Genomic DNA, 144,179 nt, shown 5'->3' with positions numbered 1-144,179 from the left:
AGCACTGAATTAGAGATTCTTTTCCCCCAGGCTTGAGGGAGATCCCCAGGAGGCATGTGAACACAGGGCTGAGAATGTGGTGCATCTGGGCGTCCTGGACCCCACACCTGGGGTTTCCAGCCATGCCAGATATTCCTGCACTGGGAATGTTGCCCGGAAAGCACAGGGCCACCTGACCCAGAGGGTCCACGCCCGGCTGCCTAAATCAGGAGGTGTCCCATGTAGTTAAAGAGCAGGAACCAGTTTTATCCCCTTACCAGCACCCCCACATCCTCAACAGTTAAATTAATCCCATGGTTTAATTAAAAAAGAGTGAGCTTATAAAATGTGGCTTCACCATAGCTCTGAGTGACTGAGGCTTGGCCTGGGAAACAATAGGGCAAAATGAGTCATTTTTCCTGGAATCATGTGCCTTTGAAGTTTCCAGAGAACACAGCACCTCTGTGGCACCTCGTGGAGAGCCCTGCTTCCCGTCATGGCGGTGTCGCGGGGTCCTCCAGTGGCCAAGCTTACGGCAAAGGGCAGGGGACCTGGAAGCTGCGGCTGAGCCCACGGGGATCTGACAGCACATCTTGGTGGCCACTCCAAGTACCTTTGTCTGGACTCGCTCCCCCAGGTAATGGCAGCCTGTCCTTGCTTAGCACATGCAGCACCTTTGTGAGAATTAGAAAAAAAAGGAGCTCTGTGTGGACAGATGAATTATGAAAAGGCACCTCTCCTCTGGTCCACAGCAAGGCTTGACCAAGGGGTCTCAGGCTGAATTTCAGCCTTGCTCTGAGGCCAGACAGTCACCCTGGACATCAGTGAAACTCCGTAGGAGAGCCAGGCGTGCAGAGAAGAGAACGCAGGATGTCATGAAAGGCGGTGGGGGGCTGGTGAAACACTCTGACTAGAGCAAAACATTTTTAAAATCCAGAAAAGTATAAAGAAGAAAATTGAAATCACCCATAATCTCAATATCTGTTGTTCGAGCCTCAGAAAATTTGATGTGGAGAGAAATCAGATCCAGAGGGTCCTTTGAAGGCCTTCCTTTGGATGATGATGTTGAGTCTTGCTGGCCAACCCGGGGCCAGGACGCCAGGCCTGCTGCTCCCGCACCAGCCTGGGACCCCAGCCACAGTGAACCCCCAGGCTGTGCTGAACCACACCACTGTTTCCTCAGCAGCCTTGACTTGGGGATTCCGTTTCTCTTCACGCCCCTGGAAGTTCCCAACCTCTGGAAAACCATTCATTGACTCATTCTCATTCAAGATTATTTCTGGAGCGTCTTCTCTGCCCCATTTTTACCCTTAAGAAAAAAAAAATCACAGAGTGTAACAACGAAGAGTTGAGTCCCTCCCCCCTGCCCACGCGGGCCAGCTGATCTAATCTCTCTGCTCAGAGCTTGGCCTCCCTTCAGCCGCCTATCCCAAGACACTCAGCTGCATGCCAGAGATTGGCTTCATGCTGATTCCCTCCAGTAGGGCCCCTAATGCTCCTTCACATTGGTCTCACTTTGGCAACATCCTTTAAACTGTCTCAGGAAGAGGCCCAGCCATTATCTGAAAGGTCCTAGCAGATGACAGAAAGTGATCGCAATAGAAAGAAGAGAAGTATCAGACAAAACTCCAAGGAGATGGTGGGTTTGAAGGACTGAGGTTCTCAAGAGGTAGAAATGGCAGAAGAAGGCTATGGACCCTTGGAACATACCAAGGTAGCCCGTCACCATGTTTCCACTCATGTAAACTTCACGTACGTGGTAACATCACACACCCCCATGCTCACATCTGTGCCCGGGGCTTCTACCTAAGCATGAGCCCTAAAAGCTTTTTTTTTTTTAAAGATTTTATTTATTCGACAGAGAGAGACACAGCGAGAGAGGGAACACAAGCAGGGGGAGTGGGAGAGGGAGAAGCAGGTCCCCCGCAGAGCAGGGAGCCCAATGCGGGGCTCGATCCCAGGACCCTGGGATCATGACCCGAGCCCAAGGCAGAAGCTTACGACTGAGCCACCCAGACGCCTGAGCCCTAAAAGCTTTTACACTTGCATAGGGGGAAGGGATTGCAAGTGGCTTCTGACACCAGAGGTGAGTGCTTCAGTTAGCCTTTAGAGCAGACCTATTTTCTCTCCTTCCTTCCTTCCTTCCTTCCTTCCTTCCTTCCTTCCTTCCTTCCTTCCTTCCTTCCTTCCTCTCTCCCTCCCTCCCTCCCTTCTTTCCTTCACCACCAAAAAGGGCCCTTGAGCCCCACAAATATAATATAACCATTATTCTTGGGGGAAACTTTAAAGTTATTAATTCATAAAGGATGGTGTATGGTTGTGTCTGAACTTCGTCACCAAAGCTGCAGGCAACGTGTGTGTGTGTGTGGGGGGGTGGGCACAGAAGGAAGGGAGGAGAAAGCCTGCCTAGGATGAGTGACAGCACTGTATCTCCACCATTGTTCGTTCCTGAGGAAATAGGTGGTTGCTACAATAGGAAATAGGGGGCACATTGAGCCAGGCGTCCTGTGATCTTTTTTAAAAGATTTTTCTGCAGGAATATGAAAATTCTAAGTCCTTTAACACAACATACATGTTAACAGATAATTGTATAACATTGTTTTAAGGCCAAAAAACTACTTCTTAAAAATAAGACTGTTATAAAAGCTGCATCATTAGCAAGCATAAATTAATAGTTGATGCGTGCAAATATATATTGTCAGTAAATGATATACCTCTAGTCCCTCCCCAGGCTGGTCTCAGGCGTGTGTGTGTCACATCTGGCAACCTTATGTGGAGAGAGGCTCTCGGGGTGCAGAGGGGGCTGCAGTGAACCCCAAAACACAATATTCCCTACGCTACTTGAAAGAGTTCACAGGCTCCTTAAAAGTCATCCAGGGATCCAGGGACACCAAGTTCAGAACAGCAAAAACTAGAGGAAACTCTCTCCCATGGGAGAAGCACCCCAGATCATTTGAATTAAGTCCTTGTAAGAAAAATATGAGAAACATATTTGGTGATCTTGAGTTTAATTTACAAAGAAAACTACATGGAAAAGGTAATCTTATTCAAATGCCATTGTGTGTATCCTAGGGAGAGCAGTGCAGAAAGCAGGAATTGAAACGTCCATCAGAAAAGTCCTCACTCTGCCAGGACGGGACCCGGGAGCCGGGATCCTGGATCCCTGACCCCGTGTGACACTTACAGCTGCAGGAAGAATTTCTGTCCCCATAGCAAATACAGCAAAGGTTTATTGAAGAAAAAAAAGGTAAACAAACCGAGGTCATCTGATTCCAAAGTCTGTGTTTTGGGTTGTTGTTGTTGTTGTTGTTTTTCATTATACCACAAGTACCAAATTAGGCAGATCTTTAGTTATTTAATAACTATAATTAAATCGTTGAATTATAATAAGAGGATGTAATTTTAAAGGAAAATCATTGTGTTCACATTGCCAGCACTGTGCCAGAGGGAAAGCTTAGAAAAAGAACCTTGAATTCTGGTCAGGGAAGAGGGACACAGAGACAGACAGCAAGTCAGAACAAGGCTGCCCATCACGAGAGGAGGGAACCCTCACTGCACGTCCAGGTTCTGGCCGGGAGCCCTTGCTGGCTTCCTGGCACAGACCAAGGTAGGTCCAGGAGGGTTGGTTGACTGGAGATGAAGTAGCATTAAGTGTGTCCTTTCCCCTTACCATGCGTGAAGTTTCATGTCTTGCCCATAAAGCGGTGAGAACAGATTCCCGTGAGGGCCTTTCCAGTTCTAAATTCCATGACTACTCAAAGGAATAGCATAAGCAAAGGCCCTGAGGTTGGGTCGAGCCACCGTGAAGTCCTTGTTCACTGGGAGCCCTGCCGGCTCCGAGGAGGAGAGGGCGCAGACTCCTTGGATGCTAAAGAGCTTGAACTTGGTCTTGTAGGCAGTGGAAGTCATTGTAGGTCCTACAGAAAGGAGGTAGTAATATGTTTAACCTGAACCTTTGAAGGGTCAGGGAGGAGAGGAGAGAACTCTGTATGTGAGCTGTGTTGGATAATTTTTGTCTGTCTCTTTGCCCAGATCTGTTCTCTGCCCTTCTTGGTGCCGACGACCCCCAGAATACTGCATCGGGGGGCTCCTTTGCTAAAGGGAGGTAGAGCAGGAGAACAGAGGTGGTGGGCTCTGCCCATTTCCTCCCTGTCTTGCCGAGTTCTGGGCTGACTGATCTTCTACCTCCTGGGAGCTCCAGTCCCCTCCTGCAGGACCTCCCCGCCTAGTTCCTGCTGTAGTTAGTCCTTGGTGTCCTTCCTTACACAGTGTTGCTAGAAAAAAATACAGGATCTCAGTTGGATTGGCACTTCTAGTAAATCAAGAATAATTCTTTTGTATAAGTATGTCCCAAATATTACAGTATTTATCCTAAAAATATGATTCATTGTTAGTATGAAATTTAAATTTAACTTGGCATCCTGTTTTTTTATTTGCTAAATCTGTTAACCCCATTTTAATCCCCCTAATCCTGCCCACACTCTGTAATAGTCCCTTCAGTAAACCTTTCCAGGGTCTTCCATTTCCTGCCCTTTCTGGCCCCCACACTGACCTTCCTCTTCCCACTGGGGCTCTGGCTGTTACCGTAGTAGTGACGTCAGCAGCCGGCCTGCCCCTCAGCGAGGGGGAGCCTTCACCAGTCCCCAAACCTGGCGCCAAGGTCTGCCGGGGTGCGCCCCCTTCTCTGGCTGCTGCCTCCCACTCTGCATGGTGCACGGAGGTCTCCGGGGAGCCCCTCATGCGAGTCAAGAAGCTAGAGGCACCCGCACAGGCAGGGCCCACGCTGCCCTGTGCCTGAGAACCACAGCTGAGCAGACCCGGCCTCCCCCCAGGCTTCCCTGGTGATGCCCGAGGCACTGTGGCCACCGGGGCTCAGGGCAGGGGGCGGCCCGGCAGCTGGATGCTGAGATCCCGGCTCCACCACTTAACGGCGGAGTGCCCTGACCACTCTGAGCTCATTTCCCCATTGATAACTCAGAGGTGTACTCCCCCCCACCCGCCAGAGCCATCGGGAGGAATGATAGAATGTACATTGAAAATGTCTATAACCTGTGCCACAGCGCCTAAAGGGCATTCCCAGAAGAGTAGTCACATCATTATTGTGGATGGTGTATCCGTCTGTCTCCCCTGAGGCCAGGAACCACGTTGGCCGGCTATCGTCTTCACCGCTTCCGCCTGGGCCTGGCAGAGGGCAGGGCTCAGACATGTCCACTGAGTGTGACTTAAGCTGCATGAACATGAGACAAAGGTCGCAGACCTAGCAAAGTGAGGGCTTCTGCTGTGCACTGAGCTTCTGCTCCGGGTGAGGGGCCAGGTTTGGGCCTCTGAAGGCCCCAAAGGCTGAGTGTACAGCACAGCAGAGTTAGCACGATTGTCCGATGGTATTTCTCCGCTGTGGATACCCCTCCCAGCCTCCTGTGTGCGCATGAGGTCCAGCTCTGCGGTCGCACTCAGCCTGGGCTTTATCTATTCCCTCGGAGATCCCGCACTGGGAGGTGGGGGTGGGGAGGGGGCCTCCCCCCAGGTGGCAAGCAGGCCCACCCACAGCCCTCGGGCAGCTTCTGCTCCAGAGCCAGGCTTCGTGCTGCGGGGTCACGATCGGGCAGAGCCAGCTTGATCTCGGCCCGTGTCTCCTGGGACACAGCTCACTCCTCAGCGCTGGGGTTTTGAGGAGGACTGTAGAAGGGGTGGGGGTGAAGGGGCCCTTTTAGGAAACTCAGAAGGGCAGCTCAGACACCCTTAGCCCGAGATGGCAGCGGTGCTTCTGAGGACCCTGGGTGTGTCCCTGGGGTCAGCAGACTCTGGGTTTGATGCTGGGCTGGGCATGGGCTCCCTCACAGACCACCCAGCACAGGCCTTATCCGGGCTTTGCCAAATAAACACAGTTTCAACACCTGGCCACACAAAGGCCGGACCCCCTCCCAGACTCAGACCTCCGAGGCTCCCATGACTGCATCCAGGGCTTGGAGCCAGGCCAGGCCGGGACAGAGGTAAACCAGACAAGGGAGGATCAGAGCCACTGCACAGATCTAAGGTCCTGTCCCGCTGCCGTGGGGACACAAGCCACAGACCCACCCCACCCACATCCCAGATGCCATTTTGCAGAGAGGCAGAAGGAGGAGATAGCAAGCCTGAGTAACACGGTCTGGAGGAATAATCAAAACTACTGTACCAGATGAAGTCTCTGGAATGGACTACAGGCATTTTGCTTTTATTTCTGCTCAGTGGGCAGTAGCTTATTGGGAAGATTGGATCTACCCTTTACAAAAATGTAAAAAGCGGTTTTCTAGGCAGGTCTGAGTTGTGGTGTAGACCAACTTGGGCCCCTGGGGCAGATGGGAAAAGCGAGGCAATAGAGTGAAGACTTAGAGTGCCAATGGGCCGTCGAAGGAGCCAGGGGTATTTCGAGGACACTTTTGAGGCTGATGTCCAGCGCTGCCTGCTTCTACATGTGTTATGAACGTGGAGACCTTCTGAGTTGTCCCTGTTCTGTTGTTTTTAGCAATAAGCTGTCTCTCTATGGCCATGTGTCAGGGGCCAGAGGACCTGGGCTCAGGACGTGCTTTTGGGTGACCATAGCTCTGGGGACAAGACAGCTGTGTATAGCTATGGGCCAGCTGGAGAGCTGGAGGGGTTCCCGCTGATCACGACCGAAACAGCCGATCCAATCCCACACCCACACCCAATCCTCTTCCTGAGTGTGTTATCCTGGATCCATGTCAGTGTTGGGCAGAATCTTTGAGAGACACGTTTCCTCTTTTTCCAAGGGCGGCAGGCCACTTGGACTTGTTTTAGGGAGGACCTTGGAGATCATGTGGTGTACCCCTCCTCCCACCAGTGGGCGAACTCTCTGACTTGGCAGTGGCTTCTCCTCCAAACCCCCCATTCTCTCACGCTCAGGGTGCTGGTTCTATACCATTTGCCTCCCCTTCTTTGCCCTGATTGCCCTGGGAGGCTGACAAATTTGGATCTCAGCTGTTGGGCAATGATGATGCTTTCTGTTGTATTTTTCAGATTCTGCTCCTTCCCCCAGCCCCTCACCTTGGGTGGTTTGTAGAAGTTTGATGATCAAGAAGATTTGGGAGCTGCTTCCTGGGTGTGTCTGTGTACAGTGGTCACCTTTACTCTAGAACAAGACTTCGTTAGTCACTGGATGCTTTGGCAAAACCATGGCAACCTTTCTAGGAGACAGATCTGCTGCTGGACCTATCCTGGGACCCTGGGAAGATAGGGCATCATCGTGACCATCATCATCACCACTGCTACTTTAAGGACATGACTAGAATAGCACCAGGGTCAAATTTGGGTCACATGTTGCAGAGGCTGGGGTGAACCGGGCCCCAGAACAATCAAGGAACCCTAGGCCTTGGGCACGTGCAAACTACAGGCTGAGAGTTTGCTCACTTTCCACCTGACATGATTATTCTAGACCCAGCTCAGTTCCGGTACGTCTGTGAGGTCTCATTCCCTTGGTGGAATGAATGTATCACGCTCCTTTGGGGTTTGGGGACATTACATTGTGTTAGCTAGTGGTTTATGCTGATCTCTGTCCTCCCGCCCACTGCCATCCCAGACAAGAACGGGAGCTCTTCAAGGACAGACTTCGTCTCATTCACTGCTCCATACCAGTCGAATGAAAGAATGGGGGAATGAACTAGTAACAGTTTCCACTTACTAGACTGAGAACTGAACCACGTATTGTAATAGCACTGTAAGGTGACAGATGGTAGCCACACGAATGGGGAGCATAGCATAATGTATACCGGTGTTGAATCACTAAGCTGTGCCCCTGAAACTAATGTAACGTTGTGTGTCAACTCTGTTTCATTTAGGAAAAAATCAACTGAACCGTGGATAGGTTGGATCAGGCAAGTCACCAAGTATGGATTACAAAACATGTCTCAAATTTAATTTGCCTGGGATCCAGGCCAAGAAATTCACCCAGTGAGTTTCATTTGCCTTTCCTGAAGATGGGGGGGGGCAGGTGGGGGAGGGGACCAGAAACATCCTAAGATTTGCAATGATTGGGAAACTTGCTCACTTCACAGGCATCTCCTTTGCTGAGAAGAATTAAAGAGGTAGAAGCCCCTAGCCTCAAGTCAGGAGGCCTCGGCTGTAAGGCAGGCTTCCGTGCCTGCAGCTGGGTAGCCTCAGCCCTTGGCTGGTCTGCCGCTCAGACTCCTCATCTGCAGGAAGTCAACGCAATAATGATGCAGAAAACCTGTGAAGTCGGAGAGCGCGCCCCCACGGGGAACCTCGGTGAGGACGGGAGTCCAGCTCGGGGAGTCCTAGTGTCGCAAACCCTGCAGGAGCTGCATGGCTGGAAGGCACGCGTGTGACGGAACAGCAGATGGACTGTTTGGACTTGCTTGGTGGAGTCTAGAGCAGCCCCGGACTTGGGGAAGGCGGATTTGAGAGGCAAAAAGAGGTGGTTCGGGAGGCAGAGAGGGAGAAGGAAGGAGGAGCTGCTCTAGGAGGAGGACTCAGGGCAGACTTATAGGCTTTTCTGAGAGAGCACAGAATACCATCTCCTCTTCCCCAGAAGACACTGGGCGCATCTGCCCTGCACACCAGTCCTTCAAACTGGCTATACGACTCAAGGGGCTCTAAGCTGAGACTGGCCACTAGGCAAATATGTGATGAAGAACAACGGCTGTCCCCGAAGGCCTAGTCACATTGGCCTGCCCGGGGCTGGGCTGATTTGGAAAGGAATGTAGCAGACAGCTGCAGGCCTCCCTCCACACATTCAAAGCCTGGCCCGCTAGCCCCTTCCTCCCTGGAGAGTGGCTACAGAGTAGGGGTCGGGTCTTGAGTTTGCTCGTAGACACCTGGACTGGAGATCCTGCTCTCGTCATTGAAGAATGAGCTTTCAGGTACTGGACTGAGACCTAACATATGTTATTCCTCCCTATCTGAGTGCAGAGGTAGTAGAAGTTGCTATAGAAACAGAAGCCAGTTTCAGAAAAAAACAGAGGTAATCCGAGATTAAACTTTGTAGCTCTAGGAGGAGGGAGGATGAAGAAATGAACTCATCATGGTTTGTAAGCCAGATTATTGCTGATCTGAGCTATAAGAAAATGGCTAATAGGATAGATTTAGTTTCCAGAGGACCTTAGGAAAGGCTCTTGACATTTGAATATAAATATATAATATTTGCTTTCCTGGCAATGGTCTTGCCCTAAATCACTGAAGTCCCACAGTGTGGGGCCAACCCAGAAGGGTTGTTGTATATCACCATCGCTCCCTGTGCTCCCATTTCATGCTAGGGATGGACAGAACCACCTCTCAAGCTGTTGAATGCTCATTTGTGATTTCTGTTCACCTGGTTTATTCCTTCCCCGTGGCTGCTAACTGCTCAAGGAAGTAAGAGGAGCTGTGTGCCCAAGAAAAGTGAGCACTAACATTAATTGAATGTCTTCCATGTGGAAGGCACTGTGCTAGGCAATTTGCACACACTCCATGTATCACTTGAGAAGATGGTGTCTCATCTACTGTTGGGTGCAAGGTTCTACGAATCAAGAACTGTAGAGGGTCTGTTGTCTTATCCTATTTGCAGCATAGTGACTTTGCCGTCTATAGTTTCAGGGATGCTGACAGAAGACATGAGCCTTCTGGATCGGAAACAATGGACTTTATTACCACATAGCAGGCAGTATGTGCTTCCTGGCTCCTTGCCCCTCAAGTCCCACAAGGGCGATGTGGAGGGGCCCAGGTAGGTGCTGGACATGTGTCCTTCACAGCTGAGGATCCCTAAGCTTAGGAAGCTCCAGTGTTTTATAATGGGTTGTAAGCAAACATCAGATTTTGCTCTGAAGAGAAAAATTCATCTATGCTGTACTGGACAATGAACAAATTATTCCTCAGCTCCAAAGGGGGACACAGTCTGGATATTATTCCAAGGCCATTCACTATGCAAGCATCCTTGAACCGATATCTGGAGTAAAAGCTGCACTGACAAGGTCTGCAGAAGTATGAGAGAGACCAATGGAGAGCTGCCTCCCTATACTATGTAAGTACATTAAATCACACTGGTTAACTTTTTTCCCAAATCTTTCTAATTTTTTTTGTACTTGACGTATCAGTGGTACGTGATGGAGATATGTCAAGTTTGTTAATTTCTCCCTGTAAGTCTTTCATTTTTGCTTTATGTATTTTGAGGCTATTTAAATAAGTACTATATAGGTTTAGAATTGTTGTATCTTCCTGGGTGAATTGGACCTTTTACCCTTATGTTGTGATCCTCCTTTTTCCTAGTAATGTTTTTTGTCTTAAAAATCTAGTTTATCTGACATCGACTTTCTTTCGGTTACTATTCCCCTGATCTATCTTTTCCTATTCTCTGAGTCTCAATTTTTTTATATCCTTATTTCTAGGTATGTCCCATGTAAAGAGCACATAGCTGACTTTTTTTATCCAAGCTGATAATCACAATCTTTCTCTTTCTTTCTTTCTTTTTCTTTCTTTCTTTCTTTCTTTCTTTCTTTCTTTCTTTCTTTCTTTCTTTCTTTCTTTCTTTCTTTCTTTCTTTCTTTCTTTCTTTCTTTCTTTCTTTCTTTCTTTCTTTCCTTTTCTTTCTTTCTTTCTTTCTCTTTCTCTTTCTTTCTTTCTTTTCTTCCTTCCTTCCTTCCTTCCTTCCTTCCTTCCTTCCTTCCTTCTTTCTTTCTTTCTTTCTTTTTGACGGAGAGAGAGAGAGAGACAGAGAGAGAGAGAGAGAGAGAGAGAGACATGGAGGGGGAGGGGCAGGGGCAGAAGGAATGGGAGAGAGATAATCCCAAGCAGGCTCCATGCCCAGTGTGGAGTCAGATGCAGGGCTCAATCTCATGACCCCGGGGTCATGAGCTGAGCTGAAACAAGAATCAGATGCTTAACTGACCGAGCCACCCCAGATGCCCCTTATAATCTTTTAAATTAAAAATTAAGAACAGTCAAATTTATTGCACATTTCATACATATGGACTTCTTTTTAATGCTCTTACTTTGCGCTATCTGCCCCATTGTTCTGTTTTTCTCCCTGTCTCCTGCCTTACCTCTGATGGGTTCTTTCCTTATAGAGATTAGAAAGAAAATGCCAAAGGAGGATTGGAGTAAAGTGAACTAGGCTATAATGTTTGTCAAGAAAGACAAAACAATACTTACTTTAATCATCCCCAACACTAAGCAGCGCGAATGACAGGTTTTCATCTGATCTACCAAAATAAGTGTCAGTCTCAAAAAATTTAATCTGCTTATTCACCGTTTTTCTTTGGTAAAATAAAAAAAAGTAAAGAGAAAATTAAAATCGCAAAAAAATTGCAGTCAACCAGGAAACAATCATTTATTGAGCTTTACGTAAAGCTCTGAGCCAGAGTCTGGGAGCTTCCATGTTAAGGGGGAGACAGGCAATAGTCAAAGTATGCCACCATGCTACCTTCTGCATGTGATAAATACCATGAGTGAATTAAAGAGGATGATATTAGAGAGAGGGACTGGGGTCAGGGTAGAGCAAGCTACTTAAAGGGGATGGGGTGAGATGGCGGAAGGGGGTGGCGGTCTTGGGAAGGCTCAGGAGGAAGTCCTGTAAAGAAGTCCAGGTGGAAGGAACAAGAGGGAAGGAACCCAGATTGAGAGACAGGGATAAGCCTGGCCAGCTGAGGGCAGAATGGAGGCAAGGTGGCTGATGGCAGGGGTGAGGCCCAGAGTGGTCCCAGAGCAGAAAGGGGTGAAGAGGGAGGGAGGCAAGATTCAGGTTATAAGAGGCTTGGAAGCCTCAGTAAGGAATTTGGATTTGAAACATGATCTGACTTTTAAAAATTTTTTTTAATTTTAATTTTTTTTAAAGATTTTATTTATTTGACAGAGAGAGACACAGTGAGATAGGGAACACAAGCAGGGGGAGTGGGAGAGGGAGAAGCAGGCTCCCCACTGAGCAGGGAGCCAATGTGGGACTCCATCCCAGACCCTGGGACCATGATCTGAGCCAAAGGCAGATGCTCAACAAGCGAGCCACCGAGGGGTCCCTGATTTTTTTTTTTTTTAATTTACCATTTTGTAGAAGGAATTTTGGATAGGGTGAACATATCATCCCAGATTGCCTTTCAGTCCTCAAAGTCCCAAGTCCCGAAAGACCCTGCTGGTTGGAGCAAACTGGGACGACCCTAAGTGTGTCATAGGTATGAATCTTGATCCACATTCAGATCATCAAGAAACATTGCTGTATTTCTAGTAGCTCAGCCTAATTCTGCCATAAGCCCCTTCCTTCCTGAAAGGTCATTATTGAGACCCCCTTATCCTTTCAGGACCACAAGGAAATCGTTAGGCACTCAGAAGCCTGGCTAAGGGCCCCTAGTTGACTTGGTTAAAGCAGGTACCCTGACTGTTCAAGACAAGGGTTGTCCCCGCAGTGACTCTATGCCCTAGCCATGGGTAGAGTCCCCCTCCTTGGCACCCCAGGCTGCTAAGCTGTCTGATCTAGTTCCTTCCTTCCCTGGAGCCTTGGCTGGGCTCCTCATGGCTCTCTGGAACCACAAAGAACTCTCTCCTTTCCCACTCTGGGAAAGTCTCAGGTCTGGCTCTACTGCTGGGTCCAGACATACCCTCTCTCCCAACAGCCCCCAGGGCATGTAGCAAAAAAGCCATCTCCGATCCAGGCTCCTACAAATACAGACACAGCCTATCTCTACTTCCAGGATCCTGGGATCATAAAGTCTGTCTACCTGCTTGAAAAATGAAATGCAGGGCAAGGGAGTGAAGCAAAGGATGGAGATTTAGAGAAAGAACTTTTCAATACATCTTTCTGCCACAGGGGAAGCTATTGCGTACTCCAGGTGACCGAAGATGGTAGCTCAACTGGAGCTATGGCAGTAGAGACAGAGGGAAGCGGACCCTGGGAAAACATACTTTGGAGGGAGGGCCCAGAGGGCGTGCTGATGGAGGGAAGTGGGAGATGAGCCGACACTGGGGCTCAGGATCATGCACTGAGGAGTGGCTTTGGCTTGAGCATTTGGTGTAAATAACTTCGTTCCGATTTGGAGACCAGACAGGAATGTATGGCAGGCCCTGGATTTCTGCCTCCAGGGGACAGGCTTTGGCAGGGGGTGTAGCGGGCTGTCCAGCTGAGACACAGTTCTGTCACATGGGCCACCACTGACAGTGTTATATCTTGGAAACTCTAAGAGGCCTTGGTTATGTTTGTCTTTTAGCATGTGGCGGCAGACACAGATGATGCAAGACAGTGAAGATACGAGCTGTCCTTTTCTCAAAAACGTGCAAAAATATGCTGAAACGAGTTCCAGAAATAAGCAAGATTTTAGTTATAATTTATACTGAAAAAAAAAATCCTTACATTTTTTAAAAACAGCTAGGCTAGTGGGACAGAGTCCTTTAAAAATTTTTTTTTTCCTTTTGATTTTAATGGGACTTAGCAGTTGTTTCTTCGCTGAGTCCTGAGCCAGGAAATCCCGATTTTCTGGAAAGAAGGGAAACAAGAGGAAGAAAAAAAAAATCTGTTAAAGAGTTCCCCTTGCTCCTCAGCAAGAAACTCCAACCAACCAACCAACCAACCAAACAAAACCCCAAAGATCTGTTTGAAAATGTGCGCATGGGTTGACTAAGTGAGTGGCAGTTGGGGCTGAGGCTCTGTTCACTGCTTGGAAAACCTCCCACAAGGAGTGGGTGGGGTGGTCAGGGCAAGGTGGGGGAGTAGGGAACGAGGTCAGCCTAGAGTTTGGGGGAAAATTGGAGGATGTGGGTGGGAGAAGAGGACTCGGGAGGTAGGAGCATGGGGAAGAGGAAGGAAGCTGGAGGAATTTGGAGTCATACAGCAAACAACAGCATGCTGTTAACTACTACCATATGTTGATCATGAATTTGCAACACATGCTGGCTTTCTTTTTTTCTTTGAAGCAAAGCCCTATTATTATGGAGTCCAAATCTTTAAGAGCTGGAAAAGCAGAGAGTTTAGCCATCCACCCCGTGTAGGGATTTTCTCTGCAGGGTCCCTTGTGAGGAGGGGCTCTCTTTACAGAGATTTGTAAGCCTAAAATGTCAGGGCAGAGTCTAGTCTGTAAACAGAAAGAGATTTCTTCTGGGTGGGGTTAGAGGCTGATGGGACCTACGTCATCTTTCCTGTCCCATCCTCCCCCATCCTCAGATCGGGAAGTGAGCAGGCCAGATTTCACGGCAAAACGAAAAACACTGCTTGGTGGAGCCATGATGCTCCTTGGCCCACTCAATCCCATCCTGGCTCTCACAGGCCCTTCCAAGCTCCAGCCATGACATCCGGTCCCTGGCCTGCGCCATCCACCCTGCAGCAAAGAGGGGGGGCTGCACTCTTGGGCCCTGTCCATGCCACTCTGGAGCACACTCTGGCCTCCATCCCTGCCCCTCCCCCTTGTCATCACTTTTGCTCTAAAGTGGCTACCCCTATGTCTGCAGTCCTCAAGGGGAAAGGCTGAGACACATCTCTAATCCATGCACCTGGGATCCAAAGCCAAGGCTTCTTCTGGACATGCCATCAAATTTCAAAAATATGAAAAGCAAGAGAGTGAAATAAAAAATATGTCTCCTTTCTTTCCTATTCCCCAACCACACAGTTCCCTTCTTCAGAGGCAACTTCCTCCTTCTCCATACCAATGTCTGGCATGTCCTTTAGGAGATATACTATGTGTCTGCAATCAAAACCATGTCTTATTTAAAATATTTTTATAATGGTAGTGTATTTCACATGCTGTCTGCATCTGGCTTTTTTCACTTAATGTATTTTGAAGGTATTCATTTCAGGACATATAGCACTATATGTATATATAGGCTGCATAGTATCCCATCCATACCTCTGATGGTTAATTTTATGTGTCATCCTGGCTGGGCCATGGGGTAGGTGCCCCAGGTACTTGGTCAGACATTATTATTCTAGATGTCTCTGTGAGGGTGTTTTTGGATGAGATTTACCTTTATTATTTATTTATTTATTATTTATTTTTGGATGTGGTTTACATTTAAACTGGTATACTTTGAGTAAGCAGGTTGCCCTTCCATTGTGTGGGTGAGCCTTATCTAATCAGCTGAAGGCCTGAAAAGAACAAAAAGCTGACCTTCCCTGAGCAAGCGAGAAGTCTGCAAGCAGGCTGCTTTTGAACTTAAAACTGCAACATTGGCAGGGTGCCTGGGTGGCTCAGTTGGTTAAGTGTCTGCCTTTGGCTCAGGTCATGATCCCAGGGTCTTGGGGTCCAGCCCTGTATCCATCTCCCTGCTCAATGGGGAGTCTACTTCTCCCTCTCCCTCTGCGCCCCTCCCCCCCAGTTTGTGCCCCCCTCCCCCCACGCTTGCTCTCAAATAAATAAGTAAATAAATAAAATCTTAAACAAAAACCAAAAACAACTGCAAATTGGCTCCTTCCTGGGTCTCCAGCCTGACTGACTTTGGACTTGAACTGCAACTTTTTCCCGAGTCTCCAACCTGCTGGCCTCCTTCATCAGATTTTAGACTTACCAAACCTCCACAATCACATGAGCCAACTCCTTAAAATAAATCTCTTTTTATATATAACCCACATCCTATGGTTCTGTTTCTCTGGAGAACCAGACAAATACAATATGGTAATCTATTTGACCAAATCTCTATTAATGGACACTTAGGCTTTTCATTGCTTTGCTGTTACAAACAAGGCTGCAATGAATATACTTGTAAGCATGTCGTTATGCACATGCCATACCCATGTTGTAACCACTATGGCATTTTACTTCTGTGTATAGGAATTTAGAAAATCCTCTCCCCTAGCAGTAGCCAGGGTAGCTTGGGTAATGCCTTGCTACAAATATTATTGTGAATGTCGTTAGTCGTTATGGAACTGCATCCTGTGATGCCCCTATAAACCCACTAGAATGGCTAAAATTACCAAGATTGGCCATATTAAGGGTTGGTGAGGATGTGGAGCAACTGGAACTCTCACACCCTGCTGGTGGGAGTATAAAATGGTGCCAGTATTTAGTAAGAGAGTTTGGCAGTTTCTTGTGAAGATAAAAGTATACCAGTGGTATGATCCAGCCATTCTCTTCCTAGGAATTTGCCATAGACAAATGCAAGGATGCGTCCACACAAAGACTGGTACACAAATGTTCACAGCAGCTTAATTTGTAATAGTCCAAAATGAGAAACAACCAAATGTCCATCAATGGGCAAATAAGCATATTGTGGGACATCCATACAATGGAATATTCCTCAGCAGGAGAAAGGAATGGCCCACTGATTCATGTAGTGGGTCATGAGGTGAGTCCCAAAATAATTATGTAGACAAAACATGTGTAAATACTGTATGATTCCATGTATATAAAATTATAGAAGATACAAATTAATCCTCTGTGATGGAAAGAAAATAGGTGGGGATGATGAATATGTTCACTGTCTTGATTGTGATGACTGTTCCACAGATGTATACATATGTCCAAACTCATCAAATAGTAAACTTTGAATATGTACCGTTACTGTGTTTCTGTTTCTCTCTTCATATATATAGTGTTTTAATATAAAGTTCTAACATTGTATTTTAAGTGTCAAAAGGTATATATTAATGCTTTCTTCTTTCCCATATTTTTTCTAGAAAAAATCTTCACCTGTGTATAAATGAATGTCTCGGGACAATCGGATCATGTCACATACCCAGAACAGCAAAAGGGAAAAGCACATTAATATTTTTCCAAACTATTACCGTGCTTACAAATTTATGTTGTGAGTATGCTGCTTAGCCCCCACACGGCTCTTCAGCCTCATCTCCCATCACACCCCAAAGGCGAGGTAAGCCGCATCATACCAAACCATCAGTTCCCCAGATACACCAGCCGTGGTCCCTGGGACCTGCAGAGCAGGCAACGCTGAGCGCATCTGCAGAGTCTCCAGAGCAGGAACGCACTGCCAGCCTTGAGGGCAGAGGCTGAGGACGTCCGTGGGTGATGCCCTTCCTTGCTCTGAGCTGAACTCTCCTTGCCTGGTTCCAAGCTGTGGGCGGAGAAGGATGAGTCAGTGACCCAGTGCAGCCTGCGAGAGGCCAGGGCACTCCTCACTGCTTGGCAGCCTGTGCAGATGCCCTCTGCCAGGCCTGGACAGGCAGCTGCCCCAGATATAGGGCTAGATGCTGGGTGAGCAATCGGAAGCTCCTGTTAGGACACAACCAGCCCTCTTGTGTGTCAGCACAGGCAGGAAGCGAGAAGAACACCGCTGCCTGCTGAGGGTTAGAGCTGAAGGGGCCAACACTACTTGGTCGGGCCTCCCTTCGAGGCTGCACACCAGAGGGCCAGGAGCCTTTTCAAAGTCTCATGTTTACTGTGCTTCAGCAAGCCCTGAACCCCCAACGCCTGGCACTGTCTGAAGCAGAAGACTCCAGCAAACTTTGCTTGTCTTCTATGCAATTTCCACTGGTGCCCATTGTTGGTGCAACCTGCCCCCCCGCCCCCCATCCAGCCCCATTCCATGGCCCAGCCTGGTCCTATTTTCCTAACCCCTGATAGAAGGATCTGCTTGCCTCTTTATGTTTCTCTTGGACTCCAGAGGACAATATTCTCAATTTTATGGATTGTAGAAAAGAAGAACACATCCTGCCCAACCCCTGCTCACCCAGGGATAAATGTTAATGGAAACCGCATTGTTTATTACTTTAAAAAAAATTATAGTCCAAGTGTTTGGCCAGTTCATGTTTGCAGGATGAAGAGCGAGGTGCTTGAAAGCTCAGATATTGAAAACAAAAAGGTGAAGGACTCTGGGTTCTTTGGTTTCACTTGGCTAAGACCCACAATTGTGTAGACTCTCCCAATCTGCAGGACTGCTTTAGCTTGCAGGCATGGGAATCCTTGTATTCCCTGGGGACTCACATGCTTGCTTATGCTCCTCAGCCTTGTCTGCATTTTGGAAGTTCAAGAAGAGCTGTTAAATTGAATGGTGAGGGTGGTGGAATATTCCTTTTCAGTAAGATGTATTTGGAAGAGTCTACCGTTAGTAACAACATTCGGTAAACAACATGTACAAAGAATCCCAAGATCAAGTGCTTGTGAGGCACCAAAGGCAAAAGAGGTCAGAGGTCTCATTTTATCCTGGCCGGAATGTACCTGAGAGTAGGGGCAAACTTATGCTGCACAAGTAGAAACTGTTTGACATGCACTGTCAAGGTTATGAGGGCCTAGACTAGACAAACAGAGGGCCTCGATGCATATTTCTCAGAAATAATCTGGAGACTACACATCAGACCAGAGGTAGCACAGGACTGTATATTGATCAGGGTTCAACCAGAGAGTAACAGAGTAAGTATATATTAAGTGATTTATTGCAAGGAATTGACTGATGTTATTGTGGGGGCTGGCTGGGCAAAGGAAAAGGCCCCCAGGAAGGGTCCCCAGGAAGGGCAGGCTAGAACTCTGGGGATGGATGGAAGCTGCTGTCCACAGGTAGAATTTCTTCCTCAGGGAATCTGTGACTCTGCTCTTAAGACCCTTCAGCTGATTGAATCAGGCCCACCCAGATTAGCTAGGATAATCTATCTTATGTAAAGTCAATTGGTTATGGATTGTAATCATACCTAGAAAATAAGTTCACTGCAACACCTGGATTGGTGCTTGAATAAGTGGAGACTGTGACTCAATCAAGTTGATACCACAGATTCTGCCTGCTGGCCTCAGGCTAAGCCATGTCCGTGGAATCCTCCTGAGAAGTCTGGAGGACCAGTAGGTGAGTGGCAGCGGGGACCCCTGAGGGATGGGTCCCCCTGTGGTGGGTGAAAGGATGGGCCCCAGCCTGCATGGGACTTGATACCTTGGGATCCCAGGAAGACGAGAGCCTCAGAGCTGGGTGAGCCTTTAGACACTCTCGTTTGAACACTCCCTTTGTGCCTTGAGAAAACTGTGGCTCAGATCAGTGAAACAGCCCAGACGAGCTAGAACAAGAGTTGAGGTCTCCCATGTGCAAGGACGAGGAAAGAAGGAGAAGGCAGAGGGGAAGCAAGGAAGGAAGAAGGCCTGATAGAGAAGGAAGGGCAAGCAGGTTCTCACAGCTCGGAGCTGAGAGGGACCCTGGGGTTCCCTCATTGCACCTATGGGGAACCTGAAGCCCAGCAGGAGGGGAGTTCCTCTAGGTCACTCTGTGAGTTGAGGGTGGGACTGGAACTGAAGCCAGGCCCATATCTCCTGGGAAGGTGCTGGGTCCCCCCCACCTCCCCACTGCCCTCCCAGGGAGCCAGAGAGGCTAACAGTGACTCCTCTCGCCCTCAGGCATTTGGAGCTCGGTGTTCTAAGAAAAACAGAATCAGTTCATCAATCTGAACAATTAGTTTCAGAGCCAGAGGGCTTGAGGATTGTGTCATGGGAACAACCCCAAACACAGTCTCTACCCTGAACAAACATAACCACCTGTGTCCTGAGTCTGCAGGTGACTCCCCACCTCAGCCATCCAGGTCAAGGGCACCAGGGACAGGCTGGGTGGCTCCATGCAGGCCTCCCCCATCCCAGCTCCCCAGTTCTCACCCCCAAAGGGACACATGGCTCAGGGCAAGTGTCCTCTGGACGGCGGGATGGGGCACCATCTTCTTGTTTTTCTCCTGCCTCTTGCAAATGGCACCATAGAGCACAGAGAGATAATTAGCACAAGGCCGGCCAAAAAACTACTGCCTGAAAATGTTAGTCCTGAGTCTCAATTCAGCATCTTGCTTGTGCGTTTCTACCACTATTTTTCACTCACTTCCAGCAGCCAGCCCAGCACATAGGTGATGCTGTAGAAGGGCCTGGAAGTGTTCTCACTGCGTGTTGGTGGCCAGATGAAGAAAGGCAGGTTGGAGAAGGCTCAATAAGGTATAATTTAGTTACTCTAACTCTTACATTAAAGGAGAAGTATTCGAGTATGGTTTTGAGGCCTCGTGCTTCAAAAAAGTCACCCAGGGAAATACTGTGGGCCCCTGGGAGAAACAGGAGTCTTGGCTGCTCCATAACCGTGTCAACAGGAGTTATGACCGTGACTAATCCAAACCGCAGTCTGGGTTCTGCAGAGTGTGTCAGTTCTCCCTGTGGCTCCCCAAGTCCCCGTGCAGAATGGAAACCTTCTAGAAAAGAGGAAACTGACGCTTGCAGCAGAGGCAGAAAGCTGCTGCGGGTCACGTCACACTGCTGCTTGGAGATGCCCCGTGTTGTGAAATGTCACATTTCTAAATGGCTAATGTTAGCACCAGATGCCAAAGCTGGGCAGAATCAGGTTCACGGAGCTCTAATGTAGAGGCTTTGGCCAGATTAAATAGTCCTTTTATCTGTGATTCAGGGTCGATAACCCCATTTCTGGATTGTCCATCCATCAGCAAACATTTATCGGGCCACGTTTCGTGCTAGGTGGTTTGGTATATAAAAAGATTGATAGACCTGTCCTGGCCCACGGAGGTAGTAAGACAAATGCATACAGATACTGAACAAAACCAGCCTGGGTGTGCATACGGAATGCCACATGAGTGGTGCCCTCTGGAGCTGGGCAGTGAAGCGGTCCAGGCTAAGAGCTCAAAGGGGGGCAGATCCCAGGGGGCTGGGTGGCTCAGGGAAGACAGCTGTTCAAGGACCCTATGCCTCCTCTTCCTGTCTCCTGCTGGCAGTCACTGGCTGGGGCTTTTGTCAATGAGGGTAGGAGCCTGGGAACAGCCTGGTGAAGCAACAGATGAAGGAGGACACCAGTGTGATAGGCAGAGGGCCCCTTCCCATCTTCCTTTTTTGAAACATCAATAGGGAAGTGGAGAGGGTAAAGTTGCTATTACCTTGGTGTGAATTGTTCAGATTCACTGTCTCAATAGAAACAGCGTCTCCAGGAAAGGCAGGCTCTCCCCCATTGGGTCTGTCTGCTCTGGATCACCCTGGGAAGGGCCCCTTCTGAGACAATGACCACTTGCCCTGTGTCCAAAAGAAAGAAGAAAGCAGGACAGACTTGGGGAGACTTGAAAGCTCATCCTCTGAGGACAGGCTAAAGGGAATTTTATTTTCAAACCATGCGAATATATTTCTTGATAAAATAATTACATTTGAAATTGTTCTGAGAAAAAAGGCGGTGTTATAATCAGAATGATGTAATGACCGGAACCAAAAGACCAAATCAGGCACTTTGCAGGGCTGGCAGACGCAGGCACATGACCACTTCCTGTCACCAGGCTAATGGTGACATTCACATGGGGAAGTAAGGATGATGAAGGCAAAGGCACCACTCTATCAGAAAGCTGCTCTGAAAATTAGTTTCCCCTTTTTTTTGGCTCTCCAGAGACATGCCTGGCTCTTGTTCTCTCTGTATTCTGTCTATTTCAGTCCATTCCACCCCAAAACGGGGATTTCATACTATCCTCAGGGTAACAAATGATGTGCATGTGGGTAGACCTGGCTCTGCTTCTGTAGCTGATCAGTCTCCCCAAGGTTGCACGATCACAGCTCAGAGGAATCTGATTCCATTCCCATGATGCAAGTTTTGCAACACTGAGCTTTTATGACATCATATCTGCATCTTGGATGAACTTGGAAGCAGCCAGATCACGTCCAGTGCTTGAGCTTATTCTAGGCTCAGATGCTAACAAATACATTGATGAAATCAGCTTCCAAACTTTTTGTATTTTCATGTTTTTGATTAAGTAATACACGAGCATAATTCAACAGTCATAACCTGCTCAGTGCTCTGTGAAAAGTCTTCCTCCCACTCTTACCCCTCATATGCTACCCCCTTCCAGGTTCTTTCTTATCAGTTTTGTATGTCTTTTCCAGAATATATTTATGCAAATATACATAAACACAAATATATATTTTACTCCCCCCCCTTGTTTTTTGTTTACAACAATGGCACGTGTACATTGTTTTGTACCTTTTTTCTAAGGTCTTAGAGATCTGACTGTTTCTGTTTATACAGAGAGCTTCTCATTCTTTCCATTAAAAAGGTGCAGATTGTTTATTAAACCAGTTCCTGTTGCTGACAGGCTAAACTAGTTTGGATGGTCTCAAACTTTTGCTATCACTAACACCACTATGATGAATCACATTGCTCATTCACCATTTCACACATGTGCAAATGCATCTGTCCCATAAATTCCTGGAAGTTGGGTTGCTGGGCCAAGAGGTATGAAGACATTTGAAATTTGATGAATTTTGTCAAATGGACTTCTGCAAGGATTACACGGATTTATATTCCCACTAACAGCCTATGAGAGGGACCGGCTTCTCACAGCCATGTCAAAAGTGTGTATTACCAAACGTTCGGATTTTTGTCAAGCTATTAAGTAAAAAATGTATTTCAGTTCAATTTTGGGGGTAACTTAATTTTGGTATAATTTTTAAATTCTTAGAAAATGTGTAAGAATATACAAAGAGTAAGCAAAGACTTCCTATATATTTTTGGTTTGGTTTTAATTTGCATTTCTTCTAGTGAAGAGTGAAGTTGTAATTAAAGCCAAAGAACTGACCGACGGCATCATCAACACAACTAGGTACAAGGTGTTCCTCTGGACTTCGTAGAAGCAGGTAGAACAAATCCTAAGCAGCAAGACCTGCTGATCCTGGTTTCCATGCAGGGATGGGGAGGGCACGGGGAAGGTGGGATTCTGCTGGGGCCTCTGCAAGCTGGAGAAGTTGCCTTCCCCAACAGATGCTCACAGGAAGCTCGGCCGGCCACTCTTGGAGGGCAGCACCCTTGCTGGGAGGACGCTCTGCTGGTTCCAGCTTGTGAGTAAGGGCAACTACACGCGGCTGGTAAGATGGGACGGTGCAGGCACTATGAACTCTCAAAATCAACCAACCCACGATATCTCCCAAGACAAATCCCCATGTTAAAGAGAACTGGGATATTATCGAACTTGAACGGCATGGGGACAATGGAACAGAGGAAGCAGGAGGTCCAACGGAAGGGGAGAACAGAGCCAGCAGGCAAGTATGAGGCCGTATTTTTTCAACACTTGTGAGAAGAGCAAACTCAAAGACGTGCTGGCAAAAGTACCAAAAGATGTATGCCACAATATTGACTGTAGCGCTATTTGTAACCGCAAGAAAACTGGAAATGAATCCAAAAATCCATCAGTAAGAGAGTCAGCCACGGCGCATCCGCACAAAGGACTCTGGGCAGTTATAAAACGGAATGAACGATATGTGTTTACTACCAGGGTGTGATGTCCAAGAGAGAGGACAATATATAGGGGATATAAAAACTGGATACCCATGAATATATTTTGTTTTGTAGATTTGACCTTGGAAACAGGTTGGTTTTACTTAACTGTAAGAAAAAGTAAATCAAAAGGAAAAAACAGCCCTTAAAAGTTGAAAAAAAAGTCAATCAGATGTAGCTGTGTATCCAGTTGATGAAAAAAACCCACACAGAGAGGAATGACTTCAAGTTACTTTAAAGCCCAGTCATTCAACTTGTGGGGAGAGGCTCACATCCTTCAGGTGTTCCTGCCTAAAGCCTCTCTCTTCTGGAGGGAGGGAAGCAACGGGGCGCTTCTTGGATATATGGTATTATGGGGTGAAATGTGCACCCCCAAATTCACAGGTTGAAGTCCTAACCCCCAGTATCTTAGAATGTGACCTTATTTGAAAATAGGGTCATTGCAGATGTCATTAGCTAAGATAAGATTAGCTTGTTAGGATAGGCCCTAATCCAAAGGACCCAGTGTCCTTATAAAAGGGGTAGTTTGGACAGCGACACACATGTCGGGAGAATGCCACATGAAGGTGAAGGCAGAGATGAGGGCAATGCTTCTACAGGCCAAGAAATGCCGAAGATTGCCCTGATTCATATTTTGAAGGCTATTGATATCTGCTCTTAATTTTGTTGAACACCGAGTTCACTGATTTGGATGTCCTTCTTGATGTTTTTCTACCATTTAAAAGAGAAGCAACAGAAAGATGCTAAACCTATGTTAGCATGTTCATATCAGAAGTCCTTAAGGTTAAAATTTAATACCACAAGCCCAAGTCATGATTTTAGCCAAGTGCAGGGAAAGTCATTTTCCCATGGTGATAATTACATAGTACTTTTCATCTTCAGGGTTCGTGGGCAACACTTACCAATTATTCCTTGCAATACCCTGGGGCAATTAAAAATAGAAACCACATATTGAATTTGGCTAAAGGAGATAATTACCAATATTAGCAGACAAGAAATGCCTTGAGGGATTGGAAATGAATAATTAAATTGTGGTAGAAATATTTCAGGGAATAATTGCCTTCTGCTTTCATTGGAGTAAAGAAATTATGGCTTCCTTGGGAAGCAAATCTTATTTGCATTTTATAAATGAAGAAACATATTCAGACAAGAAGGTTCTTGTCCAGGCAAACACCAATTAGCCAATAATCTAAACTGAAGTTAGGATGAGAACAGTATAACTCCACAGTATTATGAATTTTGAATTAATTTTCTTCTCTGTTAAAAAAATTGCTGAAAGAAGCTCTTAGTACCTCAAAATCCTCATTTTGAATATCAGTAACCATTGTCCACTGTGGTGGTTAGAAGGCTTAGGTTAGTGGTTCTCAAACTTTTTGGTCTCAAAACCCTTTATATTCTTATAAAGTATTGGGGACACCAAAGACCTTTTGTTTATCTGGATTATAGCTATTGATAGTTACTATATTAGAAATTAAAACTGAGAAAATTTAAAAATATTTATAAATTCATTTTTAAAATAACAATAGTAAGTCCATCATATGTTAACACAGACAACATAATTTTATGAAAAATAACTATTTTCTAAAATTTAAAAAAAGCCATTAGAAGAATGGCATTGTTTTATATTTTGAAAGTCTCTTTTTAATGTTTGGCTGGACTCTCACATCTGCTTCTGATTCAGTCTGTTGTGATATGTTCTTTTGGTTGAAATGTTTGAAGAAAATCGAGCTGCACACAGATACATAGTTGGAAAAGGGAGTATTTTAATAACCTTTTTGATAATTGTGGCTATTTTTCTTTTATTCTACATAAAAAAACTAGTAAGTGGTAATTCCTTTTTTTTTTAGATTTTATTTATTTGAGAGGGAGAGAGTGGGGGAGGGTCAGAGGGAGAGGGAGAAACAGACTCCCCACTGAGCAGGGAGCCCGAAGCGGGGCTCGATCCCAGGACCCCAGGATCATGACCTGAGCTGAAGACAGATGCTTCACTGACTGAGCCACCGAGATGCGCCAATAAGTGGTAATTCCTTAAAGGTCAGTTGTAATGTAGAATATGAAACCATATCAATAAACTTTCAAACTGTTAAAATAAAAATTACTAGTCTACCTTGTATTTTGATTGGCTCTTTTACTGTGCATGATTCTGTAACATTATGCCCTGGTTATCTGGGAAATGCTGGTTCACTGAGTTATGTGGATATTCAAATATTGGCAACATTATGCAGCATTAAAAAAAACACATTTGTCTATTTCACCTCAAATTTCATCAGAAAACTCTCTGTTACTGTCAAGCTCATGGTGATAGATACAAGTCTTCCAGAATTCTCATTTTAATCTTGAAATCTCAGATTTTATCCTTGGCAATAAATACTCTAGTTAGGACAGGCTCACTTCATTCATTTCAGGAAAATGATGCCAAATACCTATATCTGAATCCTAATGTTTGCCTGTCAGTGATTCTTTCAAGTAAAAATGGTGTTCTGTGAAAAAAAGTAATTGTGTTCTTAGACAGAGCAGAGTGCTTTATTTTTTTTTTAAGATTTTATTTATTTATTTGACAGAGAAAGAGAGACGCAGTGAGAGAGGGAACACAAGCAGGGGGAGTGGGAGAGGGAGAAGCAGGCTTCCCGCAGAGCAGGGAGCCCAACATGGGGCTCGATCCCAGGACCCTGGGATCATGACCTGAGCCGAAGGTAGACGCCTAATAACTGAGCCACCCAGGTGCCCCTGCAGAAGTGCTTTATGTGGACTTCCCATTTTGTTACACAGAGTATTTAAAAAATGTGGTCTCAAAGGTCAACATAACAAAATTAATAACATTTTGTTCATCATGAACATTCTGAATCCAAACTAGCATTTTTAAACTGCTTATGTGTGATAGTGAAGAACACCAGGATGACTGGTTGCGCTCAGTACTAGGACCACTGTTTTGATTTGTGCTAAAGCTCCAGCGGGTTCATCTTCCATTGATTGTGTGCCACCCACCAGATGTCAACACAGTGAAACAAGCAAATGACATATTGTTATGAAATTAATTTTGAATTCAGGTCCTCTGAAAGGGTCTTGGGAATCCCTAGGGATCATACTTTGAGAACATTTGGATAATGTACCTGAGTGAATACTGAGCCCAGTCAGTATTTAAGAAACTGACATTTTGAAATCATTCCTGACATTATCATTAGGAAAACAAAGTGAGAGAGACAGAAGCAAATGCAGATGATGATGGGTGGATGGATGGGTGGATGGATGGATGGATGAATAGATAAGATTTCAGTCTGGCTTTGGAGGTTTTACATGTTGCACATAAATTCAGCACTTCTTTATACCTAGTACCCTATCTTTCTCCCTCACTTTATAATCTTGCTTCTTGTGAACTATAATTTATTTCTGGTGCCTCTCCTTCTCATTTTTCACCTCTATTTCCCATCACCACTGCTCCATTGAACCTACTCTTGTAGACCTCACTGAATCTCCCAAAGGTTGGGAGTTGCTAAATCCAACCTTTTCTTACTTGAGACTCCTAGAGATCTGACACTATTGACTACTCTTTCCCTTTCATTCTAAGTTAATTGCATTTTTATAAAATTAATAATACATATAGTTATAAAAATGAAATAATAGACTTGTTACGTCTACACACACAAATGTAATGCTAGCAAGAATGTGGAACGGCTGGTTATTAGAATATACTTCTGATGGTGAGTGATACCAATTTTCTGGAAAATAACATGTATATATAGTAAATGTAAATAGATATTCTTCAAAAAGCATTAAAATGTTTGTACTTTCGGGCGCCTGGGTGGCTCAGTTGGTTAAGTGACTGCCTTCGGCTCAGGTCATGATCCTGGAGTCCCGGGATCGAGTCCCGCATCGGGCTCCCTGCTCGGCGGGGAGTCTGCTTCTCCCTCTGACCCCCTTCCCCCTCGTGCTTTCTGTCTCTCATTCTCTCTCTCTCTGAAATAAATAAATAAAATCTTTAAAAATAAATAAATAAAATGTTTGTACTTTCTTATCTAAGAACCCATTCCTAAGACTCCATCCTAAGAAAATAATAATTTTTAAAATGGCTTTAATGCAAAAAAGGTGCTTGTTGCAATGTTATTTATAGTAGTAAAAATACTAGAACAGTTAGTAAATTATGGTTTATCCACCTGATAAAATATTATAAAGCCATCAAAATGGATTCCCGTAAAGCCTATGTAAACACAAAGAAAACCATTTATTTTTTATTTTTAACCATAGTTAACACACAATGTTACATTAGTTACAATGTATAACATAGTGATTTGACAAGTTTCTACATTATGCTTTGTTCACCCCAAGTGTAACTGCTATCTGTCACCATACAACCTTGTTGCAGTATCATTGACTACATTCCTTATGCTGTGCCTTTTCTTCTCCTGACTCATTCTTTTACTCAAAGCCCATATCCCTCACTCTCCTTCACTCTTTCTGCCCAGCCCCTTCCTCTGGCAAACTGTCAATTTGTTCTCTGTATTTATAGGTCTGATTCTGCTTTTTGTTTGTTTATATGTTCATTTGTTTTTTTATATTCCATGTATGAGTGAAATCATATGGTATTTGTCTTTCTTAGTTGGACTTTTTTCACTTAGCATAATATCCTCGAGATCCATCTATGTTGTCACAAATAGCACGATCTCATCCTTTTGTGTGGCTGCATAACATTCCAATGCCTGTGTGTGTGTGTGTGTGTGTGTGTGTGTGTATCACATCTTCATACCCATTCATTTACTGATGGATACTTGGCTATTGTAAATAATGCCAAGTAAACAGGGATGCATATATCTTTTTGAATTAGTGTTCTTGAAAGAAAACCAGCTAAAAACTAGATATAAACTTGTATATGTGCTGCTTGTTACAAATGTTATCTTTAAAGGCCTTTAGAGGGGCACCTGGTTAGGTGTCTGACTCTTGGTTTCAGCTCAGGTTGTGATCTCAGGGTGGTGGGTGGGATCCAGCCCTGAATTGGGCTCAGGACAGAGTCTGCTTGAGAGTCTCTCTCTCCTTCTCCCTCTCCCCTTCCCCTGCCTTCTCTGTCTCTTTTAAAAGATTTATTTATTAATTTATTTATTAGAGAGAGAGAGAAAGCACGCACAAGGGGGAGGGGCAGAAGGAGAGGGAGAGAGAAACTTAAGCAGACTCCAGGCTGAGCACAGAGACCCAGGCGGGGCCTGATCTCACAACCCTGAGATCCGCTCTGAGCCGAAACAAGAGTCAGCTGCTTAACCAACTGCACCACCCAGGCACCCCAATAAGTAAATCTTAAAACAAAAAATCAAAGGCCTTTAGAGACAATTGCAAAAAATATATACAAAAATAAGATGGGCTCTGCCAAACAATAAAATAAAATAACATAGTACTAAAATGCTTATTATAAAGTACAGTGGTTCCCTTCCTTAGTCCTCCCAGCTCTCCTCAATCTCCCTACCCACTTTGCCTGTCCCTGCCTCGCTTCCTCAGATCCTCTCTGCAGAGACAACTACTATTGCTGTTTATACTACGTATTCTTTCCATCCCTGTGTTTACATCCTCTCCAATGTGACTTTGCCGTTCCTGCCATCGAGAGGGAGAGTCTAGTTCTCCATCCCTTGAACCTGGGCTTAGCTATATGTTTTGTCTGGGCCAATGGAACTTTAGCAAATGTCACACAAGCCCTGCAAATGTGCGTGTGCATTGGGTTTGCCCTTTCATAGTATTCTTACAAAGCCTGCAAGAACTATATGAAAGAAGGAAGCCTGGGTGGCTGTCAGTTAAGCGTCTGCCTTCAGCTCAGGTCATGATCCCAGGGTCCTGGGATGGGCTCCCTGCATTGGGCTCCCTGCTCAGCAGAGAGCCTGCTTCTCCCTCTCACTCCATCTGCCACTCCCCCTGCTTGTGCACACTCTTTCTGACAAATAAATAAATTTAAAAAAAAATTTTTTAAAGAACTATATGAAAGAGCCTGGGCCAGCTGCCTGCATGATGAGACACAGATGGCTAAATCATCACCACCACCCCAGCTGACATGGAACCAACCACCAGATGGGTGAGAACATTCCAGACCATCCAGCCTCAGCTAAGTTCGCCAGCTGACCACACAGTTCAGCTGAGCTGACCTAAACCAGAAGAAATGTCCAGCTTATCTACAGAGTTATAAGAAATACAAAGATGTGTGTTGTTTGAAGCCACTAAGTTTTGCGGTGGCTTATTACATGGCAAAACCTTACATATACATTCTTTCAGCTTCCACCCGCCCCTGCATACACACACTTCCATATTTTTTAAATAATAGGTATATATGCTATATTTTCACAAATCAGCTTTTGATACTATCTATTGGCTTCTGTTATGATAAAGATGCATTACTGTTGCTGTCATCCACTCTGCCCCCAAATATACATATTTCAATGTTTTGTGAAATCAATAGTCAGTGTTTACTTGATGATGCCATGTGATCATTATCCACAACTAAACATTGTGGTATCCTCTGGTTAAATTTCTTTTCCAACTTTCTGTTTTTCTCGAACTTACAATAATTGCCTTGTTTACTCATGTGCTTCACATATTGTTCTCTAAGTCTTGCCACACTTTCCCAGGGACTTTCATGACAGCTTAGTGGGGGGGGGGGGGTGCCAGTTCTGAATGTTTTCTTCCTGACTTACCTTCTGGAGACCTTCTTTCTCTTTGATCTCTACTGGCTGCTCCCCAGGCTTCCTGCACAGCCGTCATCCCAAGACTTCCTTTTGCACTCAGGCTTTGAAATGCCCTTTGCTTTTCTCCTAGATTTGATTCCCTCTTTCCTGATTCTCATGTCTTCCTCTTTCTTGGTTTTCGCCTTTGTTTTGGTGGCGTACATCTTTGAGTAGCTTCCTCAGGATGAAAAGCCAATAGAACTGCAGAAGGCAACCATGCTCAGATGTCCGGTTTTCACCCTGAGCGCTTCATCACCTTTGGGAGTCTTCATCCACATCTCACCCCTGTCAGATCTCTTGTTGTTTGCGCCTCACGCCTTCCTCTTTTGCGGCTTCATTTCACTTCTGGTGGCTTTCTGAAGTGGAAAGTAAAATTTTTGAGCCTTGTCTCAAAATATAGTTATTCTATCCCCATCTTTGATGGGTAGCTTGGCTGTGGGTAGAAATAAATTGGAAATCATTTTTTGCTCAGAGTTTTAAGGATAACCACTATTATGTTCTAGTTTCCAGGGTTGTTGCTGAGAATTTCAAGGCTGTTTGATTCTGATTCTTTCCATATGGCTTGTTTTTCTTCTCTCTTTCTGGAAGCTTGTAGAAACTTCTCTTTGTTTCCAGCGTCTTGACATTTCACTCTGATGTGCCTTTATGTGGATCTGTTTGACTCCAATGCTATGGTCACCGAGGCAGCCTTTCGGTCTTGGAAACTCATTCCTGTAGTTTTGAGAAATGTTATCATAGTAATGATTTTCTCACTTTTATTGCCTCTCTCTCTCTCTTTCAGGAATTTCTATTATTTATATTTGGATATCTTTGACTAATCCTCTCATTTTCTTTTTGTTCTTATTATATCTTAGTTAAACTCAATACAAAACTCTGTCGATATGGTTTCTTTCAAAGCCGGAAGATTTGGAAGTATGCTGCACAGACTAGTTTCTGTCTCTGAGTATTTCAAACCTTGTTTCTCTTCCATGATCCAGGTACTTCCAGAGCAGGTTGTTGAAGGACATGCTCACATGTAGGGAGACCCCTGGCTTTGCCTTTCACGGCACATCACCAGGTGAGTCAGCACAGTGGGAATGACAGCAGTCCTGGAAACCATTCCCAAGACAAGGAAATGCAACTGAGGCACATAAATTTCCATCACCCTCAAAATAATGAAACCCCAATTCAATTTCTCCTTCCTTGAATGCCCTATATCCCCATAGCCACTAGGACACCACCTGATACAAGAGGAAATGTTGTAAAGGAAAAACAGAGGAAGAAATAGCTAACTGTCTTACCCAGTGGGGTTCAAAATCTCTTATTTTTTGCAAATTAAACAGAAACACATGATCATCTTTTAACACACAGAAAGAGACTTTTCCAGGCCCAAACAAGAGAAGGGTCCTGCAGCTGAAGCTTGTTAGATCAAAGTCTTAAACAATTTGAGAATTAGTAGGCTTAAAGCATTTTGAAAGCCTTAATTTAGAATCAGAATTACAGATCTGGAATTTGATATCATTTAGTTTAACCCACTAGTTTTGTCCATGAAGAAAATAAAGCCAATTGAACTACTGATGCTATGACCCAGGAAGGTGGCATAACGTAAAACCCTCAAAAGTAACAATAAGGAAATTTAAGCAATGTAGAGAGTTCCTCAGAATACCCCGATAGGGGCTGAGGCACGACCATAGAGTTCCCTACTTATCAGGTCGGAGTCTGAACAAGGAAAACCTTACTCCCATTATAAAAATGATCATAGGCGACTAACATGCTGATCACAATTAAGCTTACCTATTCATCAGTTATGTCTTAGAAAGGAATAAAGCTATGTTTCTTTTAAAACATCCTATAACTTGTTCTTTCCACTGATTTAGATCCTGGGTAAGAATTTAGTGTATTTTAGGGTTGCCTGATATTTTATTATGAAATGAACTTTTTCAGGGTGCCTGGGTGGTTCAGTTGGTTAAACATCCAACTCTTGGTTTTGGCTCAGGTTATGATCATGAGATCTGGCTCTGTGCTCAGTGAGGAGTTTGCTTGGGATTCTTTTTCCTCTTTCTCCCTTTCTGCTCCTCCCTGCACACCAACCCCCCGCCCCGTCTCTCTTTAAAACAAATAAATAAATAAAAATCTTTTAAAAAAATAAATAAAATGAACTTTTTCAACACACACACACACACACACACACACACACACACACACACTTACTCATTCACTGGAAATTAGATAAAAGGAATATCATAAACCCATAATTTCTACCAGCTTAACAACAATAGTGTTCATTTTGATATATTTACTTTTGGTTTGTGTTTAGTATTGCTGTAAACACAGTATAGACAATTTTGTATTCTCTTTTCACTTAACATTATATCATAAATACTTTTCTTTGTTTCACAATTTTAAAAACATTAGAGTATCTCATCATATAGGTGTACCATAATTTACTAAATTATCACTGGTCATTTAGGTTGTTTCTAAATTTTTCTATTATAAACAATGATAAAGGATGATAAAAGATGTCCCTGTGCAGATCATTTCTCATTTTTTAGACTTTAAGAATTGATTTTTAGAAATGGCATCGCTAGGTTAGAGAATGTGAATTTATTGTGGCTCTTAATACATACTATCAAAGACTTTTCCAAAATGGTTGTGCCAATTTACAGTCCCACCAGTTATGTACAAAAGTATTAATTTCATGATATCATCAGATCAGGATATTATCTCTTCAAGTTATATTCCTTTAATAAAGGGAGGGGAATAATATTTCATTTATATTTCAGTTCTTTGATTTATCATTTTCCTGTACGTTTCTTAGGAAATTTTGTCACTGGTTGTGAATTGTCCATTCATATCCTTTGCCCGTTTATCTGTTTCTGCTGTGATCTTTTACTTACGAATTTCTAGAATATATTTAGATAGCAAAGATATTCAATTTGCTATAGATTATCTTTCACTGTTGCCCTTAGTTTATTCATTTTCTTTGGTACTGTTATTTATACTAAAACTCAATTTTGGGGTGGGAAGGAAATCGATTGATTTATAATACAGCTTACATGTTCTATTGACTTCTAATATTCTGTGAAGGAGAAATAAAAAATTCCAGTTTTCTTCTCTCTGTTAGGCTTCTTTCAGGTATATAAGAAATTCATTGAGGGGTTCCTGGCTGGTTCAGTCAGTAGGGCAGGCAACTTTTGATCTTGGGGTTGTAAGTTTGGGCCCCATGTTGGGTGTAGAGATTACTTAAAACTAAAATCTTAAAAAAAAAAAAAAAAAAAGAAATACATTGAGTACTATCCCTACTAACGTACAGGGAAATAACAATTCTATCAAACAGACTTTGGGCAGGTTGCTAAGTTGTTTCCATAAGGTAGTTGTGTTTGTTTTGGGGCCACCATCCCGTGTGATTAAAAGGCAAACATTTCAACACAACCATGAAATACGCCGAGTCAGACTTTTAAGAAATGAACATGACATCAAGAATTCAAAGGAAAGAACCATTTGAGAAGATGGTTAAGGATGTCTTTTGAACAAAGGAAGTGCTTTTTGAAACATTTCAATAGAACATTAAAGGAAAGCAACTTTTATTTTTATTATTTTTATTATTTTATTTTATTAAGGAGTGTTTTTCAGTCAAAACGATTTTTGCTTCATTGAAGGGGATGGGGGAAAGACTAACATTTTCCAGCTGCCTCACACCTGATGAAACAATTTAATGAGGAGTAATGGGGCTTTAAACTGATTTTTAACTAATCCTCTTATTTCTTGGAAAGCAGACGCCCAACCATCTGAGCCACCCAGGAGCCCAAACCATGTATTTTTTTTAAAAAGGTCTAATGAATATACTGTATTATAGATCCATTCATCTGCTATAAACGCTTTTATTGACAGTCAGACTCTCCTTGGTAGAAGTCTTTAAAAATTATCTTCTCTAAGAGTGCTATGATGAAAGTTGATAGAGAAGGATAATATAGAAGAACACATTTTAACTGTAAATTACGGTGTGAAAGGTCAAATTAAAATAATATAATGAAATAATATCAGTTGGGGTGGGAGTTTTACAGCTGAAGAATTGGAATCTGCTCGTATAGCCCTTTTATCTACCTTCCATGTTGTCACTGCTCATATTTTATCTCTTTGTCTCTCTGTGCTGAGTTCTGGGTCTCTTTGGTCAGTGCAATCTTCTGATTCATTAATATTCTCTTAAAATGACTCGATCAAGAGTTTATCTGATCTATTGAGATTTTTGGTGTTTGTTTCATAGTTTTCCATGTCAGTGTAATTCCTTCTCCTGTTTGACCCTTCCATTTCTCCCCGGTAGCCAGTCCCCTCCTCCACCCCACCTCTAGCAGTTTATTGAGATATAATTCACATACCCACACATTTCACCTAAAGTGTACAATTTTTTAATGGCTTTTAGTATATGCAGAGTTGTGCCACCATCACCACAACCTAATTGTAGAACATTTTCATCACGAAAAAGAGAACACTTCCAACACTGAAAAAGAAACTACATTGAAAACAAAAAAAAAAAAAGAAAGAAAAAGAAACTCCAACCCCTTTAGCATTCACCTCCTGTCCCCCACCAACTCCAGCCACTGGCAGCCACTAATCTACTATCTACATATAGATTTGACTCTTCTGGAGATTTCATAAAAATGTCTTATACAATATGTGGTCTGTGACTGCCTTCCTTAGCATAATATTTTTGAGGTACATTATGTATCATTCCTTTTTATTGCTGAACTATATCCCATTAGTATGGATATACTACATTTTATTTTTCCATTCCTTGATTAATGGACATTTGGATTGTTTCCATTTTTTCCTATGTAAGTAATGCCACTATGAACATTTGTGATGAGGTTTTGTGTGCACTTGATTCTCTTCATACATGTAGGAATGGAATTGCTGGATCTTACAGCGCCTCTATGTTTAATTTTTTGAAAAACTGTCAAAACTTTTTCACAACAGATGCGCCATTTTACATTCTCACCAGCAATGTATGAGGGTTCCAATTTCTCCACATACTGGCCTTGTAATCTTGGACATGTAATTTAACTTCTCTGTGTCATTAAATAATGTAAAAGTACCTGCCTTACATTGTTGAATGGATTAAGTGATTGGATCCAAGCATGGAACACAGTGAGGTCTATGTAATTTTTTGGGGGGCTGGGGAGGGGAGTGTTACTGTAGTCTAAAGCGGAGAAACGTCATAATTCATTATGAGTTAAATTGCTTCCACTCCACTCCATCTTTCAGGGTAGCCTGGCTTAACTATGGCCTCCCAGATAGTTTGGAAGTATTATCCAAACTAGGATAATCGTCCATGGACAATTCTTTCAATGTTGCAGAAGTAAACAAAGTCTCTGCTCTTCTAGAACTAACATTTTAGTGGCGAAATAATCAACAAATCAACATGTAACTTCAAGCCGTGTTAACTGAAGCCGTGTTAGTGCACTAAGCTTTACTCTGAATCCACTGGGGTCTCCATCTAAGAATATACTTGACAGGGAGGAAGGCCTTTCTATTCCCTAAAAGGAAATGTACTTGCCAAAGAGTTAAACCATGTATTTTTTTTAAAGATTTTATTTATTTATTCATGTGAGACAGAGAGAGAGAGACAGAGGGAGAAGCAAGCTCCCCAAGGAGCAGGGAGCCCGATGCGGGACTCGATCCCAGAACCCCGGGCTCATGACCTGAGCTGAAAGCAGACGCCCAACCATCTGAGCCACCCAGGAGCCCAAACCATGTATTTTTTTAAAAAGGTAAAAGCCTTAAGTCTCGTACAAATACAAAATGAACACGTGTCAGATATTTTATTTACTCAATGAGGAAACAAGTAACATCAGAACCAGTTTAAAAGGAGGGTTCAAAGTACTCATATTGTTAAATTGTGAATGGAAGACGAATTTGCAAATAGACGCAAAATGCCTTTTTCTGAAGAGCGATAAGATTCAATGGCAAGTTCAATGGACAGGAGTATTTCCTCTTGCTATTAGTTACCTACAACAGAGCTGTACAGAGTTCTACAAAGAAAGGTGGACAGCCCATATAGAATCAGGATACCCAGGAAGGTGTGTTAGACTATGGCTGGTTTTTCACTGAAGGCACCCAGTAGTCTTTTGGTCCATTTTAATGAGCTTCACAATTTTTCCCAGTAAAGCTCACTCGTATCTGTATAAACCCAGCAACCAGGCAGTTCTTCCACTTTATCTTGCTTCTGTTTTCCTCAATCCTCTTGCCTCTTCGTTGCCTGAGTTAGGTGTTATTTCTTTGCTCCCACCAAAAAGCCCGTAGAGCGAGGGAGTGAGGAAACCTAAGCCTATCTCCTCCGACAAGCCCCCAGTTTCGACTCCCGAAGTGATGAAGGCCCCCGGACGTGGACTAGCCCCGCCCCTTCCCCCCGGCACCGCCCCCGGCCAGCCAAATAATCGAGCTGCGCGCAAAGGTCACGTGAGCAGTCGCAGTCCCGTGACGCCTCCGAAGCAGTACGTGGCAGAGACATCACTCAATAAAAGTCCTTCGTGCCCGTTTTCTGCCACCAATCTATCTCGTCTCTGCCTCTACGCATTAAATGCCTCTTTTCTTGCCGCTCTAGTCCCAGGGATGGTAAACTACCAGGTTACCCCGAACCTTTCTAGGCCTTCGAGCCAGCCCTTGCCCTCGCGTGAGAGGCGGGGATCCTTTAGCGCTAAAGGGACTCGCACTTCTGATTGGGCGTGACGTCTTGTCAATCTCCAAGTTTTTCCAATCAGGGGCCGAGTCCGCCCGCTTTCCGCTCTTCCATTGGCCTGTGGGAGGGGAAGGTGGGGAAGAGGGGGTAAACCGAGGTCGCGCGAGAGCGGCTCTCGGCACTCAGTGCGCAGGTGCGGAGGGGCTGGCTGGGGCCCGGGCCGGGGGCGGGCCAGAAGACGCGTCGTTTGGTTTTGGAGACTGTGGCAGAGCAATCTGGTTTCGACCTCTGGGCGGAAAGCGTTTGTCAGGGGCACATCCTAGAACGAAGGTTGTGAGATTCCCGATGGTGTCCATGACTTTCAAACGGAGCCGCAGCGACCGGTTCTACAGCACCCGGTGCTGCGGCTGTTGCCATGTCCGCACCGGGACGATCATCTTGGGGACCTGGTACATGGTAAGGGCGGGCGGGGCTGGAGGGTTGGGGCCCAGGGGAATGCGCATGAGCGGGAAGTGGGGGAGCCCGGTCTGAAATGAAGGGAGTGTTCACGGGGAGGGGGTGGGAGTGAAAATGGGGTGTTGGGTGGGGCGAGAAGGCATAAGGGAGCCTCTTTTTAGGGTGCTGTAACTTTGAGGGAGGGGACTGTGGCCAGGAATCGGAGTGGGGGTGGGTAGGAATGGGGAGATTGTTCCTCGGCTCCAATTAGAGGAGAAAATCGGGGTGGGGAGAAGCGGGGGCGTTGTGGGCGGGCGAGGGGGGCATGGAGAAAAGGAGTAGGTGGGAGGGATGAGGATACTGGAATTTGGTGAGGAGTTCTGTAAACTACCTGATTTCGGTCCTTTTTGTACTTCCGTGATCAGAAAGAACACTCTTCCACCTATGTTCCCCGGAGTTTTTTTCCCTACAAAACAATTAGGAGTGGACCTTGAGAAATGCAGCCGAGTTTCGATTTTGTGTTACCTGAAAGGAAATCGAAAGATCCAGCTGTAACGCAGTTGCCTGTGGTTCCTGGAATTTATTTGTTACAGTGTGTTTGTGATGTAGGCTGAAAGGCCTCTGTTGTAAATCTGGAGAGTCTCTCGGAGGCCATAGCTTTTTGCCAGGATTTACACTCGATCTGCCTTTTCCTGGTGCAACTACCCCCTGCCCATTAGACGCTTTTTATTCCATTTTTTAAGAGAATTTTATTGAGAGCTTTCTCAATTCTGGCCACATATACTGGCATTTCTTGGGTTCCAAGATCTGTGTAATTGTATGTCATAACCAAGTTGACAGTGTTATTGATTGGTGGTTCACCAGTAATACTTTTGTGATTTCTTACCACCATCTCCAGTATCCCTACACATTGAAGCTAAATTATGACAGTTGGGATAGCTTTAGGCTATAATAATGACTTCACTGAAGCTTTGACAAACTTCTCATATTGTTGACTTGATTGGCTGCTTTCACTAGTGACTTTGTAATTTGTTGTTTTTGTGGGGTTGTTTTGGTTTGGAGGGTTGTGGCATTAGTGATACTGTATGGTTTCTGTTAACTTGCGTGAACTACAAAAAACAAAAAAGAAAAAGCTTTATCACGTTCTTTTTGCCTTTCTCTGTTACCATTACTTCCTTACCCAGTGCCTTGAAATCATTACCATTTGAACAAACACCAGATGAGAATAATCTTAGTTAGGCAGATACTGTTTCATGGCCGACCCCCAGGGGACCACTTCTGACCCGGGATTATTTCTGACCGCCCTGTTTTGCTTTATTGGTGTACGTTAAAAACAACAAAACTTGAATGTGTAGGCTTATTTGCTTGTTTCTAAGCTTATTTTAGTATTTTCTGTATAATTATATACAGATTTTAATTGGTATCTTATTGATATAATTGGTATAATTATATCCGATTTCCCCTCAAAAATTCTCTTTTGTTTTATATTTTAGCTGATTTGTAACATTAGACATTAGTCAGTTAATGGCAATAACATTGTATTTCTAACTTCCTTTTATCTCTTCTCCATTTTGCTAAGGATCTGGGTCTTCAGTTTCTTTTGTTTGTCCTTAGTTTTGCCTTCCATTCCCCTAAATGAATCATTCAAATCTTTATGGTCCTCAAGCCTCTTACTCGACCCTGCCTCCCTCATCTCGAGAAGATGACCTCCCCTCCTACTGACCTGAGAAATTGTGTCCATCAGCCAGGACTCTTGCCTGCAAACCTAATCTTCCCGTTTCTTCTCGGATCCTTCTCTCCATTCACAGAACAAAGGATTTCTAACTCCTTCTCAAGAAGGAAATAACCACCATCCCAATTTCAACCATCTGAATATAATTGGCTGTATTTCTTTCCAGTCTTTTGTAGGCAGATTTTTTTTTTTTTTTGATGCTGTGGGCTCTGCTCATAAAAATGAAAGGAATAGCAGGGAAAAATACGACTTATATACAGCAAAACCCAAAACGCAGGGAGAAAAACTTTAGTAAGGACATTTATTCTCCACTGGAGGCATTTGATGTGAAAACATTTTACATCTCTCCCTTATTCCCTGCTTCAGTTTTCACAATTTTAGAAGGAGGCCATAGCTGTTCTTCCGTTGCATGGACTTTTGGGTTAGCAGAACACTATAAGCTGCTAAAATCAATTAATCTGTCTTATATGAGGGATTTACTGATCATTTGCAATGTAAAAGGCTTAGTGGACATATAAAAAGAATAAATTACAGGGACCATTTGTTGTTATCTTTTGTATTTCTGTTACCTGCCACACAATGGCTCTCAGATGTTTCTTGTCTTGAAAGTGGTATCTGCCCTTAAGATATGGTATTAGAGATTTTTATTTTATTTTATTTTTTTAAAGACTTTTTTTTTAAGATTTTATTTATTTATTTGAGAGAGAGAGAATGAGAGACAGAGCACAAGAGGGAAGAGGGTCAGAGGGAGAAGCAGACTCCCCGCCGAGCAGGGAGCCCGATATGGGACTCGATCCCGGGACTCCAGGATCATGACCTGAGCCGAAGGCAGTCGCTTAACCAACTGAGCCACCCAGGCGCCCTGGTATTAGAGATTTTTAGAGCGCATATATGAAAATGAAACGGTACAGTGACAAGAGGAGAAGGTGATCAGTAACAATCAGATTCTAATTGGATGAAGGACTGGAAAAAGGCCATTGGTTTTGTTGGTGACTTTCAAAAGTGTAGTTTTAGTACCACAGCAATATAAAAAACCCCACAATTTCTGCCAACTGGGAAGGCATGTATACCTTTTAGAGAACAAGACCACCTACACGAAAGTGTAGTATAATACCTCCAAACAAAGAAGACTTGTCCAAACAGTGTATTTTGTTGCTGGAAACTTCTTTTATAAGAAGTAATAAGGGATTGAGAGGGGTAGAATGCCACTTCCCTCTTCCTCTCTTCCTCAATTTTAGGTGGGAGGATATTTAGGATCCTCTTTAGATTGCCTCTGTGCTGTTTGAAACCTGGGATGATGGGGGCAGCCTTCCCTCCTGGGCCAAGACACTGTATCAGTCAGTCAATCTGATACAGTGTCATTGCTTTCTGGCAACTGGTCTAGTGTTTAGGCAATACTAACACTGTGTTCTTAAAGTATTCTTTGGTATTAAGTAGTGCAGTAGGACATAGGGAAGCTGGAGCCAGTTTTATGCACCAGAGAAGTACCAGCCCTGAAGTGTTAGCTTTTGGCGTTTTAGTTTGGAAAGAAGCATAATCCCTGGTTAAATGATACAGAATTTCAGAATGAGCTCTAGTTTAAATTCTGGCATTCCTAAAATTGTTCTGTTATTTAGCCAGATGATTTCAGACAAGTTTGTTACATAGTATAAGTTCAAATGTTCATTGAATAATTGAAAATAGGCGTACAAGTGGGCTATAGGACTGTCCTTATTCATGGTTGATGTTGTTACAAGAATACATTTTGAGCGTTTGTAATAATTTTAGGTCTTGGAAAGACAATATATGGCTAATTTTTCATGAATGTCTCAGACATAAACAATCTGGAGTTTATAGCTGGGAGAGAAGTGAAGACAGCTTTCCTCAAGCTCTATTCCTTTCCAGCCCTCATTCCTGGTTTCTTTAAATAAGAGTAAAGCTTGTTTATATTTCAAAGTTAATATTCTTCCTCAAACACTTTTTTTTGTGTGCCTCAGTACTTTTGCATGTGCTATCTCTTCTCCCCCCAAGTCACTTTTTAAAAACTTTATTAAAGAAAATGTCAAATACAAAGAATAGCGAGATAGTATTAACATCTCCCATTTACTCATCACCCAACTGTGACTGCTAACAACATTTTGCCAATTCCGTTTAATTTTTTAATGGTTAGCTCAGATGTTTTCTTGGTGAAGCTTTTCTTGTTTCCCAGCCAGAGATATCTGGTTTCCTCACTGTGTACCTGGAAAAGTTTCTACATACCACTTGTATGTGCTTATTAAATAGTACTTATTACACGATTACTAATGATTATCTTTTTATTTTTCTCCCCCACAAGATGTTCTCCTTGAGGGAAAAAGATGATAGGTCTTACTCTATAAAATGTGTGTAGTAGCTAGCTTGTTAATTAACATTTGAAGTATTCATTAGACATTTGTAAAATTAATTGTCTCCTCCCCAAAGTAATAGGAATAACTCATTTGTAACTGCACGTACCAGTAAACAACAGGAAGTTTATATGTATGTGAAACATTTAACAGTTTTTAGAGATTGGCTATTTTGATCTTTACCTGCTGAGTGCGCTTCACTGAGTCGCTCCCAGTGGAGCCTGTCTGCCTGTGAGACCCTTATCAGGATGCCCCGAAGCACGTACATTGTTTTAATTATAGTCTCAGCAGATACTGGGTTGTGGCAGAATATACCGTGGGAACCTAAAGAATAATGATTTAAAACAAAAACCAGCTCCCAGAGAATGTTCTGGGATGGGTGTGGCAGTGAGATGAGAAAGCAAAGAGGAATTCCTTTCTGGAGGCTGAGTACTTCATGGGTCTGATAACTGTTCCTTTGTAACAAGTAAAATCTACACGTCTGGTTTTTGTAATTGTTTACTTATACAAGGTTTACAAAAGGCTTGCAGAAATAATGCAAACCATATTTGACCCAATAAATTTACAGGACTCCTTCCACATTGAATGGTATGTCCATAGTCCATGCCATTGACATATTTACTGTATTCTGTACCTCCATATTGTGAGGTTTAGAAGTTAATCATTATTGTAATTACATTTTTGTTTTATTTCCTGAATAAATAAAAGGAAAAAAATCAATTGGGAATAAAGATTCTGAAATTGTATATAATTGCTCTTTTCAGAGAAATTTTATATCCGAAATTTTATATTGTAAGGCTGTAAAATTGATTTTTTTAAATGCTCTGTGGAACTTAGTAGAAATATCGACTGTAATCAAAAGTAAATAGCACAGGACCTAAATAGGAGCACAGGATGGGGTGCTCAGTTTAAGATCACAAGGATGGATTTTCCAGGTTAATACTTTAAAATATGTTGAAGTTCTAATGAAATACAGTGATCTAATGGAATATAATTAACTCAGTGAAGATTCGAATTGTGTGAGCTTTAAAGAAGTAACACTGCAATTTTTTCATTTTTTTGGTCCTTTTGATTAGAGCTACGATTTTTGTTTAATACTCAGGGTTGTGACAGTGAAATGAAATTTGAATTGTCACTAATACTACAGGAAGATAATAGTGGATGAGTGTGTGGCTTATCCATGTAAGAGAAAATAGATGTTATAAGTCCTACGTGCAATAAAAATATTTAGGAAGGGAAAATTAAACTCCTAAATATTTTTGGTTGTGTCATTTCCTTCATTTAGTCATTGAGTTTGTGTGTTTTTCTTGATATGAGAATGTTTTTTTCTGTACTGTGCAGAGCTTTTTTAACTATGACTATATTGTGGTTAGCAAAGAATAATTTGCTGAATTGATTTCAGACTGATTTTCGTACACAGAATCTATAAGTTTTCGGTAGATACATCTAATCGCTCAGTAATTAATTCACCTAGTTGGATGAACTACTCATACACACATGATAGCCAAAACCCATTGCAGTGAAAATGGAAAAAATCAGGCTTCAACCAGGGAGCCGCCCTTGCAAATATGATTGTCCTTTGTGAGACCTTTCAGGAGTTGGAGGATGAAGTACCTTGCTTTTGAGCATTGCATGTTACTGAACATATTTGCTTGGACAGTAAAGTATAAACATCTTATAACCTTAGATAATAGTTTCTTCTGGAGAGACCTCAAAACAGGAGTTGCTTAGGAGTGGGTATAAGTAATCATGTGGTGCTCCGAAGCAGGTTGTCCTAAAAAGAAACAGGTTTGTATCTTAGCTTTCTCCTCTACCATATCGGTGAACTTATCACAAGTTATTTGACTTGCTGAAACTTAGTTTTCTTGTCTGCAAATTGGCTTTAGTAATATTTTCTTCACCAGGTTGTTGTGAGGAATGAGTGAAGTAATATATGTGAATATGCCTGGTATATAGTATATCCTCAGTAAATGTCAGTTGATTCTGAATTTGATACTGTGACGTTGTTTAGATCTCCTAATCTTATTGAATGATAAACCTTGGGTTGCTTGTCTTAGAGAATGTGAAGTGCCTTCAACTGAGAAACTGTTATTTTTCATTCAGGACAAACAGGAGCGAGCTACCTAACAGTTTGTTTAAAGTGCTGTTGATGATAAGGCTCTAATGTTTCTTAAAAATACCAAGTATTCAGGTTTTCACAAAAGGAAGAGGACAGGTTCTGTGAACTTTTAGATGGGGAGCCTGACTCCAGTCCTAGGTGGTTTTCTGTATTGAGTCATTACCGGGGCTGTTTTTGAGCACCTCAGGGAAGGGGTACCTCCTGGGATACTGCAGGGATTCACTAACCACTAGAGGCATAAATAATTTCTTCTTTAAATAGAGTTACAACCTTGGTAAATTAGGAAAATTCACCAGATATGATGATGGAATTTCGGCAAGAAGTTTGACAAAGACTCAAGATGTTTCTCTGAAAGTGGTAAAGAATTTTATTCAAAGATTGCTGGTTAACGGGAAGAGGACAACCTCTGGACACCTCCTGTGCTTGGCCCAGTTCTCTTTTACTAGTGACTGAGATGGAGATACTGATTACATGCTGACAGTATTTTCAAATCCTGAAAGCTGAAAGAGATAGGAAATCTGTAGGGTGTCCGAATCTAGATCCAGAACATCTTGACAGGCAAGAATATATACGATGAAATTCCATTGCAAATGTATAAGGGCTTAATGCTTGGGCCTCTGAATCTAACTGTACAGGTTCGGGTGGTAGCTTAGCAGGAACAAGTGTGAAAAAGAATTAAGGGTGGGAGTTACTCTCACACGACATTCAAAAAATTTATGAAGCCAGTACGATTTCAGGCTGTGCTAGTTGAAATTTGTTAACTTAGACTGTAGGAACTGAGATCCCTGTGTGCTCTGACCAGGCTGATCTTACCTCATTTTCATGGTATGTCCAACAAACTGGAGTGTGTGTATAGAGGAGAGCAGAAAGGAGGTAGTGAGGTAGCTGGACAGTGTTAAACCATTAGAGAAATGATTGAAGTACCTGAATGTTTATTCTAGAAAAGATTATTTGGCAGCCTGTGTCAGCTCCCCTTAGGTGTTAGAGGAGCACTTACTCAAAAAGGGGAGCACATTATTTCAAAAGGTAGAATTAAGGACAGTAGGTGAAAGTCAAAGTGAGCTAGTTAAAATCTTGGAAGGTGTTTTAAGCATTTGAGTCAGGCCTAAGAGGAAATGAAATAATTTTCTTTTTTAACTATATGAGATTAGTTAGATAGGACATATTGTAGAGGAGTGTCAGGCTTATCTGATGGATCACTATTTACTTAACTGATGGGTATTATATATACCTGATGGATAAGTATATTGGATGAACTGTAGTTTCTTCAAGCCCAGGAATTCTGAGATTGGTGTATGAATAAATACATGACTGAACACAAACAATTTGTAATGATTCCTTTTAATTGGCCATTTATTAACATAGGTTCAGTCACATTTAGGTTTATACTTTAAGAAATACTTATTTTTAGAGTGGTATTGCATATTTTATCTATAGGTAGTCTGCTACTGTTTTCTGTCTTTGTTACTGCAAGTAAAACAGATTAAACATGGGAAGACCTCTGAAGATTGTGGTGAAGACTTTCCTGATTGATAATATAATGGATAACATCTTATCTTTCACAGGTGGTAAACCTATTGATGGCAGTTTTGCTGACTGTGGAAGTAACTCATCCAAACTCCATGCCAGCTGTCAACATTCAGTATGAAGTCATTGGCAATTACTATTCATCGGAAAGAATGGCTGGTATGTTTTTAGTTGGAAATACCTCCTGCTCATCTCTCACACACACACACACACACCCACACCCACACCCCCACAAAACAGATTATTTAGAGGATTGACTAAATTGTATTTAAGTTACTCTACTTGCTGAGGCGTAAAAGTGTTTTTGTGGGTTTTTCAAAGATACTCAGTGAGAATTATAATTGAGCACTTCTGGCCAGAAAATGTTACGGACTACCAGAAGATTTTTTGAGAAATGTACATTGTATACCTTGATTCTTGTCAGTGCTGTGGAGAGAAGAAGAAATTACAAAACCTTTAAGGTCAGCTGGCAAATGTAGTTGAGGATGGGAGCAAATAGGCTTACAGGAAAATAGGAAATACGAATTATTGGAATATTTGCTGATACTTTTTGCTGAGGGTCACAGTTCTAAATATATTTCAATCATTTAGATGAAGGAAGGAAGGAAGACGATGTTGGAGTTAAAAATAGAAGACATTCATGGAAATTGCTTTTTTAAACCTGTTTATTCTCTGATAGCATTTTCATTATCTAGCTTTCTCTGAAATACAGGTGCAGAAAGATTCTAGTTAAGATTTTATATTGGGCACCTGGGTGGCTCAGTCCATTAAGTGTCTCCCTTCATCTCTGGTCGTGATCCCAGGGTCCTGGGATCAAGTCCTGCATCTGGCTCCCTGTTCCACGGGGAGTCGGCTACTCCTTCTACCCTCCCCCCCCCGCTCATGATCTCTCTCAAATAAATAATAAATAAAAAATAAAAGAGATTTTATTTTATAAATGTTAGAAATTTAATATTTGAACAGAAAATTATGACTCAGACTTTTCAGTGCAAAGTTTTTTGCATGTTTAAAATTTCACTTCAGAAAAATGTTCTGAGTACTCGTGTGTATTTATGATGTTACAGGATCTAAGTTATTTTTAGGTTTATTAGCTTTTATTATAAATTCTTGAGCTTCATTACATTTATGATCTTCTCTGATAAATTTATCAAGTGGTTTTTAAAACAAATTTGGTTAATTCACATAATTCACTCACTGTCTATAGGGCTAACTGCTGTTTCTAGGATTCAAGTAGAGTTTTGTGGCCATCTGTTGACATTATAGTATGAAAACACTTAACAGTTTAAACTGTGTTCAAGTGCTTTTTAAATGAGTCTACTGATTGTTCAGATATATATAATCCTTTAATTCTGTTGTTAAATGCGATAAAAGAGATACTAAGAACATACTAGAAACATCCCTCCTGGTGTTTGTTTTTTCTTCCCGAGTTAGTCTATTTCTGTTTAAAAACCAAAATACAATAATGAATAAAATGTTAGTTTTTAATGGCTATTTTTGGTACTTTAGGCTGTAAAATTATGCAAAACCTGATGTCAGCATTTTTTCAGCATGCAGTGTCAGCATGTGTTTCTCTTAAAATCAAGGTGTAGGAAAAGATTTATGGTTATTGACATTCTTGTATGTCTGTACAACTGGCTGCCTTGGCTAGATCTGCAGGGATGGAGTCATGGGTTTCCTGAATGGTCTGTGAGCGCTGTGCCTACCGTAGAGAGAGTCAGATATATTCGTTATCATACTCGTGTTGATTATAATTCTGCCAAAGCCCCTATTCTTGACAGAATATAAAAATGCATAGTACTTGGTCATATGGTAGTTTGTGTGTCTCTTTGCAGGTGGAAAGTTGATTTTCCCATGACCCAGTGTTAAAATGGCAAATTAAGTTCTGATCATTGGCCTGCTGGCGGATTTTATTTTTATTTATTTATTTTTTTATAGCCTTTATTTTTTTAAAGATTATTTATTTATTTGACAGAAAGCGAGAGAGGAAACACAAGTGGGGGGAGTGGGAGAGGGAGAAGCAGGCTTCCTGCTGAGCAGAGAGCTTGATGCAGGGCTCGCGGGGCTCCATCCAGGACACTGGGATCATGACCTGAGCTGAAGGCAGACGCTTAACGACTGAGCCACCCAGGCGCCCCAAGATTATTTGAGAGAGGGAGAGAGAGAGCACACACTAGCTGGGGGAGGGGCAGAAGGAGAGGGAGGGAGAAGGAGACTCTCCGCTTAGCAGGGAGCCCAATGCGGGGCTCCATCCCAGGACCCTGAGATTATGACCTGAGCCGAAGGCAGACACTTACTTAACCATCTGAGCCACCCAGGTGCCCTGGCCTGCTGGCTGATTTTAAATAATAAGGTTCATGGTTATTTTTAATCAGCTAAACAGAATACGACATTCAATATATATGAAATGCTTCTGCAACATATACAAGCTGTTTTTCAAATATGAATTTAACTTTATATTCATGGTGGTAATGGGTGAACACTTGGGGCCCCCTGGAGAAGGTTCTTAAATGTGGTGGTGGCTGGAAACCGGAGGTTCACATCTGGGTATTTAGCCCTCATATTTTGTTTGCTTTATTGACTCACAAATACCGGAGCATCTCTTGTTCTCGGTATTATATGTGTATTTTTCACCCGTCATCCCATTTCTCCCCTATTTTGCTATAGGGCATCTAGAGGATATTCTCTGTCCTCTAGAAAAATTTAAAGAGGGCTTCTTACCTAATACAGTGCCAGATGATGATATTTGTACTGCCAAATGACAAGATAGTACATGACATTTATCTAATAGTGGGAATGTTTGGCAATTATTCAAACATCCGTCATTATTAGCGCCCTTCTGGTTCTTAATCTCTATCCAGAGTCAAAGAATTAACTTTAAATTTGTGCTAAGAAACTCAAGTCGAGTGTGACTTAATATTGTTGAGATTACTCTGGTGTTTTGTGAGACAATGAACTTGGATAATGTAGAGGAAGGGGACAACCTGAGAAGGAGGTGGGGAACAAAGAAAAGGCTTGTAAAAGTATCGGAGAAATCATGAAGATAGGGGATGGGGAGCAGCGAGTTCACATGTTGGGATGAGGGAGAGGAGGTTAATGGAGAACCTTGAATTTCTGATTGTGTATTTTATCTGAGGTCACAGAGGGCAGCTGTAATGCTCTGTATTGAATATATTTGTGTCTTTCAATCAAGTACCAACTTTTCCCTCCTGTGGAACCCTGCTTTGCTCACAAGACCCAACTTACGTCATTTCGTATTTTTTTCCTGATTCCCCCGGGAAAGCTAATTGTTTCTGCTTCTGTTGTAGCACTTTGCCACATTGGATTATAATTCTCTGTTTGCACACCTTCAGACTCTTAGACTCTGGGCAGAGATCTGTCTCTTTAGCTGAGTGACTGGTTGATGATAAAAGAGTCAGTGAATTGTAGCCAATTTAATAAACAAAAACAAAGGCATGAATTCTAATGCTGAGACTTTTTTTTTTTTAACACGCTTGGTCTTAGATTTTTTTCATAGCCAATCTTGAAAATACTCATTTTTTAAGCTAGCTCTAAAACATCATTTTGTCATGAAGAGTTTTGTTCTTTTTGTTATGTTTGTTATGTAAGTAGCTTAATTAGATTTTTGTTTTTGTTTTCTTAGATAATGCCTGTGTTCTTTTTGCCGTCTCTGTTCTTATGTTTATAATCAGTTCAATGCTGGTATATGGAGCAATTTCTGTAAGTATTCATATTTTCGACTTTTAGAGTTTGACCTTTACTGAGTGGTACTTAATAATTTCATATTTATGTTGTGATGTTGTGGTTGTTATTTTTTGTCTTCAGTATCAAGTTGGTTGGCTGATTCCATTCTTCTGTTACCGGCTTTTTGACTTCGTTCTCAGTTGCCTGGTTGCTATCAGTTCTCTCACTTACTTGCCAAGAATCAAAGAGTATCTGGATCAATTAGTAAGTGTGTATGCTAATTAAACTTTTTTTCTTTATTTTAAGTGAAATATTTAAATAGAAATTTTGAGTTAGCTTTAGGTACTATTTTTATTTTATTTTAATCTACCTACTTTTTTAAAGTGTTTTAAAATAATTATTACCTCTCTTAATTACCATGTTGAAACCAGTAAGATACAGGTAGAATATCCTCTAACTAGTATTTGAATATTCCAGTGTTAAAAGTCTCTAAAGATGGATATCATAGAATGTAAGGAGTAGTTCAACTTTTGTTTTGAGTATATTAGCAGTATAATAATTTGGCTCTAGAAGTTTCTTCCTCTCTTCAGAAGTAGAGCATTCCTGTGAAATCTTATTTAAGCTGAAATGTTGTAAATGTTTATTCCCAGATCCCACAAATCTTCTTAGTCTTTTCTGATACCTGAGGGCACACCTTGCTAATGGATGCACAAAATAAAGTGCAGTAAAGCACGGATGCTCAGAGACTCTGTTCACCCCTCTGGCAGCTGGATGCTGAGATGCTGGGCGGGGCTCCCAGGAAGGAGCTCTCAGAGAAGGAGCTGGGCGGGCCGCTCTCACTGGGGTGTGCGCTTTCGCTCCCAACAGCTTGCTTCCATACAGACGCTGGATGCTCTTGTTGCTCTAACCCCTTTTTTCTTTGTAGGCATCCATAGCTAATACTTAAATGCTTACTGTATCCTTCACTCTATTTGAGGCAAATCGTTGGTGAATAGTGTAGGTACAAACATAGCTTTCCTCTCTCTGAGGAGCAGCCCATGGATTGGGGGAGTTAAGAGGTTATCTGTGATAACGAACTGGAACTGTCCAATGCACCATTAAGTGTGGAGCTTAGTAGATTAGTGCTACATGATGAAGCGGCAGGGGACCTTCTGGGCTGAAGTAAGGTCTAGAATGAGGCATGGAGTCCAGAAAAATAAAAGTTCATTTCAAAAATGCTGTCTTTTAGGAATTTTCTCCCCACTTCCAGATTTCCTGCCTAGTCCATCTTGCATATCACAAATTTATCATTCGTTCAGAAAACATTTGGTGGTTGCTTATGTGCAAGGCACTCTGCTGCATTCTTGGGAGATACATCAGTAGAACTTGATTGCTAGTGAAGGAATTGGAAAATTGACAATTACTGCATTAAAACTGTGGTAAAAAGCTGTGAAGGACAGGTGTAGGCTGCGTGAGTGGATGTCACAGAATTGTTAGACGTGGGCTGGGAAGCAAGACTTGAATTGTACTCAAGAGTCTGAGTAGGAATTAAGACGGAAGATACAGAAGCAGAGGTCACAGAGACCCCTCGAGGTGGGAAGGAACATTCTTTGTGTAGTGAGAGGACTATAAGGTGATCGTGGTGGCTGGCACGTAGATTAAGGGAGGGAAACAAAGCAACAGTGGTGAGTGGGAGAGAAGCAGCTGGGGGCAGGGCCTAGTGTCCGGGTTGGCTGTAGTCAGAAATTTCCTCATTCTAGATCTGTCTTGTCATGTCTGGCTGAAAAATTGCAAACCTCCTGAATAAAAGCTATAGCATTCCCCCCATGAACCGGTCCCATTCAGTTTTTGTCTTTCTATTTATAAATGAAGGCTTAAAGAACAGTTTTGTCCCAAGGAGACACTTAGCTAGGGTTTGGAGTTGATGTGTGGGTACTTTCTTCTTTTTCTTTTTTGGTCCTTTCGGATTTTTGCATGCTGCTTTTTTATAAAAATTATTTGGGCTTTTGTGTTGACATTTCCATGAAAAACATGTTTTCAAAAATTAGATGAGCTTTAAAGGAGAACATTAGAAAGAATTTTTTTGCTATTCCTTTTACAGACCTCAGTGGTTTCTCCCCTCTGTTATATTCATTTGGTCTCTCAGACTGGCAAGTACCTTCTCTGTTGGCCAGCTTGTAAATCCTTAATTATTCTTTTGTAATGCCCTTCTGGAACCCAGCTCATTGCCTTGTACACGATAAATGCTAAATAAATATTTGAGTAAATAAAGTTGACCCTTTGCAGTAGAATGTAGTATGTCTGCAGTGAATCACAGAGGTTTGCCTTTTTTATAACCAGGGGCGTGCCTTCTTTTTCCCCTTTCTGATGAGCATTGAGATTGTTGATTGGCTTTTAGAAAAATGAATTTCCCGAGATAGGACTAAATGACCAATGGAACTTAGATAAGTCTTAGCACCTCCTGACTTGGTGACTCAGGGACAAATCTACAGTTGTATACAGGAAATAGCGGTTTTCCAAAGGCCAGAAAGGTGTAGAATAATGAAAAGTAGAGGATGAGCTCTTCTCTTTGGACAAGAGTATTCAAATGTGTTTTAAGTGTTCAGTAGCATGCATTAATGATGATGAGGCTTAAAGGTACCATGAGTTCTGTTTATAAGTTTTTATTGGAAATCAGTTCTGACTTCGGTGCCTTTTCTTTGTACTTTTAAGATGCTCTCTAGACTATGATGAAGTGCAGGTGCCATAGCTGAATGATGAGTGTGTGTGTTTAATTAATAAACTTCATGGTTTAGAGCAGTTTTAGGTTAACAGCAAAACTGAATTGGAAAGTACCCCCCTGACCTCCCCCACTGTCCACATCCCAAACCATAGTGGTCCATTTGTTACAAGTGATGGGCCTGCGTGGACACATCATTATCACCCAGAGTTCATAGTTTACTTGAGGGTGCACTTGTGGTGTACATTCTGTAGGTTTGGACAAGTGTGTAAAGTAGTCACTGTGGCATCAAACAGAATAGTTCCACTGCCCTAAAAATCCTCTCTACTCTGCCTGCTCACCTCTCTTCCCCCCCCCTTCCTTTTTTAATAGCCTGATTTTCCCTACAAAGATGACCTCCTGGCATTGGACTCCAGCTGTCTACTCTTCATTGTTCTTGTGTTCTTCACCTTATTCATCATTTTTAAGGTGAGTTGCTGACTAAATGTTTGGGCAGCCAGTTAGACTGTGACACAGTTGGTCTAAAACCTTTTTGTTGCCTTTTCTCCTTATAGTTCACTGTTAGGGGACAGTGTTTATTCTGACATAGTAGTGAAGGTAACTTCTGGGGGATGTCCTCCCTCTTGTTTCCGGAGAGTGGTTGGAATTCCAGGATCCTTCCTAAGTGTAAGGAACATCATGTTTTTGGATCAACAGATCAATGGTTTGATTGAAAATGTATTAAAATTCCAAAGGTTCAGAGACAGAATTTCTTTTGCAGCACAGTGGTTATCAGACCTGAATCAAAACCCTAGTTCTGGTTTCTCTGTAAAATGCTATCAATAAGACTTACGATATTTAAGTGTGAGCAGGTAGGGAAAGGGCCTGGCCTGTGCTAAGTTCAAACGGATGTGTGTTCCCTTCTCCATGGAACACATGTGGGGAAAAGCATAAGCCACCTTAATTTTAGAGCAGGTAGTCTGTTGAGTTTCTAGCATATGGAAATTTTGTTTGCTTCTTTCAGGCGTATCTAATCAACTGTGTTTGGAACTGCTATAAGTATATTAACAACAGAAACATGCCAGAGATTGCTGTGTACCCTGCCTTTGAAGCACCTCCGCAGGTGAATGACCTTTTTAATATAGTAAATCTTCAGTAGCCAGTATTGATTATTCTCAAGAGCCTAGGTCTTGACTTCCTCGTCAATGCCATATGTATGGTTTCGGGCATGGATAGCTTACATCCGCAAGATTCAGCATTTCCCTTTGGAAACCTGGGTGTGTGGGTGAGAGGCCTCTTGCACTGCTCGTTCAGCTTCACTCCTAGGGAGTCTCTAGGATGGTTGCATTTGCAGGGGAGATCAGACAGGAAGCAGCCGTGTGAACCATATCAGGCTCATGGCTTCTGGAACTTCTAAGGATGGGGTACCGTCACGTGCAGCTTGTGTTGCTTTCAAAAAACACCCACATGATCCAAAGGGGAAGCTGGTTTTTCTGTGGGGAGATGAATGCAGTGGGTTCTGTGAGTCTGTGGGGAGGCCTACTTCAAGGGCCCTTTAGTTGTTGCTGTATTAGCTTTTCCCGGTTTTCAACATGTAGAATGTATGTGGCCTGTATAGGGCCAGCCTGTCACACTTGGAGACACTTGGGTTGGAATGTCACTCCTACAGAGATGTGCCCTTTACCCTAGAAGAAATGATAGAAGGGCCTGATCCTTTGATTTTGATGAAATCCAGGATCCAGCATCTTACTGGGGGGGGGTTTCCTTTAGTGTAGTTCGTGATGCCCTTAACCTGGATTTGCAGCCCCTGAGGCATTGGTACTTTGTCAGTCATGCTGTGGTGGGGGAGGAGAGAGCCGTGCCACCTACTTCCTTTCCTGTCAAGGTGTCCTTGGTAGCCTCAGGGTCTGTTCAGAAGCAAAATTCTGCCCCTCTCCCCTCCATCCCTCTGTCTTCAGCAGTCTTGGATCAGACAGCTCATCTCCAGTTACCAGCCCTCTCTACGCTCAGGAACTTTTCAGCTCACAAATTCCTCAGCTAAAATTTGAAAGCTGAATTATTCCAGGTAGGATTGTAAAGATGCTTTAAGTCAATATAATTTTTTTCTCTCTTCAGTATGTTTTGCCAACCTATGAAATGGCCGTGAAGTTGCCCGAGAAGGAGCCACCGCCTCCTTACGTACCTGCCTGAGGAGATCCTGCCTTTGTCAATAAACCCTATACCAGCTTTTTGTCTCGTTTATTGTACAAGATGCTGCAGTACAGGGCTCTTCAGACTTGTTTGATATAAAATTCATTTTCCTTTGTTGAAGCATTTATTTTCAAACACTAACAAGCTTTTTGGACATCTATTCAAAGTCTTTTTTTTTTTTTGTCGTTAAGTCTATACATTTTAATAGTTTTTGGAGACAATCTAGGTTAAGCGAGAGCAAAGTGCCATTGTTTGCCTTTATTGGGGGGTGGGATGGGGGTATTCTCTACACATTTTCTTTTTTAACTTTGCACTTTCTTTATATAATAGTTTGCATTTTGGTTATTTGCTGCCCTGGATACTTTCAGGAAGAATGACTTAAATATTCGGGGTGAGTGAGTTGGATATAAGATCTGAAGTTTTCAGCTATGGAAACAGGAAAAATACATAACCTTTTAACTTGACTGTGGAAGATGATGGTTGCATGTTTCTAATTTGTATGTGTTTCCATCTTTGTGATAAGATGCTTTAATAAATCTCTTAAATATTTACTGTTGTCATTTTTTAAAAAGTCCATTACCCTTTTTTGGTAGATAGAATTTAACATTTTCCATTACAGTAAACTCAGACCGTCAGGGTCTTTTGGTACTTCGAGGATACAATGAGGCTTAATTAGCATTTCTTTAGTCCAGTAACTCAAATCTTGTTTAAAGTTATGGTGAAGATATTACTTGAATCACAGGCCAGAAATTATTGATGGTTTGTTAGAAAAATTATACGATGAGGGTAGCAAGCTGTCTTTTTATGTAGAGATCATTTAGTATTTAGGTAAGAGTTCATCCAGAATAATTCAATAGGTTGCGCCTGGGTGGCTCAGCCATTTAAGTGCCTGCCTTCAGCTCAGGTCATGATCCCGGAGTCCTGGGATCAAGCCCTGCATGGGGCTCCCTGCTCAGCAGGGAGCGTGCTTCTCCCTCTCCCTCTGCCTGTTGCTCCCCCTGCGCGTGCTCTCTTTCTCTCTGTCAAATGAATAAAGAATCCTAAAAAGAATTCAGTAATTCAAGAATAATTAAAAAATGTATCAGTTGACCTTCAGAGTGGAAGCAAAGAGAAAGCAAGCCAACTGTGGCTTATGTGCACAACTAAAACTTCTAAAGATACGCCACCTTGCATCTTGCTAGGAATGTAGCAGCAGTGGCCTCACATCGACCATATATATAGACACGTGAACGTATTTTACACATTTCTTAAAGGGTTAATGGAATTGTTTGGCTGCGATCTCACTTTTATAAACACCTGCCACCACCGAAATAAAGAGTAAACTTTATATTTAGAAAGGACATACAGCTGTGTCTGGGAGTATACCCAGTTTCCGGTAATATATTTTACTGATCTTAACGATTTTAGAACATTTCAAAATCATAACTTTTCTGGGCTAGGTCTCACTTTGTTTCTTTATAAAAACTGAAAAAGAAATCTTACAGATCCATCAAGTTTCCTTAGTTATTACTTTTGGTTTAATTGTGTTCTCTGTTGAAGATCATGCTAAGCAGTGTTTAGATATTAACCAAACTCTTGTTAGCTCTTTATTAATGGTGGGATTACATCAAAATGTGAACACATCAGGACCCTGTCTTGGTGGGGCTCCTTTTAGGGCTGGGGGTGGGAGTGGCATTTGCCTGCAATCCATAGCCAAGCTCAGTGGGCCCAACTAAGCATTGTTCCTCCTGGAGTGGAAACGGTGGGCCATCATGACCTTTAATCACGACTTCATTTGAAGTAGGTTTATCTTCTGAAAAAGTCCACAGACCTTGTACTTTATGAAGAACAGTCACAATGTGTTAAACCCAATCATTTTCCCTAAGGCAGGGGAAAAACTTAGATTAAGGGGTCATTTTTCCAGTAAAGGGAAATTTGTTGTCATATAACAGTTAAATATCCTCCTGAACATGCCAAAATTGTTTGCCTTAAAAAGGTAAATTCCCTCTGCTAGTTTTGGAGAAAAACGTTAGTAGAGTAGTATATTTGATTCTAAAATTCAGGTAGCGATAACACTGAAAGATAAATGTTTAGGTGTTTGGCCTTGTTTTTTAAAATAGGAAGCAACTCCAGCTTAAGTAAGGAGCTCATAAATCTCATCATTCTGACTTGAGTTTGGCACTGCTTCTGAAATTCCTATAATAAAGTCTCATGAGATCCTGATGACTTCCTAAATCACAAAGTCCTGTTCTATTTGCTTTTTTTAAAAAAAGATTTATCCATCAGGAGACAAAAGTGCAAGCTTGGGGAGAGGCAGAGGGAGAGGGATAATCCCAAGCAGACTCCCCGACATATGCAGAGTCCAATGTGGGGCTCGATCCCAGGACCCTGAGATCATAACCTGAGCTGAAATCAAGAGCCGAACGCTCAAGTAAGCCACCCAGGTGCCCCCCGTTACACTTTCTAACCTCAGTTTTGGTTTTTATCATCCAACATTGTCGACTACCCAACCTCTTGGCTTTCACAACTTTTCACTGAGTTTTGCCTCTCTTTGTCATCTGTTCGGTTTCCTTTTGTACCTTTTTCACCTCCATCTACTTTGTCCACTCTGTGCTCCAGTTTTGGCCTTCTTCACATTCTCAACATTTACTTATATGAATGTGGCTAGCTGTAAAAGCTCCATAAAGTTCCAGGTGTCTCTGGGGCCTATGAAACAAAACGAGCCCTGTGAGGCCCTTGTTTCCAAAATTCAGCTCACTGGAGCATGCATTTTTCTCTGGCATTATTAGCACATTTGATGTAATGGAAAGAGGATGGTGTTAGGGATTATCTGCTGGGTTCAGATTCACACTCTAACCCTGAGCAAAAGTTTAACTCAACTGATACATTTTGAGCCTGTACTTTGTTCCAAGTGCAAGAGACACAGTGATGGGCAAAGCATTAAAAAACAAAAAACAAAACTTCCTGGTCTCCTCTTAGTGGGGAGAGACAGATGATTTAAAACGATATAGTAAGTTAGTGACAGAGCTATGGAGAGGAGACAAGAAAGGGGAATGGGGTGGGTACAATTTTAAAGGATGTCAAGGAAAAGGCCGCACTTGGAATAAGGTGACATGTGAGTGAACCCTGAAGGAGGAAGATCTTCGGCAGAGGGATATGTACGAGTGCACTAGGCGAATTCAAAGAATAGTCAGCTTGAGTGAGAGTGGAAAGGGAGGAGAGCCAAGGGCAGTGGGCCATGAGCTTGGGGAGGTATTGGGTTGGCCACTGTAGGTCATCACAATGACTGTCTTAGTAGAAGGGGAACCTACTGGAGGGCTCTGAACAGATGAGTCCCAAAAGGACTTGCGGTATAACTTCTCTGAATCTGTTTTCTCATCTAGAAAAAGACTCTGCTAACTCACAGAGTTGTAAATAATAAATGATATAATTCATGTGCAGAATCTAGAACAGTGTCTAGCACATAAAAAAATCAGTAGATATTATAAAGCAGGTTGTATAGAGTTGTTGAGAAATCAGATACTGGATTCAGACAAGTTGGTTTTAAACTTCAGTTCTGCCACTGATTTACTGTGTGAGTCTGGCCAAGTTACTTAAACTCTGTGAGCTTTAGTGAGTGCCATGTAACTTACCAAGAGAAGGCAATGTGTACGGTGCTTAGCACAACAGCAGACTGACAGCAGCAAGTCCTCAGAGAACACATCTATATATATTGAGAGATCTTAAAATATTACTTAGAAGGTTTTAGCAAATTAGGTAAACTCTGTAAATTGGCTGTTTTCTCTTTTGATTATTTGGCAAATGGACTACCAAGGCATTCACTTTGAAAAATGATTTGTTGAATCAGCCTGCTTCCTTTCCTCTTCCTCTAGCACCTGGGAATATCCCTCCATTAAGCTCATGTTTTATTGCGTCTGTGTCTCTGTTAGTGAACAACTTAGAGATGAGGCCTTACTCTTTTTCCGATCTGCAACACTTGGCACAGTGGCTCACACAAAGTTGGGAGAGAAAGGGAGGGTGGTAATTGTTTACTGAATGAAAGACTTTGTCTCCACAAACTGTACACTGCTAATAGACTGTTTTCAATATGAATTGGATATGATCTAAACATTGGGTGTACCACACCTACATTTAAAGGTATTTGCGGGGCACCTGAGGCTCAGTTTTTGGGCATCTGCCTTCCTCTCAGGTCATGATCCTGGATTGAGCCCTGCGTCCCCGCGTGGGGGCTCCCTTCTCAGCGGGAAGCCTGCTTCTCCCTCTCCCACTCCCCGGGCTTGTGTTCCTGCTCTAGCTGTCGCTCTGTCAAATAAATAAATAAAATCCTAAAAAAAAAAAAAGAGGTACTTGAAATACAAAACCAAGAGCCTTTCCATTGATAAATTGTACATTTTCTTCTGTTTGGTGATGGTCTAATCCCTGTTTTCTAGCCTGTGACTAATTTGTTCATAGTCATCGTGAACTTAGTTTTTTCTAATTGTTTCGATGTCCCTTACAGCAAATGACCAATGTTCCATTTTCAGGACTCCTTTTACTTTCAGAGAAGGAGCATGTTATAAATAAGCCGAAGCAAAGTAGTACTTTTGCTTTTCTGAGGTTGCTTTGTGTTCCTAAAAAAGTTGTGATTTTGGGTATGAGAAAATAATTTAGAAGATGTGTGCCAGACAACATGGAATTCAAGCACATGAGAGAGGCAGTATGGGGCTGGCAGAATGAGCACGCAATCTGGAGTCAGAAGGTGGTTGTTCTAACTTCACCACGCTATTAATCCCTCGTGCTGGGGAGTTTAACTCCGTTCTGAGATTCAGTTTCTGCATCCCATAAAAATCAAGAAGATGCAAACTCCTGACCTACCTACTTCTGGGAGTTGTTTTTAGGATCAAGTGAGGTAACAGACATGGAAGAGTTGGCAACTATTAAGCACCGTGTAAATATTATCAGGAATGGAGTGTGTGAGCAAGGAATGGTGACAGGAAGGACTGAAAAGGGAGAAGAGTATTTGACCTGGAAACCAGAAAAAGAGTAACTGTTTCTGGTCTGTTAGAAAGGAGTTTTGTACCTGTCATCATTCAGTGAAGTAGCTGAAAATCTGGACAAGGCATCAGGAAACCTGATTTATATTCCCTCGCCCTCCCACCCGTTGAATGACAGTAAATAATTCATTTCCAAATGAGTGGCTGACTAGGTTCCTTCTTGTGTTGACTTTCTGTGACTCTTATTTTTGGCTAAACAGTTAATTATCTTTTAAAGAGGAAGATAATTTTTTAAATTACATATATACCCATTTAGTTACCATTTCTGGTGTTTTTCATTCTTTTTGTAGATCCACATGTCCACCTGCTATCATTTTTCTTCTGCCAGAAGAAAACTTTTTTTTTTTTTGCAGTGTGGTTCTACTGCTGATGAATTCCTTTGGCCTTCATATGTCTGACAATGTCTTTATTTTACCTTTGTTTTCAAACAGTTCTATTCCTGGATATAGAATTCTAGGGAGTCAGGTTTGTTTGTTTTTAAAGATTTTATTTATTAGAGAAAGAGAGAGAGCGTGAGGGGGGGGGCAGGGTCAGAGGGAGAAGCAGACTCCCCGCTGAGCAGGGAGCCCGATGTGGGACTCGATCCCGGGACTCAAGGATCATGACCTGAGCTGAAGGCAGTCGCTTAACCAACTGAGCCACCCAGGCGCCCCTGTTTGTTTTTTATTCAGTACTTTGAAGATGTTGCTCCACTCTCTTGTGCACATTGTTTCTACTGAGAAATTTTTCATCATCCTTAACTCTGTTCATTTATTTTTTTAACTTTTGGTGATGAAAAGCTCTGTCACTGGTTTTAAGCATTTTTTAAAAATATGTTCTTTGATTTTTTTTTTTTGAGGTATAATATATACAAAAAAGTAAGGTTTTGTGTGTGTGTGTTTCTTGCACTTGAGGTTCATTGGGTTTATCGGTTTCATGAAGTTTCACATGCTTTTCAGCCATTATTTCTTCACGTTTTTCTTCTGTCTTCCCCTCCCTCTCCTTCGGGGATTGGATAGATCTGGAAAGGTAAGGGTAAGCTTCCTGTAACGAAGTGATTTGAGCTAGGCTTTGAGCATTGGATGGGATTTGAACTGGTGGAGATGCGGGCAGAAGACTGGATAACTTTAATACAAGTGGATCACGGGAGGAAAGAGGACATGAAGATTCCCCCCGTGGGGCTGGGAGAACGCTGGTTCCACAGGCAGGAGTGGGGCATACGAGGGAGGTCATTAAAGAGGAAGATGTGGAGGGGCGCCTGGATGGCTCAGTCAGCAGAGCATGTGACTCTTGATCTCAGGGCTTTGAGTTTGAGCCCCACATTGGGTGTTGAGATTATTTAAAAATAAAATCTTAAAGAAAAAAAAAAAAAGAGGAAGATGTTGAGTTCATTCTTGGATGTGGTTGAGCCGGAGGTGCTTCTGTGATCTTTAGAGGGTACAACAGGCAGAGTATTAATCTAAGTCTGTTGCCCGGGAGCAGGACTGGGACAAGAGACATGGTTTTGGGAATTACCACTAGAGAGGCGGCAGCTGAACCCACACTCAATGGAATTCCTAATAGGATGGTACACAGAGGCCCAAGAAGGCCTAGTCATTGAGACATTCCACTTACAGCAAGAAGGAATAATAGTTCACAATGATTCACAAAAGGAGATTCATTGAAGCGCTATTTATCATTAAAAACAAGTAGAAACTAAATGTCCCACAATGGAGAATTGCATAAATAAATGGAATCTATGATGGAATACAATATAGCCATTAAAAATGATGTATTAGAAGAATATAACAAAAAATGTTCACTATACATTAAGTACAAAAAGCAAATAATAAGATCACAATATACAGTGTGATTTCATTTTTAATAAAAATATATGAATATACAAGCAGAGAAAGAGATAATCCCACATATCTTTGGACGTTAGTGTTACAGACGGTCTTTATTTTCTTACTTTTGCTTTACTACATTTGCGAAACTCTCCACAGTAAGTTGCATTACTTTTACCATTAAGAAAAAAGGAATCTATTACAATTTTTTAAAAGCTGACCCAGAAAAAAATCTTGTGGATTTCTAGACTGGGAAGCAGGAAAAGAAGTGGAAAAGGAAATAGACAATTCATGTAGAATCAGGATTATACAGCAGCCCTGCTGGAAGGTGCTAAAACTGGGACACCGGCCAACAGTGGAGCTGTCTGAACCCTCTGAGGGAGCCTTTGGATTTGGTGATCTGAGTTTTTGTGACTGCTCTTGAGAAGTGTGACGCAGGAGAGAGAGTAGTTACTCCCTGGCCCAAGATGTCTTCTGACCATACAGTCAGTCCCTCAAAGGCCTTCTGCGCAGGTGGCCACTTCCTTGCAGGGGCCCTTGCACTGGATCCCGCCCAGGCCTGTCGTGGAGACCATCAGAACTGGGACATTGCAAACTCCCTCAGGTGTCAGTTGCCTAGAGAGATTGTTGAATGCAGATTCCTAGGCCCAGTCCCAAACCGTCTGCATAAGTATCTGGATACTTGCCTTTTAATGCCCGAGTATCAGGAAGCTGCCTTTTAATAAGCCTCCTGAGGGATTCTTACTCAGTCAAGTGGCAGAACCTCCGCATGCAGGCGTGCACAATAGGCCGCCTTCCCTTAGGTTTCTGGCACGCAGAGTCGGAGAGAACTGAATCTGGGAGTTTCTGGAAATTAGCACAACTAAGTGTTTTGGTCACGAATCAGTAAGTCCAGGATGTGAGAAAATAGCTCTTGGAACCCAACCGACACCATGGCCTTGCATGTGTCCCAGGAGGCTTTTGGAGCTGGGCAGCGCGCAGAACCTGGAAGGTAAGTGGGGGCGTGGCTCCCGGGGGTGACGACGGGTCTGAAGAGGCTTCCAGAGACATTTCCCAGGGGGTGAGCTGAGAGTTAGTGCCGCTACCCTATCACAGGACGCCAAACAGCAGGAACAAAGAAGTCAATCCACGGAGGCTCGCCCACCCGGGCCCCCTGGAAAGCTGTTAGTGGTCAGGATTAGGAGCGTCTGGCTGGCTCAATCCGGGGAGCATATGGCTCTTGATCTCGGGGCTGTGGGTTTGAGCCCCACCTTGAGGGTAGAGATTCTTTAAAAATAAAATCTTAAAAAAAAAAAAAAGTCAGGATTGGATGGCCCAAAGGGAGGGGCCTCTGACGAGAAGCCGATCAGGATTCAGAGGCCAAAGATTCTTACCAAATCTAGAGAGGAGACCTCAGAGGGCACCCCCCCTCCATCCCATTATAAAAGGTGTATAAATAAATTGTGCTAGATTGTATTATGGTTTGCAACGATTTGCTGTAAAAGCCTTCCATTCCCCACCCACAGACCTTTCTTGCCCACATGACTTGCTTTGGCCAATCACATGTGAGTGGGATTGATGTGAGCCACTTCTTGCAGAAATGTTAAGACCTGTCATCTGGTTGTTCCATCTCTCATTTCCTTCCTTTGCCACAAGACCAGCATGTCTCACATTGGGTCTACCCCTTGTCTGGGTTCCAGAATGAAGATGACGTGGGGAAGAACTGCAGCCAACCTAGGAAGGACACATAACAGAGCAACAAGTACATTTCTCTTGTTAGGAGCCCCTGAGATTTTAGGGTCATTATTACCATAGCCCAGCCTAGCCACAGCTGACCAGTAAAAAAATAGTTTCTATTTTTTTTTTTTTTTAGGATTGTAAAAACAAAGTGGTAGTATTATAATGAATTTTTAGGGAAAACTACCTATAATTTCTTCCCTAGCCTAACCAAATAGTTTTAATCTTCACATATGCCTACATGCAAATGTGCTGAAACAGACTATTACACTTTATGTTGCTTGTATCCCTGAATTTCTTCAGAGAAGGAGTCTGGTGGTGGAGGCGGACCAACTCCCCACTAGAGGAGGCCAGAGGAAAGGGCTATCTGTGGAGCCGGTGCCCAGCACAGAGCCATCTGTTGTCCAGCAATGAAGTGAAACTGAGCAAAACCATTTCCTCAGCATCCTTGGGCTCTTGGATAAAGTAATTCCAGGTTATTTCTTTTCTTACAGTCTATCGTGCCTGTTTACTATCCTGCCAATGCAGAGTTAAATTTCAGCCCTGTTCTATGATCTTCCATTTCCTAAATTTTCAGTCCCATTGCAGACCTGCATGCGGTAAGGAGGAATTTACAGGAAGTCAGCACCGAACAATGCCAGGCATCAGCTCTGCCCTTCTGGAGCCTACAGTCTGGTGGGATATAAAAATAAATAAATTGAATATAAACTGAATAATTAAAAATTGAGTAAGTCCCCCAAATGAAACACACAGGATGCTATAATAGAGCAGAAAGGCGGAGACAGTAGGAAAGAATCTATTCAAAACAGAAATTTTTAAACTGCTAACTGGGAAACATTAGTGAGCTAAAAACTCATGTACTCATGATCACATTTAAAAAAAATGAAAAAGAACTGAATGGAGGTGGCTAGAATAGCATCAAATGTGGTTAAGTGTTAGTATTGTTTCGTGCAACTATCATTTCTGTGGACATATGTGTTATCTATGTAGCTGCTGGCTCATAATCTAAAATGTAGTTGTTATAATGGATTGTGGTAAAAATAAGTTTGAAAAACTAAGATCTGGCCTCAGGGAAGGCTGCTCTGAGGAAGACATTACACTGATGACCAAGGTGGGAACAAGTTTGGTGTCCTCCAGGACACGGGGAAGGCTAGCATGACTGAAGCATGGAGAGCAGGAATACAGTTCTGGATGTTGGTGGTCAGTGCTGCAGAGGAGGTGGGATTGAATCTCAATGAGCCTTGTTGGCCGTGGAAAGGAATTTGGATTTTCCTGGAAGCGAAGTTGCAAGGTTTAAGAAGAGAAGTGATTTTAAGGTTACTGCGTGGAGTGTGGATTTTAGAGGACTAATAGTCCGGAAGCAGGAAGACCAGACTGGATCTGTTGGAACTCACGTTCATTGTCACGTTTTAGGATCCAGCTCAAACCTCACCTGTTTTTAGAAGCCTTCCTGCTTTCCTCAGTCCGCTGCAGTCTCTTTTTCCTAAATTCACCATGTTGCCTTAGACAGGTAGACCATTATGCTTTCTCCCGGTAGACAGTTCTTGGAGGGTCCCCTGGGTGGCCCCCAGCCCCGTGCTGCCAACCGTCACTCTTCCGGAGAGGAAACGGGATTTAGGGAGCGCCTTCGAAGCCTCTGTTGGTACAGGCTGTCCTTCCAGCTGGCCGGGGGCGCTCTCTGGGGAATGTATGTTTGACTTTCTATTCCTGTAATATAAGTTCAAATGTTTACAGATGTTTGAAGCTGGGATGAAAGCATTTCTATTCATGCTGCCAGCATCTGTGAGGCTTTATTTTTTTTCTTTTACTGAGAGCCCACAGCAAAACTTGGTTACTTGGCTGGGGAAAGGAATGCAGTGCGAGTAGCGGGATGAAACCTCGCCGCAGGCACCGCTGGCGGGAGCGAGAAGGCAGAGCCAGGGGTCCCCTCGCCTGGGGCCGGGGGTCAGGCCTGCCAGGGCAGGAGGAGAGCGCAGGGCCGGCGGGCTGCGGCCGGGTGGGTTCGCAGGCCAGGGCACAAGTCTCGGGAGAGACGCAGCGCGGCCAGGGGGCGCCCAGCCGAGCCCACCCAGACGAGGCCCGGCGGGGGCCTCCGCGGGCCGGGCTCCGGGCACCGCGCCGCCGCCGGCTCGCCCCAGACATTCCGTTTCTGCCGCCGGAATGCTCAGACAGGCTCCGGCGGGCCCCGGGCGCCGAGCCCGGCGCCTCCTCCCGTGCTCCGGCGGTGGGCGGGGCCGCGGGGCGGGGCCGCGGGGTGGGCGGAGTGCGGGGCGGCGGGACCTTTAAATTGGCCCCCTTGGTGCGGGGCTCAGGCGCTGGGCTGCTGGAGCGAGGCAACCTTCGAGGACAGCACCTGCAGGAGTGCGGAACCCGCCATGCCGCGCCACCTCTCGGGACTGCTCCTGCTGCTGTGGCCGCTGCTGCTGCTGCTGCCGCCGACCCCCGCCGCCCCCGGCCCCTTGGCCCGCCCGGGCTTGCGGAGGCTGGGGGCGCGGGGCCCAGGGGGCAGCCCCGGGCGCCGCCCTGCTGCGGCCGCCCCCACCGGCGCGCCCTATTCCGGGGCCGGCCAGCGCGGCGGGGCCCGCGGCGCAGGTACGGGGCCGGGAGTGGGACCCCCGCCTGGGAGGGACGCGAGCGGGCACCAGGGAGGGACAGCCGGCAGGAGGGAGGTGGGGAGGGCCGGGAAGGAGGGATGGGTGGTGGGGAAGCGGAGCATCGAACAGGAGAAGCCCCATGCAGCCGCCAAGTGTTCCGTCTATCCCAACCCGAGCCAGACTGCGATGCAGGAGAAAGAGTCCCCTCCCCGATGAATCTTGTGGGGAAACGGGTCCAGACAAGGGAAGGGAGATGCCTAAAGTCTCTCATAGTCAGGACTAGAATTTGGGTCGCCTGCAGCTCAAACTCCAGCTACTTCCCTCTGCAATTTGGGCCTGGAGGACGGGGCAGCGTGGGAACACCGGCCACCTCCCGGCGCTCTGTGCCGGCTCTACCTCTCGGTGCAGCTGAAAAAACCCTTCCTGAGATTCTGCCTTTAGTTGTCTGGAAATCACTTCCTCTATAGCCCCAGATCAGTGTGACCTTCCCTCCCCTGGCCACAGCCTTCGAGCTGTCTCAGTCCAATCTAGGATCTGGATCAGAATTGGGACTGGAATTCACACGAGGGAGTGGGGGTGGGAGGCCAAGAAGGACACCTGAGGGGCCCCCTGGATGGCCCCAGACCTCTCTTGTAACCGTCCTGGTCTCCACCTCCTCCTCTGCCCCTGACCAGGTGTTCTGCTTGAACCGACTGGGTCCCAATCCCAACCTGTACTCTCTTAGATCCTCAAACACCCAAGACACTGGGTCTTTGGTGAACAATTTTCCATTGCCCTTTTTGGTCTGTAGTTCGTTCCTCTCGCAGAGGTTCCTAGAGTAGCAGAGCTTGAAGATCACCTGACACAACCCCTAAAAGCATATAAACTGAGGCTTATCAAATGACTCAGCAAATCAGTGTCAGAGCTCAGAATAGAACTCAGGGCTCCAAAATCTCACACAAGGATCTTTCCACTGCTACAATCTACCAAGCTCTTAAAATGGGCTTACATAAAATGTAAAGTTTCAGTCTTGCTGAAGAGAGGCTGCACCAAACCATTTTCTGGGTCTCCAGTCTCATTCATGCCTCAGGTTGTTTTGTCTATCCCCTTTTGCACCTTTCTGGATAATGTTGAGAAAGAGCACAAAGGATTCTTTCCTGCATCAGCCCGGATGGGCTGGATTTGAAATGGTGACAGCATTGTCTTTGAGCCGGGGAGTACCAGGGTTCACAAGGGTTAAATTCAGCTGGTAGCCTGCTTTGCTTCAGGCTGGGAGGGGGGGGGGTGTAGGGAAGCCTTTCTTCTAAAAAGTAACCTTGCCTCTGGTCCTTGGGGATGGGACTGGACAGGGAGGAGGGATTCCGCATGGGATGTTCATGTTCCCCCAAAGCAGCACTGGCCCTGCATTACTTGGAATCTAAATTGATCTTGAATGATAATCCTTTAATAAACAACACATTTCACCCTTTCCCAAATTCTCTCCTTTTTGCAACCAGAAATTGCTACGCTTTGCTATGGGCTTTTATTTCTAGCAAGACTATCAAAAATCAGCAAAATTGTAAGTATGGAACACTTTTAGGAAATTCAGATTCTCACTTTCTTGGTTTCTGAGACTCAAAGTGCTGCTATCTAGAAAAGGGGAGTGAGATTCAAAAACAGTGATGTTGCAGAGGGGGTCCAAAGCAGGGGGTAACCAGACGCTCACAGAATTTCCTGCCATCTGAGTTGAGCCTCTGTATTAGTTTTCTATTGCTGCTGTAACAAATTAGCACAAACTCAGTGACTTACAAACAGTACACGCTTATTATCTTTTTCTTTTCTTTTAAAGATTTTATTTATTTTTTAAGAGAGAGAGAGAGACAGCAAGAGAGGGAACACAAGCAGGGAGAGTAGGAAAGGGAGAAGCAGGCTTCCCGCGGAGCAGGGAGCCCGATGCGGGGCTCGATCCCAGGACTCTGGGATCATGACCTGAGCCGAAGGCAGATGCTTAACGACTGAGCCACCCAGGCGCCCCACACTTATTATCTAAGAGTTCTGTAGACCAGAAGTCCAACACTAGTCTCAAAGGGCTAAAATTGTGTCAGCAGGGCTGTGTTCCTTTGGGAAAGATCTAGGGGAGACTGTTTCCTTGCCCTGTTCAGCACGTAGAGGTTACCTTCACTCCTTGACTCAGGGCCTTTTCCCTATTTTCAAAGCCACCAAAGGCAGGTTGGGTCCTTCTCACATCTCATCACTGTGATCTCCTCTCCTGCCTCTCTCTTTTCCACTTTTAGGGGCCTCTGTAATTACACTGGACCCACCCCAATAATCCAGGATAAACTCCCCATCTCAAGATCATTAACTTAATCCATCTGCAAAGTCTTTTTTTTGCCATATAAAGTAACATACTTACAGGTTCCAGCGATTGGGACATAGACGTTTTTGGGGGCGAGGGAGCTTTATTCTGCCCACCGCACCCGCTGTAATCTCCCATAAAGGATTCTGTGCGAGAAGGAAGGAATCATGGACATTTACCATAAGAACGTAACCTTGACATTAGGACAAGATTTGGGTGTTAGTGAAATCAGTGTCAAATATGGGTTTCATATCACCATGTGTTTTTCCTTTTATTCCAATTATGTAAAAGTGCCTACATCTATGTCCAGGAAGGATTTTCAATAGGATTCTTCTTCCTTGATCCTGATGCATGGTAATAAAGGGATGAAATGAAATTCAGGAGTTGTTTTATTTATTTATTTATTTTAAAAGATTTTATTTATTTATTTGACAGAGAGAGACACAGCGAGAGAGCGAACACAAGCAGGGGGAGTGGGAGAGGGAGAAGCAGGCTTCCCGCCGAGCAGGGAGCCCGATGCGGGGCTCGATCCCAGGACCCCGGGATCACGACCCGAGCTGAAGGCAGATGCTCAATGACTGAGCCACCCAGATGCCCCGAGGGAGTTGTTTTAAAAAAAAAAAATTCCTTTTGACTTAACTAAATACATGACATATATCAGGGCGGTGGCTCAAAGTCAACAAGCAGGATGTTTACTAGGTCCATGAGAAAATATTACCTCAGAGAGAGGCAGCCATTCAGTGAAAATCCCCTTTAGGCTGGGAGTCAGGAAAATTGGAGTCCCATCCATGACCTGCTGTTTTCTGGCTCACACACCTTCCGGCACCTCAGGCTTCTCACCTGTAAAATGGGTATAAAAACTCTGCACCTCTGACTTCATGGGGTTGTTTGTTTTGTGCCCTATGATCTCTAAAACGTTATTGAAAGTAAGGTATGATTTATTTTCCTAATTGAATACCTCCAGGAAGCAGGATAAAACCAAGAGAGCATGAGCCAGGGGGAGGGGCAGAGGGAGAGGGGAAAGTAGGCCCACCCCCCAAAGCAGGAGCCTGAGGCAGGGCTCCATCCCAGGACCCCGGGATCATGAAGGCAAACCCTTAACCGACTGAGCCACCCAGGAACCCCAAAGATGTGTGGTATTATTACTAAGTGCTTGGTACTTTTTTTTTTAAGATTAATTTATTTATTTGATGATCAATGGAATAGAATAGAGAGCCCAGAAATAAATCTTCACATATATGGTCAAATTAAAAAAAAAGATTATTTATTTGAGAGAGAGAGAGAGAGGGAAGGACAGAGGGAGAGGGAGAGAGAATCTCAAGCAGACTCTGTGGTGAGCATGGAGCCAACATGGGACTTGATCTCACCCCTGAGATTGTGACCTGAGCTGAAACCAAGAGTCAGAGTCTTAACCAACCTACTGTGCCACCCAGGGGCCCCGGTGTTTGGTACTTTTGAGTAGGAAAGATACAAGCTTCTTTGCTTTTGTAGCCCTGGGGCTAAATACATGGTACGTCCCCACAAAAGTATTTGGTGAATGAAAAAAATGAAAGGGGTGACTGCAAGAGTTTGGTGGAGGTGGAGGGTAGACATCAGTGGACGTCTCACCTCCTGAAAACCAGACACACGGACAGAATTGGAAGCACAACAGATGTAGATCAGATTGTCATTCCTCTTCTCACTTTTAAGTATCTCAGGCTCTCGGGGCCCCAAAGTTCACTAAACCTGCTGAATGATGAGAAGGAAGGAGCACTTAGGGCTACTCTGGGCGCAGTTTTTACCCTGTTGGTGGGGGAGTAGAAGAAGGAAGCTTCCAGAAAAGCACTAGTGTGCTTGCCTTGAACTCTGCCATTGCCTGAGGTGTCTGAAGCTTGGGCAGGGCACCGAGGCTGTCCCGAGTTTACCTTTCACACTGTTCAGGGCCACTGTCCCATCGCCACTGTTCCATTGTCCCATGGCTGAGGTCCCCAAGAAAGGTCTGGAAACCATTCATTCCTGGGAGTCAAGAGGAACCTTGGGAGCAATACCTGAAGCAGAGGGATGAGGTTCTAGGTGAAAGTTTGGGATTCAGCCAGCCTGTAGGTGAGATATTTGGAGAAACTTCGCCCCTTTATGTGAATTCTCACTAGGGAATTTGGAAGGACTTTAGTGCTTTCACCATCTAAAGGGAGGATGGTCTTGGGGGAAGATAGCAGACAGTGGGGCCTCCAGCCCCAGGGCTCTCTGGGTGTGAGGATTGCCCCATTTCTGATTGGGGTCCCATCCTTGCTCAGCCATGCCCATTCCCCACACCCTACTTTGCAGGTGTTTGCAAGAGCAGGCCCTTGGATTTGGTGTTTATCATCGATAGTTCTCGCAGTGTGCGACCCCTGGAGTTCACCAAGGTGAAAACCTTTGTCTCCCAGATAATTGACACTCTGGACATTGGGGCAGCGGACACACGGGTGGCAGTGGTGAACTATGCCAGCACTGTGAAGATTGAGTTCCACCTCCAGACCCACTCAGATAAGCAGTCCTTGAAACGGGCCGTGGCCCGGATCACCCCCTTGTCAACAGGCACCATGTCAGGCCTGGCTATCCAGGCAGCGATGGATGAGGCCTTCACAGTGGAGGCAGGTGCTCGGGGGCCCACTTCCAACATCCCCAAGGTGGCCATCGTCGTGACAGATGGGAGGCCCCAGGACCAGGTGAATGATGTGGCGGCTCGGGCCCGGGCATCTGGTATTGAGCTCTATGCCGTGGGTGTGGACCGGGCGGACATGGAGTCCCTCAAGATGATTGCCAGTGAGCCCCTAGATGAGCACGTTTTCTACGTGGAGACCTACGGGGTCATTGAGAAACTTTCCTCTAGATTCCAGGAGACCTTTTGCGGTAAGTCTTTGCTCTCAACTAGAATATTCGGATATTGTATATCCAAAGAAAGAGAGTTATTCTTTTTTTTTTTTTTTGTAGCAACTTTATGGAAAACTGAAATATAAGCAGTGCTTTTCTTGAGTTTTTTACCAACTTAAACACACTTTGTTGGTTTAGGAATATAGAGTTGCTTTATATATAACTTGGTTTGCTCATAAAAATCTTCATGTTTGCATTAGAAATGTGAAGGTCTGGAAATACCCAGGATAAATGATCCTGCTGTTCCCTGAGGGGGTCAGAAAACAAACAAACAAACAACTCAAGACACCTCTTTTCTCCCATCTGCCCACAACTCCATTTTTCCCAGATATTTTCTTTAGCTTTACCATCTCTGGCTTTAACAGAACTCTGTTTTCCTGGAGAAGATGGGGAGCAGCATCTGTCTGCCCATGGAAGGATCTGGGGGCTTTCCAGTGTAACTGTCAGTCAGGGTTTTGCTTATTCTCTAGATCCTCTAGTTTTCAGATTCTGCTCTTCCTCTGATTATTCTTTGTGGAGGGACAGGATTAAGAATGGGGGGAGGGATTGGGATTTCAGTTCACTTGTAAGATAGCAAGAAGCAGATTAAAAAAAAAGATTGTTACTGTCCTTTTGTCTTTCATCATTTAGGATAGAGTTAGAATATGAGCATGCTAATTTAATTGGAATTTTTAGCATGAATCAGTCAAATCCATGAATATGAATCCATTTAAGGCGGGGCTTTATTCTTAGTCACTGACCAGAATTATGAATATGTAAGACTCATACTTTTTTAAGTTTCTTTTTTTTTTTAATATTTTTACTTATTTGACAGAGAGAGAGACAGCGAGAGAGGGAACACAAGCAGGGGGAGTGGGAGAGGGAGAAGCAGGCTTCCCGCCGAGCAGGGAGCCCGATGCGGGGCTCGATCCCAGGACCCTGGGATCATGACCTGAGCCGAAGGCAGATGCTTAATGACTGAGCCGCCCAGGCGCCCCCCCCTTTATTTTTTTTTTTAAAGATTTTATTTGTTTGAGAAAGAGAGAGTGCACGAGCGAGCACAAGCCGGGGTGGGGGTGGTGTAGGGGCAGAGGGAGAAGCAGACTCCCTGCTGGGCAGGGAGCCTGAATGCAGGACTTGATCCCAGGACCCTGGGAGCGTGACCTGAGCCAAAGGCAGACACTTAACTGACTGAGCCACCCAGGTGCCCAAGTTTCTTTTTTTCTTTGTATCCATCTATGTATGTTCTGTCTTTCCATCTACCCATATTCATGCTTTATTTATTTATTTATTTTTTATCATTTAGAGATATAATCTTTCAAAGCCCTCTGTGGAATTATCCAAACAGGTGTGGGCAAATTTCTAGTTCAGGTGAATTTTAAAATGTGGATACTTTTTGCTGTGTAACCTATTCCCCACCTCTTTATTCGATATGCATTAATTGATCACTGATGGTACAAAGATAAAGGTATTCCCTCCCTACTATCAAGCAATAGTCTGGAGGTGGTGATGAGAAACAAGTGAATCAGTAATTACAATTGCGAATTTCAAGGCGACTTTACATTGAAATTAATGTGGAACTCGGCAGTCACCCCAGTTTGTCAGGAAATGGGAGAAGAAGTCTTGGTCTGGAGCAAAGTTTGGCCTCAACTCAGCCAGACCTGGCTGGTGGCCTCTTGTTCTTCCTGTCCCAGGACACTGGGCCTTCACAAGCTGTCCTTGGCTTTGGTGGCATCTACTTGGCATTCATTGGTTTCTCAAAAGAACATGGCTTTCTTTCTCCCAGGAAAACCCCCTGTGCTTGTGGGTGAGAGCTTTTCCATAAAGACGTTGGTCTGTGGCAGAGTTGGTCTCAAAGCTAGCACCTGGGGTTGGGCTTGAAGGCCATAAAGTAGCAAGTGGTGAGTGGCAATCTTTTCCTTCTGGTACAAAAGACCTGCTTGTTCTGGGGGAAAAATGTCCTCTCTGTGGAGAAAAGACTGAGGGGCAGCTTGTTGTAGTCAATGGGTTGGAAAGATCGTTCCATGAAAAGGCCCTTCTTGGGAAAATATTAGCCTTGACCTGTTGCCAAAGCAGTCGAGGCTGGGTTACCTGCCCAGGGGTGCCAGCCTCCTCCAACAGGCCTCCTTGGTTTTCTCAGAAATAACTAAATTCATTGATTCTTCTTTCAAAACGTGTCACTAGGAAAAAAATCCAACGAGATACAAACACCTCCAGGAGTGAAAAGAGGGGGATGCGGCTTGGCTGACGTGACCTTGTTTATTCTGTTCTTCCTTTTCGTTTTACCTGCTTGCGTCCATCCTCTGAGTCCATTCTCCTTGCGGATACCAGAGGCCCTGAAGTTGCATTAGCCTACGTTTAGGCTCACGCACCCATGCTGCTCATTCGGAAGGCAGTTACCTGCCTTGCCCTCCACCATTTGCATGTTCAAATATGTATTGCCGCCCAAGAGTGAGTGAGTTCCAGGCCAAGAGACATGCCTGTGTGTGAATTCTGTTTTGACACAGACTGTAGAGCTCTTGGAAAGCAGATTCTGGCTGCAAGAGGACAACTAGCTCATAGACCTTCCAGAAGTACATTGTAGTTCTCCCCGTTTCTTTCAGTTGGGAAGTAAAAGGTCCTTCTCCTGGGCTAGGTGGATACACTGAATAAAGTATCCAGTTGTCTGACCCACGTAAGGGTTTGGCTTGAGCTCCAAATTCAAAATTTCCTTTCTCTTTGAGAAAGCTGAAATGAAATTTGTAATTTTAAATTAGTAACATTATTCGTGTAAGAGTGGTATTTCCAATAAGGTAGAGGCAGAAAACAGTTTTTAAAAGCGAACTCTCATTGAAAAGGAACCAGAGGGCGGTGTCTTTTTGACAGGGAAGGAAGTATCTGGAATGTCTCTTATGTGTCGATACTGACGATTTTACACTTCTGGTGTGCAGCTGCGGACCCGTGTGCCCTTGGCACACACCAGTGCCAGCACGTGTGTATCAGTGATGGGGAAGGCAAGCACCACTGTGAGTGTAGCCAAGGATACTCCTTGAACGCTGATATGAAGACATGTTCAGGTGAGGCCTGCTTCAGGGAGGGTGCCTGACTGGGACTTAGCTGGGGACCTACTCTCCAGGTTCGGGACTGGCCTTACGCTTTTCTCCTGACTGCCTTTTGGGTGGTTCACAGATGCTTGTCAATGGTTTTCCTCTAAAATTGTTGGAGAAAAGTGAGGTAATACATAAATCAGCTTCTTTATAGTACTTATAATTAGTTTTCAAGAAAAAAGTTAGTAGGAAAATAGATTAGTCAGGAAGGGGGCCAGAACTCTTGGCCCTTTTGAGGATTTTGGAGCTTTTCCTGGAGTTTACTTAATTAAATACAAGCTGCCCCTTTGTCTCTGTGACCAGAGCCGCTCATTGAATTTAGACACAGAAGAAAGTTTAGAGAGGTTCTCATGCATCTGGTATATGGATACTCACCTGCCATCAATAAAGATGGGAACTAGGTCCATTTTTATTTTAATCCTCGGAAAAAGTTTTTGAGAGGAAGGAAACTTAGAGATCATTTAATTCAACTTGCTCATTTTGTAGATGATGAACTTGAGACCCAGGCAAGGAAGAAGACTTATCCATGTCAGGGGGTCTGTTAGTGAAAGAGCCAGCATAGAAATCGGTTCCCAACCTCCTGTCCCATAGTCTTTCTCATATGCCAAACAGTCCCTCTTTCAGTGTGTGTGTGTGTGTGTGTGTGTTGTGGCTCATAATTAATTTACCACATTTTCCTTGTTTACATTTGTCCTGATGGTCTTTTGATAGCTATCGATAAGTGTGCTCTGAACACTCATGGATGTGAACACATCTGTGTGAACGACAGAACTGGTTCTTACCATTGTGAGTGCTATGAAGGTTATACCCTGAACGAAGACAAGAAGACATGTTCAGGTAAGTGGGGGAGGAGGCTCTCCTTAAGCTACCTCCCCGTCTGCATACCTTCCTAGCCAGTGTTGGAGGGTAGGTCACGCTGACAAGGCACTTGGTTGGTTTTTCTCTCTTGGGCCTTTCCCATTTCTGAGTCATATTAGAAAAGTCAAAAGTTGCAGCAGGTGTGTGTGTCTCACGGCCCCCACGTGTGAGTGTGTTGTTCATTTCCTTCTCAGTAGCTAGCCCTGGTAGTGCTTTCCAAATGCTAAAGACAGTTTAGTAAGTTAAAATCAGAGAACGCTCCACGACATACTTATTACCTACAACGGGATAAATAGTTCCTTCATAGTGGAGAGACCTGGCAGACAGCACTTCAACCAAGTGATCAGAGGGAACTCCACCAGTAATGACCCGCAGGGACATCATGTGCGTCCTGATGCGATGTCCTGAGGGCACAGGAGCACCTCTGTTGTCTTTGTTAAAAATTCAGCATCATGAGGAAACTTCAAACAAACCCAACCTGAGAGGCATTCTACAAAGTAATTTTCCAGGGCTTTTCAAAGCTGTCAAGGTCATGGAAGACAAAGATGGAGGAAATGTCCCAGAGAGAAGGGGACTAAGGACATGTGACAATGAAGTGCAATGTGGATCCTGGATTGGATCCTGGACCAGAAAAAGGACATTAGTGGTAGAACAAATGACAAAATGTTACTAAGATCTGTGGATTAGTTAATAGCATTGTGTCAGTGTTAATTTCCCGGTTTTGATAATTGTGCTATGGTTATAATGGGGAAATGGGGTGAAGTACAGGACTTTTTGTACTATTTTTGGAACTCTTCCATATGCCTACAATGATTTCAAAATGAAAAGTTTAAGGACCAAAAAAAAAAAAAAAAAAATTACCATGTCCGTGTAGAGAGAAGTGCATTGAGTGACAGTTTGGGTCTTGAGTTCTGATGCTGCTCTGAGTCAGCTGGTCTCCTATGGATTCAGCTTCCTCACTTAGAACAGGGGGGCGCTGAATCACAGTTTCTTCAAACTCAAATTTGATGTCTTTCTGAATCTAGTGTAATTAGCCACATAATTGTTGGTATCCCTCTGATTCAGCGTAAATACGATAAACCTGAAAGGAATGCTTTAGTATTTATTTGTTTGTTTATTTATTTAGTATTTCTGAGATACTTAGATTATAAAAAACTCAGTTTGGATGATTTTGAAAAAGCAGTTGGGGAAAAAAGAATAAGGGCTGTGTGTAGGATTTTGCTAAATTCCGCTAACTTCTAGTACGAGCTTACAGTACGGATGGCTGTGGAAGGTTTCCAAGAGGTTTGCCTCTTATATATTTCTAGCCACAGGTAAGAAGATTTCTATATATGGGTAATAAAAGCCTTCTCCACTTCTAATTTCTTTTCTCCTGGACTTTTTTTTTTGGCAGCTCAAGACCAGTGTGCCTTTGGTACACATGGCTGTCAGCACACTTGTGTGAATGACAGAGATGGGTCCCATCACTGTGAATGCTACGAGGGTTATACTCTGAATGCAGATAATAAAACGTGTTCAGGTAAGGTCCACTCAAAAAATTCTTTCCTAGCTGGCTCTTTCTTTGGCAGTGAAACCAACTTGCAATTCACACAGCGAGAGATTCTTAAAGATACTTTAACGAATCAGGCTCGAGACCTTCTATGCTGCTTATAGACCAAGGCACACATTGCTCAGACAGCGGTGAGCTCACTTGATTTTGCGAATATAGCTCATTTCAGAAATGGGTAGGGAGTGAGGGATGTGAGAAAAGCTAATTAAATGTAAGATCCTTATCCAGGAAAATTTTAGAGCTCTGTACACTGGGGACTTGTAAAGCAAACGGGAACTTTAGAGGAAATCAGTTGGACAGTAACTATTTGGTATGATAGGCTGAACTGATCTTTTTCCAATTAAAACTTGCCCTGGAACTTTTCTGTAGCGTTAATCTTAAAGCTGGATCATTTTAGTAAAGGAGACTTTGTCAATGACTGAATTAGACCCATACAGATCTTCCAGTAAATTTGAAGTAAGTTGTTCCCTGACGCTTTTTAGATGTTCAATCTTCTGTGAATCTGAGCCTTATGACTTGGCGAATCCTCATTAATTTGATTTAAACTCACTGGCAGAACAGGATGGCATTTATAATATAAAAACACTCCTGAGAGAAATTACTGCCTTTCAAGGAGATGTTTAATTTTGGCCTATTCAAACTTTTTTTTTTTTAGATTCTTATGTATATGCTCCTGTCCCTTGAGGAGAGATATTATGTGACCTTTTCAAGAGAGACTAAGGGAAATGGCACATGACCAATTCCCTTTAAAAAAAAAAAAAGAAATCAATTAAAGAGGACTGAGCACCTATTTTGTTCCCAGGACTGTGCAAAGCCCTCTGGGGAAGCAAAGCAGCACATTTTCTGCCTCTGAGCAATTTGCAGGCTGGGCCCAAAGAGAACCAACACCCTGAGAAGGCAGACACTAGCCAGGGAGAGGGACAGACGGTAATGGAGGGCTATGGAAGCTGGGGAGGCGGGCTGTCTGGGGAAGGGCACAGAGCGTGTAGGGCAGCAGGTGGGCCTCGAGGATGGTGGAGATTTAGATGGAGGACAGCAGAGCCAGATGGCCAAGGGGAGCGGCTTGTGTTGGTTTGTTCTGGGGGTAGGACTAAGTCAGTTGGGGTGGAGAGGCCTCAGGGCTGTACTTCTCAAACTGGTTATAGGTATCCCACTTGGTACCTCAAGCAGCCAGGGACATTGAAGACCTTGAAAAAGGAAACTAAAACAAATTTACATTTAAACTAATAGATATTGTGGAATAAAGTGGAACATTTTATTAAAAAAAAAAGTCGAAGAAAATGTTTGGTTAAGGCAGACTATTCCAGGCCATACTCCCAGGTCACGATAGATAACGTTCTTCAGTGCCGACTGTATGCCGTACGTGGTTCTAGGCATTTCAGACACAGTCACACATTTATTGTTGCTCACAGCAACTTTAAGAGGAAGCTGAGGCCCAGACAGCTTAAGTAACTTGCCCACGGTCACACAGCTGGTGAGTCGCAGAGCAAGGATTTGAACCCGGGCACTTGCTCTGGTGGTTACACATGCTGTCACATGTCAAGCCATCATGTTTCATGGTTGCTATGCATGGCTGTACAGCACAGGAGAGCAAAGGCAGAAGAGCAAGACCAGATGGCGGAAAGTTAGAGGGTTAGAAAAAAATATATGTATGGAGCCCAATGCGGAGCAGTATTTATGTATTTTAAAGTAATAATGGATACTGTTCTGAAGCTGAGGTACATAACATGGGTCACATTCCCTCTAACAGCCTGCTTTTTCCCCTGCTGGGCAGTAGCAAGGCTTGTAGATTAAATGTGGAGCCCCCAGATCAGGGGCTGGGGGTGGAGGCGTGACCAGCTGTTATCTGTAGAGCAGCTGCTAGGCTGGGGTAGGGAGAGGGAAAGGGACAAAATCTCAAGCAGACTCCACGCTGAGTGCAGAGCCCAACACGGAGCTGGATCCCATGACCCTGAGATTATGACCTGAGCCAAAACCAACAGATGCTCAACTGACTGAGCTACCCAGGTGCCCCCTATTATTCAGCATTTTGCTGGAAAAATCTGAAGTAATGAAGGGGAATATCAGTGTTAAAGTTAGAAAGACACTCTATGGATAAATTATGTAGAGACTTGCATTTCACTCAAAGCTCTTTTATAGGCAATAGTGAGCCATGGAAGTTTCCTGAGTGTGGAGGGACACTGAAGAGTTAGAGGGGGACAGACATGGTTGGTCCCTGCGATGGTGGAGGAAGAAACTGTGTCTCCCGGGAAGACTTTCTGGGTTTATTAAAGGAGATCTGCTGTTTTTATTTATCCTGGGCCAGTCTAGATATGGGATGAGATGAGCATAGCACTTTGCTCTCCACTCAAATTTGGGCCAACTGTCTTCCTCCTCTAATATATTTACTGTGACAGATAAAAAATGCTCCACTATCCAAACCTACACGTCTCCTCACCATCATCACTATTACCACCATCTCTGTGCGTATGTGTGTGTAGGCTGGTGTTTTCTGTCCCACTTTGCACGCTATCAAGGGCAGCCCCTTGGTCAACACAGCATCAGCTTTATGCGCAGCATCAGATTTAGCTCCATGTGCAAGTGGGTCACTAATTCACTATTTTTGGCGATGGTGAAGATGATCCACATGTAGCTGGAGACGTTGGAGGCACTTACAGGCATCCGGAGAGGCCGAAGGTAAGTTCTGGCATATAATCAAGACTCAGTGCAGCCCCAGTCCTGCAGGCAGGAAGAAAAGAGGAGGCGCCCCCAGATATCTGCGAGAAATGAGAAGGAAAAGGGGGGAGGCAGTAAAAGGTGGGGCTGGAGGGATGTGAGATGTAGGAAAGGAAAACGGGCTTTCTCCTGAAAGGTGGGAACTGTGTCGCTGACGGCGGAAGGGTTCATTCTCAGCACCTGTTGAGACCAAACCTTTTCTCTCCCATAAATCTGTGTTTCCTTCACCACTGTAACCTGGGACTATTTTCTTTCCTGCCCCACGCCTGGGCAGTTCGCAGCAAGTGTGCTCTGGGCTCGCATGGTTGCCAGCACCTTTGTGTGGACGACGGGGCCATGGCCTATCACTGCGATTGTTACGCGGGCTACACCCTGAATGAAGACAAGAAGACGTGTTCAGGTAGACTGTCCCTTCGAGCCCGTTTTGTTTGGAAGGGTCATCTTCTAGGAGCAAGTTTTCCTCTTTCAATCCGAAGCACGGTTCCGAGTGGTCCTCCTGGTCCGAGGCCTCTGGAGGTTCCCAGCTGTCTTCACGATGAAGCAAGTCTCCCCGCAGCCATTCTTCCCCCAGGATTCCTTCCTCTCTCTTAGATTTTCTTTCTCATTACAGACTCTTCCTAAGTTGGATTTTTGGTGGTTCTTGTAGTGACGGTAAGATACACATAACATCCGATTTTGCACTTCGACCATCTTTAAGCGTCTAGTTCAGCGGTGTTAGGTGCATTCCTATAGATGTGTAGCTGTCCCACTCCCCGTCTGCAGAACTTTATCATCCCAGACTGAAGCTCTGTACCCCTTCCCTTCTGTCCCTGCCCCTGGTCACCTCTCTTCTTCACCTGGTCACTCCCTTTGCCCCCGGATTCACTGCTTCCGCATCCTCTGCTCCACCACGTGGACACCTGGCTACTCCAGGAACATGCCCTGCCTGTTTCCACCCTTGGCTGGGACCCCCTTCCACCACCACTTCCGCTTGTCAAAATGCAAGAACCACACCCTTGCCAACATTTGGTTTTGTTGGATTAAATTTGTGCCAATCTAGCAGAGGCAAAAAAGCATCTTCCTCTGGTCTTTTTTTTATTTCCTGGCTACTTCCTGTATTTATTGGTCATTTGAGGTTTTTATTGGGAAATGCTGTGTATGCCCTTACTTTTCACTTGGGTTATTTGTATTCTTCTTACGGATACAATGGAACTCTTCGCATTTCCGGATATAAAGTCTTTGTTGTTTTATGTGTGGCAAATATTGCCTCGTGTTTATATTTTTTACTGAAATGATGTCTCTGCAACAGTATTCATGACATTTTAATTCTTGAGTTGTGCGGTAGCTTTATTAGTGTTTATTTCCATTATGCTTCATCACTTGCCTAAGTGTTCTCTAAATTGCTTTGTGTGAATCAAATACTACACAATAGTGTTGGTATGTTTGTTTCTCTAATTCCCAGGCCTAGTTCAATTTTACCCCCTCTACCAGAGTTTTTCCCTTTTCCTTCCATTGAACTCGGTCCTCTTTCAGCCCAGGACACCTTGTGTTGGGGTTACTTGTGTGCTCCTTCAACCATTCCATCGTCCATTCGGTCAACAGAGCACCGGCTGTGTTCTAGGCACTAGGTATATAATCGTGAACAGAACGCGTATGGTCTTTGGTAACAGTCTAAGGGGAAGAGACAAGGAAATAGCAATTTATAAAGAAGAGCCATGAGAAAAGAACAGGGTCCTGAGACCAGGGGGGTTGGGGGACCTACTTCAGGTTGGGAGTCTCTCTCTGAGGAAATGACATCTGAGACCCGAGGATCAGCAGTAGTTAGGTTGGGATTGGGGTGCTGGCGGAAGGAGGGAGAGTGATGCCAAGGCCTGTGTGGTGGCTTTAGGGGGAGAGGCGGGGAGAGGCAGCCAGCGCGAGGGAAGCACCACCAGCCGGGGAAGTGTGGTGTCACTTTGGAGACGGAGGCAGGGGCCGAGTCATGCTGATCTTCTGGGGTGAGGGGAAGGAGTTTATATTTGGGAAGTCACTGGAGAGTTTTAAGGAGTGGAGCGGCATGATCCTGTTTATATTTTCCCAAGTCACCCTAGCTGCTGTGGATCGGAGGGGACGAAGAGCAGAGGGCTGGGACCAGCCCGACGTTGTTGCAGCGGTCCCGGGTTGGGTGATGAAGGTGGCAGTGGTGACAGAAGCAAGCTGATTCCAGATACCTTTCTGAGGCAGAATGACCAGGATTTGGTGATAAATGGGATTTGGGAAACGGGAGAAGGAATGAGGATGACTTTCCTATTTCAGACTTGAGCCTGAAGTCTGAAATCTTCATTGAGGTGAGGAAGACTGAGAGTGAAGCAGATTTGGGGAGAAAAGTCAGAGTTTGAGACTTGTGTATTTATCCTCTGTAGACAGTAAACTCCAACCCCTGAGGGTAGTAGATGTTGTCTGTATTCCTAGCATCTTCCATAGCACCTGACACTCAGTGGATACTTCTTCAGCTGAAGTAAAGTATGGATCCGCTTCTTGGGGAGGGTGAGGATAATAGGGAACAGCTTGTAGAATTTGAATATGTCAGGGTACTGTTACCCTATCTAGGGGTTTAATCCTCAAAAAAAATCAGTCTTGGGCATTTTTTCTTCTGGAAGACGGGGATTCCAGCCTCATTTATGATGGGTTAGGTCCTGACCTCATTTGCCTAGCCATTCACTTCTTTGCTCAGCAAGTATTCATGGAGCTACTCTGATGTATCTAGTACTCTGTCAGGTCTTGAGGAAGGAACTGGAGACATACCAATGTTTTGTAGTTTGTAGTGTACAAGTCTTGCACTTCTTTTGTTAATGTAATCCTAAATATTTTATTCTTTTTGATGCTATTGTGAATGGGTCCATCCCTCATCTTTCAATTGTGCTACATCCCAGTTTTTAAATTTTCTGGGAGTGTTTTAATCAGACTATCCTACTGAGCCCTTGCCCTCACAGAACTTATGGTTCATCAGGCAAGATACACTGGAAAAGCATCTTGAGTGCCAACTGTATGCTCTGTATAGGGATGATGGGCATGTACTTAATTTCAGGAGATACTTTCTGGCTTACTGACTGACTGATTTAGGCTGGCTGTCCATAAAAGTCCCTAAAAGTCAAGAGGATTTGGACAGGTGGGTAGATTACATTTATGGTCATGTTAGCTCTATATCCTATCTTTGTAGAATGTGGGAGAAAACATAGGAGACAAAAGACCATTCTCTGTCCTCAGGTGATGGTACTGCTCAATGGAAGATTATCCATCAGTCTTCAGATCTGGGAAGTTACTCTTATTTCCATTAGGCAACTTTAGGGGCTATGATAGTGAGTAGGAATAGCTGTTTCACTGGATTTCAGAAAGAACTAGGAGTTAGCATTATCATTCTCCCAGGTTCTTTGCTTAAATGCTGATACAAACCTAAATTTTTACTTCCAAAGAATTTATGGGTAAGAACTAGAACTCTCAATTCAGACCATTCAATAGAATAATAGTCTGTATAAGAAATCAGGAATTATCTAATTTTAATTCTTGAAATGTTTTGGCCAAAGAGAGAATTCTTTTCCTTATTTTCATTTCTTAATGAGGACACAGTATCATAATAAGATCAATTATCTTAGCTCTGCATTCTTGGCTTCCCCCTACATCAACTTTTTAAAAATTTACCTTATATCATAGAAAGTTTCCAATATTTACAAAGTATAGAGAATACAATGAACTCTCTGATAATCAACACTCAGGTCTGATGATTGTAAATGTTTCCCAAAATTCAATTTCTTCTGTGACGTTAATATTTCAAAGTGTTTTCTCCTCTTTCTGTGTGCTCTTATATCCTTTTACCTCCTGGAAAATGCATTTAGGTAAGTCTTAAAAATGGAAGGACTGAATTACAGATTTCCTGATTTGCTATAGTTTCTAATTAGCTGTAACATTTTGTGTACTGTCGTCGTCAGCCATTGAAGAAGCACGAAGACTCATCTCCACAGAAGATGCTTGTGGATGTGAAGCCACACTGGCATTCCAGGATAGGGTCAACTCATATCTGCAGAGACTGAGTGCCAAACATATCCTTTCTGGAAGGTTTTCTGCTTTAAGCCACCCTAGGTAGTACAATTGAGCCAAAGAGTTTAGGACATTCCACAGGATAAGGGCCCTATTCATTATGTTTTAAGATGAGCAATAGTAATACAGTGTTTATTTTTTTTAGAGTTCTTTTAAAATGTTTTAATGGACTGTTTTGCCCATTTAACATTTACATGCTAAAAGCTGCCTATTTCTTTCTCTAGTGCTTTTCCATAGCAGTATATGCTAACTGTGTTATTAACAGATGGAGTTATTATGTATGATTCTTAATATGGGCTTTCTTAGTTCAGAATCTGTAGATGTACGGAAGGAGTTAGCTGATGAGTGAGGTGATAGCTCTAGACAACTGGTCAAAAGCAGATTTCACAATGTAACATGGTACCACCTAAGAAACTTTCAAAATCAGTTCTGTAACTAAAGGAGTAATTCAGGAAAAGTACTTTTTCTTAGATCAGGTTAACAACACTGTCTCTAGGTAACTTAGAGGAGCGGTATTCAAACTGTGATAGGGATATTGGGGGGGCACAGAAAGTTCTACAAAAATCCATTTTCAAATCCTTAAATTGACCTACCAAAAATGTTACAGGGGGTCAGCTGGCATTCTCTGTTCCCATCTCTCACTTCATTTTGCCATTCTCCTAACTTTACACAAGGAAGGCATACCTCTTATCTAACCTGAATCTTCTAAGGTGAATTTCTTGGAAAAGTAAAATCTCCAGAGAGCCAAACAAAAGGACAGTTCAACAGTTTTCTAATCAAGGCTTCATAAACTCCCTCAATTTATTACGAGACACTTATCCAATTAAATACTGCCTTTTATTTTTAATAATTTTATGTCAACATTTATAATTTATTTGTTGTTTGATCAATTATGTGCTCATAATAGTTGTAATGATAACTCATTCCAGATGATTAGAAAAACTGTGGGCTTTATGGTCAAAGAAAATTAATTTAAAGGTAGTTTCAATATAAATGTATATGTGCTTGTTGTTTCTATAAATTTACCTCAAAGAAGTCTTGGTGGTCAAGAAAAGATTTTCAAGATTCAAAGTAGAACAAAATTCTGTGGAGAAAGCAGAAAGGAAATACAAATACAAGGAAATACAAATTCCTTTATTTTAAATATTTGATTTTAAAAGACACATAGGTATCCATTCAGTATGGCATTAATATACAGGATATATTTGAAAGACTATGTAGATTTTATTTTTTAATTAAAAAAATTTTTTAAAGATTTATTTATTTCAGAGAGAGACAGGGACAGCAGGAGTGGTGGGGAAGGGCAGAGGGAAATGGAGAGGGGGAGCAGACTCCCCGCTGAGTGCAGAGCCCAACACAGGCCTGGATCTCAGGACTCATGAGATCATGACCCAAGCAGAAACAGAGTCAGACGCTTAACTGACTGAGCCACCCAGGCGCCTCTAGATTTTATTTATAAAAAACCAATACTTACGTTATGGCAGAAACTGCATATTTTGTAACTAAAACTTATGAAAATTTTCATATAATTTAAATATACACAGACATCACTTATTTGTCACAATTATTTTAGGGGATAGGAACAAAAATGTTTGAAGACAACTGCTCTGTATCATCATCTCTGAAGACCACTGCTTTATAACATGCTCTCTAAAGAATAGAATTTCTGAGTTTTAGAGTTTTGATGAGAAATAATTTCACTTTTTCTTTATTGACAATAGAATGTAATTATTTTCTTTTATCTTGTATTGAAGTGTTTGAAAGTGTGTTTGTGTTTTGTGATGTCTAAAAATAAAAGGCGTTGGCCTTAACAACTAGCCACTTGATGACATTTTGGGGAAGTTGCAAGCAGATGAATATGGACAAATACATCGTTGAATTACTCAGATTTTTCACCTGGAAATACGGAGGGCGTGGTGTATTTAATATTTTTGCATACTTCAATGTTCCTGCTAATAATTTGCCATTGCAAATGCTTGAATATTACTGGATAAGTAGTATGAGGATCTTCTGGAGAATCAGTATTGTTTTTTTTAAGGAAATAGTTACGTTCACATCTTTAAGAGCAAACTTTAGCGTCTCTAAGCTACGACTGTGAAATGATTCGTAGGAAATAGGATGAAAAGTTTAGTATTTCTTTATTTACTAATTGAGCCATTTAATTTTTAAACGTTTATATTAGTAAGATAACCATTCTTACAATGGGAACTTTTGATCTATTTTCTCTTGATAGTATTTATAGTGTAAACCAGTCTTATTGAGAGTGTAAATTATACAAAGTATTTACACATAAAAAAATTCATATAATTAAATTGAGGTGAATATAATTTAGAACTGTTTCTTTAACGCTTTGTTTTTTGCTCAGTTTTTGCTGGAGTATTACTGAAGCTGTGATCAGGGGATTGTAACATGCATATCTAGATCAAGTGAACACTACATGAAATACTAAGAAACCTGTAACTAAAGACTTTAGTTTTGAATTAAGAGTGTTATAACTTTTTACCAAGGATTAAAAAAAATCCTACATTATCTTTTCCATTTCACTTTAGGATCCAATCAATAAAATTATATATTTATAAATATTGCTCTAACAAGTGACAACAAACCTAATGTCTTTTTAAAGTTTTAAAGTTTAAGCCTAACTTTTTTTCACTTACATATTTGGTATATGTATTTTTTTTTCAGCTTGAAAGCTTACAGTTTTTAGAAGAAAACAGTCCTTTAAATTGTGACTGCTCTTTTTTTTGTATTGTCTTTAGTATAATAAAAAGTTACTATCTTTATATATTGTCATGACTTTTTTTAATTTCAACTATTAACATATTTCCTTAGACTGAATTAACAATTATTTTGAATATATGATGATTTCTTGTTAAAGGACACAATGTTGTAACTCTTCCCATAATTTAATCGCATACTTTTAAGGTTAAAAATGTAAGTTCAGGTTAAATAGGCTTTTATCAAGGATGTTATAGGAGAGGCAATAAAACAAAATTATCTAAATTTGGATAAAATAATGAAGTACATTAATATAAGCACCTGAAATGTAAATATAACTTACAGATGTAAACCTAAAATCAGTCAAAAATCTAAAAAGGAAACTTTAAAGAAATGAAAAATAAATACATCAAGGCAGTATATATTAAATAAACATACATTGTCATTTCTTAACATTTTTGAAAGATGACTTACAGCAGTATTATTTTCCAAACTTAATTCAACACAGAATCGGTAATATCTATTTTTTTTGTTTTGGGTAATATCTATTAATATGTCATGGACACATGGTGCTATAGAAGGAATAAATGCCAGCTCATGTGCAAGCACTAGGGGAAGGTAAAGAGATGATCGTTCAAGAGTGTGACCATCTGTAACTAGTTTCAACTAATCATCTCTTCTACTTCACCGATTGATTGGAATCCCCTGGCTTAGGTAATTCTGCTTTGTTTCATGAGCCCAGTATAGGGAGCTCCTTGTGCACAGGTGCCAACGTATCTTCAGAACTTACAGTCTGACGTTGAAAAAAGATACACATTTGAAAACCAACATGTTATCTGAATGGGATGGGGGTTAAGTTTGGAAGTAATTTCTCAGGGAGACCTGATTTGTACATTTGGCTAGGCACAATTGGCGGAGAGGGTAGGAACATATAAAATGGCCTCGGAGGCAGAAAGGCTTGCTTAGAATGGGGGCACCGTTGTAAAGACATTTCCCTATTGAAGGAAAAACTAATTTTAGCTGGGGTTTAGATTTGATGCGAAAGGCACTGGGACCCTTGTCAATTCTTGAGTGTGCTGGGTGAGGTAAGAGACCCAATTCAAAGGATCTGAACATTATTTGCCTGAAATGCGGAAAGACTAGGTGGGGGAATTGGCTCCTGCTGCTGCATAAAGTACGAGCTAGATTATACAACTCAACACCAATAGCCGCAGAATATAGTAAAAGGGAAAATCAGATATAAAAGACGAGCTAGACTAAAATAATTTCATGGGAGTTTCTGCCCTGTGCCCATATTGCGGTCCTTTGTAACTCTCCAAGCATTCAAAAAGGACAAGGGAGAACTGAAGAAAGAAATAAGGTAGAAAAAGGAGATAGAAAACAGTCGACCTCAGGCGAGAAAATACCAAACACCAAACTTAATGATTCAAAACTGGAAGGCTATGCCCCAGTGGCAATTCTATGCCGCAAAGGCCCAAAGCTCATACACATTCCTTTTACATGAACCACTGGGCTGCAGTAACAGCTTAAATAAGCTGTTAAAAAGTTCTAAAACAGAATAAACACCATCTCCTACCCCAAAATTGTGCCAGAGTGTTCTCCAATCCCCAAAGGCGTAAGGGAAGGATCGCGCTCTCACTTGGCGGACGGCGCCAGCCCACCAAATACAGTAAATGACTTTCCTTTCCACAATGCTGGGACTTTGGGGCTTATAAAATAACCCAACCATTGTGACCTCATCTGAATGAGCGCCTTTGCTCCTGACTTGACACACCTCAGGCAAGTTCCACCGCGACCATCCGAGGTGTGACCTGTCCTCCGAGCCAATCGAAAGGAGGACAGCTAAGGCGACGAGGTGGGGCGCTGAGGTCACCCTCCTGACCCCAGGCGCAGGCCAAAAAGGCCCAGAAACAAAGCGATTAGGCCCAACCACGAGCTCGGCCCCGCGTCGGCAGCTAGTCCTAGACCCCCGACATCTGCGCAGGCGCACGACGCCCGGCCGAGCGAGGACGAAGCCGGAAGTGTCCCTCGGCGCCCCGGATGCGACCCCGCGGCGGTGGTTGCTAGGGCGACGGGCGCTCCCGAGAGCTGCTGGTACTCGAGACTGGTGAATTAGAACAGGTTTCCTTTGGCGGGCCTGGACGGCTGGGCTCGTCCTCTCGGAGTTCCCAGAATGTTCTTTTACCTGAGCAAGAAAGTGAGTTTTCCCGCGGTCGCCCCCGCCTCCCCTTCGTTCTCGCGTCCCGCGGGCCATTCCCGCATCCTGCCGGCGAAATCTGGCGTCCTGATCCCCAGCTTCGCCTTCCCGCCTCCCACCTTCCTGCATCGGCCAGCCTCGGACGGTCCCGAATCCCAGATAAATCTCGGCGGAGCCAGCAGCCCTCTTGCACAACTCTCCCATCCCTGCCCCTGGCTGGGTCTTCTTTGGGGAGCCAGCAAGACAGATCATTGTGTGCCTCTCTCTCTTTTTTCCTCCACCTATGTTGATCCAGGTGCCGTTCGTTCTTTGGACTGTCCTGGGCTGCCGGGCAAGAGAAGAGTAATAACAAAAGGGTAGCCCAGGTGTTGTGTGTGGAAAGGGAATACGGACTGATGGTCTGCATTTATACTTCCGTTTCCCTCTTCCGTTCTGTAAAACATTCATCAGGTGACTCTCCCACTGGGTCCCTCCGCGGTCAGTGCCTTTCTCTTGTGTGCACTTTTTTCTCTCTTTCGCAAATGGTAGGGCAGTTCAGGAGATCCTGCCATGCCCATTTTCATCACAGCTCACACTCTGCAAGAAGGACCGTTTTTCTTCTTGGGGTGTGTGTGGGGGGGATTTTCTTCAACCTTCATCTGTAAGTCACTAGCCAACTCCTTCGTGAAAAGCTGTGAACGCGGCTGTGGTTCTTTTCAGATTGCCATTCCCAATAACGTGAAGCTGAAATGTGTATCTTGGAACAAGGACCAAGGATTCATAGCATGTGGTGGTGAAGATGGATTACTGAAAGTTTTGAAATTAGAGACGCAGACAGGTAAATGAATGCAAGACCAAATGTTTGAACTTGATGGAAAATTGGCTAGTATCATTTGTTCACTGAGATTTGCTCATGGTATTTGTCAGTATGCAATTCTACTTCTTTTAAAAACCAAAAGTAAACACAAAACTCCCAAACATTTAGTGGTGTTTTTTGTAGAGTATTTTTGCAGTAAAGTTCAGAGAATATCGAATGTAAAAATCGGATGGCTATTGGGCGCCTGGGTGGCTCAGTCGGTTAAGCGACTGCCTTCGGCTCAGGTCATGATCCTGGAGTCCCGGGATCGAGTCCCGCATCCGGGCTCCCTGCTCAGCAGGGAGTCTGCTTCTCCCTCTGACCCTCTTCCCTCTCGTATTCTCTCTCTCAAATAAATAAATAAAATCTTAAAAAAAAAATCGGATGGCTATTGCTGAAGTTCTTGATGGAAAAGGAGAAACAATGAAGAATGAGAACTATGTTGCCTTGTCCTTTTCTGTTTATTGTGCTCTGTTATTTGGAGTCTAATAAAAATGATGTGAATCCACATTTCAGTTAGGTCACAAAACCTCACATTTTGTCAGATTATTTGCAGGCCTGTATCATCCTTTCTGCTTCTCAGATATGTTAATAATTATTCATCTAGTTTCCAAGAACAGAAAATGAGACTTTTTAAAACATTTTTGTCGATAAGTTTCATGTGATTACAGGTTGCTTTCTCTTTTTTTAGTTCTCTGGAATCATAGCAAACAGTTTCACATTTCCTTTAACATCCATAGTGTTGCTCTAGAATGGAGAGCTAGACGATCCCCAGTCTATTTTGGAGCTCTAGATGAGGAGATTGGAGTTGGAATCTCAGCTCTGCCATACTGACTTTCAGCAAGTTGGTGAACATCTTTCGGTTTTAGTTTAGTCTTCTGTAAGATAAAGGGCTGAACTAAATTCCACTTCAACCCCGGGGCCTTTGCACTTGCTATTTCTGAGTCTGGACTCCTCTTTCCCCTCCTCTTTTCCCCACCTCACTTGGCATCTCCAGTTTATTCCTCAGTCTCAGCTTCAATATAATTTCTTCAGAAAGCCTTCCCTGGTTCTCCCTCCCCCCCCAAACTAAATTAATCTCCCTCTGTCACTATCTTATGATGCCTTTACTTCCTCAATTTGTAATTTTACATATATACATGTATATTTATGGGGGTGGGTGAGTGTATGTTTAATAGTATCTGTCCCCTCGATAGACTACAAGCTCTCTAAGGTAGAGGCTTTAACTATTTCATTTATCATTTTATATTCAGAAGCTTCCACAGTGCATGGCACAATGTAGACATTTAGTGCATGAATGAATGAATGAATAAAAGATTCTGCAAAATCTAGTAAAAACCGATTTCCAAAGTCTTTGCTTTCTGATCCCTCTTATGCTTTAGAGTTTTCAGTCTACGTGTCGTAAGTGTTTCTATTTATGATCTTTTGGGAAGGAATAAGTAGCAATAATAATTACTAATATATTTAATATCCTGGGTAAACAATTTTTTTAATACATTTTGCTTTATTTTGTCAGAATAATATCTTTACAAGGGGGTACATATTATTGTCCTATGTTTCCACCCTGAGAAAAGTAGATCAGAGTGAGGCATACTTAAAAAATCTTTCTAATATCATCCAGGAATAAGAACTCCTTTTAAAATAAGCAAGAAATGTCAAAGTCTTATAATCTGTTAGTTTAATGTATTTGCCGTAATGTTTTTTTCCCTAGACGATGTAAAATTGAGGGGTCTTGCAGCCCCTAGCAACCTTTCTATGAATCAGACTCTTGAAGGTCATAGTGGTGAGTCATGTAATTTTTAAAATCATATTTGAATAGTCTTTAGGCATTTAGAAACCATCTACTTAATGCAGAAATGTTATCATTTTTAATAATGTTAATATTTAAAGTAATCATTTCTATTGAACCATAATTAATTAATTGATCCTAGAGTCTTTCAACAACTTTTACATGATTAAACAATATCTTCAGTAAATCTAAAACAAAGCCGGTCTTATATATTAAAAAATACTGTTATTTGTCTACAGATTGGATATAATCCTTTTTTAGAATCTGCCCTGTGGTTCCGCATCAAAGTAGACTAAAGAGACATGACAACTGAATGCAGTCTATGATCCTAGATTGGATTTTGGAATGAGAAAAAGAAGTACCTATAAGGGACATTATTTGGACAATTGATAACATTTGAATGTGGACTGGGGTTAGATAATATTGTATCAGTGTTAAATTCACTAATTTGTAATATGGTTATGAAAGAGAATGTCTTCTGGGGAAATGTACACTAAAGTATTTAGGGATTAAAAAAAAAAAACCAACTAAAAAAACCTCAGTTGTTCATATAAACCAGAGGTTTAAGATATGCTCAAGAGTGTGTTTCAAGGGGGTGGGGGGATGGGGCAACAGGGTGATGGGTACTAAGGAGGGCACGTGTTGTGATGAGCACTGGGTGTTATACACAACTAATGAATCACTGAACACTACATCAAAAACTAATGACGTACTGTACAGTGGCTAACTGAACATAAAAAAAAGGAGTGTGTTACTAATAGAATGGAAAACAAGAGGGGGGGAAAAGAGAAATTAGGGCATATATCAACCACAAACAACCCCCCATCCCCCTAAAAAAAAAAATCCGAGTACTTAGTATGATGTCCTTTGGGCATTGTTATCCTTGGGAGTCAGGCCAGCTGGGTAAATCTTACTTACATTTGTTTCTGTCATCAGATATATGGCAGCTCTTGCATCTGACCATAATAGGTGCCTTTGCTGGCCTGAAATAGGAGCAAACATGAAAATATCACATGTTCTAGGAAATGAGTGACAATAGCGACTACATCCTATGAATATGTTTGAGTCATTTAGTAAAGAATGGCTAGTTGCCCAGGAACCATATTGATTTGAACATGCTGTTGGTGTTTATTATAAAAATACAAATTTGAAATTGTCGCCTTTTTTAAGTTTCTAAATTGCTTTATAATTTTTTTAGGTTCTGTTCAAGTTGTAACATGGAATGAACAGTATCAGAAGTTGACTACCAGTGATCAAAATGGGCTTATCATTGTTTGGATGTTATATAAAGGTATGCTAGGAGAGCTTATGGAACCTTTCACAGATTGGAGTCTGGGTTACGGTATTTGAATGGGGAAACAACATATTTGAAATAGACTCCTTTTAACCAGCAGCAGGAGTTCATCCTGACTGCACGGGGGTAATATTTCTGGATTTATTGCTGCCTACTTTTCCTTTTAACTTTTTTTTTTTTTTTTGAACTGTGACCTTGCATGAGGAGAGTGAACTAGGTGACTGTTGGTTATCTCCAAAATGAACATAGGCCCTTAGCAGGATAGTTTCTACTTGAGATAGTTTCCCCCCACCGCCCAGGTTTCCAATAAGAATTATTTTCTGTGTGATCAGTGGCTAGAGTTAATCCAGTGGGTAAAAACATTTATTAAGAAGTCAGGGGCAATAATTCATTCCCTTTATTGAGTCATTTAGCTTCCTTTTCTTTCATGGATACAGATTTTATCTCAGCTCTGACAACTGGCTCATGATTTGCACTTTTTGGCTACAAGAGAGAGCAAGAGAAGGATTAATTTAGGTGCATCACTATTACCAGAAAATAACACATAATACATGATCTCCTGGGGCCTGTAGCCATCATTAAATGAGAAGGCTACCTTACTTAATTCATGTGTGTTGTTTTGAAAACATTCAGGGTATACCATTTAAAAATTCTTAATTAAAAATATGCTGTACATGAATTTATGTTTTTCAAAGTTTATGTATGTGTGTGTATATCTGTGCAGGGAGTAGAATATGAGAGTGCAGGAGATTAGGGTAAACTGTCTTTTTCCAAGGTGGGTGTTCTCTGGGCCTTAGTCCTGACTCTGATAATGCCCTCTTCGACTAGTTATTTCAAATTATGTGATAATTTGCTTGGCTGTAGGCCAGAATTCCTGATACCAAAATATAGTAAAAAATAAAAACAAAACAAAATAGCCTTGTGATTTGCCTCACATTTGGTTACACTTTGAGACCTCTCACTCCAGCCCTGTGTACAAGAATGGTTTTGTCATTCAGCATTAGTGATGTGAAATCACTAAAGTGATTTGAACTGTTGAAAATTTTTTTCAAGCAGGCTTAGAGTTTTTACCTAATGTACTTGTATTTAACATGCTTATAATTAGTCATTGGAGAGTTTATGCATATATATATAAAATCATTGTGGTTATTTTGTTTTTTCCTTGGTTATTATCTGAAGTTTTAGACTTTGAGAAAAATCAGTTGTTTTGGCCTGTTTTGCTATAAAGCAAATAAAGTTTTATTTTTTAATGGATAGAAAGGAAGAAAGGAAGAGAGAAAAGAGGGGCATTTATTGTGTTTTCTGTGATAATCTTTGAAGCAGTTGTTGGTCAAGGCCTCAGCTAATTTTTTATTTTGTTTTTGTTGGATTTGAAGGTTTTATAGTTTAATGTCTCAGATTGCAGAAAATTTTGCAGTTACTTATCTCACAGTGTGCTTTATGGAATGTTTTCAACTCTTATGTGGAAGTTTTGACTTGTAATTTTTTTTTAAATTTGTGCAAATAGGCTCTTGGTACGAAGAGATGATCAATAACAGAAATAAATCAGTGGTTCGAAGTATGAGCTGGAATGCTGATGGACAGAAGATCTGCATTGTATACGAAGACGGGGCTGTGATAGTTGGTTCAGTGGATGGTAATGCTTTGTTGCACACAGAACTAAGATCAATATTTGGTTGGCATTTTTGTCTTTAGAGGTTTAATTAATTATATGTTAGCTTTCTGACAGAAAAATAAACATAAAAAGAGAAAACAGTTGATATACAATTTGATGATGTTCAAGAAACATTTATTTTTTTTTTTTAAGATTTTATTTATTTTTTTAAGTAAACCCTCCACCTAACATAGGGCTTGACCTTACGACCCCATGATCAAGAGTTGCATGCTCTATCAACTGAGCCAGCTAGGTGCCCCTAAGAAACATTTATTTTTACGTATACTCAAGTAAAAAATCTATTTTTAAAAAATTTCCTACAGTGGCACTGAAAAAAGAGGGAATTAATTTTTCAGGACTATTTTAAATATGTCTGCCTAGTTATAATTCATTTTTACACTTGTTAGGCTATTATAAATACGTAGATCTTAGTTTCAATAAGTATGTAGGGATATAACAATCTCTGGTTATTTTTAAAAAAATTGAACCATTGAATATTATTGACATATAACATTAGTTTTATTTTTTATTTTTTTATTATTATTTTTTAAAGATTTTATTTATTTGAGAGAGAGAGAGAGAGAGTGTGAAAGCACAAACAGTGGGGACGGACAGAGGGAGAAGCAGACTCCCAGCTGAGCAGGGAGCCTGATATGGGGCTCGATCCCAGGACCCCGAGATCATGACCTGAGCTGAAGGCAGCCACTTAGCCACCCAGGCACCCATAACATTAGTTTTAGATGTACAACATAATGATTTGATATTTTTATATCAGATGATCATCTGGTCATTTTTAAATAGAGCTGAGCATGTTGTTGTGTTTTATAGCTTTAAAACCTATGTTTTTCATATTTTAGTTCATAGATAATACTGGGGCTTCTGAGAGTCTGTGCCTTCATTTTAATGTGAAACTCTGTAGAGAAATAATTTATTTCAAAATGATTTTCATTTTTCCATTTGTTTTTTTCTCGTGTAACTTCGTTTATTCCACAACTGTTTCTGAGAGCTTACAAAGTCACAGCTATAGTTCTAGGCACTAGGTACGACAAAAAATATTTCAGATCTAGAACAGGAGAGATGGATAAGTCACCAGGCAATTACAATGCCTTGTGGTAAGTGTTGAGACAGGGAAAATATAGCAACGTATAGTAGAAGTATCTAATCCAGGCTTGGAGGGATCAGGGAAGGCAACCTGGAGGAAGTGATATGTGCTGAGGCTTTAGGCAGCAGGAAGGTTGGTTTGTAAAGTGTCCTAGGCTAAGAAATAGCATTTGAGGAGGTCCTCAGGGGTTGAACTTAGCCATGGTTAGGGTATTGAAAAAATTTTGAGAGTCAGTATAGTATAATACTAAAAGGAGAAGAGTTGTATGTGATGAAATTAGAGACATTAGCAGAAGCCAGATTATGCAGTTTGTAAGTTATACAAGGAGTTGGGATTTAACTTTAAGGGCGCTAGGGAGCCAATGAAAGCTTTTAAGAATGGGAGCAGTGTGATCGAATTTGTTCTTTGGAAGCATCTCTGTGACTGCAACATGAAGACTGGAGGGAGGAAAGAAGGATAGGGGGCAGGTGTACCAGTTAGGGAATTACTATGGTAAGTCAGGTGAGAGGTGATGGTGGATGGTGGCTGAACCAGGGTAGTGACAAAGAGGCTGGAAGTAAGTGGACATATGCTGGAGATACTTAGGAGCTAGAATAGATGGGGCCTCGTTATTGATCAGTTTGGGGATGAGGGGTGGAAGTGTCTAGAATAGTAGCCGGTTTTTAGCTTTGACAACTGGATGGATGGCCATGCCATAAAAATAAGGGATGTGGGAGGGGCGCCTGGGTGGCTCAGTCAGTTAAGTGATGCCTTCGGCTCACGTCATGATCCCAGGGTCCTAGGATTGAGCCTTACATCAGGCTCCCTGCTCAGTGGGGAGCCTGCTTCTCCTTCTCCCATTCCTCCTGCTTGTGCACTCTCTCTCTCTCTGTGTCAAATAAACAAAATCTTTTAAAAAAATAGGGAATGTGGGAGAAAGACTGATTGTGAGGGAAGATTTCGTTTTCGGACACGTTGATTTTGTCATGCCGTAGGACAGCCAAATCAAATATGTCAGACCATAATTATATGCATGCATCTGTGGCTTCAAAATATCTGGGCTAGAGTCATACTTTTGGGAATCACCAGCAGGTAGATGGTAATTTAAACCATTGGAATAGATGAAAAACCTATGGACCACTGTGGGATAAGAACCTGCAACATAAGTGTTGGAGATAAAGGAGTACACAAATGCACAGAAAGCAAGAAAGAAGGAAGGAGTGGTTAAAGAAAAGCCTGCAGTGGACCTAGCAACAGGCTTTAGGGACCTCCTGAAGGTCATCTCAGTGGACGTGTGGGGTGGAAGCCGGATTGGGTTGGGCTGAGGGTTGAGCGGGAGGTGAGGAAGTGGTGACTGCAGGTGTGAACTCTTTGGAGAAGCTTGGCTGGGAGAGGAAAGGTGGAAATAGGGTAGTGGCTAGAAGGGAACTTGGGGTCGAGGGAGATGTTCTTTGTTTTGTTTTATTTGTTTTTATTTGAGGTGGTAGTTTTGAAGGATAGATCTGAGTATATTTAAATACTTGTAAGAAAGGGCCTGGAGAGAAGAGTTTAAAGAGAAAGAGAAAATGTGAATAATCAGTAGAGGGAGATCTTTGCAAAGCTAGGAGGGGCTTAGACCAGAAAGTAGGTGGAGGGATTCATCCTAGGTGGGTGTCTGGTTGGGGATATACCTCTTCCTTTGTTTTGGGGGGCAAAGCAGAAAGGGTTATCGTGGATTCAGTTTTGTGCTGAATGTTTGAAAGTGGAAATGAGGGATTTCTTTTTTGGAAGCTTTTATTTTCTTTCCATGGTTGAGGATGAGTTCCTCTGCTAATTGGGAGTAAGGTCCTAGATTAGAGTTTTGAAGAGAAGGGAGAAAGTTGGAAACAGCTACTATTTCAAATGTTTAGTAGGATATTTGGCACATAAGAGGTGCTCAGTAAATTTTATTGACTGCATAAATTGAGCAAATACATCGTGCTGTGAAGAATGTGAGAGCTCTTTAGGGAAACAGAATTTTAGGGCGGTTGTTGGAGAATTATGACCTTGAAACTTTAATAAAATAATTATGTTTTATGTTTTATTTTAGGGAATCGCATTTGGGGAAAAGACTTGAAGGGTATACAGTTATGCCATGTAGCATGGTCTGCAGATAGTAAAATCCTACTTTTTGGAATGGCAAATGGAGAAATACACATTTATGATAATCAGGGGAATTTTATAGTAAGTGTATATATTTTCATATATTCATTAGTTTTGGTTACACAATTTTATATGATTTTATGTATCATTCGTATGTATACACATTTATTATGATGGTTTGTGTCATCAAGAAAGTCTTCATTTCAGTTTTTTTCCAATCATTTAGATTTTTTAATTAAAAAAAACTGGGTTGCTTCAAGGTAAATTAACGCTTTTAGTTCAGAATTCTTGGTAACTGGGAAGGACAAGATTTCAGTGTATTGAAGCTGAGGGATAATGAGTTGGATGAGGTAGAGTTTAATCTTTGTGTCTTCTAATAGCAGAAGCCTAAGTTTACATGAGATACCAACGATACATATTTTTTTTCCATTGATATTCTTGTAGCAAGCTACTCAAGGTTGTTTGTAAAAAGAATGGAAGACTTAAACAGTAAAGGACAAAAATCAGGTCCTGGGAAGAAGGCAAAATAGAAAAGGCTCAGCTAGCACGATCTCAAGAAAAACTCTGGCTTTGTGAGATTTAGCTGTGTTCAATCTCTGATCTTACCTATGGGGCAGTTTTGTTTGTCGTGAGGCTGAGGACATTACATAAATCTGTTTATTGGCGGAAATGATAATAGCCAGCTTTTCCATGACACTTTGCTATTTTTGAGGTACTTTCATATACCTCTTGTCACTTAGTCTCATAAACTCTCTGTGAGTTTTTTTTAATCCTCATTTTGCAAAAGGGAAAAACTGAAACTCAGTTGAAGTTGTCTGTCTCAGGGTTGGTAAACCAGTAAGCCATGGGGCTGGCATTTGAAATCAGATTTTTAAATCCCGTTTTCAGTGTTCTTTCTACAATACTCTATACTGATCTGTTTTAAAAGATGAAATATTAACCTAACTGATTTGTTTAGATGAAAATGAAACTGAATTGCTTGGTGAATGTTACCGGAGCAATCAGTATTGCTGGGATTCATTGGTACCATGGCACGGAAGGCTATGTGGAGCCAGACTGCCCCTGCCTTGCAATTTGTTTTGACAACGGGAGGTGCCAAATCATGAGACATGAGAATGACCAGAGTATGTAATTTTTCTTTTTTTTAATGTGGAGAACTTACAAAATATTTTAAAATTATTCTGAAGATTATACAGTTCTGTAGGCTATTTTACCACAATTACCTAATTTTTTTCTTTTTGACTAGATCCTGTTTTAATTGACACTGGCATGTATGTGGTGAGTATCCAGTGGAACCACATCGGCAGCGTGTTAGCTGTGGCAGGCTCCCAGAAGGTTGTCACTCAGGATAAAGATGTAAACACCGTGCAGTTTTACACTCCATTTGGTGAGGTAAATGTCTTTTTTCTTTCCTATGTAGTGAGTAAGGTAGGGGAAAAAGGAGGAGGCGGTATAAACTTGTCACCTTTTGGAAAAGGGACACTTTGAGTAAAAATGATGGAATAACAGGCATCTTGTCTTTGATTAATGTCCTCACTTCTAAGTCTTGATAGTTGTATTTTATCATGGAATTTAGTTTATCCTCTGTACCTTTAGAAAATGAGCTGTTTCACCTAAGAAATCACTATGCAGTAGTATTTAGAATATTTTCTCTGTGATCTGATTGTGCATCTTTTTTCCTAGCTGGTTTTTGAGTTGTTTTTTAGTATAATTTAGTTGTTTCAGATTAATATTTTCAATTTTTAATGTGATATATTAAATGTACATAGATGTTAAGCACACATATCTGTTTCTTCCTCCTTCAGACTTTTTTTTTTTTTTTAAGATTTTATTTATTTATTTATTTGAGAGAGAGAGTGCAAGTTGGTGGAGGGGCAGAGGGAGAGGGAGAGAATTCCAAACAGACTCCCTTGAGTGTGGATCCTGATGCAGGGCTTGATCACAGGACCCTTGAGATCATGATCTGAGTTGAAATTACCAGTTAGACACTTAACCAACTGAGCCACCCAGGCGCTCCTCCCTCCTTCAGACTTCTAACAGTTCTAATTTGTTGAGGAATAACCAACTATTTTAAGAAAATCTATCTTAATAACTAATCTTAGGTGATGCTACATTAAAATATAAGCATTGTTTTCATAAATGCATGTGTTATCCTTCTCAGTAGTATTATTAATTAAATTTTTTTTTTAGATTTGATTTATTTATTTGAGAGAGAGAAAGAGTGTGCGTGGCAGAAAGGGAGGGGCAAAAGGGGAGGGAGAGGGACAAGCCGACTCCCCGCTGACTGCAGAGCCCAAAGCAGGGCTCTATCTCAGGACCCTGCGACCATGACCTGAGCCAAAGCCAAGTCAGTTGCTTAACCTACTGAAATTACCAGTTAGACACTTAACCAACTGAGCCACCCAGGTGCCCCTAATGAATTTAATTTTTAAGGAGAATTTTATTGAAGATGTAGTGGAAAATATCAAATAGAGTTAATGTATTGTGAATTTTAAAGAATTTGGAAAGTGAGAACTTAGTAACTAAGCTTAATTTTTTACCTGTTTTATTTTCTGTCTGTAGACTCTATTTAGTCCCTTATTGGTTTTTATAAATTCACCATAGACTTCAATAATATGTGTTTTTGCTACATAAAAGCCTTCCCCAGTTGTTTTAATATTTTAAAATACATTTTAATAATTTCTCTGAGGGTAAGAAATGGTATCAGCTCAGGCTTTTGAATCAGTGTCTCAAAATACCCAGTAGAATGTGCTGTAGAGAATAGATGGTACATTGCCAGCTAATAATATTTTTGGTAGATGTTAAAAGCTAAGGGAAAACTGAAGTATGGTTCTCAAGGTTCCTAACTATTAAAAATCTGAATTCATGGGGCACCTGGGTGGCTCAGTTAAGCATCTGCCTTCGGCTCAGGTCATGATCTCACGGTCCTGGGATCGAGTCCTGAGATGGCTCCCTGCTCAGCAGGGAGTCTGCTTCTCCCTCTCCCTCTGCAGCTCTCCCTGTTTGTGCTCTCCTGCTCTCTCTGTCAAGTAAATAAATAGACAGATAGATAGATAGATAAATTAATTAAAAAATATCTTTAAAAAATCTGAATTCGTTCTTAATTCATGTTCTTTGTTGGTTATTTTTGTCAACCATTGGCTTATTTATCATTTTTTTTTCTGCTTATTTTTGGTAGTTCAACCTTTTCTAAGTGGAAAAACATGGATTCTAAGGCCTATTTATCTTGCAAAACAGTGTGTTATGTGTTAAATTGACAACTGTAGGTTGGTTTGGCATGGTTGTAATTAAAAGTATCTAGCATAGTTCCTCAGGGTATATTAGTCACTTGGTATTTTTTTGAATGAGTGAATATATAGAGGACTTACTTTGGATCTATGTTATTAAGATAGGGAAGGTAACTTGGAAGGAGATTATCTAAAGATTTAACCGTAAGGAAACCTCAGGGAAGAATTTGCTTTTGATTCTGAAGGTCTGAGTCTTCTGGTTATTATACTGTGGTCTTAGCCAGGGAAGGAGATGATAGAACATGTGATTTGTCGTCAGGTTGGCCTGGCTTTGGCTGTGAATCCCATTTCCACAGTGTTGTCTCACTTGGAGAACTTCTTTCACCTCTGAGACTCAGTTTACTTATGTTCTGAAATAAAGGTAATACCTCATGGCACTGTTATAAAAATTACAGGAGGTAACAATGAGAAAATGCCTACTCCAGGGCTAGGTGAGTGCTTACTACAAGTTGATTTTCTCTCAGTGTTGCTGCCATCACCTGGCTGGCCTGCAGAGTTGGGAGATGGCCTTATTCTCTTCCCAGTGAGGCTTGTCACTCCTAGGAGTGATGCTGTGAGAGCCTGCCTGCTCCCTCTGGTTTCATGCATGCAGCAGGACAGACAGAGTGGACCCTCCTAGGTTAAAACATTTTTACCCCCATCGGTTTCTCTGGCAAAATGGAATTTAATACATTAAAACTGACTTTCGAGCATATCTGCTTAAGAACAAAGGGATAGCAGTACGATTTATTAAAATTCTTGGGTCTGTCAAAACATAGATTTACAGTATTTTCTTTTTATGGCCACATTAAAATGTCTTTGTATTATTCACTTGTTAATTTAGCCATAAAATGGGCTATGTTACAGTTAAAACTGTAAGTTGGTTTGATATCGTTGTAATTAAAAATATCTAGCATTGTCTTCATATATGAAGACATTAATTTGAATGCATGATACATTTATTTACTTAATAGATATTTATTGAGTACCTGTTTATTAAGCAATCCATTAAGGGATAGGGCATAAATGTGAATATGATGAAGTTAGTGCTCTCTGGTAGCTCACCTTCTGAATTCTCTGGACCTGTAGAAGGAAAGAAAAGGCAGGAAACAATATTAAAGTTGCATCTTGGAGGATGGAGACCATGCTCCAGGAGGACAAGGGAGAGTAGGGCTGGGGAGGCAAGGGGAGAGGAGAGGAAGATTTCAGGCAGAAAGTCTATTATCCAGGTCAAAGGTTTGGAGGCACAGTAGCCGTCTCATGAGGGAGAACACAGGAATTGTGGCTAAATAGTGAGGTACTGAGCCAAAGAGTATAGTTTTGAGCCAAATGGGAAGAGGCATTGTATACTCTGCTAAAGAATGTGATGGTGGGAAGCTATTGATTTTTAAAAAAAATCATTAAACATTTTTTTAAAGCAGGATAAGATAATGACTGGGTTTGTGTTCCAGAAAGGTAATTTTGACAGTAGAACGAATATTGAATTTGGGGGGTAGAGGCTGGGAAGGAGAAAAGAGATAAAAGGTAAAGACTGCAGTTAGACCATTACCATAGTTCATTCAGCAAAGGAGGGAGGGGTGGTGCAGGATAGATGAGAGCGGGAGCAATAGGACTTGGTGACTGGTTGGCTGTGGAGAATGAAAGAGAGACCAGACGTAAAGATTGCATTTACTACCGCAATAATGCGTTCATCCCAAGAGGCACAATTTTTTTTTTAAGATTTTATTTTTAAGTAATGTCTACGCCTGACATGGGGCTCGAACCCACAACCACCCACTGAGCCAGCCAGGTGCCCCCAAGAAGCAGAATTTTTTACAACTCCAAAATTGGAATGCATCTTATAGTCAAAGTTATCCTATTTTAATTAGCAGTGTTTTATTCTTTCCTGAGTTATACATAAATATGCATATTTAGATCTCTGGCATCTTGGATTTGATGAAATTTGATACTGAATTCTTTTGCTTTTGTTTGTAAATTTCTCCTATCATAAGTATGTTTTTCATTACAAAATTTCAAGGAAAAGGATTTTGAAGTGAGTAGTAACCTTTCACAAAATAATTTTTATAACACCTTTGATCCCTATGACGTGATTGGTGGTAATTTATATTTTATTTAATTGTGATATTTTAGGTTAAATATAATTATTTTTTCAGCATTTGGGTACTTTGAAGATTCCTGGAAAGCAGATGTCTGCACTATCTTGGGAAGGAGGAGGACTGAAAATTGCACTAGCTGTTGATTCTTTTATATATTTTGCAAACATTCGACCTGATTATAAGGTGAGTATTGTGAGCAGTTGTTAAAAAAAAAAAGCTGTTTTTACTGAACAATTTTGTTACAGCTCAAAATATAATGTACGTTTCTTGCATGTGTTCACAGCCACTTTATTTTAGAAACCAGATGAAAGGAGATGTTTTTAGTGTGAAGACTTTAGAACCTGAAAACTTTTCTAGAATACTATACATAACTAATAAAATACCCCTAACAGTCAGGGTCTCAGCAGGAAACAGACGACACACTCAAAAGAATAACTGAAGAGAGACTGATGGAGGGTTTATTACAGAGGTACGGGCATGGCTAATGGGTCCTGTAAGGGATGACAATGCAGGCATCCAGGATTAGCAATAGTGGGCAAGGTAGGAAAGTATTGTTCCTGGAACCCACTAGAGCTGTGGCTATGCAAGAGGGATTATCCTGTGGGAGCACAGCCTCTGCCGGCTGGCTGTGTAGAAACAGTTTGGGGGAAGAAATACGTCAGCCCATCTCTCTACCTGTTGGTGCCTTCTATTGGCCAGACCCAACTGGAAACCAGAAGGCCTATGTGTTGGAGTTCATAGAAGTCAGTCTCCAGGGAAGAGCAGGGTACAAAAAGTCAGAGAGAGAATGGATCAGAAGGGGAAAATGAGAATAAGCAGGATAATACTAATCAATATATTTTTAGAAGATTTTATTTATTTATTTCTTAGAGAGAGAGAGCACAAACGGGAGTGGGAGAGGGAGAAGCAGGCTCCCCGCTGAGCAGGGAGCCTGATGCGGGGCTCGATCCCGGGACTCTGGGATCATGACCTGAGGCTGATGCTTAACCGACTGAGCCACCCAGGTGCCCCAATACTAATCAATATTTTATCTTAAATTTAACATTTGACCCCAAACAAGTTCGGAAGTATGAGATTACCCAATCTGGTAAACTACTAAGAATATTTGCTATGAAAAACTTATTTCATTTTTAAAAGGCAAAGCACCTTGGAGAACTGTCTGATTCTAGGACTAAGTGGGAAAAATACAGGAGTCTCTGACAGTGCCAGAAAGTAAGGAAGTGCTCAAAATACAAAAGGATAGGACATACCAAAGAGACAAAGGAGCCAGCCTGGAAGAGCTCCCAATGGCCAAAACTGGAACAATTTGAGCAACAAAATAAATGATGTAACTTTGCATTGTAACCAATATAAAATAAATGTCCACAAGCAAAAGCTGACCTAAAATAAATTATTTAAATAAATAAATGGAGGAGAAGAAACAAATCTTGTCTAGGCGGTCAAGGCTAGTGTCAGCAGCGTCACACAGGTACCATGTACCCCCTGATGTGGCACATGAGGAGAGCTCTTCACTTCTGTCATGGTCTCACTAAAAACCGAGAATCCCAGTCTGAGTGGGAGAAAAACATCAGACAAACCCAAATTGAAGGATGTTCTGCAAAATACCTGGCCAGTACTCATTAAAGCTGTCTAGGTCATTAAAAACAAGACGAGACTGAGAAATCATCACAGCCCAGGGGATTCTAAGGAGATATGACTACTAAGTATAATGCATGCCAAATAGGATTCTGGGACAGAAAAAGGACATTAAAGAAAAACTAATGAAATCCAAATAAACTGTGAAATTTAGTTAGTAGGACTGGATCAGTGCTGGTTTCTTAGTGGTGACAAATGTACCACAGTAGTGTAAGATGTTAACAATAGGGAGAGGAGTATAGGGAACTCTGTATTATCCTTGTAACTTTAAAAAGAGTTTTTTTTATAGAGCATGTGTGAGTGGCGGGAGAGGGCAGCTAGGGAGAGGGAGAGAGACAATCTTAAGCAGACTCCACACTCAGTGCAGAGCCTGACACAGGTCTCGATCTCACAACCCTGAGATCATGACCTGAGCTGAAATCGAGGGATGGATACTTAACCGACTGAGCCACGCAGGCGCCCTATCCTTGTAACTTTTGTATAAATCTAAAATTATTTTATTTTATTTTAAGGTTTTATTTATTTATTTGACAGAGAGAGATAGCGAGAGCAGGAACACAAGCAGGGGGAGCGGGAGAGGGAGAAGCAGGCTTCCCACTGAGCAGAGAGCCCGATGCGGGCCTCCATCCCAGGACCCCGGGATCATGACCTGAGCCGAAGGCAGACGCTTAATGACTGAGCCACCCAGGCGCCCCTATAAATCTAAAATTATTTTAAAAAGTAATCATAGTATAAAGAGTAAATATGCCTTAGTTTTGGGTAGTAAACAGTCATAATAATATCAACTCCGAATACTGATTTATTAAAAATTACACATGAATATATTGGGGGAGTTAGCTCAAGAGAAAGAGGTTCCATTAAGTTCTTTAAGTTCCACTATCTCATACGTAAGTGATACGGAGGTAAATAACAAAACAGTCAAAGCTCAGAGTTGTATGTAAATGGCTGCCCCTGGGAGGAAATTAGTCAGTGGGATCTGCATTTTATTTTTGTTTTAAAGAAGCCACATAGAATTATTTTACTCTAAACTATGTGCACATGTTACTTTGGTAAAAACAAATGTAGAAAATGTGGATGGGGAAAAAAGGCAAAGCATCTGTTTTTGAATTTTGGCTTGGGGACCCAGAATATAAACTTTTATTTATTTATTTATTTATTTCTTATTATTATGTTAATCACCGTACATTACATCATTAGTTTTTGATATAAACTTTTGACGGGGATCACTCTTCCTATTGTCCCCCCATGCAGCTGGTGATGACTATTGAAAAATCTGAAATTTTCACCACTGAAGCTTAAATCTTAACAATGAAAATAAGGAAAGTTAAATTTATTTTTGTAGTACATTCTTTGTTTGATAACTGTATTACTTTTAGATTTTGTTGTTATTTTAGTGAGAAAAGATATTAAGCTGAATGTTCAGTCCTTCTGTCTTCTATTCCTGAAGAAGATATTTGGTCAGCACCAAAAAGACCACATATCTGCAGTATATAATAAGATTTTTCTTTATTTCCCAATGTTAAATGTTCTTTTTCTCTTTCTCTCCCTCTCTTCTTCCCTCCTGTTCTTTGCTCCTTCCTTTCTTCCTAGTGGGGTTACTGCTCAAATACTGTCGTTTATGCTTATACCAGACCTGATCGTCCAGAGTATTGTGTTATCTTTTGGGATACGAAAAACAATGAGAAATACGTTAAATATGTGAAGAGTCTCATTTCTATTACTACCTGTGGGGATTTCTGCATTTTGGCTACAAAAGCTGATGAAAATCATCCTCAGGTGGGTGTTCCTTTATATGTTAAAGCTAAGATCAGTTAACCTCTACCTTCTTAAGCATAGCCTCTGTACTGGTAGGTACAGCGAAGTATTGGGTCTACTGGCCATGTCTGTCTAGACCTCTGTTTTGGAAAATTATGTGACTCCATTGGTTTTCTGTCCCCTATTTTTTTTTCTCCAATCAGCTAATCCATTAGCATTTCATATTGACCAGTTCAGTACAGAAGCTTTTTGTGTCTGAAATATATTTAAAATGCCATAATCCTTTTCCAAGTTAAAATTCCACAAGGAAAAATGAATATCCAGATGTCTAGTATAAACACTCAAGAAATTATGTAATGATGACCATTATAACACTTTGGGTAGCTTTGACATTGAGAAATATACTTTTATTTGGAATTACATTGCTTTAAAAATCAATGTCTCATAGGATAAAATAAATAATGTAAATAATTCCTTTTTAAAAAGTATGCTAACAATTTAAATATTTGCAGAAGCTTATAAATTTTTTTAAAAAGGATTACCATTGTCTTTGGCTGAGTTATACGTTTTTTTATCCCATTAAAAAGTATAGAGTTTTTAGTTTAAGGTGGCCATTTTTTTTTTTTTTTGCTAAATATATATATTTTTATTTTTATTGTTATGTTAATGACCATATATTACATCATTAGTTTTTGATGTAGTGTTCCATGATTCATTGTTTGTGCATAACACCCAGTGCTCCATGCAGAACGTGCCCCCTTGAATACCCATCACCAGGCTAACCCATCCCCCCTCCCTCCTCCCCTCTAGAACCCTCAGTTTGTTTTTCAGAGTCCATCGTCTCTCATGGTTTGTCTCCCCCTCTGACTTACTCCCCCTCATTCTTCCCCTCCTGCTATCTTCTTCTTTTTCTTTTTTCTTAACATATGTTGCATTATTTGTTGCAGAAGTACAGATCTGCGACTCAACAGTCTTGCACAGTTCACAGTGCTCGCCATAGCACATACCCTCCCCGATGTCTATCACCCAGCCACCCCATCCCTCCCACCCCCCACCACTCCAGCAACCCTCAGTTTGTTTCCTGAGATTAAGAATTCCTCATATCAGTGAGGTCATATGATACATGTCTTTCTCTGATTGACTTATTTCACTCAGCATAACACCCTCCAGTTCCATCCACGTCGTTGCAAATGGCAAGATCTCATTCCTTTTGATGGCTGCATAATATTCCATTGTGTATTAAGGTGGCCATTTGAACAGCCACCTTTGGCCCTGTTCTCTCCTGAAACTCACAAAACAACAATAAAGGTATTTTTTAAAAAGTCCTAAGTCCATAGGGACCAGAAAGGGAGAGGAAATGGCAACAGTTTTGGAGGTTAAAGAGTAGGTGGATTAGTGGTAATTACCTTAGCAGACCTAAGAAAGCTGAATCCTAAGTGATCAATGGAGAAAGCAAAGAAGAAACCAGTTTTCATCCCAGAATCCTGAAGAGACACAGGACTTAATGGTACCTGGTAGGAGAAAGAAACGAATGGAAAAACAATTTGGAAATACTTAAGTTAGTAATCAATACAGAGAAACTAGCAAAGAGAAAAAGACAATTACCAACCACAGGGAAAGCAAAATGCACTTGAAAGGAGAATAAATCTTGACATACTTAAAACTCAGCTGTGAGTAACACTTACATAGTCAAAATGATGTTTTTTATTTTTTTATTTTTTTTAAAGAGGATTTTTGTTTGTTTGTTTTTTAAAGATTTTATTTATTTGAGAGAGAGAGAATGAGAGAGAGAGAGCATGAGAGGGAAGAGGGTCAGAGGGAGAAGCAGACTCCCTGCAGAGCAGGGAACCCGATGCGGGACTCGATCCTGGGACTCCAGGATCATGACCTGAGCCCAAGGCAGTCGCTCAACCAACTGAGCCACCCAGGCTCCCCAAAATGATGTTTTTTAAATGGATTTTTTTAATTAAAAAGAGCCTTTTATTTGAAGCTTAATGACCATATTAACCCCTAAAATTCTGATCTAAAAAATGGTAGGTGGAAAGCTGGAGGCATAGGGGTGTGCCCTGAGTTGGGTGCTGGGAGGGGGGCTGAAAGAGAGTTACATACCTATCTGTGATAGTGGGAAGTCAGTAGAGAATGTCCCAGATCTAAACAGAACAAAACAAGAAGTAGCATCATAAACACATTACTTAGGTTTGTGGAGGTAAATATCAAAAGGATGAGTTAAAGGAGCTGAAAGTTGTTACTTCAGGGAGCAGAAAATGGGAAGTTAGTGGGGAACTTCTATTTTTAATAAGTCTTATGGATCTACTTCATTCTTTAACCTTGAGCATGTAGATTATATGTGGATTAAAAAATACACATTATTTGTAGTACTTTGTGGCAGTAAATCAGCTTATTTTAAGTAGTAGAAGAGTAAATTATATTTTGGTACAATTTGTCATTTAGTTTCTTAAAAATTTTTTTAAACATTTTTTCCTTAAATTTTTAATTTTATTTATTTTTTAAAAATTTTATTTATTCATTTTTATTTTATTTTTTTAAAGCTTTTATTTATTTATTTGACACAGAGAGAGAGAGCTAGTGAGAGAGAGAGAGAGCACAAGCAGGGGGGAGCAGCAGGCAGGCCGAGGGAGAGGGAGAAGGCGGCTCCCCACAGAGCAAGGATCCCGATGTGGGGCTCGATCCCAGGACCCTAGAATCATGACCTGAGCTGAAGGCAGCTGCTTAACTGACTGAGCCACCCAGGCGCCCCTATTTATTTATTTTTAGAGAGAGAGAGAGAAACCTGTGTGCCTGCATGTGAACAGGGTCGAGGGAAGGGGGGGAAGGGCAGAGGGAAAAGGAGAAGGAGAGAATCTCAAGCCGACTCTGCTCTCAGCATGGAGCTGGATGCAGGGCTTGACCTCAGGACCCTGAGATCATGACCTGAGCTGAAATCAAGAGTCAGATGCTCACCTGACTGAGCTACCCAGGTGCCCCTAAATTTTTAACTTTAATTCCAGTATTATTAACATACAGTGTTATATTAGTTTCAGGTGTACAGTATAGTAATTCAACAATTCTGTACATGACTCAGTGCTCATTATGATAAGTGTACTCTTAATCTCCTTTACCTATTTCACCCCCCCCACCCCTCTGGTGGCCATCAATTTGTTCTGTGTAGTTAAGAGTCTGTTTCTTGGTTTGTCTCTCTCTCTCTCTCTTTTTTCTTTGCTCATTTGTTTTGTTTCTTAAGTTCCACATATGAGTGAGATCATATGGTATTTGTCTTTCTCTTACTTATGTCACTTAGCATTATACTCAATAGCTCCATCCATGTTATTGCAAATGGCAGGATTTCATTCTTTTTTATGGCTGAATAATATTCCATTGCATGTATCTATACACCACATCTTCTTTATCCATTCATCTATTGATGGAGACTTGGGCTGCTTCTGTAGTTTAGCTATTGTAAATAATGCTGCAGTAAACATAAGGGTGCATTTATCTCTTTGAATTCGTGTTTTTGTATTTTTTGGGTAAATACTCAGTAGTGCGATTCCCGGATCATGGGCTGGCTCTATTTTTAAGTTTTTGAGGACCCTCCATACTGTTTTCCAGCAGTGTGGCTGCACCAGTTTGCATTCCCACTGACAGTGCGTAAAGATCCCTTTAGTTTCTATTTATGAAATTAAAGAAGTTTTACTTGAGCAGCTGAAAAAAGAAAAAGACTATATGTAAATAGTACATAGAGAATTGGTTTATTTGAAATCATTAATCTTTTCAGGAGAACATCTACGTAAAATAGTATTCTTAGCACAAGATAATAGAAAAGGTAACTGAGAGTAAAATTAAATTATCACTTTAGAATGATATGGTGTAAATTGTGCATTATACTTGATTATTTTCCTTAATATTAATTATTGGTAATTGTGTTTGTGCTAACTAACCAGTGGGCATTGTAAGTCATTTTTCACTAGATTGGATTATATTTTTTTCTGAGTTAACTGATTTTTTCTGAATTTCTCATGTCCTTTTTATATTGCTTCAAAGGAGGAGAACGAGATGGGAACATTTGGTGCAACGGTAACAAATTAGTTTTTATATAGCTGATCATAGGATGAAAATGAGTTTTGAGGTTACAGCTGATCAGGAGTTTTAGAAGTGTAAATAATGAAAAGTAGCCAGTGTACTTGCGTTTCTTAGGTGGCCTTTTAAAAACCACAGTGTTCCATTATATTGAGAAATCAGCCTTGGTTTAATTTTAATACATGTTTCTTTATGTTTAATGCTGTAGATTATATTCTTTGCACTTAACAATTTTATCAGTTATTTCCCAGTCGTGATACTAAGCATGATATCTTAAGGATTGTTTCCTTTATTTTAAAGAAGCAGGAGCTCTGATACTCTTTGTTTTTTGTTCACAGTTTGTGCTTGTTCTTTGTAATTCTATTGGCACACCTTTGGATCCCAAGTATATTGATATTGGTAAGGAAATGTTGTCTATTCCTTTTTTAATCAATCTTTATTTGTAACACTAATTTAAAAACCTGACAATGGTATTATTAATTAAAATGGTCTTCTCCAAGATAAGGATGACCGTTCTTCTGGTTTGCCAAGTCTAGCACCAGTTTATGCCTATTGTCATGGTAAAATTACTAATAATGCTCCACTTCACTGTCAGAAGTATCCTGTTTACAAACTGAGGGTTCTAGAGGGGAGGAGGGTGGGGGGATGGGTTAGCCTGGTGATGGGTATTAAAGAGGGCACATTCTGCATGGAGCACACTGGGTGTTATGCACAAACAATGAATCATGGAACACTACATCAAAAACTAATGATGTAATGTATGGTGATTAACATAACAATAAAAAATAAAAAAAAGTATCCCGTTTTATACAATAAATTATAGGTTACTGTATCGAAAAGCCACAGTAGTCTCATGAATGCTATATGCCATCATTTGCTTTCAATGGGAAATATAATTGTATAGGAATTGGTATGCAGCATAATGATTAGCATGTAACAAACTGAGGATTGTAGAAAGAATTTTGCTGTTAAACCACTTTTATTATTAATAAACTGCTTGTAAATACCTCTCTCCCATAAAAACACTTTAGCTGCTTGTAAAAGTGCATTTGCTCTTTCCAGATTTTTCTAATGAAATCAGTCTATTAATAGGGACAGCTTTCAAAAATTCCTTTTTGTTTTCAGAAGACATTTGTTACTTTAGATTTACCATTCCTTCTAGCCAACGGCTCTGAAAGTCACCATTAAAAAATTGCACATCTTACTCTAAGTTTTTTTGTTAAAAATCATTACCAAATATTTTGTTGCCATTTCACTGCAACTTCCAAAAGTAACATTTTTTTAAGTGTGGTAGTTTATTGGATGTGGTGTTAGAAAAGTTATTAGATTTCAAACATTGAAAACCCATTGAATTGTTTTCTGAATCTGAGAGCTCGTCATTTTTTTTTTAGATTTCATGTTCAATCTTAATCAGATGTTAGTGTCTGTCTTCTAAGTATATTTTGCTAAACTCTTTGGGTGATACAAGCAAATGTGAGAAATACTGGCTTCAAGGATCTTATGCTCTCTGTTCAGGGTCTTGGTAACTCACTTTTATATAGTGAAACTTTTCAACTTCAGGTCTTACGTTCATTGTCACTTAGGTATATGTTTATATATGTGCACACATGTATATGTTAGTGTTCCTTATTAAAAGGCTTCACTTAAAATTATTACAGATTCTTGTTACATGAATGTCTTCTGTTAGAAACATAATAGTTTTTAAGGTGTGAATTCTGTCAGTCTTTAGATTATATGCTTTTTTTGATATCAAAAGTTTTAACATAGAATAATGATGATAGGGTTAGCCTCAAAGTAATTTTAATCACAGGTAGTCTTTTTTTTTTTTTTCCATAAAGCCAGATGTTAGTCCTTCACCTTCATAAAATGGCCAATACTTGAGGGCATGATTATTCGTATTTTTGAGTCTCGAAACTTTTTTTTTTGGCAGTCTCGCTGGCTGAAATTTTAACAAACAGTTCTTTCATTGGTCTGCAGTAAACCCAGCCAAGGACTCAACATTTTTGTTTCATACATATCCTGTAAAATTCCTTTTTTCAGTTTGTATGCCAAGTTTTCATGAGGGCCAGAGGCTAAAATGAAAAAAGTATGTAACTGATGTTGTTCTGGAGAGTGTAATTTTTGTTGTGCTACCTACTCTTCCTCCTGACAAACTCTATAGAAACTTTTTAAAAGAACTTTGTACATTATTATAGAAGTTTAGTCTGTGGGACTCTTGTTCCTTACATGAAGGAGTTAGGTGCCCGTTTTTGGTGCTCTTCCTTTGCGTCCTTAAAATACCTTTGGTGCACTTCTGTTCACAGTACTGCTTTTTACTCTGCACTATGATTATCGATTTTCTTGTTAGTCTTCCCCACAAGATTTTGAGCTTCTTAAAGGTCTTTGTCTTATTCATTTCTGTATCTCCTCTACCTAACTCTGTGCCTGCCCCATAACAAATGTTTATTGAACATATGGAAAATATTTATTTTCTATCATGAAAATAGGAAATGATAATTCATTTATTTAGCAAACCTTCACTGAGTTTCAGGTCCTGTACTGGGTATCTGGAGTTATAAGAAATTGACTTTGAAACTTCCTGTAGGATATTTAAACAAATAATGAAATATAGTTACTCAGTTGAACACTGGCTTACTGCTCCCCATCTGTGTGCGAGGATAAGTGGATGTTGGTGAGTAAGGACAGCAGGGACATCTTTCCTCCTTAGAGACAGTTTCATTTCACTGAATTTTGAAGGATAAGTATTTCTTTAGGTGACTTTTTAAGGAGAGAAAACGGCATTTGCAGAGGATTGAAGGCATGGAAAGTGCCTGAAAGTACCAGGTGCCTGTACTTTAGCCATTTTGGTGAGAGCATGTCGGTGGCTTTCCAATGATGGTCTCTGACACATGCACTGCGTCCTCCATATAATCTAGGAAAAGGCAATTTGATGAAAACATGTCAGTGCAGTTTCAGTTTACCAGCTCTTTAAGGGGCTGAGAAATGAATAGGAAAGTAGGGGAACATTATAGATGTAGACATTTATTTCAGGCCTCAGCATTAAAATATTAAAAGCAGGTTTTACTTATATGTGAATTCCTAGATTGTTTTAAGTTATTTTACATCCTTGCTTGCCTAGTAACTACTACTTCTTAGTGTTACAAAGTTCAGTTAATGGAAGCATAATTTTTTTTTATTAGTTTCAGAGGTAGAATTTAGTGATTCATCAGTTGCATATAATACCCAGTGCTCATTATATCAAGTGCCCTCCTTAATGCCATCACCCAATTATCCCTTCCCCCGACCCACCTCCCCTCCAGCAATCTGCAGTTTGTTTCCTAGAGGTCAGCGTCTCTTATGTTTTGCCTCCCTCTCAATTTTCATCTTATTTTATTTTTCCTTCCCTTTCCCTATGTTCATTTGTTTTGTTTCTTAAATTCCACATATGAGTGAAATCATATGGTATTTGTTTTTCTCTGACTGACTTATTTTGCTTAGTGTAATACCTTCTAGTTCCTTCCATTGTCATTGCAAATGGCAAGATTTCATTCTTTTTGATGGCTGAGTAATGTTCCATCTTCTTTATCCATTCATCTGTCGATGGACATCTGGGCTGCCCCTTCAAATCACTGTGTTTGCATCCTTTGGATAAATACTTAGTAATGCAATTGCTGAGTCATATGGTAGCTCTATTTTTAACTTTTTGAGTTAAAAATAGTGGAGCAGAGTGGCTGCACCAGTTTGCATTCCCACCAACAGTGTAGGAGGGTTCCCCTTTCTCCGCATCCCCGCCAACATCTGTTGTTTCCTGACTTGTTAATTTTAGCCATTCTGACCTGCGTGAGGTGGTATCTCATTATGGTTTTGATTTGGATTTCCCTGATGATGAGCGATGTTGAGCATTTTTTCATGTGTCTGTTGGCCATCTGTATGTCTTCTTTGGAGAAATGTCTGTTCATGTCTTCTGCCCATTTTTTGAGTGGATTATTTGTTTTTTTTGGGTATTGAGTTTGGTAAGTTCTTTATGGATCTTGGATACTAGCCCTTTAACTGAGATGTCATTTGTAAATATCTTCTCCCATACTGTAGGTTGTCTTTTGGTTTTGTTGACTGTTTCCTTTGCTGTGCAAAAGCTTTTTATTTTGATGAGGTCCCAATAGTTCATTTTTGCTTTTGTTTCTCTTGCCTTTGGAGACATGTTCAGCAAGAAATTGCTGTGGCTGATGTCAAAGAGGTGCCTGTGTTCTCCTCTAGGATTTTGATGGATTCCATCCATTTTGAGTTTATTTTTGTGTATGGTGTAAAAGGGTGGTCCAGTTTCATTCTTCTGCATGTGGCTGTCCAATTTTCCCAACACCATTTGTTGAAGAGACTGTCTTTTTCTTAAAATTTTTTTTTCCAATAATCATTCTAGATATTTGAAATTTTTTTGTAGATAATGAATAGTTGAGAAGGACGTGGAGTCCTTTTACCCTGGTTGTGTTCTTTTTCTAAAATGTTCTGTTAAAATTTGGATTCTTAACTTTTTCCTGGAGGTTTAGTTCTAGGAAACTAAGAATGAATCCACCTGGATGGGTTGGATCTTTTAATGAAGATCTAGCATAATTTTTGTAGATAGGATTATCTACCCATATGAATTTGCTGAAATTACTACTCTATTGATTCAAAAGAATGTATGTTTCAGACACATTTGTATTTGTTTTTTATATTGACCGGTGGGTTTGTATGTGATTTTATTATAAAAACCTATGTAGGTAATAAAAGTAAAGACAATAACAGTAACCACATCTAATACTTAATAACCCTTAATGAGAAGCATGATGCCATAGTGGTTAAGGACACAGCTTCTGGAGCCACTTTAACTGGGCTTGTGTCCCACCTTCTCCCACTTCCCAGCTGTGTGTTCAGCAAGTTACTTAACTCCTCCATCTTTCTGTGTCTTCATCTGCTACATGGGGATAATAATGCCTACCTCAAGGAGTAGTTGTGTGAGTGAGAATAGATACTATGGAGTATGTTCATTATATATTATACAATTATATACTGTATATAACTATGTAATTATAATTAGTATATTACAATGTGTACCTGGTATATATATATACATTTAAAATTCAATAAATGTTGGCTTTGAAGTGATTATTAAGCCTTTATTCTGTTCCAGGCACTGTACTATGCTTTATGTTTACTATCTCTTTTAATCTTTAAGCAGCTGTATAAGGTTGGTATTATCATCTTCAGTTGCAGTGAGTAAACTGAGGTTCAGAGAGAATAAGTGATTTTTCTAAGGCCACAGAGTTAAGCAAGTACCTGTCCCTTGAATCCCAAAGTCTGACTCTTTCCATGAACCACTAAGATTTTACTTTTGAATTAGTCAGGCTAACGATTAGTTATTGTGATTATTTAGGATGTATCAGAAAGGAACAGGGGCGCCTGGGTGGCTCAGTCATTTAAGCGTCTGCCTTGGGCTCATGTCATGGTCCCAGGGTCCTGGGATCGAGTCCCACTTCAGGCTCCCTGCTCCGCGGGAGCCTGCTTCTCCCTCCTTCCCACTTGTGCTATCTTTTGCTATCTCTGTCACTATCTCTCTCAAATAAATAAAAAATCTTAAAAAAAAAAAAGGAACATGAATATAATTTAGTTGTAGGTAAACAATGGATAGAGGAATGCTTTTATATGCTCAGGAAAAATTGTACTGTTAGAAAGTAGTTTAAAAATTTGTGAGCTTCCTTCAAATCACACTAAGGGCATAATAGTTGGCATTAGATAATGTGTCTGTGGTAGAATTTACTAAACATTTAGCAAAGGTCTTAGGATTTAGTGAAGAGCCGGGGTCAGAGAAAGCTGAGCAAAGCCTGGGCCCGGTGTGCTCATTCGTCCCACTCAGCACTCCCCAGGGCTTTGCTACCCTTCTCCAGGACTGCCTTTCAACCCCTTGTTCCCTACAGGAAAGGCTTCTGGCTCCCTCTAGAGTTCAACAATAGTATGTGTTTTGAATAGAAAACTCTTGACAATTGTAATGAAAAAGTTTTTTTTTTTTAGTATGATTCAACTATACTGAATTACTTAGCACATAAAAATTCTTGAATTTGAAACCCAAAGTTGGGTTTTACCATTAGTCTGGTTTCTAATTCTTTGTCTACTTTCTAAGTCTCTTACTGCCTTAAATATCTTCTTGGACTGTGGCAAGAACTCCATAAATGGTAGCTGCTATTAACACCATTCCTTTATTCTGGCCATATGAATACTTTGCTTAATATTTAATAAAACATAAGTTTTACATTATTCTAATTATTCATGAGTTTAGAAAACAGGTACTAAAATGATCTTTTATGAAGGATTTTTTGTTGTTGTTTTTACATATTGTGGGTGAATGTGTGTACTTACTTTTATGGTGTTTAGTTTGTTTTGCGACCATGGGCAAGTTATTTTACTTCTTTATTCCTCCATTTAAAAATTTTTAAGATAGATTTGATAAGACTGTGTCATCAAAGGGTACACAATAGGAGCTAATTAAATGTTCTTTAAGAAACAGAACAAAAAGCGGCACCTGGGTGGCTCAGTTGGTTAAATATCCACCTTCAGCTCAGGTCATGATCCCAGGGTCCTGGGATCAAGCCCTGGGTAGGGCTCTCTGCTTAGCAGGGAGCCCGCTTCTCCCAGTCCCTCTGCCTGCTACGCCCCCTGCTTGTGCTCTCTCTCTTTCTTAAATAAATAAAATCTTAAAAAAAAGAAAAAGATGAAAAAAAGTTATATGTTTAGGAGGATATTTTCTGAAATTAGGAAGGAACTTTGGAGAATTTTCTTTTCTAAATTAATGAAGAAATATAAGACGTGAGATTGGAGGGAAGGATAAAGGCCCAAACCAAGCAGTAATAATAGTGGGGACAGGTGGAAGGAGTGGGAGTTGATTTATGTATTCATCAGTTAATGGACATTTGGGCTATTTCTACTTTTTGGCTATTATGAACAATGCTGTTCTGAACATTTGTGTGTGAGTTTTTGTGTGGACATGTGTTTTCATTTCTCTTGGGCATATACCTAGGAGTGGAGTTGTTGGGGCCTGTGGTAACTCTGTATTTAACATTTGGAGAAACTGCCAAACTATTTTCAAAGTGGACACACCACTTTATTTTCCCACCATTTCTGTACATCCTTGGCAATACTCATTATTGTCTAGCCTTTTGATTTTAGCCATTAAAATGGGAGGGAAGTAGTATCTCATTGTGGTTTTGATTTGCATTTGCTTGATGGCTAATAGTGTTGAACATCTTTCCCTTTGTTTACTGGCTGTTTGTGTGTCTTCATTGGAGAAATGTCTGTTCAGATATTTTGCCCATTTTTTAATTGGGCTATTTATCTTTTTATTATTGAATTGTAAGAGCTCTTTACATATCCTAGAAACAATTCCTTATCACATATATGATTTACGAATATTTTCTTCTGTGGGCTGTCCTTTCACTTTTTTGATAGTGTCCTTTGAAGCACAAATGTTGGGGCACCTGGGTGGCTCAGTTGGTTAAGCGTCTGCCTTCTGCCTCAGGTCATGATCTCAGGGTCTTGGGATCGAGCCCCATGTTGGGCTTCTGGCTCTGCGGGGAGCCTGCTTCTTCCTTTCCCACTACTCATGCTCTCTCTATCTTCCTCTCTCTCAAATAAATAAGTAAAATCTTAAAAAAAAAAAGACTTTTGAAGCACAAATGTTTTTAATTTGATGAAGTCCAGTTAATCGTCTCCATTTTGTTTTGTTGCTTGTGCTTTTCGTGTCATATCTAAGAAACTCTTGCCTAATCCACGGTCACAAAGATTTATTCGTAAGTTTTTTTTTTTCTTCTAGGATTTCTACAGTTTTAACTCTTACATTTAGGTCTTTGATCCATTTTGATGTAACATTTTTGTATAGTTCTACAAGCTTTTGATTCTTTTTTGATTTTAGAGACTGTGTATGAGGTATATGGTCTGAAATGAGGAGTTGAATGCAGTGCTCACTAAATTCCTTTGCAGCACAAACATTCTGCGTTTCTGTGTAACTGTAACCTAATTGTCTTAATGCTCTTTTTAATAGTACCGTTATTCGTTGCAATGACCAAAACACATGTGATAGCGGCTTCAAAAGAAGCATTTTATACCTGGCAGTATCGTGTGGCAAAGAAGCTCACAGCACTGGAAATTAATCAGATCACGCGGTCTCGAAAAGAAGGGAGAGAAAGGTATATCTTTTGATGCATGGTTTTTAGTAGCTCAACCATATCGCATTTAAATCAGACATAGTTAATTATAAATTGTCATGCTTGAGAACTGTAAATTGTTTTGGTTACTAGAAATAATATTTTTCCATTAATTTCAAAACCTTTCAAATTATTTGTTTAAATTTATCAAAATAAATGAGAGGTAGCATGGTGTAATTAAAGAAAGCCCTTGGAGATAAAGAGTGGAAATCTGTGTTTTTATATGGAAATAGCTATTCTCACTCATCTACACTTACCATATTAGGATAAAGCATAGATATGATTATTCAATCAATGCCTTAACCAAAGCTTCATTCTTATGGGTTAGTGGTATAGGTGTTTCCAGAAGGGTGGGGGTGATTCTAGTATCAATCTCCATAGGAGAGATTCTTAGACAGGTTCTTAGACAGATAGGGAGGAGGTCTTCAGGTGGGGCGAACTGGTCACTTGGCTTCTTTCTCTTGCTGTGGATTCGAGGGAATCTGGGGTTAAGTGATAGAGGGGGCTCTACCACATAGAGAAGCTAAGAGCTAGGATGGGGGGATTCCCTGAGGTAAGTTTCAAGGCGCAGATGCATTTACTGTGTTTTGTCAGTTATATTGTCTATGTTGGGGATACTCTTTTTGCCCTTTTGTTGTTACCCTAAGCCTTTAAATAAGGCATTTTGTTGAGTGTTCTAAGCTAATAATTCTTAATCAGGGCATAGGTCTGTGTTGGTGGGAGTGGGCAACAGGGGTCATGTCAGATCATCTTCCCTCACACGTGCTTGAGATCTTAATGCAATCTTCCTTTCCCTTTAAGACTCACTCATGTACTAAGATAGGAGAAATATCCCCAGTAAAAATATTTTAAATATGTGGAATTCATATGGAAACAAACAAACAAACAAACAAAAAAACCCCGAACCAAACCAAAACAAAACAAACCAGTTGAGGGGCACCTGGGTGGCTCAGTTGGTTATGCGTCTGACTCTTGATTATGGCTTAGGTCATGATCTCAGGGTTGTGAGACTGAGCCCTGCATCGGGCTCTGTGTTGGGCATGGAGCCTACTTAAATTCTCTCTCTCTCTCCCTCCCTCCCTCCCTCTGCCTGTCCCCCACTTCTCCCTCACAAAACAAAACAAAACAAAACAAAAACCCCCAAACAGTTGAAAAATACTGTATCTTGTTTTCTCAGTAGTTCTGAAAGTCTAAATAGGAAGAATCTTTGGCCTCTCTCAGGACAGCATGTGACAGTGGTAGCAATAATAAGCAAGGGAACCACAGTCTGCAGGGAGATCTTAGGACAAAGTTGGAACTGAAAAGTCTAGCCTCTCCATAGAGTAAGTGTCCTCTGAGAGCCAGCTAAAGATATTCTGGCTTAAGATGGCAGCATCTCCCTCTGTTTCTGTCTGGGACACACTTACTGGTTTTAATGATTGGGCAGGTTCTCTCTGGGCCTCAGTTTCCTCATCTGTAAAATATGGTGGATGATGGTGAGAACAGCCATCATTGATTGAGTACTTCTAATGTGCTAGATACTACAGTAAGCCTAGTCAGTACTCTTATTAATCCTGTTTCAGAGAGGGAACTAAGACACAGGAGCTTAATTTATTTGCCAAAGGTCACCAGCTGATAAGTTGAAATGGGACATAGAGCCAGGTTGATCTGTCTCTGAAATGCTTACTCAGATTGGCCTTTCTTGTAGCACCCTCCTTGTTTTAAGAGAGGGAAGATGGTCACATGATCTTGAGAGACCGCCTATTCTGACCTTTGACTTTTATTTTGTGATAACTAAGTAGAATAATAATAGTAGCTGGATATACTTAATAGAAATGTATTAAAATGCAGAAACCTGGTACCTCTAAATTTATTATTTTCTTTTTTTAATACATTTTCTTTCTGCATTTAATACATTTCTGTTTAACACTTGATCTCATTATATTGATGAAAGTACAATTATAATTTCAATTTAACAATGATAAAATTTCATGATCTCTTAAAGACAGAAAATGGCTTGATTTTCTTGTGACTGTATTCTATCTATGACTTCTTGATGATCAGGCATATGTGCTTTACAAACATCATTTTATTTATGCCTCTTAAAAAACCCTGAAAAAGGTTGCCCTTATTCTCCACATGGAGAAATTGGGGCTCAGAGAGATTAAGTAGTTTGTGAGGGCCTCATAGCTACTCTATGATGTATCCTCCCTATTCACCTTCACTCATTTTAGTATTTTTCCAGCAGACGTAGAGCACCTGACAGCGTGTGGCACTGTGCTAGGCACTGGAGACACGGTCTTTGCCTCCAGGAAACTCCTCAACTGGTAGGAGAGACAAGTAAAGTAGTAGAGATGCTATGGTATGAATAGTATTATATTGAAGGTATCAGATGGGGGAAATCCAAAAATAGTGCATCTTCACAACACAGGGAACATAAGAATGATTTTTTTTTTTTAAGATTTTTTTTATTTATTCATTTGTCAGAGAGAGCCCAAGCAGGGGGAGAAACAGGCAGAGGGAGAAGCAGGCTCCCTGCAGAGCAAGGAGCCTGATGCGGGACTCGAGCCTAGGACCCTGGGATCATGACCCGAGCCGAAGGCAGACTCTCAACTGAATGAGCCACCCAGGCGTCCCAAGAATTAGTCTTTATTTCAGAACAAAAATTCCATTAATTAGAGCTTCCCAAATACATTTAAGCTTTACCTTTATTAAGCACATTGATAGAAGGGAAATTATGGAGAAATAACAGAAACAGGGTATTGAAGTTTATTCTGAGTGATGTTCATTTGCAGAATAAGGTAAAATATCTGTTGGGGCTTAATGAAATTTATTGGAAATATGTGATTCAATGTTCAAATACGTTTTTGGCATAACTGTTAGAAACATATCACTTGCATTACTAGTAAACACCCGGTAGGTAGTTTCTACCTTTATGGGATCGAGCTGTGTCAAGAACTCTTTAAAATAATCAGGACATTTATGTTACATAATAGTGTTAATTGGCATCATCCAAACTTTTAATTGTTTTAGACATTATGAAATGTTATAACCTGTACTTAGACCATCTTTGAAATTCTCACTTTTTTCCCCCCAGAATTTATCATGTTGATGATACTCCTTCTGGATCAGTGGATGGGGTGCTTGATTATAGTAAAGCCATTCAAGTAGGTGATCTTATTATTGCCAGCAAATGTTGATATCTGTAAATTTTGAAATACTCTAACTTTATCTTGAGATCTGAGAATTTGTTTTTAGCATCTTATTCTAGTAATTCTTTAAAAAATGTATATTCTGAAAACCTTTTTTCTTGGCCTGCTTTTTTTTTTTTCTTTTTTGAAATAATTACGGGCTCACGGGAAGTTGCACAGATAGCACATAGAACCTCTTTACTCCACTTCCCTCAGCGGTGACATCTATAACTGTAGGATAATATCAAAAACAGGAAATTGATATTGGTAATGACACTGTTAACTGGACTCCCACCTGATTCCTTACTCAGTTTTCACTAGTTCTTCCATGTACACGTATGCACATAGTTTTATGTCATCTTACCATCAGGAATGGATGTGCCTCATGCCAATTCTCCATTTTTGCACTTGCTCTCCACCCCATCCTTGCCACCTGGCAACCACGAATCTGTTTCCATCTCTAGTTTTGTCACTCTGTGAATTTTTTAAAAGAAAGGAATCCTGTAACGTGTAACCTTTTGAAATTGGCTTTTTTGCAATAAGCTTATAAGCTGTTGAGATCCATCCAGGCTGTTGCAGTGCCGAGCAACTTCCCCTTGCTCATTCTGGCAAAGGGCTGTCTGTCCTTCCGCTGTCTCTTCTTTTATGACTGAGCTCAGGTTTCTGCCTCCTTGCCTTCTTCTGTATGGGTGAGATGTTCCTTCCTGTTGCTCTCACAACTCCTGAGCACACCTCTACTTGTATCATACTGTACTGTCTTCAGGTGTTGGGCTCCCTGTCTTCCTCAGTAGGCTTTTGAGGAATCCCTGAGGGGAAAGATTTTATCTGCATGTCTCCAGTGCTTTGTTCAGTGTCTAGCACATAGTAGGTGCTCATTAAGTAAATGTTAAGTTAATAAATATATTGGAATATTCTTCTTGGTGAATTGCATACTACCTTATACCAGATTAGTCATTCAATAAATATTTGTTAAAGAATAATGATTTATTTTAGGGCACCCGGGATCCGATTTGTGCCATAACTGCATCTGATAAGACACTGATTGTGGTAAGTTCGAAACAAACTGATTTTATAAATAATAATTGTTTAAATTATAAAAATAGAGTCAAGTAATATGTTTTGGATTTGAATATCATCTTGTGGGCACCTAACTTACTAAGTCCAACATAAGAAATAAGAAAGTTTTAAAGGTTGCCTCACAAATTGTTAAGCATTTGCAAAATACCTGTTTATAAAATGGGTAGAATAGTGGCCCGCTGGGGAGAGTTTGACACTGGGTTGAAGGAGCCACACAAGGGTTCGCACGTGCAGGGTGGATTGGGTGGTGGTAGCAGGTCTTTGAAAGCTTCCTCCTCTATGTGGCCTGCTATTTTGTGTTGGAGAAGGGTTTTGGCTCAGCTACTTTCGTAAGACAAAATGAAGAGGTGGTGTGTTTGCTAACCAGTAAAGTGAAGAAGTCTAGGGCAAAATTTTCAAATAAAATCAATGTTACAGTGTCTTTTCTTGAGCTCTGACATATGAAAATATTAATTTTAGAACTAAATGTTTAATATAGTAATGCTGGTGGAGTCATTGAATTTGAATTATGTAATCAGAGCCTTAATAGTGTGTATTTACAGTTCTAGTTATGTTCTTTAGCCATTAGAAATTTTATAGGGGACAAAATCTTAAGAATGTCGTATTTGTTTTTCCTCATTAGGATTTTTATAGCAGTTTGTCTTATAGAACCTCTTGTTTTCTTTTTAGATTCTTTGCTGTATGGCAGGGTTTTTTGTTGTTGTTGTTGTTGTGTTAGTTGTGTTTCTGATATTTGCAGAAAAAAATAACATGCAACTCATATCAATCACAAAAATTGACATAATTCCTAAATGACAGAGTCTACCTGAAGAAACGTACTCCATTTAATAACAACCAGAAGTTTTGTGTTTTTATTTTTTTATTAACATATAATGTACTATTTGTTTCAGAGGTACAGGTCTGTGATTCATCAGTCTTACACAATTCACAGTGCTCACCATAGCACATACCCTCCCCAATGTCCGTCACTCAGCCACCCCATCCCTCCCACCCCCCCTCCACTCCAGCAACCCTCAGTTTGTTTCCTGAGATTAAGAGTCTCTTATGGTTTGTCTCCCTCTCTGGTTTCATCTTGTTTCATTTTCCCCCTCCCTTCTCCTATGATCCTCTGTCTTGTTTCTCAAATTTCTCATATCAGTGAGATCATATGATAATTGTCTTTCTCTGATTGACTTATTTCGCTTAGCACAATACCTTCTAGTTGCATCCATGTCATTGTAAATGGCAAGATTTCGTTTTTGTTTTTTTGATGGCTGCATAATATTCCAGTGTGTGTGTGTGTGTGTGTGTGTGTGTGTGTGTGTGTGTGTGTGTGTGTGTGTATACACACATCTTCTTTATCCATTCATCTGTTGATGGACATCTAGGCTTTTTCCATAGTTTGGCTATTGTGGACATTGCTGCTATCAACATTGGGGTTCAGGTGCCCCTTCAGATAACTACATTTTTATCTTTGGGGTAAATGCCCAGTAGTGCAATTTCTGGGTCACAGGGTAGCTCTATTTTCAACTTTTTGAGGAACCTCCATACTGTTTTCCAGAGTGGCTGCACCAGTTTGCATTCCCACCAAGAGTGTAAGAGGGTTCCCCTTTCTTCGCATCCTCGCCAACATCTGTTGTTTCCAGACTTGTTAATTTTGCCATTCTGACTGATGTGAGGTGGTATCTCATTGAAGTTTTGATTTGTATTTCCCTGATGCCGAGTGATATTGAGCACTTTTTCATGTGTCTGTTGGCCATTTGTATGTCTTCTTTGGAGAAATGTCTGTTCATGTCTTCTGCCCATTTCTTGAGTGGATTATTTGTTCTTTGGGTGTTGAGTTTGATAAGTTCTTTATAGATTTTGGATACTAGTCCTTTATCTACCAGCCACAAGTTTTAATGGAGAAAGTACCTTCTGCATTTAAAACTTCTTTTTGCCGTTGAAATGTAAAAGGTTTTATTTACTTATTTATTTTTTAATTTTTAAAGATTTTATTTATTTATTTGACAGAGAGACAGTGAGAGAGGGAACACAAGCAGGGGGAGTGGGAGAGGGAGAAGCAGGCTTCCTGCTGAGCAGGGAGCCTGATGTGGGGCTCGATCCCAGGACCCTGGGATCATGACCTGAGCCGAAGGCAGATGCTTAACGATTGAGCCACCCAGGCGCCCCCCCCTTTATTTTTTTTTAAAGATTTTATTTATTTATTTGACAGAGAAATGTAGAAGGTTTTAGAATGACTACTTTTTCAAACCTTTGAAGCCACAGGACCCCTTTCTTCAAAAACAAAATCTTATTTCATACTCCAATATGGTAAATCTTCTGAAACCCATACTTCCCTTCTATACATTAAAAAATATTCTCTCCCTCACCCTTACAGTCTTTCTGGTAGGCCCCTCTTGAGAATCATGCTGCAAAAACAATGCCGCTCTGATTAAAAAGGGAAGGAAAGATTGGCTGAGTGGAGCCTTCTGCTTTGTCCCGTTGCCATGACCAGAGGCACAGAGGGTTTGGAAACCACAGTTCTGTCCTGATTGTTATACCAGCTGTTGATCTGTCAGCATTAAGGCTTGCATAGAGTTGCATAGTAATTTATATTGTTTTATTTTTATTTAAAAATTTTTTAAAAAGATTTTATTTATTTATCTATCTATCTATCTATCTATCTATTTATTTATTTGCGATAGCATGAGCCGGGGGACAGAGAGAGAGGGAGAAGCAGGCTCCCCACTGAGCTGGGAACCCAATGGGCTTGATCCCAGGACCCTGAGATCATGACCTGAGCTGAAGGCAGACATTTAACTGACTGAGCCACCCAGGCGCCCCTGTACTGTTTCATTTTTAGACCGATTTAAACTAATACTCATTGTATCACTGCTTTCTGATCATCTCCCTTTCCCACTAACTAGTATCAGATAGGTAGCTATAGATGAAATATATAGACTTTCAGTAACAACTGTTTCATATGGTGATCTTAAATTCTTCATATATATGAAATTTAATTCAATAAGTGCTTTATATTTTAGCTTTTCCTGTACCCTGCATATTAACCTAGACAACAACTATAAATAACCCTTGTTATTTTTTTCCTTGTGATGTAAGCATTTATGTATTATGGAACAGCTAGGTTTCTGACTTCTTTCTTGAATGCTACATGAAAAAAATTAGATCACCCTCAGCCACTTTTAAAAGGGTTTTAATTAAATTAGGAGATACATATGTAATCAGTAATGTGATTCAGTATCAGAATTGGCAGTTAGTTATGACACCATCACTTTGGTTTTGGAAACAAATGTATGAGCATATAGACAGACCTGTATTTGTATTTAATTTTATCATGTAGATATGCTTTAATAATCAAAAGTAATTTCCATAGGGTCGTGAATCTGGCACCATTCAGAGGTATAGTCTTCCTAATGTTGGTTTAATTCAAAAATATTCCCTTAATTGTCGAGCCTACCAGTTATCCTTGAATTGCAACTCTAGGTAAGTCTGAAAATTCTCCTCATGTAGTTGTTGGGTTTAGAAGTTATCAATTGGGATTGTTGGATTTATGTAATAAATACAATAAATACATTTGTATAAATACAAATGGGTATTTGTTTTAAACTTATAGTTCAGTGTGATTTTACTATACTATATTTATATGTAGATAGTTGTATTTATACTGTGTTTAGATGTTTTTCTCTAAATGGGCAAAATATAGAAATTCTAATGTAACACTTTAAATTGTTTGCATGTCAGTTGCTTTAATTCCTTTGGATACTTTTTCCTCACAAGGAAGCAAAATGGAGAGTAGTCCATGTCTTCTCTATCAAATTTGTAAAAATTTGTTTAAAACCAGTTATTTCTTTAAAGCCATTTCTGCCTTCTTCCCAGATTTGGATGAACTGATTTTTGCAGAAGAACAGTAAGAAGTAATTATATTTGTGATTGCTGATCATCATTTTACAATTTTGTTTCCCTTCTCCAATGTCATTATTTGTAGTCGTCTGGCTATCATAGACATCTCAGGAGTTCTAACTTTCTTTGACTTGGATGCTCGGGTAACAGACAGCACAGGACAGCAAGTCATTGGCGAGTTGTTAAAATTGGAGCGGAAAGATGTCTGGGATATGAAATGGGCCAAAGATAATCCAGATTTGTTTGCAATGATGGAGAAGACAAGAATGTATGTTTTCAGAAACTTGGATCCTGAGGTAAACACAAGAAAGGAGCATTAGCAGTACATAAATAATGAGACAGATATCGAAACCTGGCTATTTCCCTTTTGTTTCCTTAAGAGGATTGTTGGTTGCTGGTTGCATGAATTTCTGAAAATAAATAGAAACATCTCTGTGGAATTGTAACATATTTGTCTTAAATGGGAATAATACCGATTCTTTAAATATTCTCTGCTTTCTCTGAAAGGCACTTCCTAAGCATTTATCTGTTCTTTTTAAAAGATGGAGCCATGGTCTCTGATATATAGTCTTTATTTTTCCCTTGTCAAAGTTAAGAAAAAAAGAAAATCAGTAGTAACATTTACCAAAATTGCTTAAAACAACCTAACCAAAGAAATGTGATTTTGAAATTGCTTTGTGCTTTTATTCTCTTTTGCCTCTCTGTCCACCTTAATCTGTGCTTCCTTGGTCTTATTTATATTCATACCAACTCTGTCAGTCACGAATCCTGGTCTTTCTCACTCTGATAATTTTATGAATATGCAAGTGTGGACTGATTAATCTACCCTCTCTGGAGTATCAGGAAGCCCCTTGCTCACTAATTTTAAAGTTGTATTTTGATTTTCTTCTTGCATCTCACATCAGCTAATTTTTAAGCTTGGAATTTTCCTGTCACTTGGTCTGCTCTGCGTCAACTGTTAGCATTTGTGTTTAGGAAATTCAAAATAATTTGAGTGGTAGCCTAATCAAAGCATCATTGAAATAAATCTTTTATACAATTTTTGAATACTTAATGGATTTTCAGTTTGGAATTTTTTGTATGCTTGCTGTACCCAACAAATGTGAATAATAGATAAGTTGATAATTGCTGTATGTCATTAATTGATGTGTGGATTTACAGTTTCCTTTTTGGAAAGAAATTGTATGCTTGGGCCCCTGGGGTGCCAAAGATCTTCTAGAGTAATTTATTTAGTGGTAAACTATTTGTCCCTTTAATATCCTAAATTATTTTCACATTTCCCCATTTTGGCTCTACTCAGGATCTTTGGGTTGGGAAATGACCTGATATAAATTGCTCTCAAAGGCTTTGTTAAAGCTTTCAGGAGTCTTAAGGATCTTAGTAATTTTTAGTTCCTGAGTTAGTTTTAGAGGAAAGGCAATTAGGGCTGTTGCATTTAACCTGTAAGCAGGGGCTTCTATCAAGGGTCCAAGAGAAATTTGATGCTTGGCACAAAAACAAGTGTGAAAATTTGACAGGTAGCCACAGGATAACTGTGAGGATGGGAGAGGAATACTTTTTGAATGTTGGGGTCCTTTTCTGTCGTTGGCCCTGTGTGCACTAAGTCAGAAATCATGTGCCTGGATGAGTGAGAGTGTTGTGCCTGGCTGGTCATAATGTGTGTGTAGCACACGTTCAGTCTAGCACCAGGGGAAAAGACATCTTGGCCTGGTGCAAAGTGCTTCTTAAGTAGTTTTAACAGAACAGCCTTTTTTTTTTTTTTTTTTTTTTAATTTCTTTTGAGTTTGTTTTCTGGCTTAGCGAGTAGTTCAATTTCTGTTGGATTTAGAGCTAGATGAATTTCTTTCAACCTTACCACTGACTGGATTTCTTTATAAACCCTGCTGTTCTTTTCATTCATGAGGACGCTGGCTGGCTGTGATCCCTGCTTGGTTAGTTACTCTGCTGTTCATTCCTGTAGCTGCTTATTGACTGATCATGTAAGGAATACACACTTCAAAACCAAATTTGCTGGGGCTGCTTTAGGGCATCATATTCTTTTATTATTCAGGAGATAGGCTGTCATTTGACAGTTAATACTGAATACACTTTTATCCATTTGAGTGTTGTTATGTGTTGTTATGAATTCTAGATTCATACCTTTCTTTAAGTTGTAAAGTTTTCTTTAGATTATATGTGAAAAAAGGGTGCCATTTGTATGTGAAGTTGTAATTCACTGATAAAGCACACTTTCTTTGAGAATTTGGAAATGAGTATTTAATGTTGATATTCCCTGCTTGATCATTTTTATCTCCAGTGAGCCTCTCAAGGTACTGATTCCGCTTTTCTAGTCTTTTTCTTGAATCTTCCCTCTCATTGATGCTATTTCATATTCATATTCCTTTCATATGTCATATTTTTGTCACTCACCCTCTCATTTTTATACGCTTTTTTACCAAACAAGGGGTTTCCAAACTTTTGTATCTATACCTTCATATGTGCATAATTATTTATTAGAAATTATATACATGACCTACCATATTAATACATTATGAACCATGTCCCTGAAATAGAAATTTTAAAAAGAATGAGAAAAAAATAACAAGAAGTAAACTTTATTTTAAAAATGTCATGGTGTTATGGTTCATGCTACCATTAGCTAGTGTCTCAAACATAATGCATACTTTATAGAGTGTGGAATTATTAACTTAGTATAGGTCCCATGTTTCAAATAGTCTTCTTGATAATTTCCATTTTTTAACTAACTTTTTGTCAGACCCGATTAGACTCATTGTTTTCACTTTGTAATGTGGCTAACCTTGGAATCTGTGCGAGGAGTAAGGGAAGTGACTGTTCTGCCTTGTCTTGTTTGCTTGTGCTTGCATTATTGGTATTCCAGTAATTCACAAATTCTTTGCAGGAGGATTTTGAAACTACAGTCAAATTTATGAGGGTTAGCTAAAAATTAGAAACTCTAATCCCTAAGTCCACTTAGCTAGGTATGTACAAACTTCAGTATGTCACAGTGTGCTAGAATTGAGGGGATAAGTACTTCAGAGTACCTATGCTATATTGCACATGTTATGAGACCTTCTGACTTCTGTACTGAATAAGAGTACTTAATATAGATTGGTGAAGTTTTAAATACTTTCTTGATAAAAATAAATTTCTTGCATACTGTGTCCTGCTTTTGTCATCCACTGGTCTAAAACTTCATATTCAGTTGAAATGTGGATGGATATCTAGTGAATTTTGGAAAATAAAGAGAATTAGTTGAGATCAAGCAGAAGTTGACTTTTTAAAATCTGAATTACACAAATATTTGCATATTTACTTACGTGCCAATAGGTTATTTTGGAAACTCTGAATTTTTTGGTCTCTCCTCCTCCCTGTATTTTCTTACTTTCTCTTTATTTTTGGTATAACTTTTATCCACGCATCATCTTTTATGACTTTATTTTTTGGCTACCTTGCTTTGTTTTTATCTAGCCAAATATAAAACAATTTTCTAATGGCAAACATTTTTGTACAGGTATATTTGGATACATGTAGTATCAAAATAATTCAGGTGTACAAAATGCCTCCATAATTTAAAGAAATATATCCATATATTCTTTCGTTTTGAATTAAATTTTGTTCTGATTCTCTCTGTGTGTTCATTGCTCATAAAGGCATATTATTTGCCTTTGCATAGTATATTTTTTTTAAGAAATAAAGGGATTTTGTAAAAATTTTCTCATATAATCAACAATTTTTACTTTTTAAAAGAAAATCATCACTTTAAGACTCAATAAACACATATAATGTGTATACAAGAGTTTTATTCTTTTCTTTTTTAAAGATTTTATTTATTTATTTGACAGAGAGAGACATGGTGAGAGAGGGAACACAATCAGGGGGAGTGGGGGAGGGGGAAGCAGGCTTCCCGCGGGGCAGGGAGCCCGACTCGATCCCAGGACGCTGGGATCATGACCTGAGCCGAAGGCAGATGCTTAAGGAGTGAGCCACCCAGGCTCCCCCAAGAGCTTTATTCTTAAACTTTGACATACTAAAACTAAATTTGATTCAATTTTTACCTGTAATTTCCATCTTTTTAGTATCTTCCTACTGTAATTTTTGTAGTTTCTATCATGAAGAACTAAGTTTCAGAGTTAAAAATTCAATATGTTATTTCCTTTGGATTTTGCTTACTTTGTTTCATGATATACATATACACACATCTAAAAAAAATTACATTCTGGTATTATTTCCATTACCAGACATTAACTTATCCTTTCCACAGTGTTCTTGGAGGTAGTAAGTATATTGAGAGTTTATTTCTTTTTGTTTACCTAATATTTATACCTAACTTTCTACTAGGGATTTAGGGCAGCTATTTTACGTTGTAATATGCATTTACTACACTGTATTTCTATAAGCCTGCATAATACCAGGATGAGAGACAGACCTGTAACAGACTTGTATATTTACATATTGCCAAATTAAGTCTTCTTATATAGAAAAATCTATCAGGAATGCTCTCTGGCTAATGTTACATAGGATGGACTTTTCAGTATGGTACAAGATTTCTTTGATGTATGTACTTACATACAAATATAGTGTTTGTCAGTTTTATTAAGAATTAAATTTAATATTGCATTGTATGAATAAGAATTATCTAGTGGTATCAGACACTTTCGGATTGAGAAAATTGGACTGATATTAGATGCTATTAGGAATTAATATTGATTACGTAAGGCATAATAATAGTAATGTGGCCATGTAAAGAGCATCTTTTTTTTTTTTAAGAACATCTTTATCTTTTAGAGATATGTACTGAAATATTTAGGGGTGAAATTTCATGATATCTGTAAATTTACTTGATTTACTTTAAAATATTTCAGCCAAAAAGTTGACTGAAGCATATTTAGCAAAATGTTAATAATTATGTAGATGATGGACATATGGGTGTTAATGAGATTCTTTCTACTTTTCTCTTGGTTTGAAAATGTTGATAATAAAATATAAAATCATATATTAAAGGAAGGAAAATTTTGTACAGTTTAACATATCATTTGTTTTTATCTTTAAAGGAGCCCATTCAGACTTCTGGATATATTTGTAACTTTGAGGATTTAGAAATTAAATCTGTTCTTTTGGATGAGATACTGAAGGTAATTCTTAAAAAGCAATTGTATTTCTGTTGCTGGCTTGGCTGGGATTTATTTTTTCACCAGGCAGTGCAGTATCCCTGTTAGGAATATGGATAGACCCTGCTCTGTCACTTACACCACTTTTAGACAGGTTCCTTCACCTTTTTGAGCTTCATTTTCCTTTCTTGTTTACGAGCCTCAATTCTTTGCCTCTATAAAATGGGGATAATAACAGTACCTATCTTCCAGGATTGTTGTTGTATAAGGTAATGCGTAAAAAGCACTCAGCACAGTGCTAAGATCAAGAGCTCAAAAAATGGTAGCTAGTTGTTTGTTGTTGTCATTTTTTTATATTATCAACAGAGGAACTGAAGAAATATTTGACAATTTAGTGTTTTGTAGTTCTAGGATACTTGAGTAACTTTTTTTTTCAGGTGCACTATCCTATTTTTTTTCAGGCTTTATAAAATAATCCATTTCTGATGCCAGATATCTTTTTGAACCTCTACTTTGGCCCTCATTGACCATCTTTTGAGAATTTCTTTCTCTAAGAATATATTGAAAAGAGTTTTACCTTCATTTTATACAAAGCATTTACTTTTTCTGTGTACTTCATCCAGTTTTATGGAATTAGAATAGTAGATTTTTACATTTCTGAAGTTGCAGTTTGTAGCATGTTTTCATGTTTTGGTTTGATGTATAAATTGTAGCCCTTTTATTATGAACCTATTTTTTTTTTCCTTGAGAAATTTCTTGGAGGACTAGAGCAGAAAGAATGCAAAAGGAAAAGGAAGGAATTTACTAAATTTACATTTACCTTTACATAGTACCTTTCATAGAAGGTGTTCATTTGTCATTTGTCATCGTATGTCATTGTTCATTTGTCATTACAACCATGCCTGGTAGGTACTACACAGACCTCATTTTTAGATGAAGAAGGCTCTTAGTGAGTAAAATGTTCATCTGTTCATTGACTCAGGAAATGTTTACTGGCAGTCAGTAAGACACAGTTCCTGGCCTCAAGTAGAGGAGTTGGGGAGATAGACAAGAAATTCAGCAACCAGACAAGGCATGGGGGTGCTGTAGTTCACTTGGCAGATGTATCTCTTCAAAGGTCTGCAGCGAAAGAGCATTGGGTCAGTTCTGAGACTGTGAGTAATGTGAGTAGCACAACCAGGTATTGTGCTAACTGTTTGATCTCATTTAATTCTCACAACTCGAGGAAGTAAGTTTGATTATTATCTTCATTTCTTCAGATGAAAAATGTGAGGCTTGGAGAGATAAACTAGTTTGCCAGTGACACCCAGTTAGCAGTAGGCAGAGACATGATTTGACTCTAAGCCGTCTGGCTTCGAAACTGCTGTGTGTATGTAATTGGTCGCACTGGCAGAAATGGAGAAGGCGAATGGTCATGGGGTAGGTCGGCCCAGGTTATAAGAGGCCTTGTGTGCCTTCTGTGGAGTTTGGACTACGTCCTGGAGTCACTGGGGCGTAAAGCAGGAGAGTGACATGATTGGGTTTCTATCTGGGGAAGATGACCTTGGCTTCCTGGGTGGGCCTGGGAGGGGGTGTATAGCAGGTTTTAGAAAGAGTTGTCACACAGCCAGGGAGCAATGGAATAGGACTGAAGCTTAGGTCTGCTTGAATCCAAACCTCATGCTCTTTCCATACTACTTTCTACCTTGTGCCAGGGATTTCCTGGAGAACTTTTTAGCTTCTGAATGCAGTGGTTTAGTTGCAGGGTGAGGAGGGACACGCGCAGCTCAGTTGTGGGAGCCATTGCTGTTTTCTCTAATTTTCTCGTGTGCTTCACTTTTTCTTTGCTTGGAATATGTAGGATATTGGCGAGTCCATTATAACTTTTCTTTGCCCATTAGCTAGCTCTTTCCTGCAAGGCTGGCCTTCAAAAAAAAATTTTTTTTTTTTTGGAGGGGCCAGCTTGCAAAATTAAGAAAGGGAAAGAGGTGATGAAAACTGGCCCTTTTCCTTTTATTTGCTTGTCTGCTGCCCAGCAGTACCAGGAACAACAGTTTCATTGCCCCTGGCAAGGAAAGAATAGATTAAGGAGTGAGGGGGTAGAGGCCCCTGCACACGTATTTTCTGCTCTGGTGGAATCCACAGCCCTTTGGGCAAGAAGAGAATAGTAGCTCCTGGGAACATGACATTTAAGCTGAGGGAAAATAGGCTGCATAATTGTAAGAGACCCCTTCTTCCACCACTGCCTTTTCCCCATGGGCAGCCTCATAGCCTCAGGAGGAACTTAACTGGTGGGTTGTGGGTGTTTTCCAGAGGCCTTGAAAGACCCACACATTGGAATAGCTTTTCTTCCCATTTTGTTCACAAGGTGAGACAGTTGTGTGTGTGTGTGCACGCGTCTGTTTTACTGTAAAAAAGAAACACGTACTCTAAAGGCAGCCATTTGACTTTCTTTTCATGTTTACTTTTAGAATCCTGAACATCCAAACAAGGATTATATAATTAACTTTGAGATTCGGTCCTTGCGAGATAGTCGAGCACTGATTGAGAAGGTTGGCATTGAAGATGCATCTCAATTCATAGAGGACAATCCACACCCCCGACTTTGGTATTTAAAAATAAAAAGTCTTCCTCAAATGATTGGTGTATGCTTTTTAAAGTTTCAGCTCTATTGTCCCCCACTCTCGTGGTAGCCTTCATGGGAGGGTAGGTGCCCATTCTTGCTCTTCTTTTTAAAATACAGAAATTCATTTCAAATGTGGAAGTACTCAAAATGAGCATAATATTAAGTGAAACATGTATAAATGTGTTTATCGCTTCCCACCAGTTTGACTAGAAACAATAGGTATAGTAATTGAATTCTGGTTCAGACTTGTTTATCAGTAATTGCAATAAGCTTTTCTGTTTCTTTTGTAATACAGGCGCCTACTGGCTGAAGCAGCTCTTCAGAACCTGGACTTGCACACTGCAGAGCAAGCATTTGTACGCTGCAAAGATTACCAAGGCATTAAGTTTGTGAAGCGACTGGGCCACCTGCAGAGTGAGTCCATGAAGCAGGCCGAAGTTGCCGCATACTTCGGCAGGTTTGAAGAGGCCGAAAGAACATATCTTGATATGGACAGAAGGTACAGGCACCCTGGAGTACTTCGGCATTCATGATCTTTTTGTACAGTACTAAGTGTCTCATGCCATTTCTTTAGAAAATAATTTCAGTTTGGATTACCAGCTGGATATTCCACAAGTCCCTTGTTAATGTATGTTTTGTAATTTGGAGGCAGTTTTCTTTGCTGTTGTTACATATATTAATGGCTGGCCGTGAATTGCTTTCATTTGGTAGGGAAAAACCATAAGACTACAGAGACTGGGGGCTTTTATCCTTTATTACACAGCTCAATATTTGGGTTTCCTTTTTTTGTTTAGGCCTTTATTTAACTTTTTGTTGTCAAGGAGCATGAAATACAAATGAACGGTATATAGGGATTGATTTTTATTCCTCTGTTCATTTTAGATTTATATAATATAATGTATGAACCTCATTTCAGCTGTAAACATTATGTCTCATTTTTATTAATATTACTTGTACTTCCAGGAGATCCCTAATACAGCCTAAGCCCTGAAAAGAAAGATAAACCAAATGTGTTTATATGTGTGGTTTTTAAATAAGCCTGATCATGTCTACAAAATTGATGAAAAGAAGTGATTATTATTTAAATCATTATTTTGCTAGGAAAATTGGAATTCTAGGAAAATAAAAGGCAGGAAATTATTTCCTTTTCCCTATTTCAGGTTTTCCCCATTGCCTCTTTCCTGGTTAAGTTTCTAAAATGTTTGGAGAGGTACATTGTCTTTCAGTTCCCTGCTGTGTATTCTAGTTCCCTGGAATTGAACCTACCACGTGGTAGGCAGTTGTTAAATTATTTGTCACATGAATGAATAGATGCTATCGTTTGTAGAGATCTTGCTATTGGCCTTCGGCTGAAATTGGGAGATTGGTTTAGAGTACTCCAGCTCCTGAAAACTGGATCTGGTGATGCAGATGACAGTCTCCTAGAACAAGCCCACAATGCCATCGGAGACTACTTTGCTGATCGACAAAAATGGTAGGTAACCTACATGGACCACCTTCTCCATTCATGCGGCACTTAATGTGGTAGCTGCCTGAGTAACTCCCTATGACACAATGCTGGGGAAATTGAAGACCATCCTCCTGGATCCTAAAAATCAAACAGCTTTAGATTCACAATGGGGAGCAAGAGATCCTTAGATAAGTGTTGTAAAACTTTGGAGTTTTCATACTCACAAAATGTGTGCCTAGCTTCAGACAGCTTTCTACTGTTTAAGACCACAGTGTGCATTTCAAAGATATTATATGATTTACTTCTGAAAAAGGTAAAAAAAAAAAAATTTATATTTGCTTGTTTTATTGTAGATTATTTTCAGAAATCATTGACTTTTATTCTGAAGTTTTCATTTTTTTTTTGTTTTTTTGTTTTTTTTTAGATTTTATTTATTTATTTGACAGGCAGAGATACAGCGAGAGAGGGAACACAAGCAGGGGGAGTGGGAGAGGGAGAAGCAGGCTTCCGACAGAGCAGGGAGCCCGATGTGGGGCTCGATCCCAGGACCCTGGGATCATGACCTGAGCCGAAGGCAGACGCTCAACGACTGAAGTTTTCATTTTGATCAGTATGCTTATTTATTTATGTCAGTGTTTGGAAGTACAACTGTGTATCAGATTACACCAATATTTCTTAAGAATATCCAAAGAATGTTGCAACTAAAATATGCTTCGCAGTCTTTAGATTTTTTTTTCCTCCAATTTATATGCTTCAAAGACATACTGTAACTGAAGGTGGTAACTAGAGTAATACTAGTAATTCTAATGAAGGAACATTTTTGGTGAAAGTGCTTATTTACCAGGAGGTTCACATTAGTTTTAAAAGTTTTTGCTTCTTTTTATATTCTATAGGTTGAATGCCGTACAATATTATGTACAAGGCCGGAACCAGGAACGTCTAGCTGAATGTTATTATATGTTGGAAGATTATGAGGGATTGGAGAATCTTGCCAATTCACTTCCAGAAAACCACAAGTTGCTTCCAGTGGGTATTACAAATTTTAGGTTTTAGAGTTGTTAGGTTATTTTATAAGGTTTTCATGTTACGGTCAGGAAATATTTCTCTGCCACAAAGAAAATTTAAAATGAATCTATAATCTTATAGTTTCTTAGATGTCAAATGATACTTTTAATTGTTAAAACAATATGTCAATATTACAGAATGCTTGAAAATGGAGGGAAAATTAGTCATATTGCCACTACTTTTAACATGTTCACAATCTACTGTAGTCTTATCAGTTTTATAAAATTGCTTTTAAAGTTAGCTGAACACATGAAGTATTTCCAGCTAAAATGATATCTTATCAGAGATTTGCTTCAAAATGATCCGAGCTTGGTCTGGGGATTAGTGTATATGTATGTATTTGAAATTTGCTATAACAAAAGGTAAAAAAGATAGCTTGACTTTTATTAGGTTGTATTAACAATAAAGTATTTAATGTTAAAAAAAGAGAAACAAAACGAGTTTTCTGGAACTTTGTTTTGAATGTTCTTTTTAAGTGTATTAATTGTTGAATGATGTTAATGAATTTATATTTTATTTGTTTTATCTAAAATGTAAGTAACAGTTGTAAAATACCTGTGGAGTTAGCATCTCTCAACTGCATGGTCTGGACATATATCAGTTGTGAGTTCTACCATAAAAATTTTGTCAATTAATAGATGAATGAATAGTAGAATTTTGAGAATTCGGTTTTCTCTATTGAATCAGAGCAGTTATCCCTGTAATAATGATATTTTCACGTAGCTTTATTTTCAGTCCTGTGCTTTCTTTGAGCAGGAGAGAAAGTGAAATTACTTATAACCCTGGGTATTAGGACAGTGTATCCTACATTAATGTCATCTATTAGGTGTGTCTGATGATGCAGAAAAGAATGTTGCTATAGAATATCCAGAAAAGTATTATTACTGAGTAAATACTAAGTAATTATAGCTATAATAATAATTACATAATTAAAATGATTAAAAAGTTTTAGTAGTGAAGATTTTAAATCAAGTGTTTGGAGGAGCTTTTTAATAATATGGTAAAATATGGGAAAATTTTATTTTTTTTAGTATTGCAAACTTTAAATCAAGTTTTTGGAGGAGTTTTTAATAATATGGTAAAATGTACATACTATTTAGGTGGGAATTTCAGGGTGCAGAACTATATATAATATCACAATACATACAGCAACTCACATATACATATAGATTCATAGGACAAAGATGTTAGGAAATTACATCACATCATTGAGATAGATTTCCTATGGGTAGTGAGATTATGAGTAACTTTATATTTTTGTGCTAGAAAACTTTTTTTTCCCACCATGAGAATGTGTTACTATTTTCTAACCAGAGAAATACAAATATTACTTTTAAAAAGATAGTTGGGTCCAAAATGTACTTTTATGATTTTCCCCAAATACTTTAGAAATGAGGGTGGGGAGAGAAAAACTCTGGCCAAGTAGATACTCAGAAAGAAAAAGAAAATTGATTTTCTGAAAATGGAGAGTAAGCCCGATGGGTATGGTTGGGTTTTGTTGTGATCTCCCTCCTCACCACCACCCTGCAAGGGAGCTCTGTTTTGGATCTAGCTTCCCGCACTAACAAACGTCTGGCTTGTCTGGGGCATTTCTTTAGAGAGGTATGTGAGAGCTCCGTGAATGTGAGATTCCGCTGAAGCCTCTAACGATGACCGTTGATTATACCAACGGTTGCCCTAAATGGTTTTTTCACACACTGCTATGGAGTTCGTTTCAGAACTTGACATTTCTGGAAAGTTGCTACTGTACTGGGAGGAGAAAAGAGTGCAGTATGTTCAGGACCTGGTTAAAAGTCAAATCTGCGGCGTGAGCCAGCGAAACTCTGGTTTTATAGAAAATGATGCCATAGCATCCTTTCTGGTTTGTAGCCACTGTCCCTGTGTATGTTTCAACGAAAAATGACTGTAACCACTAGTAAATTTAATATTCATATGTCCCTATGGAGTTTTGTAAATGAAAATATAAGTGATTTCCTTGGTCTGTGAAATCTGAGAGTAATGTTCTGTCTTTACAGGAAATAGCACAGATGTTTGTGAGGGTTGGAATGTGTGAACAAGCAGTGACTGCATTTTTGAAATGTAATCAGCCAAAGGCAGCAGTAGATACCTGTGTACATCTCAACCAAGTAAGGAACTGAAAACTAAAGTCGCTCGTCATCCTTCTAGGCTGTCGCCAGTGTAGGGTTGAGGCAAATTTCGTGAAAGGAGCTAGATAACTCTCTTACTTTGCTGAGGACCTAGAAAATGTTGGGGTTTGCACTTACCTCTTAAAGTACTACCATTGAGGGTGATCCGCTCATAACTAACTCAATATGGGGACAAACCCTGTGCTTTTAGTCTGGCAAGTTTTTGTCTGGAAGTAATTTCATAATCTTCTGTATTTTATTAGGGTTTTGTTTCCAAAGAAGGACTAGTTAATGGTCATTGCAAGAGGAAGGAATTGAGTTACCTTATCAATATTTATTTTGGCAAATCTATTTTCCTGTCTCTTTATAGAAAACATATATTTGATATTTTTAAGAGCTGGAATTTAACTAAAATTAAAGTACGGAATCGTAGAAATTGCTGAATATCAGTGTATTCCTTTAAGTATTGAAGTATTTTATAAAGCTCCACTTGCTTTTTAAAAATAACTTTTGTAAATGTTAAATCTGATCGGACATTTTCTTAACTGAAATTGCATATTTTGTTTTACTATAAGCAAATGTAGCTTTTTCCCACTCCTTGCTGGTGCAAAATTGAATTATAATATTGTGATTATAAACTTTGAAGTTTTCCTTTTCCAATGTATTTCCTAAGCAAATCAGTCTTACATCATTTATCATTTTGACACATGTTTAACTTATAGAACTTAAAATTGCTCTGATTTTAGTTAAATTTATTTTAAAAAACATAGACCGGTTTTTTAATTTTGATGTATCATTATTTATTACTATAAACTTAAAGCTTTATTATATGAAATTTATGACATCTGTGACTATAAATGCTTGGGTAACTGAATGGTATATTTTTCCCCCTAGTGGAACAAAGCTGTTGAACTGGCTAAAAATCATAGTATGAAAGAAATCGGATCCCTGTTAGCGAGGTATGCATCTCATTTATTGGAAAAGAATAAAACTCTTGATGCCATAGAACTCTATCGGAAAGCAAATTACTTTTATGAAGCTGCTAAACTGATGTTTAAGGTAATGTAATAATCTTGGTGAGTATTTGATATGTTCTAGGTACCAATGTTTTCTTTATATTAAAGAACACATTTTCCATTTTCTTTGAAAGCAAATACTTATTATAGCAAAATCCCTCTGGTTTTATTACTACTATAACTACGTGTTATCTTAGTACCTTTTACCAAAAAGGCTATTTATTAGTGTTAGCACCTTATTGATACCTAAACAACTGAATATTAATACTGAAGTTAACAAAGAATCATAGAATTTTCAGGGACCATAAAGTACAAATTCCCTTACAAATTCAATCCTATTGATAATAGAATTTTGAGTTCTTTTAAATGTACACATTTTAAAGACATTACATTTTTTCATAATATGCATTTGGAGGGAAGATGACTAATATATGGTATTAATGTATGCAAAATTTACATCCTATTCTATTTTTTCCCATTTGACTTAATGGAAAAGGGAAAACTCCCCGCAGTCTTCTAAATAAATCTTTATTTCTGAAGGCTGTACCATGTTAAAGTCCTGTTATTTCAGTATATTTGAAACATCATTTTAAAAATCTCCTTATGGAAAATGCTACCCCTTCCATGAAAACTTTCTTCATTGTGACTTACGAGCATTTGTTATTTTCGGAGATTGTTAGGAGTTGTAACTCCATGGCTAAATGCTAAGGAAAGAATGGAGTCCTTATAAGCTAAAGAAAAGAAAATTTTTTAATTGTTATGTTAATCACCATACATTGCATCATTAGTTCTTGATGTAGTGTTCCATGATTCATTGTTTATGCATAACACCCAGTGCTCCATGCAGTACGTGCCCTCTTTAATACCCATCACCAGGCTAACCCATCCCCCCACCCCCTCCCCTCTAGAACCCTCAGTTTGTTTCTCAGAGTCCATCGTCTCTCATGGTTCATCTCCCCCTCTGATTTTCCCCCCTTCATTCTTCCCTTCCTGCTATCTTCTTCTTTTTTTTTTTTTTTAACATATATTGTATTATTTGCTTCAGAGGTACAGGTCTGTGATTCAACAGTCTTACACATTTCACAGCGCTCACCATAGCATATACCCTCCCCAGTGTCCATCACCCAGCCACCCCATCCCTCCCGCAGACCACTCGAGCAACCCTCGGTTTGTTTCCTGAGATTAAGAATTCCTCATATCAGTGAGGTCATAATGATACATGTAAGAAAATGGGTTTTAAAATATTTATTATAAATGGGTGGTATTTATGTTCCAGCCTACTGGTTTTCTCTTTTTATTAAAGATCAAATTTCAGAAATGATTGTACAAACATAATTTGATTAAGGAATGTCTTCCCATATTCTTTAAATGTTTAAAGATTGCAGATGAAGAGGCAAAGAAAAGAACCAAACCTTTACGTGTCAAGAAGTTGTATGTCCTATCAGCTTTACTCATAGAGCAATACCATGAACAAATGAAAAATGCTCAAAGAGGAAAAGTTAAAGGAAAGAGCTCAGAGGTAAGGTAGAACATTACAGAACATGAAATCAACTCATGTGTTTAAGAAAAAAAACAAAACAAAACTATCAAACTTCTCTTTATGGACAGGCCATAAATGAGAGGAGAAGAAGGACTGACTTGGAATTAATACTCAAATTTAGAAATTTCTACTTATGAATATTGACAATTTTTTCTGCAAGACTAATCTGTAGCCTTTGCTTTCTAACCAGTGCATTTTAGAAACTTTCCTAGAATATATTATTTTATGTGTAAATTAATTTCTTATTAACTTAAAGTTTATTTGACCACACCATGGGTCACGGTGTATTGTGTGTCAGATCACCACTAGGTACACTTTAGTAATTTTATTTGTCAGTTATACCTCAGTAAAACTGAAAGAAATTTTTTATTATACTGGCTTAAAAAAATACAAATTCTAATGGAGAAATTAAATCTGTAATGAGTTTTGTCATGATAAAATTTGCTTACTTGGATATTTTAATGTATAACCATTCAGAAACTATCTTTATTGGAATGACTGTCATGGTTGTGCTGACAGAAAACGCGGGTCTGCTTGACTCATAGGCCACTTCTGCTTTGGCTGGTTTGCTGGAAGAGGAAGTTCTGTCTACAACTAGTCGCTTCACAGATAATGCTTGGAGAGGGGCTGAGGCTTACCACTTCTTTATACTTGCACAGAGGCAGCTCTATGAGGGATATGTTGACACTGCACTGAAGACAGGTGGGCATATGACCTAATGTATAGAATATGTCTAAAAACGGTCAGTTGAATATGAAGGGCCAGCTCCCTCAGTTTGCCCATATATTAATTTCAATAACACTTTTATCTATGGGTTTATTTTCATGTTTGAGATTTGCTATCTGTAATTTGCTTTGTGCATTCCCCTTTTTGAAGCACTTTTAATTTTTTTAATACATAGAAACTAATACGTATGGTTCACATTAAAATCAGAAGTTTGAGGTAAGCAAAAAAGACCATCTATAGCATTCACTATTTTATTCATTCAAAGTTAAACACCTAATAGCCCAGTCCATATGCTTTTGAATATATATATATATAAATTTGTTTTTTTTTATATCAGGAGTATAACAGGCCATACTTTTATGTCCTTTTTGAAAAACATTGATAGGTTGTAAGATATTTCCATATTAATAGCTTTCCATAGCTTTTGTTTTTTATTAAAATGACACTGATGTAAAAAAAATGACATATAACAATTTAAGTCAAAGCAGAAAAAAACAAAGGAAAAGGTAAAATAATCTAATAACTTGTAAAATAATCTTATAACTCAGAAGTAATGATTGCTAACGTTTAGGTGAACTTCCTTTTAGACATTTCTCCATGCCTATAAAATTGTAGATAGTTTTCCTTAAAATAATATCATACATGTTGTTCAGGAGCTTGCTTTATACCCTGTGGTGTATATTGCAGTCATGTTTCCACGTTGACGAACATAGATCTGTGTTATCATTTGTATTAGCAAGGGGACTGTAAAGTTTTTTTCTAATTGGTTATTAGTTATACACAAGAACCATTTTTGTTTTTGTATGTTTATAACTGACCTTCATTTAATTTAACTGATTACTATGTGGTATAAATGATGCAATTATGTTTAAAATGGTTGGATTTTATATAACTTATACCCAATTTCTAGACTTATAAGGCAAATTAGAACTTTAACTTGAGAGTTTTCACCTGCTGGGTGAAGAAATCCATATACAGTCTATTAATTCCGCAGTACATTTTAAAACTTTTTTTTTTTAAGATTTTATTTATTTGAGAGAGAGAGAATGAGAGATAGAGAGCACGAGAGGGAAGAGGGTCAGAGGGCAGAAGCAGGCTTCCCGTTGAGCAGGGAGCCCGATGTGGGACTCGATCCCGGGACTCCAGGATCATGACCTGAGCCGAAAGCAGTCGCTTAACCAACTGAGCCACCCAGGCGCCCCTCCGCAGTACATTTTACAGAAAGATCGTATCTCTAGTATAGAAAAGGTGAAAATAAGATATGGCAGCTGTCAAAATAAATTTTCTGAACTGACAACTTAGAGGCTCATTGTGACTTCTTTTTTCTCAAAGTTCTGTCGTTTCGGTAAGACAAACAAAAAAAAACTGTTCAAAGAAACGCAAAGAAAAAAACATGATTTCATGCTGCTTTGCTTTTTTTACCAAAAGGAAACATGATGTTATCTTGAAAATTATGACTAACAGTATAATATTAGTTTACTTTTCTGGAAGGCCACAGAAATTTCTAATATATTGATATGAAAAAAAGGTGTTTCGACAACAATTTTTATTTTTTTGTCTGTGTGTGTACTTCTAACTGGCCCAGCATGCTCATCATTTGGTGGTGGTGGTTTTTGTGGCACCTGAGCTGTTGGCTAGCGTTACAGAACTGTGAGGTCATATAACTTACTTCCTTCTACCAGCGCTTCGATCGCCCGCCATTGTTGTTTTTTTTTTTGAAGTTTATAAAAAGTTCATGTAGGTTAAACTAAAGCAGCTTAACAGAGATTCTTTGCCAGGCATGATCGTGATATTATGATTACTTCCAAAATCTAAATGGTCCTCCTTTTCCTAGCTCTTCACCTGAGAGACTATGAAGACATTATCCCTGCCGTTGAGATCTACTCTCTGGTAGCCCTCTGCGCATGTGCCAGCAGAGCTTTTGGTACTTGTTCAAAAGCTTTTATTAAACTTGAATCTTTAGAGACCCTCAGTTCAGAGCAACAACAGCAATATGAAGATCTTGCTTTAGAAATCTTCACGAAACATACTCCAAAAGATAACAGAAAATCTGAATTGGACAGCCTTCTTGAAGGGTAGGCTGACTGTAATTAATATTTATTAGAAGCTGGGATTTCTGTAAGCGTAATAGCGTGATATAGTAATTTAAGCATGAAATTCTGAAGTGATTCACCTTGAGATTATACCCTATTTTATATTTAGTCTTGTAAGTGTTATTAGTGCTTTATTTTCTCATTGTAAGAGAAGTTTTTAATTGAAACTTGCCTGGGGATGTTTTTCATCCCTTAATTTTTTAAGCGTAATAAATGGTTTAAGGAATTAGAAATTTTAAACTGTAATTCACCGTTTTTCTTCTTGTTTTTACAGAGGGGAAGGGAAACTGCCAACGTGTGTCGCCACGGGAAGCCTGATCACTGAATATCAATTTTGGATGTGCAGCGTGTGCAAGCACTGTGTCCTGGCGCAGGAAATAAGTAACTACAACTTCTGTCCCCTATGCCATAGTTCAGTGGGGTAAAGAAATGGCAAATTGCGTAAACTGTAAAATATATGTAGCAAATACACATAGCTATGACCGTATATATAATAAGACTGGAAGATTTCATATTTTATGTGAAAATCAGCGTTATTTCATAGTTGTATTGTTACACAAAATTATATGTATACATAATACATATCTGTATATATATAATACAGATGTTACATATACATAATATATATAATTTTGTGTAAATATACTACTATGAAATAATATTGATTTTCATATAAAACATATGGAAATCAACCTTATTTCCTGTCTTTCTATCTGTTATGATTACATGGTACTATGAAAATATTCCAAATAAGAAATTTTTCTCACAGTTTCAAGGTTACTAATTCATCAAAAACCTTGGCAGGGGTGGGTGGGGGAAGCACGGGAGTGGGGCAAAGTTCAATTTAGGGAATTGACATAACCTGTGTTAGAAGGAGATTAAACAATTATAATATTAAAATGAGCTCTATTGTTAGCTGTATTTCATTAAATAAGTATCAAATGTCTTCTGTATTTTATTTTCAGAAGTGAGAAGGCACTTTAAGATATTTTTTTATAATTTGAATGGTTTCTAATAGCCTTATTTTTTATATAGCTTTTCCTTTTTTATCTACCCTTTTAGTCTCATCTGAGAGATGGCCTTTAGCATTACTCTTTATATTGTGCAGAAAACTCGGCTGTATTTATAATGATAAAATCTATACAACAACATCCATTTTGTAGGTACAGTTTTAGTTGAAACATTGTTTCTAAGCAGGGCTCTTCATTTAAACAACTCCAGGGTGTGGGGAATGATTCTTTCTCGATAATGTGTCTGTTTTGACTTATCATCATTAATTAAAAAAGAAAAAATTGTAACCAGCAATGGGTAATTTCTTACCTGTTTTATGTAGCTAATAGTGTTCTTCATTTATTTCTCATAAACTGTGCCCTTTCATTTTGCAGCTACAGGCTAGACTCTAGCATTGTGTCATCACCATTATTTGCTCAAGAATGGCTGATGTTTAGTAGAGGCAGTAAATAAAGAGAAATATACCACATTGCTATTGCAGCTGCGATACGTAGGTTAGTCAGCCTCTCAAAGTGCTATGTTTTGAGTGCTTTAGAGACAAATTAAGCCTGTTGCAGATTGAGAATAGTGAGCTCTGAGAAGAGGTTTAGAGCCTAGATGAGCTTACAGTAATGGGCTCATATGCCTAAATAAAATAAGAGGACCTTGGAAGAGTCCTAAAATAAGAGTCTTGGAAGTCTCTGTCTGTGTTCAAGGGCCTTGTGGGAAGTTACCATGATGCAGTGTTAGCCTCCAAATATACTACCAAGCAAGTCATTCCAGAAGTCATGGAACAGAAAGTGGTACAGACCAATGAGGATGCTTTAATTCACAGGGTTTATTGAATCAATTTGAAATACACAGGAACAAG

General features: G+C 40.7%; 3 protein-coding genes across 4 annotated transcripts; all 3 read left to right on the top strand.

Moving 5' to 3' along the window:
* The first annotated feature begins 36,683 nt into the window (after nt 1–36,683).
* LAPTM4A (lysosomal protein transmembrane 4 alpha) lies at nt 36,684–53,714 on the top strand. The gene is made up of 7 exons (XM_028099465.2): nt 36,684–36,897; nt 44,656–44,776; nt 48,258–48,334; nt 48,440–48,562; nt 51,369–51,464; nt 52,000–52,098; nt 53,091–53,714. The coding sequence occupies exons 1-7, from the start codon at nt 36,787–36,789 to the stop codon at nt 53,163–53,165; spliced, it is 702 nt and encodes a 233-aa protein (XP_027955266.1). The 5' UTR covers nt 36,684–36,786; the 3' UTR covers nt 53,166–53,714.
* A 14,846-nt stretch (nt 53,715–68,560) lies between these two features.
* MATN3 (matrilin 3) lies at nt 68,561–86,567 on the top strand. Its single transcript, XM_088026609.1, has 9 exons — nt 68,561–68,582; nt 68,911–69,477; nt 72,408–72,533; nt 73,275–73,400; nt 74,815–74,940; nt 77,960–78,085; nt 81,630–81,756; nt 86,070–86,125; nt 86,236–86,567. The coding sequence occupies exons 1-9, from the start codon at nt 68,561–68,563 to the stop codon at nt 86,565–86,567; spliced, it is 1,608 nt and encodes a 535-aa protein (XP_087882735.1).
* On the top strand, nt 86,500–142,868 carry WDR35 (WD repeat domain 35). 2 transcript variants are annotated; one of them, XM_028099285.2, is made up of 27 exons: nt 86,500–86,653; nt 87,353–87,470; nt 89,200–89,271; nt 90,476–90,568; nt 92,079–92,207; nt 95,375–95,508; nt 96,386–96,551; nt 96,674–96,819; nt 100,847–100,972; nt 104,015–104,200; nt 108,592–108,652; nt 116,298–116,442; nt 119,537–119,606; nt 120,624–120,677; nt 124,063–124,172; nt 124,675–124,885; nt 129,641–129,721; nt 132,148–132,284; nt 132,598–132,801; nt 133,630–133,776; nt 134,646–134,778; nt 136,833–136,943; nt 137,838–138,002; nt 139,338–139,478; nt 140,045–140,201; nt 142,060–142,300; nt 142,593–142,868. In XM_028099285.2, exons 1-27 carry the CDS (start codon nt 86,630–86,632, stop codon nt 142,741–142,743), a joined length of 3,513 nt encoding a protein of 1,170 aa, XP_027955086.2. In that variant the 5' UTR covers nt 86,500–86,629; the 3' UTR covers nt 142,744–142,868. The 2 variants fall into 2 exon arrangements, with proteins under 2 accessions (XP_027955086.2, XP_027955087.2); XM_028099286.2 differs by lacking the exon at nt 142,060–142,300 and having other exon boundaries at nt 142,593–142,725.
* Nucleotides 142,869–144,179: the final 1,311 nt, after the last annotated feature.

This window comes from Eumetopias jubatus, unplaced genomic scaffold (genome assembly GCF_037043125.1).
Source record: "Eumetopias jubatus isolate StellerSeaLion01/CBP00866 unplaced genomic scaffold, mEumJub1_p1.0 scaffold_9, whole genome shotgun sequence".
Lineage (NCBI taxonomy): Eukaryota > Metazoa > Chordata > Mammalia > Carnivora > Otariidae > Eumetopias > Eumetopias jubatus.
This window is presented reverse-complemented; position numbering and strand designations above follow the sequence as displayed.

Coding starts and splice junctions, on each gene's coding strand:
- MATN3 (XM_088026609.1), top strand. CDS start 68,561: ATGGCTGAGGTCCCCAAGAAAG. Junction 68,583..68,910: donor GGCTGAGGTCCCCAAGAAAG/GTCTGGAAACCA, acceptor CCTACTTTGCAG/GTGTTTGCAAGAGCAGGCCC. Junction 86,126..86,235: donor GCGCCAGCCCACCAAATACA/GTAAATGACTTT, acceptor GACACACCTCAG/GCAAGTTCCACCGCGACCAT.
- LAPTM4A (XM_028099465.2), top strand. CDS start 36,787: ATGGTGTCCATGACTTTCAAACGGAGCCGCAGCGACCGGTTCTACAGC. Junction 48,563..51,368: donor AAGAGTATCTGGATCAATTA/GTAAGTGTGTAT, acceptor CTTTTTTAATAG/CCTGATTTTCCCTACAAAGA. Junction 51,465..51,999: donor CCTTATTCATCATTTTTAAG/GTGAGTTGCTGA, acceptor TGCTTCTTTCAG/GCGTATCTAATCAACTGTGT.
- WDR35 (XM_028099285.2), top strand. CDS start 86,630: ATGTTCTTTTACCTGAGCAAGAAA. Junction 108,653..116,297: donor TCCCAAGTATATTGATATTG/GTAAGGAAATGT, acceptor TCTTTTTAATAG/TACCGTTATTCGTTGCAATG. Junction 133,777..134,645: donor TTTGCTGATCGACAAAAATG/GTAGGTAACCTA, acceptor TATATTCTATAG/GTTGAATGCCGTACAATATT.